Source organism: Aythya ferina (assembly GCF_964211825.1).
Source record: "Aythya ferina genome assembly, chromosome: 1".
Taxonomy (NCBI): Eukaryota; Metazoa; Chordata; class Aves; order Anseriformes; family Anatidae; genus Aythya; species Aythya ferina.
This window is the reverse complement of record NC_140296.1, coordinates 124,215,938-124,321,209: the sequence shown is the minus strand read 5'-3', so window position 1 is coordinate 124,321,209 and position 105,272 is coordinate 124,215,938. Positions and strand designations below refer to the sequence as shown.

The 105,272-nt window shown below is 41.5% G+C and overlaps 3 protein-coding genes and 1 long non-coding RNA gene across 6 annotated transcripts; 2 read left to right on the top strand and 2 right to left on the bottom strand.

Moving 5' to 3' along the window:
• The first annotated feature begins 8,701 nt into the window (after window positions 1–8,701).
• LOC311438355 (uncharacterized protein) lies at window positions 8,702–23,939 on the top strand. Its single transcript, XM_084522657.1, has 8 exons — window positions 8,702–8,873; window positions 9,456–9,557; window positions 11,907–12,039; window positions 15,950–16,069; window positions 19,731–19,952; window positions 21,501–21,634; window positions 22,211–22,312; window positions 23,710–23,939. The coding sequence occupies exons 1-8, from the start codon at window positions 8,808–8,810 to the stop codon at window positions 23,842–23,844; spliced, it is 1,014 nt and encodes a 337-aa protein (XP_084378783.1). The 5' UTR covers window positions 8,702–8,807; the 3' UTR covers window positions 23,845–23,939.
• On the bottom strand, window positions 14,418–29,587 carry LOC311425454 (cystatin-B-like). 3 transcript variants are annotated; one of them, XM_084501321.1, is made up of 5 exons: window positions 29,374–29,587; window positions 29,096–29,170; window positions 28,897–28,990; window positions 27,255–27,389; window positions 14,418–14,477 (listed from the first exon to the last, which is right to left on the bottom strand). In XM_084501321.1, exons 1-4 carry the CDS (start codon window positions 29,437–29,439, stop codon window positions 27,283–27,285), a joined length of 342 nt encoding a protein of 113 aa, XP_084357447.1. In that variant the 5' UTR covers window positions 29,440–29,587; the 3' UTR covers window positions 14,418–14,477; window positions 27,255–27,282. The 3 variants fall into 3 exon arrangements, with proteins under 3 accessions (XP_084357447.1, XP_084357448.1, XP_084357446.1); XM_084501320.1 differs by lacking the exon at window positions 14,418–14,477 and having other exon boundaries at window positions 26,907–27,389; XM_084501322.1 differs by lacking the exons at window positions 14,418–14,477; window positions 27,255–27,389; window positions 28,897–28,990; window positions 29,096–29,170 and adding exons at window positions 25,483–26,186; window positions 26,839–26,940 and having other exon boundaries at window positions 29,374–29,544.
• A 16-nt stretch (window positions 29,588–29,603) lies between these two features.
• Window positions 29,604–32,069, top strand: LOC311425475. Its single transcript, XR_014686343.1, has 3 exons — window positions 29,604–29,666; window positions 29,978–30,182; window positions 31,456–32,069. It is a non-coding gene; the product is annotated as an uncharacterized lncRNA (long non-coding RNA).
• Window positions 31,668–104,680, bottom strand: CASR (calcium sensing receptor). Its single transcript, XM_084501174.1, has 7 exons — window positions 104,630–104,680; window positions 69,203–69,647; window positions 60,261–60,567; window positions 55,941–56,822; window positions 41,390–41,620; window positions 37,320–37,443; window positions 31,668–34,307 (listed from the first exon to the last, which is right to left on the bottom strand). Exons 2-7 carry the CDS (start codon window positions 69,385–69,387, stop codon window positions 32,857–32,859), a joined length of 3,180 nt encoding a protein of 1,059 aa, XP_084357300.1. The 5' UTR covers window positions 69,388–69,647; window positions 104,630–104,680; the 3' UTR covers window positions 31,668–32,856.
• Window positions 104,681–105,272: the final 592 nt, after the last annotated feature.

Genomic DNA, 105,272 nt, shown 5'->3' with positions numbered 1-105,272 from the left:
CCCTGAAGCTCCCCTTAATAGTTAGGAAGCAGATCATGCTCTAAACCATTCTGGTTACATGCTCACACAGCATTCCTGCCACAAGAGGCATAATAATGTGCATGTGTAGTTTCTTCAGTGTGGAAGCAAGAATCTGCCCTGGTGTCATACACAAGTGGGCTGTTTCTTCTCAGTTCAGAATGCAGCACCACCTCTCCCAAAGTAAAATATCAAAATTACAAACACACACACACACACACCTGACCTCCAACCCCCATCCTCCCTCCCCAAAGCCTTTGTTGTTGCCTCACCCAATTAAAACAATGTATTTCTAAGTAAAAGAAATATTAATGTAAACAGAGATGTGGTGCTTAGTGGCACGGTTTAACAATGGAATTGGCAGTGTTAGTTTAAGGGTTGGACTAGATGAACTTAGAGGTCTTTTTCAACTGAAGTGATTCTATGATTTAGTCATCTGGAATGTGAAAAAGGCTCACGGAAAAAAACTGAACAAGATAGTAACTATTATTGAAAAAGTGGCAAAGAAAACATAGACATGTGTACTGGGTCTGGCTGGAATGTTAACTTTCCCGGCAGCAGCCCATTCAGTGCCGTACTCTGTACTTGTAGCTGGAACAGCAGTGTTATCACACCAGTGTTGTGTCTACTGCTGAGCAGCAGTGGCACAGCATTGGGCCTTTCTCTAACCCTCCTAGGGGGTGGGCAAAAAGTGAGGAGAGAAACATCACTAGGGCAGCTGACCTAAACCAATCAAAGGGATATTCCATACCATGTGGTGTCACACTCAGCAATAAAAGGTGGAAACAGGAAGAAGAGGGGAGGGGTGGGCTCTCGTTGAGAAGACGTCGGTCCTCCTCTCGAACACCGGCTGCGTGCGTTGAGGCCTTGCTTCAAGGACGTGGTCAATCATCGCTCATTTGTGGGAAGTAGAGAGTAATTTCTTTCCTCTGCACTTCCATATAGCTTTCATTTATTTTGTTTGTTTGTTTTCCTCCCTTTTTCCCCTTTTCCCTTTTACTTCCCCTTAGTTAAATTGTTTAGTTCATGGTAGTCTTTATTTAATTATTATAATTATTTCCCTTTAATTAAATTATCCTTATCTCAACCCGTGAGTTGTTCTTTGCTTTACTTCTCCCCCTCCTCATCTAAAGGAGGGGGAGTGAGAGAGCGGTTGTGGGGTTTAGCTGCCCAGCACGGTAAAACCACCACAACATGCCAGTGAAATATACCATCTAAATTTGAGAGAAGTACTTACTCTTATTAGTGCAGAAATGCTTGTAAAGTTCAAATTCCTTTCTAGGACTTCTCCTTAGGATCCAGAAAAACATCAAATTAAAAAAAAAAAAAACAACAAACAAACTCATACACCCTCTACTGGACATTATATCCTACTGCTGCAAGAGAAAAAACATGATTACCAAGGGAATGTTTCTTTCCAAAGGCTACAGTGCTCCTCTTTTCCCTTGCTCTCTGAATCTTTCTGTTCAAGTCCACCTTCCGGTATTTGCCAATAAAATACACTTGAATTTAAGTATACCTTAAACCTACAGATGTATTCACCGTTGCAAAACAGTACATAAAAAGATGCATGTTTTTCTCTTGCTGCTTGCTGCAAATCCACACGTGCTAGTGTCTCTCCCCTGCAACTTCCAGACCTGGGAAGTCCACAAACACGCCTCAGGCACAGTATTCTGGTTGAGGTGCACTGTAGCCAGTGCAGGTTCTTGGGTTTGCATTAGGAAAAGATGAAAGGAGAGCTATGTGATTCCTTCAGATACTGTGCAGTAAGAGAATGGCATGAGAGAAAGATTGTTTTTTCCAGATTTGTTAAAAAAAAATAATAAAAAAAAAAGGTATTTTCTTGTTCTTTGATGGAACAGGAATCAACCTGTTGCAGCCTAGGAGGAATTCCACTGCCCTGTGTCCTTTACCTTGATAAAGTAGTTTGTTCCAGCAACCACCTGAACCTTAAACTCCACTGCACTGAAGACATCAAAGGTTTTCCCTTCTTTTTCTTCTAGCTGAGGCTTCACCTTAAGGAAACATCAAGTGATTAAGACTGATGCAATACTCATGTCATTTAGGACTGAAGGCTCACGCTATCAGTGTGCCTGATTACCCTGAAGGTCTTTTTTGTGTGTTGAAGCAAGGCCAGGAGTCTAGAGAGGCAGCACAACCAAGACAGTGATGTGGTTCCATCATCACAGACAGAGACCAAGTCTGGAGACAGCCTCTACCAAAGCACTGTGTTGTTATTCTAGAAGATTTATGTTGATGTTATTTCCACTGTTAACGTCTCAGCTTCCCTTCTGCCCTGTATATTTAACAACAAATGTAAAGTGGTTTACTATGTACATCCACAAGACTTTAGGTCTTTTAAAATAGAAGATTTAAAACATATGTGATCTGTTCGAAAAGAAGAGGGCTGTCTTCAGCGTTAGCTCCCTCTTCAAATCACGTAACAGACAGGCCTCCAAAAAGCAAGCTTGGAAAGCAACACACCTCAGATTGAGGCTTTACAACACTGGCCAGTTCTACCATCATTTAATAACTGCAATATGAAGCGTTTCAAACTGTAAATATTTCCCGCTCACCCAAAAAATAACAAGCATTCGGAGTCATCATTCCCAGTTTCCAGAGTGTAAAACCTGTGCTGAAGAAGTCAGAATAACTCGCCCAGTACCCCTTATATGGACGTGAGCTCTCATGTGTTGCTTGCACCTTTTCTGTCCCACACTTGTCTGCCTAGAATCTCATGGCTATACAGTAAGATTCTTGGGTGGAAAAACAGATTTCAGGGTTTGTTTGCAAGGGCAATATGAAATAGTCATGGAATCCCTGCTGCAAGCTTGGTGCTACCCAGAAGGCCTTCTTCATTGCACTGCATCATTACGAAGCCCTCACTCCACTCCCAGCACAAGAGTAACAGCAGTGAATAGATTTTCTCTTTTCAGTTATATTACACTTCTTCTTTGTACATGAATACATTTGCTATCCTGCCTGCATCCCAACTTGGGGAAAGTGAGCACGACTGCCACCACTCAGGTGCTGCACCAAACTCTGGTGCTTTTCTGTACACAAGAGTGGATTCTGAATGTTAGGAAGCATGGTGGAGGGCAGATGTAAGTATCCCACTGTCCCTATCCTGTCCTGTGCTCCCAAACTAACCCTAGATGCTGTGCAGGTTTGGTTTCACAGGCCTCAAAATTGCCCCAGCTCAGCACATTTTCTATTTCCTCCACAAAGCTCAGCACTAGGCTCGGTTGCTACCAACAGCTCAGAGTCACATGCAGCTGTAGCTTGTTGGGGTATCATGGCAATGACTCACCACGGCATATGACAAATGGACATCCTGACACAGTATGGAGAGCTGAGAGAGAAGTAATCCCTGAAAGACCTGATTTCAACCCACTCTGCTAATTCGTGATTAAGGTCCAGATCTGAGGGTCCCCGTGGGCAGTACACTAAGCATGAACCAGCAGCGTGCCCTGGTAGTAATGACGGCTAACAGCACAGTGGGCTGCATCAGCAGGAGTCGAGGCAGAAGAGAGAGTAAAGTGATTATTGCCCTTTACTTGGCACTCGTCAGAGCACATTGAGAACTCTTTAAGATCTCCCCGGAGCCTTCTCTTCTCCAGGCTGAACAATCCCAATTCCTTCTGTCTGTCTTCATAGGAGAGGTGCTCCAGCCCCTTGATCATCTTTGTGGCCTAGGACATGGTTGGCTTTCTGGGCTGCAGGTGCACACGTGCTGTCTGTGCGGTGGGATGTTTTGTGATGGGATGTAAGTGGCACTGGTGTAGCTGTGGGCCATGCTAAACGAGTGCAGATAAAATGGTCTCTGTGTCTAGTGACCCCTTTCCATTCTGGGATCTTGCTTAGTCTGTGACTGAATGCTCTTTCAACTTTGCCATCAAGGTAGTCACAACATTACTGGGCCTCTTGATGTCACGTGTATCAAATACTGGAGCCAACAAATACCTGGATTTCATCCCTTTTCTGGTTGAAACTTTGTTTCTGCAAGTAAAAGCACTTTAACGAGAAGCTTAGCTGATATCCTTGCTGAGTCTTGATCTCGTGCAGGTAGTCATGTCTTATGACTCACTATGCAACCATCAGACCGACCCACTTCTTTAGATGTCCCAGTCACTTCTAGGGAGATGGTTTCATTTCTTGTTTACAAATTACTCATAAATACCTAATCCTAGGGTTTGGATTCTTTTTTTTTTTTTTATTGTTGTTGTTACTGTACCGGTATTTTTACTGACTATAGTTTCTGTTTACTACTTAAAATTGTTTACATCGGACCAGAGTAGAGACACAGTCAAGGTCGTCAATGTTCTGCAAGAGATTGTGGAGTAATTGCCTAAAGTGACTAGGAAGATTAAACTAATATTCACATTTCAAAGACAATGTCCAGCATTGAAGAAGCTTTCAGGGTGGAGTGTAGCTGCATTACCAAAGTGTTCCTTAGGCCTCTAACCTTAGATGTTGTTGCACTAGGGGAAGCTGGTGTGCTGCCTCTAAGAGGAACTGTATGGAGGGTGGAGTAGAGTGGAGTGGAGACATCGCGGCCAGGCTCCGTGTTAAGATGGGAACTCAAAGGTACAAGGGAACTGATAAGCTGCATATTTGCTACCCTGGGCCAATGGCCTGCCATGTTTTTGACAAAATGCTGTCCTTTTGGTGAACTTTGCTCATTATAATATCATTATAACACCAAGACACACCTCCATCCCCAAAGCTACCCACCTCCAAGGTGCGACCACCCCTCACTGAGCATGTGCTCTGAATTTCTTGGAGCCTATAACTTTAAACAAAAGCGAGAAAATTTAGCACCAATCATAAGAAAGGTGTGTATGACTAGAGTCACTCAATCTCCACCCAGAAGACAGAAAGTAATATAAATTGGATTAAAAGAGAGGGGATGTTAGGGAAGATAGCATCCTGACTTCTGGGACCAGTTGACGGGCTGAGCGTCTCTTCCCCCCTCCCACAATTGGGACACCTTTGGGTGAGATTTGAACACTTGGTTATAGTGGGTGTCTCTGCAGAAACATAGAAATCTCTGTAGGGTCTTTGTACCTTTTTAACGCATGAATTGCCAGGCTGTGTATTTCATGCATGTTAGCTTGCTTTTGCAGACAGTAAATCATCGCTGGCAATCCAAAGAACCTGTGTACCTCTTGCTGTGATAAATTGCACTGAATTGCATTGTTCCTAGCTGTGACAGTTCTCACTGAATGTGACTGTTAAGGATGTGTTACATTGTTGGTGAATCCATGACCGTGATAGTTCAGTACTAAATCTGTGACTGTGATAGTTTGGTACCCTGAATCTGTCCGGGCCCATAATGGGTAATTGTCTACACGTGTTAACGCGACAGAGCTGTAATGAGGATGGCTGTTCTTTTCAAAGCAACGTTCCAAATGCTGTTTAATTCCATCCAGAGCTTAATGGAGAGAGGTTTAGACTGCCTTAGATAGCCCGTTGCCACTGATGAACAAGTCTGTGAGTTGTCAGCATTTCAAAGCGACTTCATGAGCTGTGTGTGCAAGAGAGCACTGCATCCTGGTGTTAGATGTATCACTGCATTTTGAGACAGCCGTTAATACATCTGTTGAAAGACAATGGGCTAATATTCATGTGTAAACTTCAGTGTCAGCTGAACAGTTAAGGTTGGCTTCCCTTCCCATCTGCACAACTCTGCGTTCTGGGGGAAGAAAAAGGTTCTTGTGCTTTGAAGACAAAACCCAACAAACCCAGAAATATGGAGTCCAATGAATGACTTCCACACAATATTAATATCTTTAGTTTCACATCTACAGTCTTCCTGAGATTATAACCTAACTCTTCTGGTCTTTGTACTTAGTGCATTTCTTAGTAATCAGAAGCAAGCGTTCTCCAGAGGGGTTGTGTTGCTTTGGGAACCGAATCAGAATACCTTCCAAGGGCATTAGTGTGATCTGCATCCTGGTGAGTGGAGAAATTTCTAAACTGGCTTGGTTTAGCCCAGGTACTGTGCTGTTATTGGATGTACTCTGTGACTTGTGGCCTCAGCGTGGTGAGCTGGCTCTCCCAGTTAGCTAGCTCATCTGTCTTGCTGTGTGAATGAGACATGTGGTAGGAATGTGGCAGAAGACGATCAGTGCTTGAGTGAATCAGCAATGTCTTGTACAGATGAAAGAGGTTGAACTCATTGGCTTGAATTGTCATTCCCTCCATGAACGGGGCTGTGAGGATCTCCTCATCTGGTGTGGTGAACTGAGAGAAAATGGAAAATTTCCAACACCCGCCACTCCCTTTATTCCCAAGAACTGTGAATGTTTTTCACTTTGTTCAGGAAGTGGTATTAGGACAGCAGTTTTCCTTCATCCGGCTTTCATCCAGTTACATAACACTGCTGCTCAAGCTTGGGGCATTCTGCAACATCCTGGTTTGTAACATGCTCTTATCTTGATCTGTATACCATTGAATTTAGACCCCAGTCAGCTCTAGTTTCTCAATCTCAAGTTCTATGTACCAAGAACAGTCTTGAAGTTAGATATGAAGCACGTTTTCAGTCTGTTGCATCACTCGTTATCTGTGAGGAAGCCAATAAGCAGGAAATTGGCCCTGGAGTTCCAAGAAAAACATAAATGTTCCTGCATATAAAATCTGTCTAGATTGTCTGAGTGCTGGGAAATGCTGAGTGAGGCTTTGCTGCATTTCCTGAATGTATGGACTGGTCACCTGCATGTGGGTGAAGAGGCAAGAGGCTTGTAGTTTGAGCCCTAACCAACTGTCTTAGGGTATGGATGGCTGGAGATGGTCATTTACCTTTCTTGCTGGCATGGAGCCATTATACACATAAGATTTTAAGGTGCTCCTTACATTTTCTATTAATATTACTAGTGCTTTATATGGCTTTTTGCTCCTGTTTTCACCATTTCTCTCCTCATCTCGTTCTGATTCAGATTACACCCCTCTCCTTACAGAGCTTGGAACCAAGATAACCCTAATGCATTTCTTGCTGTTGTTGCTTGTAACTCTACCTTGTTCACTTTGTGCTTTGAATGACTCTTTGTGCATGGATCCCACTGTAAAGAGGGCTTTGTCTTCTGTACGTGATTTACCTGATGACTTCTTTCCTGCTGTAAAAGTATTATTGCAGCAATCAGAAACTGCTCCCGAGCCTTATTGGTCTAATGCAAGTTTGAATGCTCAATGTTATTACAACCACCAACTTTGCAGATTTGATGCAAGATTTTTACCAAACCACCATCCCCTTACAAAAGGCTTCTGCCAGGTCACAGGACTTAGCGCCTGCTAGCACAGACATTGCCCCAGAAGAAGCATTGGCTTGTTAACAGGATTATACAAAATACCTGGGTGCAACTTTAATTCTAACTGGAAAATACCTGTCTTTACAGAAACTAGTATTGCTCAAGAGGCACAACAGGAATTTCCTTTGAGGAACTGGAAATATTTATCCCCAGTTAAATTTGGCCCAAGGGTATTTCCTAATTTCCAGTGCAAGCTGGGGTAAAGGTAAATAAGTATCCAGGTTTTGAAATCTCCCATGAATCCCTTTGTGAACTTGATGTGCGTAAAATGGTTCCAGCTGGGATCTCGTACAAACAGGAGTCAAAGCACCAAGTCTCTTTTTGCGGTACGGCTTACTCGTGGGAGCAGCAAGACCTTGTTTCCAAACAGATCCAAAGAGGACACAGACCACACAAGCCGACGTCAGGTTACCAGGCAAAAGGAGCGGAATCATTAATCAGAAGAACTTGGAACTGTTTAAGGGGGTTAAAACACTGGCTAAAATTGGTTAAAACATGGTATCAAGTTGTCACTGCTAAATGTAACTTCTGTTTTTCTCATCCTTACAATGTAGTTGTGTACAAAGGCACTACAGGACCTGCAGGCTGGCACTCTGTCCTTGTAATAAGATACCAATTCCAAGATTAGCCATGGATGCTACATTCCAAAAGGGGGCCATTTCTTGTATCAGCGGCAGGTGGTGAACACCCCAATTTGGCAAGGAAAGGGCAATTCACAGAATCACAGAATCACAGAATACCCCGAGCTGGATGGGACCCACAAGAATCATTGAGTCCAACTCCTGGCACCACACAGCTCTACCCCAAAATTCAGACCATATGACTAAGAGCACAATCCAAGTGCTTCTTAAACTCTGACTGGCTTGCTGCCATGACTGTGTCCTTGGGGAACTAGTTCCAGTGTGCGACCATCCTGTCCGTGAAGAACCTCTTCCTGATGTCGAGCCTAAACCTCCCCTGGTGCAGCTGGACACCATTCCCTCGGATCCTATTGCTGGTCACTAAAGAGAACAGATCAGCACCTGCCCCTCTGCTCCCCCTCATGAGGAAGCTATAGGCTACGATGAGGTTTCCCCTCATTTGTTAATGGTTAAACTGAACCTTGTGATTCCAGCTTTGTTTGCCATAGACATTTTTCTACTCTGACGTGGCATGTTACAATGTATGCAAAGAGCATTCTTAGGAATGCAAAGATGTACTATGTTCCATCACAATGTAATCCTATTTATTACAGGCTTATTCTCAGGAAACCCCTTGATTAGTCGTCTCTGCACTAAACACTTTTCCTGAAACCTTTAAAGTTGCCAGCCAGGCAATATTCTGATTAAGGTGAGAGTAGTGATTGGTTCTATTTGTTAATAGTCATAGGATTCCATGGTACATAGAGGTATATATATACAAGGTGCCTGGTGACTCTTCTCAGACTACTCTGGACTTCCCTCCTCAGAACCACCCATCGTTTCCGAGACGTTACCTGCCACTATGGTGCTTGGGGGCTTATCTGAAACTAAGCCTGCTACTCCAGAAGTCCAGCATATTGTTGACCAGGTGAGTTGCAACCTATCTAAAGATGAAGTCTGTGTGAAGGGTGAATGTTGTGCGAAGGCTGGGAGACCAGGTGGTGATACTGAGTGTTGAAAGTGAAGAAAATGCCCTTGCCAGGAAGTATTTTTCTCAGCGTTCTGCGTGGGCACTGTGCAAGTAAGACAAACCCAAATCACTTCTGTGTTTCATCCTTGTCCATAGGCAGGCATAGTACTGGCTACCTTCACTTAATCTTTGAATACAATCAAAAGACCAACTCTACTGTTCTTGCACTGTGGTTGCTATATATGAAAGGAGAAGATTGTACCTGATAAGTACCAATATGCAGCTTTTAGGAAAAAAATTATTTATGAAGCCTAATTCTAACGTGATGTTAAAGAATGCTGAAGGCAACACTTGAAATAGGAAAGAATGCTGGAGATGTGGTTGTAAATTGAAATACTTTGATGGTTCTGGGTTTATTTTCTTGCAGGTACGTGTTTAGAAATATGTAAATTGGAGTGGTAGAAGGGAAGGAACAGCCTAAATATGAACCTGCCAACAGTTTTTTTTTTTTTCTTTTTCTTTTTCTTTTTCTTTTTACAGGTGAAGCCAGAGTTTGAAAGAAGGGCAAAGATAACATGCAATATCTTTCAAGCCATAGTATATAGGGATCAGTTGGTTGCTGGAACAAACTACTTCATTAAGGTTTGTATGTGTTATAAGAGGGATTATTTTGTAGTCAAACAGTATAGGTGACTTGCATAGTGGCTTATAGCAAGAAAGGGAAGCAAATGTAGACAAGCTGATGGGACCAACAAGAATCAACACTATCTCTAGCTGCTTATAAAATTCCTCTGTCACTACTCTAGAATAGAAGTATAAAAACGTAAACAACTTTCACTGTGCTTGTTGAGATGTGAATGATAAGTTTTGTAAGATCATCTCACTTGAAGAGAGTGGATAGCCTTCTCAGCTCAAATTATCTAAACTAGCCGGAACTGTGCTCTCCTGTTGCCTTTGAAGGCAAAGCAGCAGATTTCATATTCCCTCTTGTGTCCTCCAGTAGTGTTTATGATGATTACTTTGAAGCCAGCCTGAGCATTTGATGGAGAGTTAGTCCATTTTTTAATTTAATGCGAGCATCCCAGATTCTCCTGATCGGTTTTGTATGCAAGCACGTGTGCTGATCCTTTGGTTCTGTGTCATCTGCTGCAGAGGTACAGCCTGCCTGTTCTTTCTTTAGTTAAAACAAACAAAGAAACAAACCAACCTCTTTGCAGACGAATGTAGTGCAATTCATCGTCTATTGGAAAGCCTTATGCATGGATTCCAGCAGTTTTCTGAGAAGTAACGTATAAGAAATTGCAAGTCATATCTTGCAAGCAGAACTGAAGGCTTGAAAACAATTGCTTAGAGGCAGGCTGGCTTTCTGTACATAGCACAAACCCTACATGTGACTGCTCTAATATAACCTCACGTATGAGTGGATATAAGCCTGGGTAGGATGCGCTCTCTTGACAAGAGTCAGAGTTTGTTTTTTATGGAAGAGAACTGTCAGATAGGGTTTGGGGAACAGTGATTCTACAGAGACGTAAAGAGCATTTGCTCTCAGATGCCCGTATTTAGTTGATCCCAGGAAGGACAGATAGTGCCAAACCTCCTTTCCTGAGCCCTTCCTTAACATAACTGTTACCAGTTATTTCTACATTCTGTGGGTACAAGGGAATAATACTGACAGGCCACCTACTTGTATGGCCAGTTAGAGTCTTACTTAAACAAATGATGTTTATCCTTCCCCTGCTCCTGTGAAATGTGCCTTCATTTTGTGGTCGAGTTGGTGAGCAATGAAGAGTAACGACTCATAGGAAGGCTGCGGTAGAGCCAGAAGTCACGCCCAGTTAGATTTCTTCCCTTAGTGCTTATTGCTGACCTAGGCAACCACATGTGTAAAGTACTTGCGTGCTGTCCATGGTAAGCCTACCAAGTACTGAGTAGCCTACCTAGTACTGAGGAGCCTGACCAAGCTACTCAGAAGTTAAGACTGATATGTAATCAAACTTAAAAAACGCATTTATAGCACTGGTGACTGGTGCTGTCTTGCCCAGTTTTGCAAGTGACCGGAAACACTTCTTCAATTTAGCGTTAACTGGAGTGAGCTCTTTTATACTTGGATATTTTCCACATCACTAATATTTTACCAACAAATTTACAGCTGAGATGTAATGCAGACAACGACAAACATAGTGCAACACTACAGTCACCAGAAGGCATGTAAAGACCTCTTAAGAGCCTAAGGCATTAAACCTTCCTTTTATACCGTAGACCTCACACACTAAGAGTTGAGCGCCTGTTGTATTTGGCTCTGTATGCAGGAAATTCTGTGCAACTGTGTAGGAAATCTTTGTGAGGGCTTTGTGGAGCGGAAGGCAAGTTTATTTTAAAAATTATTTCAGTCGCTCATGCTCATCCGTGCAAGCACAAAGACATGTCATGTTGTCTGTCCAGACAGGAGCCTGTTTGCAGTAAGAAAGACAAGGGATCTTGGCTTTCAAGTTGTCATGGCATCTCTGGGGTTGTTCTTAAGACCATGTGAAGGTTTTGGATAGATCTCTTTGTATCGTCTAGGAGCTGATATGGTGTCTGCATCTTGTCCCTCCTCTGAGCCATTAGGACTTAGGCTTTTGTCTCCTGCTCTAAATGTCCCGAGAAGTTTGAAGCTGATGGACAAGGATCTCAAAAAGCTAAATGGAATGCCATCAAAAACTTTCTCCTTTTGTTTCTTCTGGTGCTTCTACCCCTAAGAAGTCCTGATTTTCCATTAACATCTGTCTGATGTTCTTTATGTGTTTTATTACAATCTGTGATACGTAGAGACAGAGCTCTCCATGTGTTTCCTGTCACCTGTTACCATCCAGAGTTGGGCTAAGAGTCACTGAAGTAGAAGTGAAGATATGCCTAAACTTAAGCTTCTGAGAGAAGATCTTCTTCCAAGTATGTAAGAGCACCTTTTAGTTTCAGACATGATCCTCATTCTCCCACTGTTCTGGTTTCTAGGTCCAGATTTCTGACTCTTATACTGGCTACGCCCACTTAAGGGTGTTCCAAGCCCTTCCTCAAGAGAACCAAGGTCCCAGACTTGAGAGTTATCAAACCGACAAAACCAGAGATGACCCTGTGACCCCCTTCTGAGCGATGGTGGGGAATGTTTCTCGACTTCTGCAAGTTGCACGGGGATTCTGCCTGTGTCAGTAAATGCATGAGAATAAAATAAGTTTTGAAAGCTGTGTTCATCTCCTGCTTGTTGTGTCTGAGTCTGTCGCCTGTCTAAAGCTTGAGAGGGCTCTGAAATACTAGTCAGAGCTGTTTCTGCCACCTAAGATGCTGTAGCTCTAAGACAGAGTACACTCCTTTTATCTCTTCTTTCCTAGTACTGTCAGCGTTCTTAGGTGTAACAGGCTACCTATTTCTTGGGTTTGCTCTTAGTGCATTAAACACAAGGCTGCTCTTCAGAAAGTGTGAGAGAAATTTCTAGGGGAGGAATTGAGGAGCCAAACGGTGTGCCCCTCTGTAAGGGCAGCTTGACTGGTTAGGGTTGGGTGAGGAAAGGCACGACCTGCTCAAAGTAGCAGGAAGAGGGACCTCCTGCTGCAGCAGGAAGAGCTCAGTCCCAGCACCCAGGCCCTGGAGCAAAGCGTGACCATCATGATTACAGAGCATGGTTTACTGGAGATGCATGCAGCTCATTCATTTTTTTGTAGCCTCAGGTACTGGCAATGAGATCAATTTTCAGTTAAGCTCTGAGGGAACAAAGGAAGAAAGCAACCCCAAACCATGACAACCATATTTTTATGTTAGCAGCTTCTTCGGTAGGTGTTCTTGAATTACACCCAGTGCAATCCAAGCCAATGAGTTTGGGCTCAGATGTGAGACATTAAATGTTTCAATGGGTCTCATGCCATGCCTTGCTTGTGTTCATATTTGGTGCTGTACTGAATAGGCATGCATTAAGTCGAGCATTATCAGTGCTAGCTGACCTCTCTCACAATACCATTTGGCAATATGTTTAGCTTTTTTGAACCATATAAAATAATTCAGGATGGAGAGTTTACCAGCAACAAAAAATACCATCTCCAGAAGCACCTTATTTTAGGAAAACAAGCAGTGCATAACAGCCCTGACGTATTCCACCAATGTTCTACATTGGGAGTGTGGGAGGACTCTTTGGGCTGATGTGAGCAAAAGAATAGATGCAAAAAAGTAGTCTGAGCTCCCTGAAGCTCCCCTTAATAGTTAGGAAGCAGATCATGCTCTAAACCATTCTGGTTACATGCTCACAGAGCATTCCTGCCACAAGAGGCATAATAATGTGCATGTGTAGTTTCTTCAGTGTGGAAGCAAGAATCTGCCCTGGTGTCATACACAGGTGGGCTGTTTCTTCTCAGTTCAGGATGCAGCACCACCTTTCCCAAAGTAAAATATCAAAATTTCCAACACACACAGACACACCTGACCTCCAACCCCCATCCTCCCTCCCCAAAGCCTTTGTTGTTGCCTCACCCAATTAAAACAAATTATTTCTAATTAAAACAAATATTAATGTAAACAGAGATGTGGTGCTTAGTGGCACGGTTTAACAATGGAATTGGCAGTGTTAGGTTAAGGGTTGGACTAGATGAACTTAGAGGTCTTTTTCAACTGAAGTGATTCTATGATTTAGTCATCTGGAATGTGAAAAAGGCTCACGGAAAAAAAATGAACAAGATAGTAACTATTATTGAAAAAGTGGCAAAGAAAACATAGACATGCCAGTGAAATATACCATCTAAATTTGAGAGAAGTACTTACTCTTATTAGTGCAGAAATGCTTGTAAAGTTCGAATTCCTTTCTAGGACTTCTCCTTAGGATCCAGAAAAACATCAAATTAAAAAAAACAAACAACAAACAAACTCATACACCCTCTACTGGACATTATATCCTACTGCTGCAAGAGAAAAAACATGATTACCAAGGGAATGTTTCTTTCCAAAGGCTACAGTACTCCTCTTTTCCCTTGCTCTCTGAATCTTTCTGTTCAAGTCCACCTTCCGGTATTTGCCAATAAAATACACTTGAATTTAAGTATACCTTAAATCTACAGATGTATTCACCGTTGCAAAACAGTACATAAAAAGATGCATGTTTTTCTCTTGCTGCTTGCTGCAAATCCACACGTGCTAGTGTCTCTCCCCTGCAACTTCCAGACCTGGGAAGTCCACAAACACGCCTCAGGCACAGTATTCTGGTTGAGGTGCACTGTAGCCAGTGCAGGTTCTTGGGTTTGCATTAGGAAAAGATGAAAGGAGAGCTATGTGATTCCTTCAGATACTGTGCAGTAAGAGAATGGCATGAGAGAACTAGATTGTTTTTTCCAGCTTTGTTAAAAAAAAAAAAAAAAAAAAAAAAAAAAGTATTTTCTTGTTCTTTGATGGAACAGGAATCAACCTTTTGCAGCCTAGGAGGAATTCCACTGCCCTGTGTCCTTTACCTTGATAAAATAGTTTGTTCCAGCAACCACCTGTCTTAAACTCCACTGCAGTGAAGACATCAAAGGTTTTCCCTTCTTTTTCTTCTAGCTGAGGCTTCACCTTAAGGAAACATCAAGTGATTAAGACTGATGCAATACTCATGTATTTAGGACTGAAGGCTCACGCTATCAGTGTGCCTGATTACCCTGAAGGTCTTTTTTGTGTGTTGAAGCAAGGCCAGGAGTCTAGAGAGGCAGCACAACCAAGACAGTGATGTGGTTCCATCATCACAGACAGAGACCAAGTCTGGAGACAGCCTCTACCAAAGCACTGTGTTGTTATTCTAGAAGATTTATGTTGATGTTATTTCCACTGTTAACGTCTCAGCTTCCCTTCTGCCCTGTATATTTAACAACAAATGTAAAGCGGTTTCCTATGTACATCCACAAGACTTTAGGTCTTTTAAAAAGAGAAGATTTAAAACATATGTGATCTGTTCGAAAAGAAGAGGGCTGTCTTCAGCGTTAGCTCCCTCTTCAAATCACGTAACAGACAGGCCTCCAAAAAGCAAGCTTGGAAAGCAACACACCTCAGATTGAGGCTTTACAACACTGGCCAGTTCTACCATCATTTAATAACTGCAATATGAAGCGTTTCAAACTGTAAATTCCCCCCCCCCCCCCACCCCCCGATAAATAAAATAAAATAAAATAAAATAAAATAAAATAAAATAAAATAAAATAAAATAAAATAAAATAAAATAAACAAGTTTTCTGAGTCATCATTCCCAGTTTCTACAGTGTAAAGCCTGTGCTCAGGAAGTCAGAATAACTTGCCCAGTACATCTGATAGGGAATTGAGCTCTCATATGTTGCTTGCACCTTTTCTGTCCCACACTTGTCTGCCGAGAATCTTATGGCTATACAGTAAGATTCTTGGGTAGGAAAGCAGATTATATTCTTTGTTCAAAAGGGCAATATGACATAGTCATGGAATCCCTGCTGCAAGCTTGGTGCTACCCAGAAGGCCTTCTTCATTGCACTGCATCATTACAAAGCCCTCACTCCACTCCTAGCACAACAGTAACAGCAGTGAATAGATTTTCTCTTTTCAGGTATATTACACTTCTTCTTTGTACATGAATACATTTGCTATCCTGCCTGCATCCCAACTTGGGGAAAGTGAGCACGACTGCCACCACTCAGGTGCTGCACCAAACTCTGGTGCTTTTCTGTACACAAGAGTAGATTCCAAATGTTAGGAAGCATGGTGGAGGGCAGATGTAAGTATCCCACTGTCCCTATCCTGTCCTGTGCTCCCTAACTCACCCTAGGTGCTGTGCAGGTTTGGTTTCACAGGCCTCAGAATTGCCCCAGCTCAGCACATTTTCTATTTCCTCCACAAAGCTCAGCACTAGGCTCGGTTGCTACCAACAGCTCAGAGTCACATGCAGCTGTAGCTTGTTGGGGTATCATGGCAATGACTCACCACGGCGTATGACAAATGGACATCCTGACACAGTATGGAGAGCTGAGAGAGAAGTAATCCCTGAAAGACCTGATTTCAACCCACTCTGCTAATTCGTGATTAAGGTCCAGATCTGAGGGTCCCCGTGGGCAGTACACTAAGCATGAACCAGCAGCGTGCCCTGGTAGTAATGACGGCTAACAGCACAGTGGGCTGCATCAGCAGGAGTCGAGGCAGAAGAGAGAGTAAAGTGATTATTGCCCTTTACTTGGCACTTGTCAGAGCACACTGAGAACTCTTTAAGATCTCCCCGGAGCCTTCTCTTCTCCAGGCTGAACAATCCCAATTCCTTCTGTCTGTCTTCATAGGAGAGGTGCTCCAGCCCCTTGATCATCTTTGTGGCCTAGGACATGGTTGGCTTTCTGGGCTGCAGGTGCACACGTGCTGTCTGTGCGGTGGGATGTTTTGTGATGGGATGTAAGTGGCACTGGTGTAGCTGTGGGCCATGCTAAACGAGTGCAGATAAAATGGTCTCTGTGTCTAGTGACCCCTTTCCATTCTGGGATCTTGCTTAGTCTGTGACTGAATGCTCTTTCAACTTTGCCATCAAGGTAGTCACAACATTACTGGGCCTCTTGATGTCACGTGTATCAAATACTGGAGCCAACAAATACCTGGATTTCATCCCTTTTCTGGTTGAAACTTTGTTTCTGCAAGTAAAAGCACTTTAACGAGAAGCTTAGCTGATATCCTTGCTGAGTCTTGATCTCGTGCAGGTAGTCATGTCTTATGACTCACTATGCAACCATCAGACCGACCCACTTCTTTAGATGTCCCAGTCACTTCTAGGGAGATGGTTTCATTTCTTGTTTACAAATTACTCATAAATACCTAATCCTAGGGTTTGCATTCCTTTTTTTTATTGTTGTTGTTACTGTACCGATATTTTTATTGACTACAATTTCTGTTTACTACTTAAAATTGTTTACATCGGACCAGAGTAGAGACACAGTCAAGGTCGTCAATGTTCTGCAAGAGATTGTGGAGTAATTGCCTAAAGTGACTAGGAAGATTAAACTAATATTCACATTTCAAAGACAATGTCCAGCATTGAAGAAGCTTTCAGGGTGGAGTGTAGCTGCATTACCAAAGTGTTCCTTAGGCCTCTAACCTTAGATGTTGTTGCACTAGGGGAAGCTGGTGTGCTGCCTCTAAGAGGAACTGTATGGAGGGTGGAGTAGAGTGGAGTGGAGACATCGCGGCCAGGCTCCGTGTTAAGATGGGAACTCAAAGGTACAAGGGAACTGATAAGCTGCATATTTGCTACCCTGGGCCAATGGCCTGCCATGTTTTTGACAAAATGCTGTCCTTTTGGTGAACTTTGCTCATTATAATATCATTATAACACCAAAACACACCTCCATCCCCAAAGCTACCCACCTCCAAGGTGCGACCACCCCTCACTGAGCATGTGCTCTGAATTTCTCGGAGCCTATAACTTTAAACAAAAGCGAGAAAATTTAGCACCAATCATAAGAAAGGTGTGTATGACTAGAGTCACTCAATCTCCACCTAGAAGACAGAAAGTAATATAAATTGGATGAAGAGAGAGGGGATGTTAGGGAAGATAGCATCCTGACTTCTGGGACCAGTTGACGGGCTGAGCGTCTTTTCCCCCCTCCCACAATTGGGACACCTTTGGGTGAGATTTGAACACTTGGTTATAGTGGGTGTCTCTGCAGAAACATAGAAATCTCTGTAGGGTCTTTGTACCTTTTTAATGCATGAATTGCCAGGCTGTGTATTTCATGCATGTTAGCTTGCTTTTGCAGACAGTAAATCATCGCTGGCAATCCAAAGAACCTGTGTACCTCTTGCTGTGATAAATTGCACTGAATTGCATTGTTCCTAGCTGTGACAGTTCTCACTGAATGTGACTGTTAAGGATGTGTTACATTGTTGGTGAATCCATGACCGTGATAGTTCAGTACTAAATCTGTGACTGTGATAGTTTGGTACCCTGAATCTGTCCGGGCCCATAATGGGTAATTGTCTACACGTGTTAACGCGACAGAGCTGTAATGAGGATGGCTGTTCTTTTCAAAGCAACGTTCCAAATGCTGTTTAATTCCATCCAGGGCTTAATGGAGAGAGGTTTAGACTGCCTTAGATAGCCCGTTGCCACTGATGAACAAGTCTGTGAGTTGTCAGCATTTCAAAGCGACTTCATGAGCTGTGTGTGCAAGAGAGCACTGCATCCTGGTGTTAGATGTATCACTGCATTTTGAGACAGCCGTTAATACATCTGTTGAAAGACAATGGGCTAATATTCATGTGTAAACTTCAGTGTCAGCTGAACAGTTAAGGTTGGCTTCCCTTCCCATCTGCACAACTCTGCGTTCTGGGGGAAGAAAAAGGTTCTTGTGCTTTGAAGACAAAACCCAACAAACCCAGAAATATGGAGTCCAATGAATGACTTCCACACAATATTAATATCTTTAGTTTCACATCTACAGTCTTCCTGAGATTATAACCTAACTCTTCTGGTCTTTGTACTCAGTGCATTTCTTAGTAATCAGAAGCAAGCGTTCTCCAGAGGGGTTGTGTTGCTTTGGGAACCGAATCAGAATACCTTCCAAGGGCATTAGTGTGATCTGCATCCTGGTGAGTGGAGAAATTTCTAAACTGGCTTTGTTTAGCCCAGGTACTGTGCTGTTATTGGATGTACTCTGTGACTTGTGGCCTCAGCGTGGTGAGCTGGCTCTCCCAGTTAGCTAGCTCATCTGTCTTGCTGTGTGAATGAGACATGTGGTAGGAATGTGGCAGAAGATGATCAGTGCTTGAGTGAATCAGCAATGTCTTGTACAGATGAAAGAGGTTGAACTCATTGGCTTGAATTGTCATTCCCTCCATGAACGGGGCTGTGAGGATCTCCTCATCTGGTGTGGTGAACTGAGAGAAAATGGAAAATTTCCAACACCCGCCACTCCCTTTATTCCCAAGAACTGTGAATGCTTTTCACTTTGTTCAGGAAGTGGTATTAGGACAGCAGTTTTCCTTCATCCGGCTTTCATCCAGTTACATAACACTGCTGCTCAAGCTTGGGGCATTCTGCAACATCCTGGTTTGTAACATGCTCTTATCTTGATCTGTATACCATTGAATTTAGACCCCAGTCAGCTCTAGTTCTTCAATCTCAAGTTCTATGTACCAAGAACAGTCTTGAAGTTAGATATGAAGCACGTTTTCAGTCTGTTGCATCACTCGTTATCTGTGAGGAAGTCAATAAGCAGGAAATTGACCCTGGAGTTTCAAGAAAAACATAAATGTTCCTGCATATAAAATCTGTCTAGATTGTCTGAGTGCTTGGAAATGCTGAGTGAGGCTTTGCTGCATTTCCTGAATGTATGGACTGGTCACCTGCATGTGGGTGAAGAGGCAAGAGGCTTGTAGTTTGAGCCCTAACCAACTGTCTTAGGGTATGGATGGCTGGAGACTGTCATTTATCTTTCTTGCTTTCATGGAACCATTATACACATAAGATTTTAAGGTGCTCCTTACATTTTCTATTAATATTATTAGTGCTTTATATGGCTTTTTGCTCCTGTTTTCACCATTTCTCTCCTCATCTCGTTCTGATTAAGATTACACCCCTCTTCTTACAGAGCTTGGAACCAAGGTAACCCTAATGCATTTCTTGCTGATGTTGCTTGTAACTCTACCTTGTTCGCTTTGTGCTTTCAATGACTCTTTGTGCATGGATCCCACTGTAAAGAGGGCTTTGTCTTCTGTATGTGATTTACCTGATGACTTCTTTCCTGCTGTAAAAGTATTACTGCAGCAATCAAAAACTGTTCTCGAGCCTTATTGGTCTAATGCAAGTTTGAATGCTCAATGTTATTACAGCCACCAACTTTGTAGATTTCATCCAAGATTTTTACCAAACCACCATCCCCTTACAAAAGGCTTCTGCGAGGTCACAGGACTTAGCGCCTGCTAGCAAAGACATTGCCCCAGAAGAAGCATTGGTTTCTAAGGAAGAAGCTGAAGATTTGGAATTAGATGAAGTTTTTGAAGAACCAGTTTTAAAGATACAAAAAATGGAATCTAGGTTATTCTGTTCCTGTGGTAGTTCATTTGACAGTGTATAGTGAAATTCAAATGACATCACTTGGTAGAGGAAAACGATTATTGTGGTGGAATATTAATCGTCTCACCTGGGGAGAGTCTTCTACTGCGGAATATATTGCCAGGCTTCAGACTTGTCTGTCTAACCCTGGAAAATGTAGGTGAAAAGATGCCCCAACCATTGAAGCAAGCACTAGAGCAATTGGAGCATCACCGCAGTGCTCAGGGGCATCTGGAGCAGCTAGAGGCCTTTTTTGATCTAGGTGACAGTGCTTGGCCCCTAGACAACAAAAGGTCAAAACCACGGCTGAATATGGAAGGCCCTGGTCCAAATCATGACACAGACAGAGTTCACATGTGGGATCCCCGGGCCTGCATTCTGAACCATCTAGCTGACGATGCCCCCAGCTGGAAGACAATACTGACGGGATTCATCAACTCGGCTTGATAACAGGATTATACAAAATACCTGGGTGCAACTTTAATTCTAACTGGAAAATACCTGTCTTTACAGAAACTAGTATTTCTCCGGAGGCACAGCAGGAATTCCCTTTGAGAAACTGGAAATATTTATCCCCAGTTTAATTTTGGCCCAAGGGTATTTCCTATTTTCCAGTGCAAGCTGGGGTTAAAGGTAAAAAAGAATCCAGGTTTTGAAATCTGCCATGAATCCCTGTGTGAACTTGTTCACTGTAAAATGGTTCAGGCTGGGATCTTGTACAAACAGGAGTCAAAGCACCAAGTCTCTTTTTGCGGTACGGCTTACTCGTGGGAGCAGCAAGACCTTGTTTCCAAACAGATCCAAAGAGGACACGGACCACACAAGCCCACGTCAGGGTACCAGGCAAAAGGAGCGGAATCATTAATCAGAAGAACTTGGAACTGTTTAAGGGGGTTAAAACACTGGCTAAAATTGGTTAAAACATGGTATCAAGTTGTCACTGCTAAATGTAACTTTTCTTTTTCTCATCCTTACAAAGTAGCTGTTTATAAAGATACTACAGAGACCTGCAGGCTGGCACTCTGTCCTTGTAATAAGATACCAATTCCAAGATTAGCCATGGATGCTACATCCCAAAAGGGGGCCATTTCCTGTATCAGCGGTGGGTGCTCAACATCCCAATTTAGCAAGGAAAGGGCAATTCATAGAATTCACCTGCCCCTCTGCTCCCCCTCATGAGGAAGCTATAGGCTGCGATGAGGTTTCCCCTCATTTATTAATGGTTAAACTGAACCTTGTGATTTCAGCTTTGTTTGCCATAGACATTTTTCTACTCTGACGTGGCATGTTACAATGTATGCAAAGAGCATTCTTAGGAATGCAAAGATGTACTATGTTCCATCACAATGTAATCCTATTTATTACAGGCTTATTCTCAGGAAACCCCTTGATTAGTCGTCTCTGCACTAAACACTTCTCCTGAAACCTTTAAAGTTGCCAGACAGGCAATATTCTGATTAAGATTAGGGTAGTGATTGGTTCTATTTGTTAATAGTCATAGGATTCCATGGTACATAGAGGTATATATATACAAGGTGCCTGGTGACTCTTCTCAGACTACTCTGGACTTCCCTCCTCAGAACCACCCATCATTTCCGAGACGTTACCTGCCACTATGGCGCCTGGGGGCTTATCTGAAACGAAGCCTGCTACTTCAGAAATCCAGCATATTGTTGACCAGGTGAGTTGCAACCTATCTAAAGATGAAGTCTGTGTGAAGGGTGAATGTTGTGCGAAGGCTGGGAGACCAGGTGGTGATACTGAGTGTTGAAAGTGAAGAAAATGCCCTTGCCAGGAAGTATTTTTCTCAGCGTTCTGCGTGGGCACTGTGCAAGTAAGACAAACCCAAATCACTTCTGTGTTTCATCCTTGTCCATAGGCAGGCATAGTACTGGCTACCTTCACTTAATCTTTGAATACAATCAAAAGACCAACTCTACTGTTCTTGCACTGTGGTTGCTATATATGAAAGGAGAAGATTGTACCTGATAAGTACCAATATGCAGCTTTTAGGAAAAAAATTATTTAGGAAGCCTAACTCTAACGTGATGTTAAAGAATGCTGGAGGCAACACTTGAAATAGGAAAGAATGCTGGAGATGTGGTTGTAAATTGAAATACTTTGATGGTTCTGGGTTTATTTTCTTACAGGTACGTGTTTAGAAATATGCAAATTGGAGTGGTAGAAGGGAAGGAACAGCCTAAATATGAACCTGCCAACAGTTTGTTTTTTTTTTTTTTTCTTTTTCTTTTTCCAGGTGAAGGCAGAATTTGAAAGAAGGGCAAAGATAACATGCGATATCTTTCAAGCCATAGTATATAGGGATCAGGTGGTTGCTGGAACAAACTATTTCATTAAGGTTTGTATGTTTTATAAGAGGGATTACTTTGTAGTCAAACTATATAGGTGAATTGCATAGTGGTTTATAGCAAGAAAGGGAAGCAAATGTAGACAACCTGATGGGACCAACAAGAATCAACACTATCTCTAGCTGCTTATAAAATACCTCTGTCACTACTCTAGAATAGAAGTATAAAAACTTAAACAACTTTCACTGTGCTTGTTGAGATGTGAATGATAAGTTTTGTAAGATCATCTCACTTGAAGAGAGTGGATAGCCTTCTCAGCTCAAATTATCTAAACTAGCCGGAACTCTCCTCTCTGTTGCCTTTCAAGGCAAAGCAGCAGATTTCATATTCCCTCTTGTGTCCTCCAGTAGAGTTTAGTATAATTAATTTGATTTATTTTAACAAATTCAATCTTAATAAATGCATTTATAGTACTGGTGACTGATGATGTCTTTCCCAATTTTGCAAGTGATAGGAAACAGTTCTTCAATTTTGCGTTAACTGGAATGAGCTGTTTTATACTTGGATATTTTCCACATCACTAATATTTTACCAACAAATTTACAGCTGAGATGTAATGCAGACAATGATGAACATAGTGCAACACTGCAGTCACCAGAAGACATGTAAAGACCTATCAAGAGCATAAGGCATTAAATCTTCCTTTAATACCATAGACCTCACACACTAAGAGTTGAGCACCTGTTGTATTTGGCTCTGTATGCAGGAAATTCTGTGCAACTGTGTAGGAAATCTTTGTGAGAGCTTTGTGGAGGGGAAGGCAAGTTTATTTTAAAAATTATTTCAGTCGCTCATGCACATCCCTGCAAGCACAAAGACATGTCATGTTGTCTGTCCAGACAGGAGCCTGTTTGCAGTAAGAAAGACAAGGGATCTTGGCTTTCAAGTTGTCATGGCATCTCTGGGGTTGTTCTTAAGACCATGTGAAGGTTTTGGATAGATCTCTTTGTATCGTCTAGGAGCTGATATGGTGTCTGCATCTTGTCCCTCCTCTGAGCCATTAGGACTTAGGCTTTTGTCTCCTGCTCTAAATGTCCCGAGAAGTTTGAAGCTGATGGACAAGGATCTCAAAAAGCTAAATGGAATGCCATCAAAAACTTTCTCCTTTTGTTTCTTCTGGTGCTTTTACCCCCAAGAAGTCCTGATTTTCCATTAACATCTGTCTGATGTTCTTTATGTGTTTTATTACAATCTGTGATACGTAGAGACTGAGTTCTCCATGTAGCTCCTGCCACGTGTTACCATCCAGACTTCGGTAAGAGTCACTGCAGTAGAAGTGAAGATATGCCTAAACTTAAGCTTCTGAGAGAAGATATCCCTCCAAGTATGTAAGAGCACCTTTTAGTTTCAGACACGATCCTCATTCTCCTACTGTTCTGGTTTCTAGGTCCAAATTTCTGACTCTTATACTGGCTACGCCCACTTAATGGTGTTCCAAGCCCTTCCCGATGAGAAAAAAGGTCCCATCCTTATCAGATATGAGATTCCCAAAACCAGAGATGACCCTGTGACCCCCTTCTGAGCGATGGTGGGGAATGTTTCTCGACTTCTGCAAGTTGCACGGGGATTCTGCCTGTGTCAGTAAATGCATGAGAATAAAATAAGTTTTGAAAGCTGTGTTCATCTCCTGCTTGTTGTGTCTGAGTCTGTCGCCTGTCTAAAGCTTGAGAGGGCTCTGAAATACTAGTCAGAGCTGTTTCTGCCACCTAAGATGCTGTAGCTCTAAGACGGAGTACACTTCTTTTATCTCTTCTTTCCTAGTACTGTCAGTGTTCTTAGGTGTAACAGGCTACCTATTTCTTGGGTTTGTTCTTAGTGCATTAAATACAAGCTACTGGCTGCTCTTCAGAAAGTGTGAGAGAAATTTCTAGGGGAGGAATTGAGGAGCCAAACGGTGTGCCCCTCTGTAAGGGCAGCTTGACTGGTTAGGGTTGGGTGAGGAAAGGCACGACCTGCTCAAAGTAGCAGGAAGAGGGACCTCCTGCTGCAGCAGGAAGAGCTCAGTCCCAGCACCCAGGCTCTGGAGCAAAGCGTGACCATCATGATTACAGAGCATGGTTTACTGGAGATGCATGCAGCTCATTCGTTTTTTGTAGCATCAGGAACTGGCAATGAGATCAATTTTCAGTTAAGCTCTGAGGGAACAAAGGAAGAAAGCAACCCCAAACCATGACAACCATATTTTTGTGTTAGCAGCTTCTTCGGTAGGTGTTCTTGAATTACACCCAGTGCTATCCAAGACAATGAGTTTGGGCTCAAATATGAGACATTAAATGTTTCAATGGGTCTCATGCCATGCCTTGCTTGTGTTCATATTTGGTGCTGTACTGAATAGGCATGCATTAAGTCGAGCATTATCCATGCTAGCTGACCTCTCTCACAATACCATTTGGCAATATTGCTTAGCTTTTTTGAACCATATAAAATAATTTAGGATGGAGAGTTTACCAGCAACAAAAAATACTATCTCCAGAAGCACCTTATTTTAGCAAAACAAGCAGTGCATAACAGCCCTGATGTATTCCACCAATGTTCTACGTTGGGAGTGTGGGAGGACTCTTTGGGCTGATGTGAGCAAAAGAATAGATGCAAAAAAGTAGTCTGAGCTCCCTGAAGCTCCCCTTAATAGTTAGGAAGCAGATCATGCTCTAAACCGTGCTAGTTACATGCTCACACAGCATTCCTGCCACAAGAGGCATAATAATGTGCATGTGTAGTTTCTTCAGTGTGGAAGCAAGAATCTGCCCTGGTGTCATACACAGGTGGGCTGTTTCTTCTCAGTTCAGGATGCAGCACCACCTTTCCCAAAGTAAAATATCAAAATTTTCAACACACACACACACATAGACCTGACCTCCAACCCCTATCCTTCTTCCCCAAAGCCTTTCTTGTTGCCTCACCCAATTAAAACAAATTATTTCTAATTAAAACAAATATTCATGTAAACACAGATGTGGTACTTAGTGGCACGGTTTAACAATGGAATTGGCAGTGTTAGGTTAAGGGTTGGTCCAGATGATCTTAGAGGTCTTTTTCAACTGAAGTGATTCTATGATTCAGTCATTTGGAATGTGAAAAAGGCTCACGGAAAAAAAAATGAAAAAGATAGCAACTATTATTGAAAAAGCAGTAAAGAAGACAGAGAAATTCCAGTGAAATATACAGTCTAAATTTGAGAGAAGTATTTATTGTTGTCAGTGCAGAAATGCTTGTACAGTTTGAATTCCTAGCTACGACTTCTCCTTAGGACTCAGAAAATAAGCAAGTTTTTTAAAAATCTCATACACCCTCTACTGGATATTACATCCTAGTGCTGCAAGAGAAAAAATTAAGGGAACGTTCTGAAGACTACAGCACTCCTGTTCCTCTTGCTTTCAAAGTCTTTTCTGTTCAAGTCTACCTTCCATGAGTGTTACTGTCACTCCCCTGCAACTTCCAGACTAGGGAAGTCCACAAACATGACTCAGGCACAGTATTCTGGTTGGGGTGCACTGTAGCCAGTGCATCTCCTCGGGTTTGCATTAACAAAAGGTGAAAGGAGAGCTATGTGATTCATTTAGATATTGCACAGTAAGAAAACGGCAAAAAGAGAAATGGATTTTCTTTCCAGCTTTGTTAAAAAAAAAAAAAAAAAGATATTGTCTTGTTCTTTGTTGGAACAGGAATCAACATTTTGCAGCCTATAGAAAATATACATATGAAATCATTAGGAAGTCACACAGTCACATAAGTTTGCTAGAAATAAGTCAGTTCATCATGCTTCAACTTGCTGCTCTGGTATCCGTGGAGACTCAGTGGCTTATTCTCATGAGGAAGGCTTTTGAACACCCGCAGGTGCACGAACTCATCATTTCCAACATGGACCTGAAAGGCACAGAAACAAGTGAATGCTATGGAGTAACAGTCACCTTCATCAGGAGGGATGATTTAGGTTGCTGTGTTTGAGGTTGGGGAAGCAGAGACACAGTAAGGGAAAACATCACCTCAGAAGGTGTGGCCTTGCTTGAGGCAGACTGGGAGATGTGACTTTGTGGAAACACCACCTGATCTTTCTGTCTGTTAATCCTCCCTTTGCCTGAGACAGGGAATGTGTCTCAGAGTTGCTGAGAAGTGATTAAATACATGAAAAATACTCTAATCTTATCCGGAAGAACAAAGACTGAAATGCTTTGATCACAGTTGCTTATTTTTTTTTGTGTGACATCACTATACGCAGAGTCAAAGCAGGTTTGATGCTTAACTGTATCCTTCCACATTTGGACTTCACTTAATACAATATCAGTGCTCAGCGTCATGGATGTGTAATTTTTAAAAAACAAGTTTCACTAAGTAAGACAGGCTGGGAGGCGGGGGTGATTTTTTTTTTTTTTTTTTAATTTAAATGCACAGATATATGCTTATTAATGCCAAATCACAAGTGTTCCTGTGTAGGTAAAGTAAAGGAAAAACGTGTTTTATAAAATACAAAAAAGGACAAAAAAAAGGGGGGGGGATTCCACTGCTCCATGTCCTTTACCTTGATAAAGTAGTTTGTTCCAGCAACCACCTGAGTCTTAAACTCCACTGCAGTGAAGACATCAAAGGTTTTTCCTTCTTTTTCTTCTAGCTGAGGCTTCACCTTAAGGAAACATCAAGTTATTAAGACTGATGCAATACTCAAGTATTTAGGACTGAAGGCTCACGCTATCAGTGTGCCTGATTACCCTGAAGGTCTTTTTTGTGTGTTAAAGCAAGGCCAGGAGTCTAGAGAGGCAGCACAACCAAGACAGTGATGTGGTTCATCACCACAGACAGAAACCAAGGCTGGAGACAGCCTCTACCAAAGCACCGTGTTGTGATTCTAGAAGATTTATGTTGATGTTATTTCCACTGTTAACATCTCAGCTTCCCTTTCTGCCCTGTATATTTAACAACAAATATAAAGTGGCTTACCATGTGCATGCACAAGACTTTAGGTCTTTTAAAATAGAATATTTAAAACATACAATTTGTACAAAAAGAAGAAGGCTGTCTTCAGCGTTAGCTCCCTCTTCAAATCACGTAATGGACAGGCCTCCAAAAAGCAAGCTTGGAAAGAAACACACGTCGGATTGAGGCTTTACAACACTTGACAGTTTTTCCAGCATTTAATATCTGCAATTATTAAGTGTTTCAAACTGTAAATATTTCCCTCCCCAAAATAACAAGCATTCTCAGTCATTGTTTCCAGTTTCCAGAGTGTAAAACCTGTGCTGAAGAAGTCAGAATAACTTGCCCAGTACCCCTGATAGGGACATGAGCTCTCATGAGTTGCATGCACCTTTTCTGTCCCACACTTGTCTGCCGAGAACATCATGGCTTCTTGGGTAGGAAAGCAGATTCTAGGCTTTGTTTACAAGAGCAATATAAATTAGTCTTAAAATCCCTGCTGCAAGCTTGGTGGTACCCAGAAGGCCTTCCCCAGCTGCAGTGCATCATTACGTAACCCTACTCCATTCTCAGCGCAAGAGTAACAGCAGCTAATAGATTTTCTCTTTTCAGTTATATTACACTTCTTCTTTGTAAATTAATACATTTGCTGTCCTGCCTGCATCCCAACTTGGGGGAAAATGAGTGCCATTGCCACCACTCAGGTGCTGGACCAAACTCTGGTGCTTTTCTGTATACAACAGTGGATCGGTAGCCACCCCGTCCCTTGGAGCTGTGACCATACTCTACATCTTCCCTCTGAGGTCACAGCTCTATACTTCCTCCAGGCTATAAGCAGTACATCAAAAGTAAGATAATGATGTTTGGATGGTTGTGTACACATGCTTTTTGGCATATAGAAATCAAAGTGCACCCAATAATTTTGCATTTGCAAATGCATGGAGGGGTGAGTCCCAGAAAGCACAGTAATTCAGTCCTCCCTGCTTCTTCCCACTGAGTCAGAGGATGGAGCAAGTGGTTTCCTTTCTCATTCCTAGTAGAGCTACTGTTCCAAATTTTAGGAAGCACAGGGGAGGGCAGATGTAAGTGTACCACTGCCTCTATCCTGTCCTGTGCTCCCTAACTAAGCCTAGGTGCTGTGCAAGTTTGGTTTCACAGGTCTCAGAATTGCCCCAGATCAGCACATTTTTTATTTCCTCCACAAAGCTTGGCACTAGTCTTGGTGGCTACAAACAGCTCAGAGTCACATGCAGCTGTAGCTTGTTGGGGTATCATGGCAATGACTCACCATGGCATATGACAAATGGACGTCCTGACACAGTATGGAGTAATGATGGCTAACAGCACACTGGGCTGCATCAGCACTCGTCAAAGCACATTTAGGATACTCTGTCCAGTTTTTGGCCCCCAAAACAAGAAAGAGAGATGTCAATAAACACAGTGAGCTCAGTGAAGGGCCACCATGAGCTAAGATGGCTGCAACACTTGCCCTTTGAGGAGAGAAAGATTTTTTTTTTTGTATGAGGACAGTCCAACAGCACAACGGGTTACCTACAGAAGCTGTGCAGTTTCCATCATAGAGTTTTTCAGGACCTGAGTGAACAAAGCCCCAAGCAGCCTGTGACTGCTGACCCTTCACTGAGCAGGAGGTGTAGCCCCTTCCCACCTGAACATCTGCAATTCAGTGACAGGGCTGAAATTATCACATCCTGGCAGCTCTTGGATGATCTGCACAGCCTGTTTGCGTACTCCCCAAACAGCTACGAGAAAGACGAAGGTTCAAAATCACCCTGACTAATCCTTGGCACAGCTTCCAGCGAGAAGCCAAAGACTGAGCAAACCCGGGAGGGAATCCTTGCTCTTACGAAATAACGCCGCGGAGCCGAGAGCTGGAAAAGCAGGAACAGGAAACGCACCCGCGTTAAGCACACCGGCAGGCTCTAGTACAAAGATTCAAGCAAAGAAGATCATTTGAGAAGCCTATCCTGATTTCACAGAGCATGTTTTTCTCGATATCTATCCCTGCAGGCAGCGACCCCAGCACCGTGGGGGCGCAGGGCAGCCCCCAGCAAGCCCACGCCGGGCTCAGGCCCTGCGGGAGCCGCCCGGGCCCGCGGGGTCTCGCCGTGCCCGTCCCCCTCACCTCGTCGGCGATCTTCTGGGTCTCGCTGGTGGCAGGCTTGGTCGCCGAGGCGCCCCCACACAACATGACGGCGGCCTCCCCTCTTTCCCTCTCCTTTCCCGGCCTTTCCCTCTCCTCTCTCCGCCGAGCAGCAGCCTCCACGCTGGGGCCCGCCCCGGGGCCGGGCCTGCCGCCGGGGCGGGCCCAGGGCGCTGGGTTTGTGTTTATTTCTGGCTGCTCTGAGCAGGTTCCATAGAAAAACAACAGCAAACCCGCCTCCCCCTGCGCATCCCCAAGGCCCCTTTGTAAATTTGGTAAATATATCCCTGAATTTACCAGCGGTGGGTGTTGCATCCTGCAGGGATTTCCTGTGTGGGTAAGGGAGGACACACGTGAAACAGAATGGGGAAGGAGAAATTCTGTCCCCTTGCATCGTCCCTTTTCTGATGGTCCAGCAGATACCAACCAAGGGCACACACTTTGATGTAGATTTTTGAGCCGTGGGTGGTGGGAAGGGGCAGCCATTCACACGAGTGACTTCTGCTGGGGCATGCCAGTGGCAGTTCATGGGCTTGAGCTTTCCACAGAAGCACGTAACCTTCATCAGTATTGTCTCGTGTTAGAGGCAGCTGAGCAACCTTCTCCTGGATGCAGCAGGACGAGAAGATACACCCTCCATGAATGGAAAAAAAAGAGTTTGGTTGCAAATCACCTTCATGAAGAGGTTCCTTCTTTACCTATTTCCCTAGCCTCTAGTGCGTGCGTCACTCAAATAAGGCTGCAGCAGAAGTACGCACATAGCCTGTGTGGCTTGAGGCTTTCAGCGCAGGGTAAGTGTGCAGTGAAGGTGGATGGGGCTTCCCCAGGAAACTGAGCATTCAAATTTGTCACAAGGAAATTATGGCAGGCCATTGGAGCCTCATTGTGTGCCACGGTAGAACTTCCTTTTAAGTAGATGTAATGAATTAAGAACACCCAAGAAGCTTAGCAAACAATATCAACATTATCTACTGTGAGTGTAGCCAGTGAATATTGTCCTCCAAACAAAGCAGGCAGTGGTGACTTCATGTCTCACATTACATGTGTTTGTGCACAGTTTATATCTTGTGTTGTCCTCATTTGGTTAATTGAGAACTTCTATACTTTCAAGGCTGTCAGCTTCAGGGGCTACTTACTGGGTCTGGCCTGTAGGAGTGGTTCACTAGTCCTAAAGTTATTTGGCTACTGAACTTTTACTGAGAGTGAACTGTAATTAAAGTATTTTTTTTTTAGCCCTTTTGCCATCTAATAGCTATCTGCATTCACATGTTTGCTTAGACCCAGGAATCCATGGGTTTCAATTAGCACCTTTAAATTAAGCCTGGGGGCTGCAGTCAGCAGCAGCCTGGGAAAGGGACCTGTGTTTTTTTCAGAAACAATGAGCAACTCCCACTTGGTCTAGTGTTTTCTGAAAGTGTGGCTGCAGTGACTTGTGTTTTCAAACTCTTTTTCTTTCCTTTAACCCGCAGTACCATAGCTTTAATCATATATTCTTATTTGCAGGCCAAACAGTTAAAGTTGGATTGGTTCTTACATTGTGCAATTAAAATTTGAGCCCACTCCAAGCAGAATATAGCAGAGCAACAGAAGGGTTAAAATAACTTGTCTCAATAGCACTCTTCATTGGGTTCTGGATTTCCACTGTGCCCCCGTAAAGCAAAACTCCTCAGCAGCCAGTGGAGGTTGCAAAACAAAGTTTTTATGCAGTAATGTCACCTGCAAGTTTTATTTTCCTGCCCTGGCGAAAGAACAAACAAGCAAAAACAGTAACAAGAGAATTGTATTTTCCCCAACACATTCACACAGTCCTTTCATCTCTGCTCACGCTAAGCTGCAGGCCCGTATGCCTTTCCACAGGGGTCTAGACTACCTTCATGTTTGATGAGTGAAGGTACTGACATCTTCACAGCAGATGCCTGTTCTTGTATATGGGATCTGTAAATAGGGAATTAAATTCTGCAACATAGCCTCACCCTTCCTGCTGGGCTGCCTAGAGGCACTCTTACTTTCATCAGGCTGCAACAAAATTTTCTTCTAACAACTCTCTTACTTCAACCTTTCCAGCATGGATGGAGAGGAACCAGGCATACCCTGCACAACCAGGAGCACTTACGTCTGCTTTTGGGGGTGTAGAACAAGAGTCAAGAGTAATGAAGGTCAACTGTGCTGTCTTCTGAAGTCCTTACTCTTCTCCTCTAGGTACAGTGCACCCTTCCTCTTCTAAGTACCCTCTCTTCAAGATGGGCCAGGAGGGACATAACCAAGTAGAAGGCATATAGGAACCAAAACATACAAAATTTACTCATTTGTCTGTTGGAATATTTCAGAGCCCAGGTCTGTACATTTTCTTCACCCCATCATCTACCAGCATGCACACTTGCAATATTCATCTGAAATATTACCAAATTTGGGGGCTATTTCTCCATCCCTAACTCCTCCATTTCACCTTGTTTTACTGGGTTTGTATCAGGCCCACGAGTACTGTCATGACTAGCGCAATGCTATCTGTAGGTGTGAGGCAGATTAATATGGCAAAGCACAACACTGACTATGGTGTGAAAGGGTTAGCCATGTATGCCATGTGGAATATTACAGCAGCAACACTTTGTTAAGCATACAACTACTAGCAACATAATCAATCATGAATACATGTCATTGTGCTCTCGCAACGTTCTCCAGGGGCATTTACAAGCTGTTCTCCCCCTCCACCGAAGCAGGCAGGTTGGAGGTTAAGCCACCTCAGCCGGAAGAAAACAGTAGGAAGCTAGTAGCTTGGTCTAGTGCAATGGAGTCTAGGAAGGGTATAGTCCAGTATTTCTTGCTGGGCGGAAAGGAGAAATTGGGACATTACTAAATATAAATAGCAAGGCGCTCTGTCACATTAAATACTTTACATGTTCACACCCTTGGCTGTACACAGCATGCAGGACGTTGGGGGCTTTTTTATTTTCCCCCTGACTGTGCTTTCCCCAAGTGAAACTGTCTATCTTGCTTTTGAAGAGCTGAGAGTCCTGATGCACATGGTTACAGATCACATATACTGGGTAAAGAGGGAATATTATACATAGTGGGGAAGAGGAATATTATACATAAATGTAAAAGCAGAGTATAGTGGAATTGCCCAGTGCCTCCCGTAGTCAGCTGAGTTGCAGTCTGGCAGGAAAAGCTTACAGAGGCAAGGCAGCATGCAAAGTTCTGCTTAAGCCCCACCAGAGGCAATCTTCACTTGTCCTTCCAAGATGTCCTGATTTCAATAAAGCAAATGCAAATTCAGTTCAAGGCTCCCCAGACACAGGCTTCTGACAGTCCTTCCTCTGGAGGCATGTGTGTTACCCTGCCGGCACTAACAATAACGTGTGGTGGGGCTGTGTCACAGATGTGTATCTTTGTTGTCTTTCCCATTCAGAAGCAAGAGGTGAGCAAGTTCCTCTTGGGGACTGGTGCGCTTTTCATGATCTTCTTTTGTTAGGAATGTACCGTGTTCTCTGTGACAGAGCCACCTCCAGTGCCTATAAAATTTCGAGAATTAGCTGATGGCAGGGAAGGCTCTGCCTCAGGGCTTGGTACCTCTTCTTTGGTGTCTCCCACCACTGATTCCTGCGAGCTGGACTCTGGGCTGGAAGCTGCCTGGAAGCCAGGCTCAGCACCGAGGGACTCACTGTTCTGCAGGGGAAGCAGGGCCCGGTGCCGCATCAGGCTGTCGTCACTGTTCTGGGCCTCCAGGGAGTTCCTGCGCTTGGTGTTCCTGTTGGCCATGGCGTTCTTCTGCGGTTCCTCGAAGCTCAGGGACAGGGTAACCGTGCCGCTCCCGAAGCTGACCTTTTGCTTGCACCCACGCTGCTGCTGGCGCTGCCGCTCAGCCGAGGCTGGTAGAGGAAAAGGGTCTTCATGGTTGCTTTTGCTGCTGATGGAGGAAGAAGGGGTGGATCCGGTGGAGCCCCCGAGGCTGTTGGAGCGCTTGCGTGACACGTTGCTCCGTCTCAACGTGGCCCTGGCAGCCACCTTGAAAGCATGGGCGGCTGTGCTGCAGCGCACTTCCTCGATTGTGTTGCGGGATGGCTTGAAGAGAATAATGTAGACTTTGTTGAAGAAGATGCAGGCCAGGAGCCCAAAGCTGGCAGCCAGTATCGCAATCACCTCCACAGCAGAGACAAACTTGCCATATGTGCTGGCATAAGCAGGGATGAAGGAGATCCAGACAATGAAAAAGATCAGCATGCTGAAGGTGATGAACTTGGCCTCGTTGAAGTTCTCAGGGAGTTTTCGAGACTTGAAGGCGAAGAAGAAGCAAATGGCTGCCAGAAGGCAGGTGTAGCCAATGAGGAAGCCAAGGGCCATCAGGGAGCCCTCATGGCAAGTGATGAAAATAATCTCGTCCTCCAGTTCATGGTTTCGATAACTGGATGGTGGGGCTGTGTAGAGCCAAATCACGCAGATGACAATCTGTACAAATGTGCACAAGAAGACCAGGAGAAACTGGAGGTTGAGGCCCCACCACTTTCGGTGGAGGCTTGTGGGGATCTTTGCCTCAAAGACAAGCAGGACGCGGTTGGTTTTCACCAGGATGCAGGAGATGCAGAGCACGAAGCTGATGCCAAAAGCTGGCTGCCGCAGACGACAAGTCCAGTTCTGGGGCTCACCAATGAAGAACAGTGAGCTGGAGAAGCAGCAGAGCAAGGAGAAGAGGAGGAGGTAGGACAGCTCCCGATTTGTGGCCTTGACAATGGGAGTGTTGCGAAATTTTGTGAAGACTCCCAGGACAAAAGAAGTCAGGAAAATTCCCAGCACAGCAAAGAGAGTCAGGGCAATCCCAAAGGGCTCTGTCCAGGACAGAAACTCTATTTGCTTGGGGATGCAGGATGTGTGGTTCTCATTGGACCAGTAATCCTCTGGGCATTTGTCACAAGCGCTTGCGTCTGAAAAAGAAGTGACGGGGAGAGGGAAGGTTTGTCAGAATAAGAGACTGAAATGGGAGACAAAGTGCATGGCAGCTACACCCTGTTCTTCACCTTAAATACAGGGAGTGTTCCCTTCAGATGCCTGCAGGTTCACAATATCATTTATTACTGTCTCAGAGTGTTCTACAGTGAAACAAGAAGCCTGCCAACTTAAAACAAAACAAAACAAAACAAACAAACAAAAAATGAAAACAAAACAAAAAACAACAACACAATAACAACAAAAAAAATCATGCCCATGCACTCTGTTTTTTGGATCCATTTCTTGGTAAAACTTTGCAGAGCTTGTTTGATTACTTTTAGCTGTTACACAAGCTGTGTCCCCCTCTGTTTCTTCGTTTTTATCATCTGCTTCTCTCTGTCTTCATGCCTCTCGCACTCTTATCATCATGTGAAACATCCTGCCTGTCTCTACTAGAGAGAAAATGAAAAACGTGCTTGCCTCCTTAAGTGCTTGAGAGCTTATTTCTTATTCCGTGGAAGTGAGTCTTAGAACTGTTTAAATTGCTCATCTCTGAAGGCAGGAAATGCCCTTGACTCCCAGCACACTCTCATTTCATGCTGGAACATCATGGGAAGATGTGTCCTAAGGATACCACTCAGACAAGCGTCCCACTGATAGTTGCAGAGGGAGAATTCATGCCTCTGTCTCCTTCCTCTGCATAAAAATAATTAGAACCTATTGGGATGGCAACATCTGTCTCCAATGGCTGCCATAATCAAAAGGGAAGAGCCTGCTGCTCCTGCTTTTCAACCCAGACAGGTCTTGTGCTCCATTGGTGAGGGTCATGACTCCTTTGATAGCAGTGGAAAGGGGTTGAGAGCAACGAGTTAGAGGTTACATCCTGCCTCTTCCTTTGGGATCCCATCAGGATAGCAGTGGGCTGCAGTGAGTGCTGGGAACAAACACTCAAAAAACCCCTTTCAAAGGGGAACCCCTTTCTAAGCTCCCCTTGAGCTTTGCACCTGTGTGTGGACAGAAGCCCTGAGAATAACTCCCTGAGAAGCTCCTTGGTGCTAATGAAGAAGTTGGGAATGCAGAGCTAATGAGTGCAAAGTATTTCAAGCTCTCTCTTCTGGAGGGGTGACTGTGGGGAGCATCCACTGCTTGATATGATTCTGCTCTCCTAATGACTGCTTGTCTCTCTCACCTAAGTTGTTCACCTGAAAAACTTGCACTGGATGTAAAAGCACACTCAGAAGCTCCCATCACCATGTCATTTCATTTACTTTTGTTCAGCCAATCTTTTTTTTTTTTTTTTTGTGTGTCTTTTACCCGGAAGCCTATTGCAAACTGCATGCATGGCAAAGCTAACTTCACATGCCAGGGAATTCAGCCACCTCCACCTGATACAGAGGCAACTATTTATCACTGCATCCTAAAGAAGTGCTTTCACTTTTGTCTTGAGCTGACCTAGAGACTACACTGCCACATAAGGGAGCAAAACAGATCTCCCTCCTCCCCCAGGGCTGCTCATTCCTTCCCCTCTTTGTGTTAGCACGAGAATTCATGCAGCTTCTTGTTCCAGTTGGAAATGCAATCTGCCAAAAAATGAGATTGTTTTCAGGAAGACCACAGACCTAATCCAATTTGCTCTGTGGTTGCACAAGTACTAGACAATGGATGAAAGCAAACAGCTTGGGGAGGAGACGAGAGATTGTCTCTTTCAGTAGTATCACTATGTCAGTTTGATGAGACTGGTTGTGAAACTGTTCTCTGTGCCTATAAAACTGGTAAGTACAGGAAGTAAAGAGCATTGCTGTCAGCTGAAATTGCAGCAGAAAACTGAGGAGTCAGAAAGCAGTCATTCCCTCAGCCTCACAAATTTCACAAATGTACCAGGGCCAGCTCCCAAAATCTTGTGAAAAACACCAAATGACACCTATTAAAAATGACCAGGATTGCTTCTATTTAATTAAAATATGTTACATGTAAGCAACTTGTAATATATGTTTATGTACCTATAGTGCTTTAAAGTGCTATGTGTTTACTATGTGTTCTTGTAAAAGTATTACAATTCCTGTCTGATAGGATGCAGATTAGATTCTCTCCCAAAGGAGAATACTTCTTAAGTTTTGCATGCAGCCTACTGGTTTTCATCTCAAGTAAGGTCTGCAGTATGCACTGGGGCTGGTGCTGCTGGAGAGGGTCCTGAGTACTCTGCAGTATGTGGGGGACTGCTGCTTGGAAAGGATTTACTTGCCTTCGTTAGCCTGGGCATGTTCAACACCGAGGAAGTTGTTGGTGTTGGAAGTTGGTGAAGGAAGAAGATGGTGTTGGATGTTCAGAAAATTTCAAGCAACTCTAAAACTGGAGTTAACTTTTCCCTTCACTGCAGAACCTGTGTGGCTTGATCCAAGCTCCCACCTCAACCAACAAAAAGAATGCTGTGGCTGTGGGTGTTTGATAGGACCCAAGAGATTCTGCTGTCTTGCAGCACCAATGTTAAGAAGCTGTGGTTGGTGACCCCATAAAGGGAAATGTTCCTCTTTGCTTTTGAAGTCGGGAATGGAATGGTCTTTATTTCTCTGTAAAGCATGAAATAAGAAGCTGATAGCAAGAGGAAAGATGGAGGCAGACAGATAATTACAGTACTTAGGACTAGGGTAGAGAGTGTCTCTTTCCTCCAGGTTTTTGGAGAAGCAAAAGCTATTGCTACAATGCAGTGGAGTTTGCCTGTGGCCTGAGAGGCTTCCTATGTGCAAGTCCTTTTCAATTTCTCTGCCTTAATTTTCCTAATTCAGAGCAGGAGTGACAAGCAGCTTAGCAGAACACAAGACCTGAGGACCACAGGACTCAATTCCCATAAGCTTCTCAGGAGAATGTCCTTCCAGGCTTTCTGTGAAAGCCCCTGGCAAAGCAGCCTCCAGCTCAGCACTGCAGGTAAGTGACTTTAACAGAACTGTAGGTGATGCACAGAAGGCTCATATGGTCCACTGCAAACCCCAGAGCAACCCTGTGGGTATTACCTGTTTCATCACTGTACTCCCCGTCGGGGCAGTCCACACACTCGAAGCAGCAGGTGGGCTCTCCCTCAATAATACCTTTTCTGGTGCCTGGGAGGCAGTCCCTGCTGCAGTTAGAGAAAGGTACCTGTAAGAAAAGAGACCAAAGAAGGTTAATGGTAATAGTGCCCTATGTACAGACTTCCCACAGCAGGACCTTGGGATTACTCCAAGGGTGTTGCTGCTTGGTTAAATGTTGGAGAGCCTCAGACAGTCCCCTCTTCTTTCCACAGAAGAGACACATCTTGCATAATAGTCTTCCCTTAAGCCTCTGCAGTGATACCTGTTTGAAGGATTGCATCAAGGAATGGTGGGGAAGATCAGCAAGAGCTCTGTAATCTCTACTGTGTTGTGTGCACTGTGAACTGGTTTGTGACCCATGAGACATATGCTAAAAAACAGTCAGTAGGTGATTAAAAGAAAAGACAATCCATGTCTACTGGCAGGAATTTGAGTCAGCGTTGGAGATGATGACCTCTGACTACTGATCCCCAATCCCATAGACTGTGTATCGACTACTAAAGATTTATGGGACTTAAAACGGTTCCCTGAAACCCACTTTCTCCCAATGTCCTGAAGACCCTCTCTGGCCTAGAAACAAAAAGTAACATAACTATGCAAGAGGAGCCTTCATATTAAAGAGAGAAAGGCCCCATTTTAACAACACTGAGCATCTACAGATGCAGATCAGCAGCTATATGGCAGATACAGAAAAGGGGATGTCCACAAGAAGTACACCTTAAGTTTTCCATGTTTAAGTCCATAGAGGAGACTTGTAAACCCCCCATCTCACTTTCATCAGAACTTTCAGCAGAAAGGTTACTTGGGTTTCCAGGCTTTTGCTGCTGCAAATGACCAGAAGTGTCACCTTCTGACTGCACATTTATCCTATGCATGAACCCACCAGGGCATGGTCATATCCTGTCAGTAAATGGTCAGATGAGCATGCATGGGCATGTAAAAATGTTAGTTAAACCCACATTTTCCACTGCCAGCAGAGTGCCCTGACCTGTATGTAGCTAAGGGCTGCTCTGGTTGAAAGCCTCCACTCATGTTTTTTTGCAGGTTTTCTGCTATGTGGAAAGGAATGAGCCTACCTCCCCTTCTCCATTCCTTAACGTAGGATCTAAAACCTACCTGAATCCTTTAACTTCCTCGCTTTTCCTATTGCCTGGCCCAAGTGCTGCTAACCTTCTCATCTCCAGAAAGCTCCTCTGTGGATATGCTTAGGCAGCGACCCTGGGTTTTAGTCTAGAAATTGCCTGTGTGCAGGCATAAACCTCAGCCACAGGGTAAGCAAGTCATGGGTAGTGGCAACTCCTTTGTGGAGATGCCCACCTTTTGGCTCAGGTATTCACATGCAGCTGAGAGTGGTTGCTGCTGCCTGTTGCTCTGAAAAACAGTTGCAGCACAGTTTGGGAATCCTGGTTCTAAGCTGTTAATCAGGATTGCAAAATCAACTGGTCAGTTGCATATCCAGGGCAAATTCCAGCAGCTCCCCACCTGAAGCACTCTTTGCAGTGAATTGTTAATACCTATTCCCTGGGTCAGTTTTTCTGCACACTGTGCATCCACCAAGAGGATTTGATCACTCTAAACTGTCCTTCCCTAGGCTGCCAGTGATGAGCTTGAACAGGGCTGAATCAAAACCCCAACTGAAGTTGTGTGCTGCTTCTCCATTATCTACTAAGCCGATTGTGCTGCCAAAGAGGAAAATTAAATACGTTTGACATGATTTCATCTTGACAAATCCAGGTTGCCTTTTTCTTATCAGTTTACTATCCTCTAAGTGTTTATAAATTGTTTAATATATTTTTTATCAAGTTTTTGGGGTTACTGAAGCTCAGCTCAATTGTGTGTAATTCCCTTGGCTCTCCAATATCTGCTTTTAGAAGCAGGTATTATGATTACCCTCCCCTAATCCTTTGAGACATCACTCGTCCTCCACATTTCTCAATGACAAATTTCTAGTACTTTTGAGATTGCTTTGGCTGTCTTCTTCAGTATTCTGTGGGAAATTTCATCAAGTTCTGCCAGAATGAATCTATCTTACCTACTCTTTAACTTGTTCTTTTGCAAATCTGGCCAATACTGCTGTTCCCATGTTAAAATTAATTATGTTTAATCTTTTTTTTTTTTTTTTTTGAGGAAGATTGAAGGCCAGAAGTCTTCAATGAGTAGTGTACTGGATAGTCTTTTGAGCAGAGCCTTTTATCTTGAAGAAATTCAAATTTTATAAACTGAAAAAAAATACCTACAGTAGACCTAAAGATCATGATCCCTTCCTGGTGGCACACAATTTACCTGTCCTGTCATGAAAGTCATCAATATCCAGCTGCATAGGACAGTGAATAGAGATAAATGTTACACTGTTGGAGGAATGCAGACCAAAAAAAAACATAATTACTCAGTTTAAGTGGAAAAAAGGAAAGGAAAGGAAAGGAAAGGAAAGGAAAGGAAAGGAAAGGAAAGGAAAGGAAAGGAAAGGAAAGGAAAGGAAAGGAAAGGAAAGGAAAGGAAAGGAAAGGAAAGGAAAGGAAAGGAAAGGAAAGGAAAGGAAAGGAAAGGAAAGGAAAGAAGAGAAGAGAAGAGAAGAGAAGAGAAGAGAAGAGAAGAGAAGAGAAGAGAAGAGAAGAGAAGAGAAGAGAAGAGAAGAGAAGAGAAGAAAAGAAAAGAAAAGAAAAGAAAAGAAAAGAAAAGAAAAGAAAAGAAAAGAAAAGAAAAGAAAAGAAAAGAAAAGAAAAGAAAAGAAAAGGAGTGTCCTGAGTGTTGGAAAAGGTGCCAGTGACATTTGTAACAATCAGAAGAAGGGATCAGAGTATCGGGGTTTTTAACTCCACTTGCAGTTTAGGCTCAGTCTCTAGCTGCACTTAGAAAAGCCAGGGCTTGGTATTTCTGCAGTGGTGAGCTCTGCCTGATTAGCAGATCCTGATTAGGCAGAGAGCACTTAATTTAATCCGTAAGTGAAACTGGTGTAGCTGGAGTAAAGGTAATGCTTAACTGATGATGTAAAGGTGTAAGGCAAATATAGTTGTTCAGACAGAGTTACTCAGTCTGCCAGCCAAAGCGAATAATCACCTGGAAGCGAATTGCCTTATTCATTCATCAGGTGCCAATTTAACACATCTAAATGTTGCAGCAGTGCCCGATGGCAACATTTTTAAACTAACACACCCTGTGTCACCTCCCAGGCCACAAGCTCAGTAGCTGCTCCAGGAGCCAAGCTGTCTGTTCTGTCCAGTCTGTACACTTAGCTCTTGTCTGGAGATCTCTGCACTATCATGTTCCCATCATGTGAGGAGAGAGCCCTGGAGGCTAGAGAAATACAATCATGATAAAAAGGTCTTACACCTACAACTAAGCAGAAAAGGACCTAGGCCTAATGAAAGTCAGTGGTTACATCAAGTACTTTTGAGACATATACCTATACATACACCTTCTGGTAAATTAAAGAAAGGTATCAGGTGCTGGTGTGTTCCACCATTTGAGAACCAAGTCCAAGTTAACCTAGGACAACAAACAGGAGTTGTGCTGTTTGTTTTGCAAGGCAAAGACATGAGGAAGGCTCTGGGACATGGAGGGTAAAGACAGCAGAAACAGCTTAACTTGGAACAGGAAGAGACAATTCTTGTTTCAGAGATACTGGGAGCAGAAGAGATGTCTGTTTTCAGTGATGAAACTACTGTGCTCAAGAAACCTTGACCTAGTCAACAGCCAGGCTTGGGCAATGAATTTCTAATCTTTGTAGAAACAGCATTACGAAAACCTAAGCTAACTATTTGGGCCAGAGAAAAGGCATTATTTAAAGCATTCGTACATAGGCTTATCAAATGTATAGGAAGGGAGAAGCAGCTCATTATTTCCAGAAGTGTGTACTGAGGGCGTGAAGGACTGGGGAAGAGAATATGTATACAATAAGATGAATGGGTGTTTTAATGAGGCATGGAGCAATAATACGAGGAGTATGCAAGGTTGGTTCAAATTACATCTTGAAGCAACTTGTTAAATACTGCTGTGAGGATTTAAGCACTTACCTCCTTTGAGAATCCACTCCACAGGATTTTGTTTTCGTTGATAAAGAGCCTCTCCCCTTTCTTGGCGTAGACATTGTAGTGCCCAACCTCCTCAAAGACGACTGAGCCATCCTCCGGAGAGAGATGCCAATTTATTATTGAGTAATTCCCTACTAGGTCTCCAAACTCATCAAAGTCCACTTGCTCCCCCATATTATTGGTGAAATTTAAGTGGCGTAGGTGCTTCAGAACCTGGAGAGAGATATAGAGACACTGTGAACACCTGTGTCACAACCCTAACACAGGACATGTCTGCTATTGGGACAAAACTGGAAATAATCACTTTACTACAGTGTTTAATCTCTTAAAAATCACTACATTACAGCAGTAGCTGACTTTTTTCATGAACATCACATGGAAACAGAAACTCTGTACAAACCTTGTAGACATTGCAAAGTATTGTGGCCCATTGGATGGATGGCAGCCATCCGCAACTTTGCTTACTAGTTGCTGCCCCTCTCAGCTTTTTGTTACCCCTCTTCAGTCCCTTCCCACAACCTCTCCAACAGCTCTTCTTTAGGGGCAGAAAAGTGACAGCAGCCACTGAAGTGTTTTGGTCACCCAGGCATCCCACTCACCCTGCTCTTGCAAAATTTATGCTCTACATAAAAGCAATCTTAGAATCATAGAATATCCCAAGTTGGATGAGACCCACAAGCATCACCTAGTTCAACTCCTAGATTCCCAAAAGACCACACAAAAAATTAGACCATGTGTCTCAGAGCACTATCCAAATGCTTCTTGAACTCTGGCAGGCTCAGTGCTGTGACTGCTTCCCTAGGGAACCTGTTCCAGTGCCTGACCACCTTCTCGGTGAAGAATCTTTTCCTGATATCCAGCCTGAACTACCCTTGTCGCAGCTTCAAGCCACTTCCTCAGGTCCAGTTGGCATCATTCATCTCTGAATGATTAATCACTCAGAAACATAAATGCTTGCGAAGCAATTCAAATTTGTCCTTTGATTTAAAAACTCCAAGTCCAATGTACTTGAGTAAAATCCAGCAAATCAGACTTGTTCACCACATGGCAGGCCTGGGCAGTTCACAGCACTTTTTTGGACTCCTGTCTCCTCGTCACATGGTTTCAGGTAATCACATTCTGCCTATCCCCACGTGTTGACTCCTGTAATTTTCATGCCTTAAGCTGTCACATGCTGTGAACAAGAGCAGTTTAAACCAGGAACAGCTGCAGTTGCAAAATTCATGATCCTGATAGCTGGACAAATAGAGAAAAGGAGCAGCAGCATAGAAGAAAACCTGTACAAATGACTGTGAGACAATTCTTTTACATAGTAGGTACTTTTCTAATCTTCAAGAATAAATTGCTGTCTTACGCATTTATCATTTTTTTTTTTTTCTAATTTAAATTGAGATTCTTGTAGAAGTCATGTATGGATTCCAGCTGTTGTGACTCTAACGGCAGCTGGATGTCAGCTGTCCCTAGACCACTGCTGCTCTGGTTCTAGCACCTACAACAGCTTGAGGCCAGTTCTCCCTCTTTTATCTATGGTTGCCCAACCATACAATCCTGGATGGCAAAATGTAAAACAAAATGAACAAGCAAACAAAAACCCAAACTAAATCAGTCTGTGGGCAGGCAGAGACCTCCTCACCCCATAGACATAGAACAGATAAAAATGTTTCACTGAAGCCTTTTCACTTGGAAACATAGGGACAGAGGAGCAGAATCACTTCATTAATTCCTGTCAGTTTTGCTAAATTGTCTCATTTTTCTCTGTTTCCCCTTAGGATCCTTCTATCACAAAATAAAATCCCAAGAGCTCCAGAGATACCCTTGTCTCTTCTCACACTTATATTAATGCCAACCTGAGAGAGTCTGGAACAATCAGAGTAGTACTACACAGGACATGACTGGCTATACTATACTACTTAATCTTTGTGTAATGTTGATGGAAGTACATTGAAATATTAACACACTATTTAGTCTTTGAATGTTGAGTTAGATGGTGGAGGGAAGAGTTTTTTCTGTCTTTCTCATCCCCACTGTCCCTCTTCTGGAGGGACTCCTCCATACTGCATTATCTCACTTTGGCCTTTTTTTCTTTTTACAGTAGGGCTGCAATCCTGGATGTGTTAGCAGGAACCTTGCCCATAAGGAGCCCAAGCACCTGATGATGCAGGAAACCTGCATTCCTCTTCAAGTTCTAGCACCTACCCCAGGGTAACACCTCCAGTATTGACATCCAGACCAGAGTTCAGTCATGATGAGCTGCGTTTCATCCTTCTCCTCACTCCAACAAAATCATAGAATCAAATGTTACACTCTCATGCAGTACTGCAGCACTGCTGAACTACACTAGCCCTGAGTGGGTATCACTGCTGGGTTGAACTTTATCTGTATAGGCAGGAGGTGCAGAACACACATTTCTTTTGATTAAAGTTACTACACACATTAAGGGACAATCTTGCAAGAGCTGTATTTAAGATGCTTCAGTTTAAGTCCTGCCTCTCCTGCTCAGCTGCAGAGGCAGGAGGCTGGCTGTTCTTACTGTCAGTGAGACAAATGATAGAGAAACTTCTGGATCCCCTGGATATTTTTTTAAAATCTATCTTCATAGCATTCATCTCAGTCACTCTGTTCCTTAAAATTCACAGCGGAGGTGCATCAGGACAACGGGAGTAACAAAATAGGTTTCCCCTCTCAGCAAATACCAAAGTTTGCTTTCAAGTGTGAATTTATGAGGGGCACCTTGTGAACCAGTAACTGAGTGACTGCTAGGACATGTTCTTGTTTTAGATGGTAATAAAATCCAAGGATGTCACCTGTATATCACACAACCAGTTTTAATGTCTATGGGATGAAAATACAGTTTAAACAGCCAAGAAATATATAAGCACTAAACTTCAGAAGAGGAAGTTGTAGACTCTACGCTTGCCTAGAATTACTGCTGCACTCTTATAGGCAGCAGTCTGTTAATGATTAGCTAAAGGCTTTACAGTTAAAAACATGTCACTATATTTTGTAACTAAACATAGAAACATAAATACCCAGGACTCAATTCATGAAGACTTAAAAGACCCTGCTTCAGTGAGGGCAACGGCATGTGTCACGGGTGTATGTATAGCATTCTGGAACCAAGAGTTTACAGAAAAAAGTGTTGACCTCATAGCTTGAGTACACCTTCAGCAGCTGGTGGAAGCCTGTGGGGAGCCTGTTCCACAAGCTGCTGACTTCAGATGTTTCTTTCTGTAATTTCTCCCCCTTTTCTTCTGTCTGAATTACAATGCCTTTTAATTAAAACACCTGTTATCAGAAAGAACTTGTAAGGTGCCTTCTAGTCCACCTTCCTAGGCCACTCCTAGCCAGGTAAGGCCATTCCCATGGTAAAGCCATTCCCAGCCATGTTGCCTCCCATGCTTTATCCAGACTGGATATTCTGAGTAATGTTATTTCCACTGCAAGGAGCATAAAAACATAACAGTTGTAGTAGGTCAGACTAGCAGCCCATCTCCCCAGGACCTGTTTCTGACAGTAGCCAAACAGCAAATGCCTAGGCAAGAGTCAAAGGGGACATGATACTTCCCCAGAATACTCACACATTTTGCAGCTCAGTGATTTCCTGGGCCCAAGCTATTTGTACTTTATAACCCATAGTGGATTATTTTTCCATGATGCATATCTGTGTTCTGCACCTGTGCAAGCTTTTCACATCCACAACTTCCTAGCAAAGAGATCTACATTTTATGACAAAAACTACTTGTTGGAACAGAGCAGATGCTAATCTCTTTTGATACACTTTGTGTTTATGTTGGAAGAGACAAAGAATCATGATTTGCAAATCACCTTTTCCATACATCTCAGGATTTTACAAGCCTTTGTCAGATCTCTCTTCAGCTATTTTGTTCCAAGGCTGATGAGTCCTATCTGACTTTGCTGCTTCTTATACAGAAGCTGCTCCATTGACTCTTCTCCAAATTTTCCCAGTCTACCTCATCCATTCAGAGACCTGCATATTTTTGAAGTGAGATGCACCAAGGCTTAATAAGATGGCTCCAGCACAGTTTTCCTCTCCGCCCCCTTTCCAGTAGGACCATTCTTAACACTCCATTTGCTTCTTTGATTATTGCTCAGCCAGAACTGAGCAGTCCACCTGAGGACCTGTTCAGTCTTGAAGATATCATTTGTGATTAGTCAGAACCAACCATTTATTTTTTTCCTTTGCTCATTGTCTTTCAAACAACAGTTTATCCATGAAAGGAATGAATTTGGTGGCAAACGTACGAAGCCACCTAGAAGCCTGAGCTGTCACTACAAACAGGATCTCCCTTATCCACATGCAGCCTGATGCCTTCAAACAACTTCAGGAGGTTTGTAAAATAGGACTTCTTTTCACAAAAGTCATGCTAACTCCTCAGTATATTCTGTTTTGCCTCCATGCTTTATTATTATTATCATTATTATTGTTGTTGTTATTATTATTATTATTATTAAAGTACTATTTCTAATAATGGGCTCAGTCAGTCTTTGCTAGTTGCTTGGATCTCCTCCAGAGCTTTTAAAAAATGATTTTCACACCTGCTATCTTTGTAGGCCTCGGGGCCCAACACAGTTTTAAACAAGAGTTTGGGCACCATAGCCAGGACTTCATCTACTTCATCTATGAGTTCTGGCAGAGCTCTTGGGATAATGTTATTCACTTGCACGTAGTTATTAAGTTTTGAATGCTCCTGTGTCCCCTAGCTTCTTCTACATGCACTGCAATATCAGACAGATCCTCTAGAAGTCCCCTATAAATGAACAAACTCAAGAACCTTCTCAAGTTCTCTCAAGTTCTTCCATAGTGAACACACATTTTTTTTTTCTCTTTCCTGCTATGGCCTTACCTTTTCTTTTGCAGTGATTATCTATGGTCAGATTATCTATGATTATCTGCAGTCACTCCTACTCTTGAAGTGTTTAAAGAAAGATTTCATAGAATCATAGAAAGGTTTGGTTGGAAGGGAGCTTAAAGGTCATCTAGTTCCAACCCCCCTGCCATGGGCAGGAACACCTTCCTCTAGACCAGGTTGCCCAAATCCCCATCCAACCTGGCCTTAAACACTTCCAGGGATGGGGCATCCACAGCCTCTCTGAAAAACCTGTTCCAGTGCCTTCAGAATAAAGAATTTTCTCCTTATATCTAATATAGACCAGGATATGGCTGGCTTTCTGGGCTATAAGACTATTGTATTAGCCCAGTGGTCGTGGCATACAGCATTTGATTTCCAATTGGCAAGTACCAGGAAGAAATATGTGCATGGCACTTCTGAAAGAACAACTCATAAAATGCCATAAAGGCAATGTTCCCTGCAGCAATAGGGTTTTTTATTTCCTCCATTCCTTCCCTTCTATGTATCTATCTTTATCCTCATGCTAGCAAAGCTCTAATTTTTATTGTGTATCCCAATGTATAACTCCTGCTGCTTTCTCTATTTTGGACCATCTTGTTCTTGCTGGTTTTTATGCAGGACCAATTGGTCATTCTGTTGGAAAAGATCCTGGGATGTCTTTCTGTAACGCATTTTCAGCCCCATGCACAAGGTCTGTAGGTGGGTTACTGGGCACCTCATGCTAGAATAATGAAGACTGGTCATTGCCTACTGTACAAGGACTAGGCTATGCTTCAGGATGGAAAGTGTCAGGTTGCCAGCACTGCAGATTAACAAAAGGAGTTTATCTCTGGGCAAAAGGCTGGTGCCAGAGTAGAAGGGAGGGAATACTGATAGTCAGAGACTCACTGACAATACTGCAAAGCAATTCAGGCAAGCTAGGGTGGACATCCCAGCTCTGGTAAAATGCTAAATCTACCAGAGGCTCAAAAAAACATGAAAGAAAGCATTCAGTTCAAGATTCAGGACTAGCTGTACAAAGGCTGAGAATAACTCAAAATCATTCAAGGTTGTTATGCTTCGATAAGAGCTGAATGACATCCTCATAAAGCTAGGTAGGTCAGCAGACAATGTGACTGAATACTAAATGTATATGAAAAATGCAATGTGCCATATATTAAAGTAAGAATTTAAGCTATTCGTGATCCTTACTGGAAGCTAAATTAATTGTAACCACTTAAGACAAAGACCCATTTGTTACTGTAGGCAGCACAGTAAAAAGCTTTGTCTTATGTAGTTGAAAAAGCAAACAAAATATTAGAATAGACTGAGAAAGAATAATGCTGAGAATATGGTGTCAATATGTACCTCAATAATACAGTTTTCCCTGGAAAATGTGTTTAGTTCTAGTTGCTTGATCAGAAAAAAAGAATAAAATTAAAAGAAGATTAGAGCAGTCCAGAGGTGGTGATGATAACTCTTAGACAGCCAGTTTGACTTCCATTTGATGAGAAATTAAAAAGTGCAGAATTATTTTACTCGAGGGAGGAGGCAGAGGAAGTTTATGACACATGTAGTGATTTGTAGGAAAGAGGTGATTTACATTCATACAGAAGCAGAGACTGCTGCAAAGCCAGCTGACTTTATTCAGGGATTTAGACAAGTGTAGGACATCAGACTGTTGTGAAATTGGAAGATAGAGCAGCTTAGATGGAATGCATTGGAAACACCTCACTTACTGCTCAGTGGAAGGTTCTTGGTGTTCTCTGTATCTTGTGCTATGCTTTGAGCGCTCAGTCTGCTTGGAAACTGAGGAAGCCTAGAGTTTCTTACAACAAGGACTGTTTGTAAGTCTGTTTGACTGTAACTGGGCTTGATGGGTTAGTTTATGTGTTTTTGTAGCTAACAATCAAAGGACGCTGCTTTGCTGATTCAAAGCTGTAGCAGCTTTGATGGTTTATTGATAGTGAGAGGGGACAGAAGTAACAGCAGTGGAACAGGTCACTTAGACCAAACATGTTAAAGACATATGTTTCAAAATGAGAAATGATATAAAATAGGGCCAATCTGATTTAGGGTCAAATTTACTAAGGTACTATGTTTACAAGGATGACCAGAAAAAAACTCAAAAGCAGAAGCCTAAAAGGGGTTGGAAGTGAATGGTCTTTAAGGTCCCTTCCAACCCAAACCATTCTATGACTGTGATTCTATGCTTCAGAAAGAACTATCTGCCCAGTCATAGAAGTTCCCAAAGGAATCAAGAAATGATCATACAGTATGATCTTACAGCCACTGTGTGGCTGTTTTTTCAGATAATATAACTATCAGTTAGGAGGGCACAGGACATAGTAAACATGGGACCAAGATATTTTGTTTCCTGAAGGTCCTCAAAAATTAATGCTGGCCATGTGCAGAACAGCTGTAAAGTACATTGTGTTTGAGCATTTGTGAAATTGTTTTTTCCATTCTATGAGCACTTGTCCATAGAATGCTGGTACTGAAATAATGCAAAGCTGGTAGTGAATAACACATCATTTAAGGATGCTATGATAAAGGATGATGATTTTGCTCAAAAAAGTGTAGCAGGAAAATTTTCATTTGCTTAGCTTTGATTGAATGTATGTAATACAAGAGCAAATAAACAGAGTGGCAACATCCTCTGCATTACATCTCAACCACGGAGTTTTCAAAGATTTATGTAGGAAAACAGCATGTGAAATCCAGTCAATTGAAATTCAGTGCAATGTATTTTTTAAAGTCAGACTTAAAGATGTGACCTTCAAATCACAGTTCTATTTTTAATTGTAATTACTTTTTAATGGGAAAAAGACTCACTTCATTTTGAGTCTTTCAAAATGTTTATTTGGATAATGTTGTTGCAACTAACTTGGATTTAACTGAAGCTAGTGAATTTGATTAACTCTAGGGGAGAATGGAGGTGACAATAGCAATAAGTTTTAACACTATTTCAGAATAATCTTAGGTTAATTCTAAGGTAAGAGTTTTAACTCTGACGTTTTTCCCTCTTTCTGATTTAAATGAAAATCCAGCTGTATGATGGTAACTCAAGATATTTGTATAGCCCACAGCATGAAATTGTATGATTAGTTCTGTATAGTCCAAAAGAGTCCTTCCTCCGAGTAACTTCAGCAGCAAAGGCATCTGAGGTAGCCTTGGTCCCAGTTCAGTGCCATCCCAAGAAGACTTCATCTGATCCACCAATGAAGAGGAGTGCCTGTAGGATTTAAATATGCATCTGGAAGTCTGTGATCCTATACTTCTGGAGAAAAATGCCTGTAATGACAGCATCTTTCCCCTCCTTACAAATACAGTGGGAATTAATGTAGTTGCTATTACTTAGGACAAAAATCATGTCAGCAAAAGGAAGAAATCATGTCTATGGGGAATCCCTAGGCCTGGAATATAAGGATACAAAAAATCAAACAGTTTTCTGACTAGTCACCTGACTCAGTAATGTACAAGTGTAGGCCAGTCATAATGGAGGTCTCTGTATCCAACAGAACAGAGAAAATCCACTGAAAATCTAGAGGAAATGATGGAACAACTGTGCCTGATCTGCATACATGATAAACCCAGTATCAGTTCAGAGGTTTTGTCTGTGTTCATTAAAACAAAAGCTCATTAATTAGGTGGTAATGATATGTCACTGACTTCATCATACAAATAAATCTCAAAGAGCACTGGTTATTGTGGTGTGCTCTGAGTGTTGCTTCAACAGAGATCATTCAAACAAGACTCTGAAACACAAGTATTATACTAATGGAAAGTAGAACACATATACAAACTCCTGGAGAACAAATAGGAAAAAATCATTCGGTGTATTAAGAAACGTCTTGAATGTATTAAAATGAAGAGGGTGTCACGTATGCCAGACCCTCATGACGTAAGATTGAAAGAGACAGATAAAGAGGATGGTGAAGGAGCAGGAAAGCAGAATGAGTGATGTGTTATTGCACTCACTATCAGAAAGAAAAACACACAGGATGTTCTTATCCCAAGGGCACTTGCTTTGAAGCCATAATATGACATTAATGGAAGTGGAAGGTCCTTAAAAAGAGATTAGAGAACAGTCTGAGCAATTTAAATTGGATCTAAAAGACTGACAGAAGCAGACAGTTCTTCACAGCATTCTACTAGCAATAAGAAGAGTGCTAATACAGCTGGATTACAATATACACATAAAAATGCCACTGGCCTTGAATGACAAAGTCAGTATGCTACCTAATATTATTCCACAGCAATCAAAACCCACATTTCTAGTATACATTCAAGTGTAATGCATAGCCAGGAGCATGTCTGAAGTTTTCCTCTGTATCAGCCCATGTAGGACATGCATCACTGCTCAAAGGGACACTCTAGAGTCAGCCTCTGATGGGCTTGCAACAGGGGCCAAAGGAAGACAATAAAAGGCAGAGGTATGTCCTCTGTAATCAGACTGGTTAACCTGACCTCAATCCCAAGAAAAACAATGGGAAAACAAGAGTTAGGGGTTGAGGATGAATTAATACAAAATTACAGGACAGACACATAATTGCTACCAGTCAGTAAGGCTTTGAGAAATAAGGGTCTTGTTAATACAAGTTTGGTTGTCAAACACAACCCTTTGGAATTGAAATACCAAGGCTTTACATTTAATGTAAAGCATCCTCCTAAAGGTTTACCAGCAGATTTCTAAAAGCAAACCATCCATTCACAGAGAATTCCTCAAGGCTCAGTAAACAACTCAGCTATCCAATATGTCCTTCAGTACTCTGGCAGCAAACACAGAAGTGCTGCTGGGAGAACTTGCAGAAAACAAATGGATTAATGTAAGGGTAAATAACAACAAAGACAAATCATTCCCCCTAGGTTGCTCTCTCACATCTGGGTTTAATGTGGTAAAATTCAGACTTACGTGTTAAGGCATAAGAAATTCCTGCCACAGGCACAGAAAGGGTATCACATCCTGTAAAGCATTACAGGCAATTCACTGCAGCCTTTCCACCATGGTAAGGAAGGCTAATGTGACTTGTTCATGTATAAATGAAGAAGTAATAAGTATATGTAAATGTGGGACTTTTTTTCCACTGTCTGGTTGAGGCTGAAAATGTGTCAAAAAGGATGAGTAACTGGACAAGATACAGAAATAAACCAGATAAAGTATCTTAGGAACTAAATTTACTCTGTTTAAATTACCAAGATAAGACTGAGGAATAATTTATCAATGTGCATAAACACCTCACTGAGAGATATGATGGACTTTAAAATCTAATAGAACAAGGCCAAATAGAGACCAGTGGAACTAAAGGCTAGTTAAAAATTCAAACTAGAAATAAGAGACGATCTGTGACAGGAGCTGTGACCTGCCATAGACTGTACTAATAAAGAAAAAGCTCTGCTAGGTAGCACATCTGCTGGGGATAATAAATCTTGTTCAACTCAAGTATGCTGGCAAGCACAGCCCTTCAGAAGTGAAATACCCAGGCTTTACATCTAATGTAAAGCATGCCTTAGATGAATCAAGATTACTCTCCTGAATGTGATATACATTTACATGGTTTATTATACAAAGGATTGTAAACTGCACAATCATTTAGCAAGTGGCTCTATTTTAACATTTTTGAGGTTCATATTAAGGTTTTGTCTCTATACAGACAAAAGCAGCAGCACATGTACAGGGAGAGCTCATTGTCAGTGCTATTGGATGGTGCTCTCTAGTGTACTCTATATGCTTCTATCTGTAGCTGGAGCCACCATATGAAAGGACCAGTGTGGACACCTAGTCTATACCCAATGCCATAGTTGCTTTGTTTTCCACTTTTAACAAACACAATATGAACTAATCCATTGCACACATGGGCCCAGGGAACTGTGTTTACTAATGGTGAAGAATCTATCGTCAGAAATCCTGACTGAGTAAACGATGCTTTAATACTCTTGGGATGTCAACATACCACACAATAACTGTTATGGCAAAATATCTAAGAGCCTAAAATAGGGTTCTTTTTATTAATTTAAGTCTAAATTTAGTTCTAAGTGGTATATTGTGAATTGTCCAATTATTAAAGCTATTAGTAGAGCCAGTAGCTATCCTACAAGCTCAGTGTTTTTAGGCACCATAATCCACATCTGATTGAAATGTCTCTTCTGGGAGGTGTTTAATGCCATCTTTGCCCATCTGTGCAGAGATCTAATCAATATATGAGGCTCTCTGCACCAATTTGCTGTCACTTTCCAGTAACAACTCTTTATAGTCAGTCTATTCAAAGTCCCAACAGGATCTGAAACTGCCTTCAGCAATTCTTCCTGAACGACTAAGTTTCATACCAGCCTAAGTTAATACCTGTTTTGAAATTATCTTGCTCTCTATTTCACAACGCAGTTGTTTTCAGTACACCATTTTAATTGTCCAACCGGCCTATATAGTTCAACAGACACAAAATTGATTAGATAAGCGCTTAGGTTTAAAAGTCTGGAGAGATGTATGTCATCTAAGGAAACACTCCCTTCTTTAAGGCCTCACAGAATCCAATAAGTTGAAGCCAATTCATATTTGATTTTTTCTAATTATTTAATTATTTTCTTAAATTTTGGTTGAACAGCATAAGGCAGTTTTTCACAAAGTCTGAGGTCAATCAGATTTCTAGGCATTCTTTACAAGGCATAATTTACTTGAGTGTGTCCTTTATCTGCTAACCATTTGGACAGAACATTTTTCAGCATGTACATCTTTGCCTCAGTGACTAGAAGAGCTATCTCATTTTTTACTCATGAGCCTGCCAAAGTTTACAGCTTCCAGTATAATCACAACTTGAAAATAGTCCATCTAAGGATGCTCTGCTCCATGACCCTGTGACTGCACACTTTTGCCTTCGCAAGAGCCTTCTCAAAACCCTACTGAATCACAACAATTTTATTCTGAGACAGAAAGAGAAGCCCATCAGCTGTTTGTTCAAAAATGTGGATTTGTTCTATCAAAGAAGATGTTAAGAAAAGAGGGGCTGTAACAGCAGACTATTGGAGCTGTTACTGATAAACTGGACAAAGAGGTAGGGAAGAAGCTTCAGTGCAGGAGGCCTGAGCTCATGCTGTACCCTTGCCATACTGTTCTATAGCTTATGGGAGAGCCTGTGTCTGGGGAAAGCAAGTCCATGAACCAGCGAAACAAACAGAATTAGCTTTACTCAATACACGCTTCTAAAAAAATCACAGTCCACCAGTGAATGAGAATGCGTATCTAGCTGGCTCACGGTTCTGTGCCAGGCCTCATGCTATCCAGTTCAGATGAAATGATCACTGAGATAAAAATGTTATTTCTATACAGAAATCCACACAAACACCCTGAACAAAATATATATAACAGTTCCTCTAAAAGGTTTGTATTCTAAGTACATAATATACTAGCAGACAATAAAAAAAAAATAACTCTTATGAGTTAGTGGGATAATATCACTGAAAAGAAACAAATTCAAACTATATGAAATTATAAAGCAGAACACACTATCCTCACCAGCCACTGACCCTGCTGGCAAAGACAACCATGGAAAGGAATTCAGGATAATGGAGCCACAAGTTCACAGGGATTGCATTGTCTGTCACACACACCACCTGGTCAGTGATTTCAGACACTTAGTGGCTGCTGCCTCCAGTGTCTGGCAGGGAGGCTTCCTAACACCTTTCTCACTCCTGCTGATTGCTTTCTACTAAGAAACCATTGAAGTGATTGTATGAAAAGTGAGCAGCCACAGAACTGCTGTGTTCCAGGAAGTTAATTTCTGCAGTAAGGTTTTCTTCAGTCTTAGATTCTGGTTGTTCAGAAAAGTGTTCTCTGGAGATGCTGGAGGATGGAGGTTTGTGAGGTAAACTCATTACTCCTGTGGCTAAGGAAAGCTTCCTGAATGTAATGAGCTACAAGGGGCTACAATGAGCTACAATGTGAAGTAGGTGTGCTCACAGATTTGGCATTTACCTGCTATTCATAAGTTTGATGTTGAAATGAAGTGAAAAAATGCACAAATATCAAATATGCTTGACAGCCAACACCACATAATGGTGGTCATATCAGATATGCACTGCTCCCTTGTAGCACCTGCTATTCCTATCCAGTCCTGTTCTTCCCCCCAACTCTTTCTTGGTGCTATAAGCCAGGAAGCCTGGATCAGTGTGCTTTACATTTTGATATAGCTATCCTTCAGTACCAGACAAGAAAATAAAATAAAAAAAAAAGACATTCTTCCCTATTTTGGAATCCTCAACAAACACATTACTGCAATATATTGTGAATATCCCATTCTTTTTTCTTTCCAAGGTGACAAAGCATGAGGGAATAAATTTAAAAATATATTTATTCTGAAACACTTTTAGCAATACAAATTAAAGCTAAATCTGTCTATGACTTGCCCAATTCTGCCAGTATACTCCTGAAAAGCAAAATAGCATTGAAAGACAGAAACCTCAGAGCCAGCAATTGCAGAATTCCTCTACACTAGGGTCGACACCTGCACTCAATAACTCCAAGTAAAATGTCTTTGGCAGACCCAAATTAGGTACCTAGAGCTAAAGAGTGCAGTTTTCAAAACTGCCAAGAAGAATCTTTTACTTTGTTTTGACTGATGTTTATGCATTTACCGAGAACAGACAGAAACCAAACTGCAGTTCACACATGTGAATGCTGACCCAATATCTGCAAAGTCTGTGTCATGGGCAGCCTCTAGTTTGGTTAGTCTATCCCAGACAGAGGGAATTACACAAACAAACATGCTTGTGATCCTCTTTTCATTCATTAGTGTTCTTCTGATTTCAGAATCTTTCAGATTTCAGTTTGGGATCCAAGTTTTATGTCATGACCAGAAATGGGCAACTAATTTGCTGCATATTTGGCATATTTTCATTTGTTAACCTTAAATCTAATCCTTCTATTTGAGAATGTACTGGATAGTCTAAACACACAATGAATAGTGCATTAGATAGCACAGTCAAATGCACGACAGGATATAGAGTATTAATAAAGGATCAGAAGACCAGAATGCCAGAATATTATCCATAAACCAGTGAGCAGAATTTATCAACTGAATTAGTGAATGTGTTGTTAGTATCATTTTATCAGTTCACAAATACCATTGCCATCTATTATTTATCTATTATTTGCCCAACGGCCACACATTATTTTTCTTCATTATTCAATCTGCTTTAGTTTGATCCTATATAAGCTGAAAACTGTGGAAAAAAAATATGGCCTGTATGGAAAATTGCTGTGGGATTGCAAAACCTGTAGAGCTTGCCAAAGACAATGAACTCTAAAAACTGTTTTCCTTGTTTATGTGTTCTCTCCAGACCCTCTTGTTTATGTAAGGGCTTAATATATGATCAAATTACCTTGCGTCAGCCAAGCTGTGGTAATTGTGTGTGTGTGCACTTTTGGCCTGTAGCGAATACAAGAAAATTTAACTTAGTTTAAACCCCTTCCACTGCAGGCAAACCTTACACAAATTACTTTCACTGCAAGGTGGACCTAAATTGCCTGCAGTGATATGCTAAATCCTAGGAGCCTGACTGTTTGTCCAAGACCCAGGATTGTGAAAGGCACCCCTCCCCAGGCAGCCTGGAGGCGCTCCAGGACAGCTTTTCTTTTTTTTCTATGAGTATCTTGCACAGGTATGCCTTAACAGCAACAAAGAACTTACCTGCCATGCCTCAACCTTCTTAATGTCTGCACAGGATCCGTTAGTGAAGAGCCCTTTCCCAGGGGTACAGGTATATATATCCTGCAAAGCGTGGGCAATAGAATATACTGCCAAATACACGTTATAGGATATCCGCAAGTGTGTGTAGTCCATGTATGGTGTCTCCACACTGGTGATGTTCTCATCCCCTGTGCATGGAGGTCGAAAGGCAGTTGTACTGTTTCCAATGCCCAAGCCCTCTTCATGGGCCTTGTGGAAGGAAGCTGAAGCTGGAGAATTTTTGGACCCATCGGGGAGATAGCAGTTAAATGTCTCCTCCCAAAATTCCTTGGCAAAGCCATTGTTGGTGGATTTCTTGGGATGCACCTTTTGCAGGAACTCACGAAAGCCTGGGATCTGTCCTGCCTTCAGTGCAAACCCAATGGTGCTGCCAATGACACGGAAGAACTCTGGCATGGCTATCAGGGAAGAGCTGGCCCAGGCCTCACTTGCCAGCCAGATCTTGCCAGTGATGTTTCGCCTGACGATCTCTTTGATGAGTGGTTCCAGGTCCGGGCCACTGGAGAAAACAACAATCACTCTTGCTGTGGAGTTCTGGATGACCTCCACCACCTGCTGGATCTCTTCTTCGTCCGAATACTGGGAGATGAGCTCACTAAAATCGATGCAGATGTCTCTCTCCTCCGCCTCCTCCCGAAACTTTTCAATCCCTGGCCGTCCATAGTCATCATCAGCTGCAATTGTCCCCACCCAGTTCCAGCGGAAGTACTCGATGATGTCTGCCATCGCGGTGGCCTGATGCTCGTCGTTGGGGATTGTGCGGAGGAAGGACTTAAACTGGTTCTTATTGCTCAAAAGACGACTGGATGAGGCATAGCTGACCTGCAAGAGCACAGCAGACAAGTAAACGAGACCATGAAGTGAACTGCCTGGGAATAAAATGCCAACATTTGCGTAGATTAACTGTCAACCTGTACAGCCTCAGATGGGATGAACGGAAGACTGGCACCACATGGTCAGCCATGTTCTCTTGGCCTGTGGTTGCACACGATCTAAGAGACTATGTACTTGTACCTCTGGATGTCCTACAGAGACACACAGGGAGAAGCAGCTGCTCAGACCTCAGTGGATGGAGCAAGTGTGTGCCCTCCTGTAAGGCCAAGGGTCAGAGGGAGCATGACTCTGACACCATCCTGGGAGAATGATGAGGAGGTGAGCCATGGGTGGCACTGATTCTCCTGTCACCTCTGTCCCCATCCTTAAACAGGCTCCATCAGGAACCATAGGAATATTTACATAGGCCATATTTACAACCCCTGCCAGCTGAAGTAAGGATGTGATATGCATCAGTGGCCTTGACCCTGAGGAGTGTTGAGGTAATGCTAGTCATTACCTTAGCATGATTTCCCGATTGCCGGACATAATCAGCAAAGAAGCCAGTAGACATTCCTCACTCTATGAGCCACCATGTTTTGCCATCAAAATGGGATTTTATTTCCTTTACTAAAACTATCAAGAAATGTTTTCTTTTTTGTATGCAGAACAAGTGCCATATGCTTTTAAGATATAATTTGGATGTTCTGTAAGTAGGGAAACAATAAAACCCAAAACAGAATAGTTTAAAGATATGAAGAAGTTTTAAGTCTCACTTATCTTTGCATTTTGAGATTGGTATCTGAACTCTTTAGGACTGCCTCTCACTTTGAAAAGTCTTCTATAAACAGTTCATTTTGTACAAAGTGGAAATTTACATAAAACCTTATCTCTTCCTTAAAATCTGGCATTTAGTGCTTCTGCAAGAAGAAAGAAAAGAAGGAGGTTTCCTAGTGCAGTTTCAAGGGCCACAGGAACATATTGTCCTTTCACAGAGCTGTGCTCTCCCCTGGACAGGCTCCTACCCAGAACTACCCTTATCTCCTGCAACCTCATGCCAGAAGGTACAAGCAAAGTACCCCAATCCCGCAGGTGCTGTAAGAGGTGAATTTCCTCTCCAGGGTTATTTGTGTTCCAGAGCAAGGCCTGGATTCTCCAAGGGAGGTGACCTTAGACGAAGTCACAGTGGCTTCCCTGTTTAGACCTTAGCAGTGCCCATTGGTTTGGGAACTTCAGCAAATGTCCTGGCATCTCTTTTAAATGTGAAAAAGTCTATCTTTAATGAGTCCCCTTATTCTTGACCACTAGCAATTTAATAGGGTACACTGAAGTAAGATACTAAGAAATAGGACAGAAGCTGTAACATTTTCGGTTTCTATGTCAACAGGATGAGTAATGAGCCTTAGATTAACTGTAAAATATACTTCCATCTTATACTGAAATGTAGGGTTTATTAAACATGGATTTGCTAATGGCTTGCAGTAAATGGCAGTGATAATGCATATTCTAATGCTCCCCAACAACTCCCAGTTTAAAAGCCTGCTTTCTGTTGTCAGACTCCAGCCACCTGTCTGAAATTTCATTCCACATTGCGAACTGAACCTACTGACCTCTACCCATTTCTGTAACCACTAGATAAAGGCTACTTCCTTATAGCATAAACATCATTCCCTGTTCAAAGAAAAACTCCGAGAACTGCAAACATCTATTAGGTATAGTCAAACCCACCGACCCTTCTCAGTAGCCCTCGTTAACCTGGTAACATGTTCTGTAAATTAACAGTATGACTTAAAATGCCACCACAGTGTTTATTACACGCCACCTTCCAATGCTGCTCTGGGCAATATCTAGATGTTGGTTGTAGCTTAAACCATTCTTTCCTGCTCAGACACCCAATGTCCATTTCTTCAGATTCCTGCAAGGGAATCAGGCTAATAAGAACACTAAGTAGACAAGATATATTACAGTGCACCAGGCAGGCAAAAATTCTTCCTTCTTCATTTGTGGTATAGATGGGAATTAGAACCCTGGCTGAAATAATGATATATCCTTTCAGGGCAGAGTAAGAGAACAGTGTGATGCAATCTTGTCACAAGGCCTTCTGTAAGCTCTGGCACCAACACTCATTTTAGAATGGGAACAAGAAACGTTAGGCTATGCAAGGCAACACCTAAATGCATAAAGCCAAGCACTTTTCAGAAGTTGTCTTCAGTGTGGAAACCTAAAATCAACAACAGCAACATTAGGCTATAATATGCCAGCCTCTAATTTTGCTTAGGGTCTTGGCAGAGCAACAGCTTTGTCAAACAAAAGTGTGGGACTGTGGTTACTGTCCCTGGTCCCAACAGAGTCAGCAAACTGCATGAAGGATGCTATGGCACAGCAGCTGGCACAACTACACTGCCACGCAGATGACCCAGGAACAAGTTGGGACATACGCACATACTCTCACAAACCATGTTTTGGAGTCCCTAGGTCAAAGAAAGGCAGGCCAGCCCAGAACAACCCTTCACAGCACCTGATCAGCAGAAACAACAACTTTACAGATCACCTACTTGAATAATCAGAGATACTGACAGAGGTAAGTGTGTCTGGCAATGAATGAGGTCTGCCTTACCAAGCTCCATGCAAGGTGGGCATAACTAGAAAGTGACCACAGTGAAACAACATCACAACTAAGCTGTCATAGTTGGCACCTGACAATGACTTGTCTAAATTACCAGTGGTCACAGGCTAAACTGCTCATCCTCTACCCTTCTAAACCTCTACTTTCCTCCTAGGCTACAATATTGCTGTTGGCTGGATGTCATTACTGGCTGCCTGGCAATCTTTTTTTGGGGGGAATTACAAATTTCTAGCAAGAAATAGTTCTCCCATAAGAAAACAATCACATATTTTGTATTGACCTTCTCCTTGAGGGTCTATGTGAAGTGGCAAAAATCTAACTAGCCATGGAGGTTGAACTTTGCTTGAGCCCTTCTGGTGGGTGGCAGAGAGTGGAACGGAGGACCTGGCACAGCCTCTGAATATGCTTGTACTGGTCCAAATATGTATCTGACACATCTGAGACCAAAGGCTCGTATCTGTTACTAATAAAAGTATTCATTTTGATGTGACACAGTACATTTGGAGGTAAATAAGGCTGTTTTCTGTTATATAAACCATTGTCCCACTCTGAAAGACAGTGCTTCCCATCATTGCCTTGCCCCTTAACCCTCCTAGGATGTATTCAGTTACTGTATACAGTTAGGGCCTCTCCATTTCCAAACCTTCTTATGTTTGAAACAGAGACAGAGCACATAAGCAGCAGTGTGGTTCTCCATCCTTGTTCTGTAATGTACCCCTCTCCAAACAGCAATATCCCCAGCTGCGCCATACACCTGGCAGCACTGCAGAGCAGAGAGGCAGGCCACACCTGTAATCTAAGCAAGACAAGTGAAAGCATACCTGAGGTATGTAAAAGAGTCCCAGCAGATTGGCCACGGCGGTGGAGACCCCAGAGCCGGTTGCCCCCACGACTGCAATGGTGGAAGGGATATGTTCTGAGCAGTTGCAGAATTCATCCAGGTTCAAGGAGTCTATCTTGTTCTGAGCCACAAAACTCAGAGTGGCCTCAAGGGCTTTAGAGACTGTATTGCAAGTGTCAAATATCCTGTATCCCAAGGTCATGTTGGGAAGGAGATTTGGGCTACTGTTTATTTCTTCTATGGCAAAGATCATAGCCTGGAGCCAGCGGAAGCCTCGGAAATTATACCTGGGAGAGTGAAACAAAAATAACACAGAGTGAGAAGGAGGGAAACAGAGGAGATGAGACCAGGGCTGAGACAAGGGGAAAATGAAAGATTCTCGACACAGAAGGCAAAAGCAGCTTACACTATTCATCTCAGTCTCGCATCCGGCTGAATTCAGAAACTTTTGCTTTTGTCTGTTCAGTGGTTATAAGAAAGGTTTGCATATGCGAAAAGATTTTGTTCTGCTTTTCAACACATCATTTTGGGAGCTCAGTTAAGAGGTCGTGAGGATAAGATGACCTTTTCTAAGTTCCTTAAATTCTGGGAAAGTCAAAAGAGAACATGCCTGGAGGGTTGGTTCTCCTGAGGACACTGGGCCTGGATCTCATGATTCTTCAGAAAATGCTCTAACACAGAGCTTCTCCTGCCAGATTTCCTTCCAGCCTGCCTCCTCTGACACATTTCTGAATGCAGATGGCAGTGTCTGCTAAGCCTGACCACGATGCTGTCAGGAACTTGGGCTCAGGGATACCTAATGTGCCAGTGCCTGGTGGCTTTAGGCAGGCAATGTGAGATAAGCCACAGCACTGGCATGCTGCTGGATGCTCTGCTCAGGAAAATTTAGTCATCTGTAACACTGGGCCTCATATCACCACTTCACACTGTGAGAGAGGGCACAGCCAACCTGTTTATATCAGCAAACAGAGATATGTTATAAGCATAAATCCTAGTGTAACTTGTTAACTTGCTAATTAGGTACTTCATTGTTCTCATTGAAACAATAATATTCTCTTTATTATGGTGTTTTCATACATCTGCTTTAGACACAAGCTCAGAAGTTGCCACCAGAGCTGGCCTGTAAAACTGAAACGCTGTTTTTTGAAGCTTTCTCTGTTCTCTGAAGTGGAGAAGCTGTGTTTTCTGACATGGAATAGGAGCTGATGTTGGGTGAGTGACTAACCCAAAACAGAGAGAGGCTTCTTCATGGAAAGCAGCAGGAAGAAAGTAACTTTGTCATGTGCTATTCTCTTACAGTAAAAGCTGTAAAACTCTGAAAGCAACCAGTAGTGTGTCTATTAAGCTGCTACATTTTAGGATAACTCAGCTGGAATGGCTAACTCATCTATGAATTGACACTTGCCTTTCCTTGTAATGCACTATAGATCAGGTTAGCAGCTGGCTTACAGTTTAGTGTTGAGTTGCAGTTGGAAACAGGAAGGTTTCAAAGCTGTTATGCTTGAGATTAATTGGAAAAATTGATGGGATCCAGAACAGGATGAGCCTGGGGAAATGGTTGACCCTAGAATAGATTCTATATAAAAAGGTAGATTTTGGGTTTCAAGTAAGTGCTATTTTGAAATGCTTTTCCATACCAAGGTGAAGGTTTCTAAAAACGAGGTTCATAAAATCATGGCCTTTCAATTTCTGAGATATATGACATTTTTTAATTACTGGATTAAATGAATTGCTTCCAAAATTTATGTTTCCCATGACTGATTTCTTCCAAGCTGAATGAACATACCAAAATTACTGCTTTTCTAAGAGTTTTATCTGACTTATCTGGACTCAGAAATTCTCAAGATATCACATCTAAGGTTCATCTTTAGGTCCTAAAAAACTTAATTTATCCAACTTCATTTCACCAGAAATCTTTGGATAATTTCCAAAAGATGTTCTGCTCTGACGCTGTACTTCAAACAACAGACAGCATGGTTTCAGCACAAATCTCTTGAGCAACTTCAGGTCAGAAAGGTTGAGGCCAATAAAAATCCTTAGTTATAATGTATGACCAAAGGGACAGCTAGCTTTACTAAGATCACCCTTTAGAAAATGGACACCATTTAGAGCATGGGAATGTGGGTTACATTTAGAAGTTGGTCATTTAGATTTTTTTGTTCTCTAGTTCCAAACCATTAAGGAGTGAAAGGCAATGGGAGAGCTCTGAAATAAAAGGGCAAGTCTCAGAGTGAATGAGGCAGTCAAAGTACAAAAACCAAATGTGCTGGGCATACCAAGCTGCCTCACACTGTCTCTAATGAACTCTGGGAATCATAATGGCAGCAAGAAGGGGTTTTATGGTACTTCTTTTTAAAAATCTAAATCTGTGCACAGATATTTTTAACTAAAATGAAAATAGGATTTGAAACAAGGAACAATATTCAGGCTTCTGGTGTAAAACAGAAAAAAATAAAACATTTTTATATATTTAAAGGGAAAACTGTCGAGAAGTTGGGAAGTACAACTGTAAGGATTTTCACACACTCTAGTATGTGTAAACATAAGTATAAGCGAGTTCACATTAAATTATAGAAGTGGATAAAAAAAGTTAGATTGAGTTTTCTGTCCCTTTGACAGCAATTCATTTTAAATGATTAAAATGCTGCAATATTTCAGGTGGTATTGTCAAAAGCAGTAAGAATTGAACTGTCTTCTTCTTGATTTCAAAGAATGCTTGTTATTCCATATGGCATGTGTATCACTCAGATGCAGAGTGACTAGATTTTAGATTTCAAACGAGTGCCATTTTAAAATACTTTAAGATATGTTTCCATTACCAAGGTGAAGATTTCTAAAGATAAGCTTCATGAGATTGTGAACTTTCAATCTCTGAGTTACGTGACTGAGATATAACAGACCCATGATACACAACTGCTTTTCTTTTCCTTTCTGACATACGTGTATGTTCCTGATGAATATTTATTTATAGCATTAGGCCTGCACTTCATTTGCTTGAGATTGGGTTGGCTTTCTTTTGGAGGGGAAAGGAAGGGAAGGAAGCCTTGTCTAGGAGCTAGATTCCAAATGTGTTTGAAATACTTTTGATAATTTAGCTCATACTAACATGGACAGCAGGCATGCAGTTCTTTCCAGTTGCACCTCTAGTAATAGCAGCATCGGCAGATTAGCAGAAGAGGATCAGATGGGATGGAGACAAACACATCTCACTCCATCTTTTCTAATACCTCTTAGATCTTCAGACAAGGTCTCATTTGTTAACTGAGAGTATTCTATCAGTACTATAGAGATAACACTGATAAAGTCAGATGAACGCAGTGACACTAAACTTGTTTTACTGAAGCAAGATTTCAGGATTCCTTCAATCTCCATGAATGGAAATTGTGTGGATAAATACTTTTCCATTGTACTGTAAGAATCCAACAAAAGGTTGCAAATAGGTTACTTCTGGCTTGGCGTGTATGTGAATTATGGGTAAAAATGGCCTTTGAACTTGGCAGCAGGTTACACAGATCCAGCTGACCTCTTGTTGACCTGCTGTGACTAATATTACTAGTCACTGTTATATTCTTTCAACCATGCAGAAATTTGACTGGTAATTTCCACAAAGAAAATACAACATGCAAAGCATTTACTAATAGAAGCAGACCTTTCATTAGACTTCTAGAATCTTTAAATAGATACTGGTATTGTTTTAGTGGGAAATAAGCAGACTCCAAAACTTATTTTCTGACATGTTATTTTTACAGGAGCATTGACTTAGTCTTGTACTTTAGCATTTCTGAGATGTGCAGCTATGAAAAATGGGCATCAAGCTCTAAATGGAAGTTTACTGTAAATAATTCAGTGCCCAAAGGTATAGAATTGAATTTTTATGTACACTCAGTTCTTTAAATGCTTCCGCTATCATGACCATTCTCCCACCTTTCCCTCAGACCCAGAGCAATCCACTGTTCTTTCAGTTCCCAGGCAGGAACACAAAAAAGGAAAAAGATATCAGGAAAAAAATCTTCCACAAATCTTAATCTTAATCTTCACATCCCCAGAGGAAAGATTATTTTTGCAGCAGTCCATGTTGCTAGACAAGATTGCAAACAAGATTTTTTGCTAGACTAGATTGCTAGATGATATTGCAAACAACATCTTACTAATTCCCATAGGTTTCTTTCTAGTTGGTATAAATGTGTCTGTCCAGGGATGCTCAGGATGCACATGCTCCTCCTGTCATGGGTTTATGATGGGACGCTGCTCAAGCTGTTCTCTAAGTTTCTCCATCTGTAAGATGAAGCCAAAGCTAATAAATGCACAGGGGAATGTCAGAAAGGATGAAGGATTGCAGAGCCTAATGACTGCAAGAAACCCTGAAGAGAAACCTGAAATAGTGATTGTTTGTCTGGTTCTTGATAGAACAGCTCACATTATCTGGATCCAGCAGGAAAAGGGAGATGTGCTAGTTTCCATGAAGGAAAGACAGCTTCATGTGAATTCATGACCTTCATTTATCAAAACCTGCAAGGCATGTAACTGAGACCTATACAATATGAAGGAAAAGGAGAAAGCAATGTGAAACATTGCTAAACAGCTAAAAACTTCCACTTACTCTCCCATATCTGACATAGTTTTTGTTCAAGAATGGTGGCAAAGGCTGCATATGCCTCTTCACTCATACCAGTACTCCTCTTGCTGTAGTGGTTGTACACACATACTAATTTCTCTGTCCTCTCTAGATTTCCAGTACATTAATTACATGTTATTGCTGCTACTACCACTGCTATTACTAAGATATGCAAAGGGGAGACCTTCAGTCATTTGTCAGATTCCTGCAGTCAGGAGGTATAACGAGTTGCTTACCACCCTTAAAAGTTAGAACTTTGGTGAAGGGAATTAATTGTGCAAGCCAAAGCTCAGGAGGCTGAGAAGGAGGATAGAAGAGAAAGAAGAAAAGGAAGTAACTTGCTATTGGAGGGGAAAGAGAAGATCTAAATAGCATAGTAAGCATACAGTTCTGCATTTGGATTATCAAACACATCCACAAGAGAGAGTGCATCGGGGTAGCATTAAAACTCTGTTCTCTCAGACATGCTGACCCAGTGAGCTCAAGTGTCCTGGAGACCTGCAGTATGAAGCCATACACTATGACACCAGGACGATGTCTCACCATGCAGTGTTTCACAGCTCAAAGGCTGTCACAGTGTGGGACCTTGTCTAGATCTCTGATCAGAATAAAGGAAATATTCACAAAAAATCACAACCTTGTTACACCATATTGGCTATGCTGTATCTCAAAACAGTGAAGGTATGTGCACATTGCAAACAGTCCATTACAGTGAGAAAAATCCATGGGTATGACCAATCTGTGCCCAATGTATGACCAATATATAAAATATATTGTTATACTATCAATAACATTGCTAACAATAACACTAACAACACTACCACCACTAAAACTGCTGATCTACCTGGCATCAAGAAAGGACAGAGAAATCAGGTTATGAACAGGCCTCTGTTGGTGCTGATAGGGAACAGGGGTCAGGGATCGCTTGTGCTGCAATCAGGCTCTGTCTCCAACCGTACACATCAGATATGCATCAGCAAATGTTATAAGGAAAGTTGCTGTGACAGCACCTGAGGTACACAAAGACAGAAGGTGTATTTATATCAAATGCGGGACACTTGATTGTTTAAACAATAAACCCTGTAACTAATTCTGAAGCACAGGAAACACATTGCTCTCACTCCTCTATGACATTTGGTGTGGAAAAATCATGAGAAAGTTTACAGTTTGGATTCTATAACCCCTTGCTCAAAATGCAAAGATGCATTTTCAGTATCAGCATGAATCAGCATGAAAGGAACTATGAACAGGTCATTACTGTTCCCTTTTCCTTTCACTGCTGGGTTATGGGAACAGTTTTTCAAATAGTCATGTGCAAGGTACGCACAGTAGGTTTGTATGCTGAGATGGGGATATAAGCACAGTACTGCAACAGTATGAAGATTGTGAAAATCGAAAGAGTGGAGGGAAAACTGTCCTACCCATTTTGAGAGGCCCTGTTCAGGAGTATAGGTATGGCACTGAACAGAGTTACATGCGTGGAAAAAAGTCCAAACAGCACAGATCAGGTTAAATGGTTCTCAGATGAAAGGAAAGCCACATTTTCATAAATCATTTGATACTGAACTCCAGAAGACACAGAGGACAAACCACCTGTAGAGTTTCAGTGGGACCCTTATTTTTTTTCCTGAACTTGAGGCAAGGAGCCTGTCATGGTCTGATGACTTGTTGCTGTTATTGCCTAATGGTGGAGAGAATTATGAAAGAGAGAGGAGAGAGGATGCCCACAGACTACTGACCTGGGTCTAATTTTCCTAATGGATATGTGACATATTTTCCTATTCAATAAAGAGATTAAAGGCCATCTAAAAAAGGGATGGATATAAAATGAATTAGACTCAGCTTTGAAAAGATACAGTACCACTGAAGAAAGCTCAGGGAAGTGTGAAAAGGGCAGCCAAAGTATCAAACAGATTCTGCACTGTTGGTTTTACCAGATGTTGCCATGCTTATGCTACTTTAGTGGATTTGCCATCCTACAAAAGTCTCTACAAGACTGGGGAGATTTGACTTTGGGAAGAAACTGAAGCCTATAATTTTATTGTCCAGAAAGTATGAGTTTCATTTTTCTGGACTAACCAACTGCCCAGAACTGAGGAAACTGAATTGTGATATGAAAGACTCTAGCTCATGACTTGGAGAATGTATTGAGTCTGCACGCACAACCCTGCCCCAGGTTACTACCTAATAATAGGGCCCAAAACCAAAAAGGACCACCTTTTGGTTGTGGTCCTGTCTTGTGAGATCTCTGTGCAATTCCAGACAGAGGAATCTTCTGCTTGAGATAGCAAATCATTTCAGGAAAAATATCTGCTTTCAATTTAATATGCACTAATAACAAAAACCTCACCACAGCACACAAACTGTCTCATGGATTAAATATCTTCATTAAAATCTGATGACCAGTCTCAAAAGGTCTGCCCAACCTAACCATTTTTGAATTAAACCTTTCCTGGAAATAGGCATTTATTGGTGAAGATGTACAATGAAAGAGCTTTGAGCTACCTCTAGACAAATTGCTCCTGTTGTAGTTGCTACTACCTCTTCAGCTAGATTTTTGTCTTCCATTAAGTATTCTTTTGCATTATGCTACCAACTCATAACTTGTCCAATTCCTTGAAGAAATATGGAAAATGGCATAAGTGCCTCTTCAGTCAACTCCTTCATTTTGTGCCTGCAGCTTCTTGGTGCAGAGGTAAGAGGAACATAGATTTTACCCATGGAAATTTCATGTGGAGTATGCCTCTTGGCAGATCAAATGCCACCTATAAGGAGCTCACATTGTGTCCGTAAAACAGCTGGTCTACTTTTTCAGGATATGCTTGTTGTTGGCAGTGCTGCCTAGTTAACAAATCTTTTGGAAACCCACATTTGCAGTACTTCTGAGGGAACATTCTCCTGTGATGCATTCTAATAATATGTCCTTGTCAAGACTGTCACTGAGGCTGACCCAATGCTAGCAGAAATGAATGCTATATTCAGTTTGCAAATACTGGCATGTGCTGCCTGTCACATGGAGCAGGTAAAGAAGACAATGAGTTGAAATATTCCATCACTTCTCAGCATTCCAGTTTTAAATTGCTGCATCCAGGAAAGAAAGAATACTAATACAAGCTACATCTTGCTCCATGAAGTAGACATTCTACACATATTTAGTTTTTGATTTTTGTGTACACGGACTTAAGAAGGCAAAAGAACCCCTATTTAATTACTCTCCTTTCTGTGTGCTCCCTATGAGAACATCTGGGTATGCTCTCATAACCTGGATGGATACATTCTGCTGAATATTTCAGTAGGAGACTGCACCTGGAATCTGTGAGCATCGCAGGAATGTTGTCAGTTATTCTTCATTACCATTGCAACAGAACTGAACTAGGATGAGAAGTCCAAATAATTCTAGATATATAATTTATTACATATGATTCCAAAAGAGGTCCTATGACACTGAAGTGCTTTCCCATGCAAGGTCATGACAAAATTCCCTATCAACTGTTTTTTTCGCTGTATGTATGTATTTCAATTGCAATCAGTTTCTGTCAGTTCCCAATTGTTATGTGTATTATGTGCAGAGCTGTAAAGTGTCTCGTGTTTCATCATAAAAATGCCTACACTTCAATAAGAGAAGCTGTTTTTATGTGCATTTCTCCCTCCAGGGTTAACTGACAAAGATTTAGACAAAATCTATATGTACTGTTTACACAGAAGAAGAAGACTGAGTGAGGAAAAGCTGAGTAAAGAGTTCAAGTCTGGGCTTTGTAAATGTCCTAAGGGGACAGCTATGTGTTCAGTGGGATTTTTTCAAAAGCAGTGACCTATGCCGCTCTCACCTATTCACTTGTTTAGGAAACCAAACAGTTTGTAAAGATGAGAGGCAGACTGTAAATGAAACTCCAAATCTGATATCTGAGCTATTTTATCATGTATGACTGTAATCAAATGAACTTAAAGGTACTACATGTGATTTTCTGTCTGTCTGCTAGGAAAACTAGTTTTTGGATACTATTCAAACATCCACTGTGAATGGCCAGATAGATCAGTATATTCCTGGTTTGGCAATGTTGAGTAATGCAGGGATTGCCCTCTTTTACTATCCAAATATTACTTGTGATACTCTTTTAAAATACACACTTCAGTCTTCACATTTTTTTTTCCTATTATTTACACCATATCTTTCCATTACCTTGTACAGCAGGTCTCTACAAGCACTGGATTACAGACTATATGTATACAGTTTATAGCATATCACTTGCAGTTAGCTGTAGTACTCCCCCACCAAAACTTTTTTGTTTTCTCTTTTTGTGGCTTACCTTATACACTCTACTGATTCAGGTCTTGACTTTAGATCCTGGTCTTTAGCAGCCACTCCAAAATGGATGGGGAACAATCCACCAAGAATAATGTCTCCCTTCTTCTGTGCCCGTTGGTTTGGCCCATAGGCAGCAGTGTTCCACATAAATAGCAAAAGAATCAAACAGCAGCTATATAAAGTCATTGTTCCTATTTTCACCAGGGGTTATAGGATGTGAAATTGGAAAATATGACGTACAAAAGCAGATGTTGCAACGTCCAAGCTTTTCTTTTCCTTAATACAGCACAAGGAGGATTTGGGACACATGACTGCAGGGAAGTAAGCAACAAGGTGGAAGCCACAATGCTGGTATTTCTCCTTCTCTCTTCTCCATTGCAAAACAGCAATTCAGCAGTCCTTGTTTCTTCATGGCCAAAGCATTACAGAGGGCCCATCTCTGAGAACTGCAAAAGAAAGAAATGAGAAGTGATCCCAGCTACACACCAGGGCCCTGTGATTCCAGGGTGGTTCTACTTTGACAAAGAAACCTCTCAGTATGCCACCCTCCAAGGCTGTCCCCACTCAGCAACCTGCCCAGGACACATACCAACTTTGAAAGAGGTTCAGGCACCACAGGGATCCCAGCCATGTCTCCTCAAACAAGTGTCAGGGATTCTCTCAGATGCCCTAACTCTCTATCACACCTGTGAAGTGTATTACTAAACCTACCCACGATTCTACATGACTATGGCCACAGAAGACCCTGCAGAACTTGCAATCAGACCTCAATGTACAGAGCACATTGTAGGAGATGCTTGGATGGGAAAGCTGGAAATATGGAAAAACCAAATGTGTATTAGGAACCAAAACCTTCTCTTAAGCAAATAACTAGGATAAAGTTTTGGTGTATTTCCATCCTATCCTTTCCATTGATCACTCTTTACTTTCTGTTTTGAACTTATTCTTGCTAAAAATGAAACAAGGTCAGAAGAAAGACATCTAAAGCAAGAATAACTTCCAGGGAAGCATCTGAAGTCAAGATACTTCTCCATAATTAATTGGGAAGGCTTGAAAAGTTCAGTCAGCATGTCACTCCAGGTTTACCTGAAGTGGTTTGAAGCTTGTGCCCTACTAGGACAAGAAATACCGCAGCTTCTCTGTGCTCAATACATTTTCCCTTCAGCACATCTACAGGCCTGCCAAAAGAAGAGCTAACTTAATTATGGCATACAAAAATGGCAGTGGCTCTAAGGGAGGAGGGGACAAGAAAATTCATCATAAATGGCTCTTCTGCCTATTGGGTACAGGTGCAAAAACTAGCAGTAAAACTCTGAAGTTGGCCAGTTTTCAGTCTACCCTGCTAATCCTGAAGATGATTTAAATTTCTGAAGCAAATCATCAAGACTTTTCAAGTGCTGAGAATATTTTTATAAGGATGGTTTATAATGCAGTAGATATACCTAGAGGATTTGACCTCTACCCAGGTCAAAAGAGGAGCTATTGCAGGGAAACACTATTATCACAGGGGTTCTTCTACTACTCAGCCCTAATGATTGTGCATGCTTTATAACCACCAAGCACATGCAAATATTTCACACATTTTGGTTAAAATGAAGGTCCAGAAACAGCAGTCAACAAAAGAAGAGAGACAAAGCTCACATCATTCTCATGCCTCTGCAGTCAGCACACTTGGAGGGCTGGGTATATGCTGCTCTTATCTGTTCTAAACTATGCTTTGGTCCTGGCTTAAACAAACACATTTTTATTGGCAAGGAGAATCAAACCTTTGTCTAGAGATCAAAATACAGCTAGGCAAAAGATTTTCTACCAGGAAATGTGGAGTCACATTGAAACATCTTGTAGGAACATACTGGGTTTTGTATGAAAAAAGACATATTTCATGTTCACAGAATCAAAGGGACTCAGTCCAGAGTCTGAAACTCCCATTTTTGGCAAACCTGACAGCTAGATCTCTATTGCTGAGTGGGCATTTCATCTCCATCCCCCAAATCTGAAACATGTGCATGAAATGTCCAGCTGCTGCTGACACTGTCAGCTAGAAAACACTTTGGGACATTATTCTGGCAAGCAACTGGAGTTATGTCACACTGCTCTATTCAGGGTGCAATATATCTTCCCACCTGGCTGAGGCTAAGTCTGCCAGCTCCTATGGGACATGTTACTGAAAGGCAAGCAATCACTGCAGTCAGCTGCAGACTCGTTTCATTCTGCTCTGGTTCACAAAGGCCTCCTGCTGTCTGATGCCCCATGGAAGTATTTACAATCATCTACAGAATGGATATCTGGTCTCATGGCAGGAGAAAAGGTATTTTGTCTGCCTGCTACAGAACAGAGCTATATGCAATGACCTTGGCACATTGCCAGCCTTCCTGTGCATACAGTCAAGCACCTAACAAATGTTCAGCAAGCTCTGTGCTTAAGGAGCACATCAAATACACTGCAGATGGGGAGGGATGTCAGGTATACTATGCACACTCTCTACTGCCCATCGCCACTCCCTGCCCAATTGAAAGAACCGCTTAGGAAAGTTCACACCTGCATGGAGAACTGTGGCCAGAACATCCTTATCACTACTCCGTTTGTCCTTTTTCCCAAGCACCCCTCAGATCAGGCAGCAGGGAGGCACCAATTCAAATGAACTGGAAAACTGGGACCTCTTCTGAACACTTCAGTAAGAAATTCTGTAATTCTGTTCCAAAAGAAACAGCAGCCAAAAGGTATGCAAAATGGTCTTCTGGGGAGCACAGCAAGATTTAAAATTGAGAAGTAACATAACAGTATTATTGAAGTCAACTTAAATATGCTTGCAGATAGTGTTGATTCAGATACACATGTCACAATGTAGAATATAGAATATATAAGAGCAGCCCCCCCCAAAAAAAAACACAGTGAAAAAGTTGTGTGTCCAGGAGAGATTTCATGGTTAGAAAATCTGGTACTGTTTAAATTAAAAAAGGACATGAAGGAAAGAGGAGAACAGAAAAGATGTGAAATTACAGGCAGTATATGGAACCTAAGTTAATAATCAAGAACTCCTGACATTTGTGGACATAGGAAAGAGGGGCAAGCTGGAGCTTTGGCAAGAGGCTACTTTCTGTAGGGAGCATTCTGCCAGCATCTCTTAGAGAGCACGGACTAGAGGAGCCAGCATCACTGGCACAGCAGTCATGCTATTGTTGAACACTCTTGCTTAAATACCACCAGTTTTGAGGTGGAACAGAACATCACTCATCACCTCCAGTATGGACAAAACATGCTGTACCCAGACTAAGGGTAGGCTGCGGAATCACTCCTGTGCTGAGGGAGATGAGGAGTTACTCCAGCCAGCAAGGCAGCTTCACAGGAGAACAGGGAGGAGTCCTCAGAAACGGAAGCAGGAGGAAGAGTTATCTGAATTTCTATTTCTTTTATACTTAAAAAAAAGGAAAAAAGCTGATACAGCATACTGAGGAGAGGTTCAGCACCAGCAAGGCTGAATTTAGAGTACAGTACTTAAAAATGAGGTGTCTGAAGTAGGGAGCAATAATTTCTTCAGGTGGTTGCAAAGAGATGGGATGGTCTTACTATTTAGCCAAGGGCATCCTTCTCTCTTTACTCCCTTCCGACTGGCAGAGAGCTGGAGGTATGCATGCTTCTTCAGGGGGCACTGTGTGTGGGTCTCAGCCAAGGTGGGAAGGGATCAATGACTTCCACATCTTCTGTGGGAAGAGGGTGAGCTTAAGACCACATCTTTCTGATTTAATAATCTGCTTTTCCCAGTTTTCTGTTTTCTCTTTAATACGGCTTTCTTTTACCTTTAGGGTTCTTTGCTTATGAAAGAGGAAAGAGTTTTCATCATGAACAGACAGACAATGTAATTTAGTTCGCTGGGATGCTGTGAAGGGGTTTGAGCTGATGCTACTAAATATTTAGGAACCTCTTTTTGTCACCCAACTGTACATGCCTGAAGTATTAAATGCAGGAAAAGTGAATTCACATTCTTTATCTTTCCGTGCAGCAGACAAAGTTGAAAGGTAACAGATTTGGACTGATAAAAAAAGGTTAATTTTAAAACAGTATTTACAGAACTCAGTACTCCAAGATGTCATTCAAGAGCATAACAAGGCATTAGACAATGAGAACAAAGTTACTCATTCATGGTATAAGGTGATAATTAGCATCTCACTGAATAATTTGGAACTATCTATTCACAGGATTGGGACTCAGAACTGAAATAATATCACAGGTCCTCTCTGTAATAGGCTGTGGATGTATAAGTCACATCCCTGTGGCAGCAAACTGAGGCACAGATGTACAAAGATGTACTGACAAAAAAGATGCAGATGTCCTGTAAGACATCCAGAAAACAAACAAACAAACAAACAAACAAAAAACAAAACAAACAGACAAACAACAAAACAAAACAAAACAAAACAACAACAACAAAAAACAACAGACAAAAACTAAGTGTATGTCCAGCTCCTTGTAAATCTCAGTCGATGGCTGTCTGTAAATAAATACCTCCTACAGCTCGGACATTAGGTATCTTCAACTCATTTAATATGACAAAAGTCTCCCAGCTGCTTTCAAGTGCTGTCTGTGCCTGAGGTTGAAAAAAAATTAAGATACTGATTTTGTGATGAGCAGCTATTTGCTCAGTGCCAGTAACAAGAGCTAATATCCTCTAGCATCATCTTTCATTGCAGCAAATTTTCCTTCAGGTCTCTTTTCTATAATTGTATTAAGATTATGGGCCTCTTCCTTATTAAAGGAGAGTGTTATGCAGCCAAATATTGAATTACCTGCTAATGCATGCCTGAAGACATAAGAATTTAGCAAAATACAGGTGGAAATTGTACCACTAATAGAACAAATTACTGTGCTCCTGCAGTTTTCTGCTAACAAATTAAAAAGATTAAATTAACAAACAACTAAATTTAGAAAGAAGCTTTGTTACTATTTTCTTTTCTTTGCAAATAGTTTTACATTTAAAACATTTAGTATTAGCATGTAAACATTGATTATATGCTCTCCAGTGCAGAAGACTTTAAAATATTTTTTAACTCCTTTTTTTCTTCTGTTTTGTCAGACCTTTTGATTTTAAACTCTTTTGGAAGTGGAAGTAAAATAGCAGCTATCTCACTTAAACTTCAGTTGAGGAACTTGAAGGGGCTCCAGGCACAGGAGGAGACAATGGGACACTACTGTCATGGCAGAAACACTACCTGAGGGAGAAGAGGAGGTATCCTTGGGCAGGCACATGTATTTGAGAGATTTGCAGCAGTTGGCACTGTTTTGCTAGTTGAATCTGGCTGTCAGGAATCATGCAGAAAATTCAGAAATGTTCAGTTTGTTCTTTGTGTGAAAAGAATATGAATGGCACTTTCATAGTACGTATTACTTCTTAGTCGGACAGGAATGAACCACAACTTTAAATAGCAGCTTCTCAAAAATAACAGAGTAGGAAAGGATCTCAAGGGGTTATGTAGCCTGTCCCTTAGCCAAGGATGGGCACAGCAATGTTTGTACTAGTCCCAGCATATGTTGTCTAAAGCCTTACAAGGAAGGAGATGTGTCGGACTGCCAGAGCAACCTATTCCAATGCTTCCTCTACATCTAACTTGAATGTTTTTTGTTGCAGCTTAAGCCTATCTTCTTTTGCTATTATATATTAGCACTTTCTTCGTTATAATCACCTATTTGAAATTGAATTCCCTTCCTCTTATTATATCCCCTTATTTTAGACCAAACAAACTATATCATTTGTTTTTTTCCTTTTTCAAAAACAATATTTTCCTGAACTCAGATTATTCTTGTTTCGTTCCTCTGAACTCTCTCTGGTGTGTCTCCATTAGTGTAGACTAGTGCCCAGAAATGAACATAGTGTTCTTGCTGGGCCCTTACCAGAGCTGAGCAGAGTGGTAGGATTACTTGCAGGCTACAGCCCTATAATGTTTATACATCTCAGCATGGCACTTGTCTTTTTTGGAACAGCATGACGTTGTTAACTTACGGTAGATCATCAGCTGAACACAAATCAAAGTTGAGCCTGTTTATATCCACAATGCCTTGAAATTTCAGAAGAAATTCTCATCTTTCAGAAGGTTTTATCTCCCATTCAGAATAAAGGTAGAACTTGCTGAACTGCATGTGGTCAGCCTGGGTGCTGCAAGGTTGCCAACATGCTCAAGCTCCGCTGTCTCCTGGGCTTGCAAGACCTTTTTACAGCAGGGAGCTGGGGAAGACTCCTGGTCCTGGCTGTGTACCATGGCAATAAGCCTGTCCTCATCCACAGACCCCAAAAGACCTTGGACTGCCACATAGTCTTGCTTAGCCAGTCTGCCCTGCCTTTGTGAGGCCTGGATGCCCCACAGTAAGCAGGGCCTGTAGGTGAGATTGTCCCAGAGCTGTGGTGTTGGTTGGTTTGGAGGAGCTGAGCTCATCACTTACCCACTAGAGTCCTGTTGAGCAACATGCCTGCCCTCAATGGACGTGGAAGAGATTCAGGTAGAACAGAGATTAGAGGATAAATGTGGTCGAGTTTGTGTCCAATCTCATTGCTCAAGACAGCTGAAGAAGGGCATTCCATAGAGAAATAGATGATGGACACAGAACACAAAACTTCATAGTTCTGAGACCAGACAAGACTTCTAGCTCTGAGGTACCATGATACTATGAGAAGTAAATTGTTCATATATGTCATCATGGCAGGCACTAGCACAGCATTTTTTCACCTGTTTGGTCAAAATGAACACATCAAAGATATAACCAAATCCAGACTGCTACTATGGTCTAACAGAAGATCTGTATTTGAAATCACTTGGTGGAATTAAACTGTTCTGTCTTTAAAGTAGAAAAATGTTAGGTGAAAATAAAACATTTTTTGCCAATGTCAAAAGCAACAATTATTACCTTCACTTATAGTAGAGAGATTTTTGTCTGGTAAAGTGACATGATTCAGAATGGGATCTCAACCTCAGAAAAGTATGGAGAGTTCAGAGACATGTGGTGTGGACAGCAAAATTCAGATCTAGAATAATGATTTCATTTAAAAACTACTACACACACATTTGGTTTCAAATTAAAAAACAAACAAACAAACAAAAAAAAAAAAACAAAAAAAAACCAAAAAAACAAAACAAAAAAGCACAAAAAAAACCCCACAAAACAAAACACAAGTGCTACAAGTTTTACTAAGAATGAGACTATGAAATCATCAAGACTATCAGCACAGGATCTCCAAGACAGTGTTTCTGTGCCCTGTTATTAGCTTAAGGGGGTGATATCTGGTATAAATGGAACTCTGTTGGCAGGAATCAGGATGCAAATATCCTATTATATTACTGAAAAAATGTGTTAAAAAAGATATATCAGAATCACATTTGGCATTAGAGAAGCTAAAGCAAGGCCAAAAATATTTCATACAAATCTGCCATGATACTGAAGAAGCTGCTGAAGCTCGTAAATAACAAAAGCTGGCCAGGTCAAATTAAAAAAGAAAAAACAACACATATTCTTAGCACAGAGAGGAATAGCCTGCAGAAAGAAAGTGGGCCTTAGAATATGTTTAAGTTGGTGAAGAAAACCTAAGAATTTGTCCTAGATTAATGTTCTTAATTCTCCAGGATAAACTAAATATAAAAATGTATATAGTAAACCAGGCAATTGTATCACATTTAATTCTGCTGCATCAGATATGCCCTTCAGTGTGAAGTTTGTCAGGGGGTTACCATCTGCTAGGTGTTTAGAATAGTTTTCATATCTGTAGCATTATTTTCATGTAGCAGTCATATCACTAGTTTTCCTTTACCACTAAACTCATGTACTGGCGTCCAAGTAATAAAGAATAATAAAAAATCACACTCTGATCTGTGTTCAGGACTTCTAAATTGCAGGGGGGGAGAAAAGTGCCTAGGGTATCACTATTGATAATCTGCACAACAGAGCAATTTGAGAACAAGGAATCCTAAACTGTTAGAGATTGATGCCTAAGCCTCAGCCAGGTCTAACCAGAGCACTGTTTCAATGAGTCTCAAACAAATTTGGTGGTAGCAAATGGCAGTTTGCAAGGGCAGTTAAAAGAGCATCAGCTCCTGGCTTTTGCACAACCAGGTAAAAACCCACACCTTCTCAGCTCATCAGGCAGCATTTACCATGTGTGGATTTAGTAGAGAGACTATGAGACTTTACTGTCTCATAAAGAGAGTATGATTCCAGGCCAAGCAATACAGGTGGGACCATGTGACTTCATAGCAACCTCCATAGCATCAGGACTACACCTGATTTAGGGATTCACATAACACTTTTGAAATAACTTGCAAACCAGAAGTAGCATGTTCAAAATCCTTGATCAGTGTGATTTAGGTCCTGGGAACTGATATCTGTTTGTAGAAATAACCCTGTGTTTGCTGATGGTGGGAAGCAAAAAAAAAAAAAAAAAAAGCGAAAACAGAAGTGGAAGTAGAAAAAATCTCAGAGACATATTTTGGCTTTTAACATTGAATGGTCTCAGCTAACTCCATTAGATGTTAACAGACATGGGTCTGTAAGTGATTTTTGGACAGAAAGAGCCTAGTGGATATCTATGTGGTGGGTGGCATTGGTTTTTGGAGCCACTTCTACACAGGCAAGGCTTCAGGCTAGCTTGCAAAGCAGCTCTGAGGACCTCATGGGCATCTCTTTATTCCTCTGAAGTGTGAGAATTTTCAATAAGAAGAGCTAAACACCATTTCTGAAAGACATACCACAAATCTCTGAAGCAAACTCCAGGAGGGAATAAGACAATCCTGCAAATTTTCATCTTTCCACTCCTGTTCCTGTTTCAGTACAATCATAGCAAAAGTGTGTGCGTATGCGTATCAGAAAACATTGAAATGAGTGAGGATATCAAAGCATCCTACCAAGCAAAACATTCTGCTGTGCCCCTAGTGCTTATTGGGAAATGACTAGACAAGAAGCAACGTGATAAAGTCATCAAACTGTTTAATGAATAGCTAAAAAATCCTTCAGAGCTAAGCACCCACCATCACCACCCACTAGCCATGGCAGAACTGCAGGGCTTCAAGTGATTTCCAGGCTTTAGGGAGTTCTAAGAGCTCAACAGCCTGTCTCTAGCCTTTTGGAAAGCTGTCATGAACCAACCAGTTACTGGTTACCCTAATTTATGCTGGAAAATGCATTGGGCCCTCAAGCAATCTCAGATTTAAAGATTTTAGGTGCCAAAGAATTCATGTGGTCTGCATCTGCTGTGTTTTTCCTCTCTATGTTTGAAATTCTTGCCTTATCATGGATAACTTACTTGGCTGTTTCCTTCCCATCCTGTTAAAAACCTACCATCCTGTAAGTTGTTTAAAGTGGGTGAAAATATGACTTAGATATAACAACAGTCTGAGGATCACAGGTAATTTGGGCTGTGGATGTGGTCTACGTACATTTCAGTAAGGCTTTTGACACCATTTCCCACAGCATTCTCCTGAAGAAGCTGACTGCTCATGGATGTATGCCTCACTGACTTAAAAAGTATCTGGGTGTCTGGGCCCAAAGACTCGTGGTGAATGAAGATAAATACATCTGGAGGCTGGTCACTAGTGGTGACCTCAGGGCTCAGTACTGGGGCCAGTTCTCCTCAATATCTTTATCAGTGATCTGGACAAGGGGATTGAGTGCACCCTCAGTAAATTTGCAGATGATTATAAGTTAGGCATGAGCGTTGATCTGCACGAGGGCAGGAAGGCTCTATAGAGGAATCTGGATAGGCTGGACCCATGGGCTGAGGCCAATGGGATGAGGTTCAACAAGGCCAAGTGCTGGGTCCTGCACTTGGGGCACAACAACCCCATGCAATGCTACAGGCTGGGGAGAGAGTGTCTGGAAAGCTGACTGGAGGAAAGAGACCTGGGGGTATTGGTCAATAGCTGGCTGAACATGACGCAGCAGTGTGTTCAGGTGGCCAAGAAGGCCAATCGCATCCTGGCTTATATCAGAAATAGTGTAGTCAGCAGGACTAGGGAAGTGACTGTCCCTCTGTAGTCAGCTCTGGTGAGGCTACACCTCGAGTACTGTGTTCAGTTTTGGGCCCCTCACTACAAGAAGGACATTGAGGTGCTGGAGTGTGTCTGAAGAAGGGCAACAAAGCTGGTGAAGGGTCTAGAGAACAAGTCCTGTGAGGAGTGGCTGAGGGAGCTGAGTTTGATGTGGAGAAAAGTAGGCTCAAGGGGGACCTTACTGTACTTTACAATTACTTTAAAGGAGGTTGTCGCAAGATGTGTATCAGGCTCTTCTTCCAAGCACCAACTGATGAGGCAAAATGGCCTCAAGTTGCTCCATGGAAGGTCCAGGTCAGTTGTTAGGAGAAATTTCTTTGTTGAAAGGGTTGTGCAGCATTGCAATAGGCTGCCCAGGGAAGTGGTTGAGTAACCATCCCTGGTGGCCTTCAAGAGACTTGTAGATGTAGAACTTTGTAGCATGGTTTAGTGGTGGACTTGTCAGTACTAGGCTAAGTGTTGGCTCAGACGATCTGAGAGATCTTTTCCAACTGGAATGATTCTATGATTTTTGTCTTCATTTAGAGGGGAGATTGGGACCCTTAAAAGCTACCATAAAATGAGAGGTAAAGTACTTTACTAAGATTTTTTTTTTTTAATGATCTTAGTCTTTCTAATTTTTCTTTTCCCTTTTTTTTTTTTTTTTTTTTTTTTTTTTTCTAAAGATAGTCCCATCAACCATGCTGAAGTGTGTAAGCATGTGCAATCCAGTGACAACTCTGTTACCCCACTCCATGTTTTTGGGAGGTTACTAGACAATCCTGGAGAGATGGAAAAAGCAAGCTTGAGGGGTGCTCTGCAGAATGAGGACATTACAACTTTGTGGGATGGCACTAGATATTCTTTGCAAAGTTTCATTAGTTCACACTTCTGCCTGCAGGTGAAATGGTCAGGCATTCAATCTGTGTGCTTTTCAGGATTTCTTACATTCCCGCATATTATATATACATCCCTGCATCTCAAGCAAGCCTTTTCTTCTGCATCTAAGCTTTGCAAGCAAGTATCACCCAACTGAATTTCTCTTAATTCCTAATTTTCAGTGTTAATAGCTTTTCTGAGGTTGTCCTTAGAAGATACAGAAGTGTAAATGGGCATTATGTTCACAGCTCACAGAAGAAAATCCAACACTGCCCTACAGAACAACACTATGTAGGTAACTGGAAGTTTCTCCATCTTTCTCAGTTCTTAGTCAATCTTCTTTCTTTCCTAACAGAAGCATGTCTGGGGTTGAGAAGAGGGCTCAATCCCTCTAGCACAATCTTTCTTCCTTTCTAGGCATGCCCATAAAAAATACAATCGTATTATACACTTTGCATCAGGGCATTTCTTAAGATGTTCTTCTCTACAAGCAAATGAAAAGAAGCTTCAGATCAGTTCTTGTATATGAACAAATGCCAATCCATGAACATAATTTCTGAAACTGTGCTTCTTTAATCTGTTTTAGAATAAGAAGTAAATATCCTTGTTATCAAGTTTTGGATGCTTTGTACCCTACATCCATTTTTTTTTTTTTTTGTCTTCCAACTGCTTAGAAAATAACTGTTTAGAAGGACTGGTCAAAAGGATTAGACATTTTTAAATGGTTTCCTCTCTATGCTATGTCATGAAGCAGGAAAGAATTGGAGAGTGATGTAGGAGATGCCAAAGTAGTCAGTGGTCTGTAAGTAGTTAAAATTACATGATGTAGTGCTGTGCCATTCAAAAGAGATCTCACACTTTCTGACTGGCCAGTGTAAGATATTCTGGTTAGCAAGATGAAATGTCAGAGAACATGAAATTATAGAATAAGAACACTAGAATAAAGAAAAACATAAGTATCTTCCTGTATTTTTCAGAGTTAATAAACTACCTTTTGATCATTCCTTTAAAAATAGCAGGAGCAAAATAAGCTTGGATTATCTAAATAAATATGAGAAGAATCTGGGTTGTATCAGCAAAATTCTTTCCAAAACTTTCTATGATGCATTGAGGTTCATTGCAAGCTACTAGAAATGTCAATCTGTCTGTAAAGTATAACTTTAAAAATAAGTAGGATAACAGATTTCTGATAACAATGTGGTATGGCTTTGTCAAAAATGATGTTTTCCTGGAGGTGGCATGGGCAAGGGTCCTTGACATGATACCTGCTTCTTTCTCCTGACTAGGTAACCTTACTCCAATCGCTTTCCTTGTCTGGGACTTGTCTTCCTGACTTGTAAGAGTAGCTAGAAATTATTTCAGAAATTTCTTGCAACTATGCTTCCTCAATGTGAAACTGACAAATATCAAACTGAATATCAGCTGAATTAAGGTTGATTCAGACTTTCCTCTAGGAAAAAAAATATAAATCAGATTTGAGAACTGAACATTTTTCCCAATTCAACTTTGTGAAATTGCTTGCAAGGGAGAAACATATTTTGCCTAGTAATTTCCTTTAATTTTATTTGATTAAAAAAAAAAATCTCAGTCTGAAGCAAAACACATTTTTGATCCCATTTTTTCCCCTGCAGAATCCTCAGTGAACCAAATAATAAGGACAACTGTAATTCTGAGCCAATTTCAACATAAATCCAATTCAGAAAAAACACTTAAGTATGTGCTCAACTTTAGTGAGATTGACTGTAATGAAATTTAGTAGATTCTAAAAGCTTACCATGTACTTTAGTGGTTTGCTGAATCAGAAGCCAAAGTAGCCCCTGGCTGGCTGCTCCATTCTCATTTATACTCTTATTAAAAACAAACACTTTATTTTTGTTGGATGGTTTAATTTATCATTGTCCAGTGTGATTTATTAATAAATTCTTTTAGATTTTTTTTCCCTACACTTTCTTTCCTTTACACTTCTAGTTCTCTACTGTCCCAGGATGTCTTCCCCTCCCCTCCCCCATTTTTCTATTGCCTATTTTCTATTTGTTATGATTTTTAAACCAAATAATTATTCCTTCTCCAGCTTTCTTCTCTCTCCTTTCATTCTAATAGCAAAAATCTCTCCCATTTTTGTATTTCTTTTGCCTGTATACTATGTGTAACCTCTTCCCATTAAAGAAGGCAAGGGTGAATAAGGACCTAAAAGGTCCCCAGGAAAGGAAAGTATGATTAATATACAGAGAGTCTTGATAAGTTCATGGGAAATACTGGACTCTTAACAAGGACAGAAGTTCTGCTGAACCCATGAAATTCACTAAACATAGATCAGTGGAAGGCAAAGAAGAAAATCAACAATAGAAATGTAGGCATGAGGAGAGGTGAGTGACTGACACAGACAGGCATATGTCCTGCCCTAGTCCTACAGGGAGAGAACAGCAGGTTTTGCTGACTCAACCCTGCAGAGCTGGCTTGTGCTAGCATGTCTCATGGCAGCAGTAGCACAGGGTGGAATACAATACCATACACTATATGCTGATACCTGAATAGGACCAATAACCCTTATTTTCATGTGCAATGCACTGGAAGATCAAAGTGATATGCAAGGACTTGTTTATCTTCTATGGCTTTATTATTCATCTAAGAAATGCTGGCTGGGTCTGTGGAGCTCCACTTCCCTGCTAAAGATGTCAATGAGATAACAAAGACCCATGACATGCAGCCAGTACTGGCAGTACCAAATCCAAAGCAGCAATGTGCAAGCACCCAGCATAGCTGTCCCCTATTGCTCCACCTGCCCTTTTCAGGGATGTACTATATTTTTTACAAGTTTGTACAAAACTTTCCATGATTAATTGTAGAAGATGAGGAGGACTAATTCAAATATTTTTTCAATATTCTGTTAAAGATTATTTACAGAATGAATTTTGAACCCTACAGATGCATAGTTTCTGCTCTGTAATGTATGAGAGTTATAGAAATTGCCATCTTTATTCAAAGCAGCATCTCATTTGGTCTGAGACCTCATATCTCATTTGGTGTGAGATCCTGCAGTACCCAGTGATATATGCTTCAACAATACTGTGCTAGACTATTATAACATTAGTGTCTCAAGAAATATTTCTAGCTCCACTAGTTAACAGTTGGTTAACATCCTAAGCAGTTTTGTGAATATCAACCCTATAAGTCAGTTCTAGAATAAAGTAATCTACATCTTGCTCAGTGTGAGTGAAGGAAGCAGAACTGAGGTGAAGTTGTGGACAAGGGAAAATATTCAAATTCTAAAATAATCTGCATTTTGAGCTAAGGACTTCATCCAACCTTCACTGTACAAAAAAGGAATGCATAAAAGTGCAAGTATTATTTTTCAGCACACAAAAACTTATGTGCTTAAAACAGCATAGGACAGAAAATCATCATCCTTTCTGTCAGAGTTCCTCTCTGAAATAAAGCAGGGTATCCCAAGCTTGTCTTTGGTGAGTCTAATTTATAGAGTTTGCATTCCTTATTTTTCCAATGGAGCCCTTTTCCCCCTTTCATTAGACACATAAGTTTTTCCAATTTGTTACTGAAGAAAGATTGGCAAGGATTATCAATGCATCATTGCAGGACAGATGACCCTTTCCTCTGCTTCCTTTCAATACCTAGCACAAAAAATTCCCATAGAAAGATAAAAGCAAATCTATTCTTTCGTGTCATGGAAAGTGCTGAAGAATGCTCTGCTTTACTGCACAAGCTGGCACAGTACAAATGACCCAAACACTGTCAGATGGAGCCTGGCTGCTGTACTAATCATCCCCCCCATGCAGTGGGATTGCCCAGGAGCACTACAGGCCTATGGACAGGCTCTGGTAGGGATGGGGCTCTTGACCAGTGAGGAGAAAAATGATGTCAGAAACCCAGGAAGATATATTATGGCTTTCACAGTCTTTGCTTTCACATTCTTCACATTCACAGCCCTTTTTATTTCCCATGTCGTTCAGAAATCAGAAGAGACCGTGGATAGGAACTGTGAGCTGGCACTCCTGCCAATTAGCCACTGGGCCTTGAGTACCATGTCCCAAAGAATCTACATAGGCCTGAGGTAAGCAGGATCATCTATGCATCCCTAACAAACACAACCACATCATTTGACCACAACATTGCAACCTCTAGTGAGCATGGTGCTCTTTTAAAGTAATATTTTAATTTGACTTCTCCCCTCCCCACCTCGTTCTGAAGGTGATCTTTCTGGAACACAAAAACAGTCAGGGTCACACTCTAGTGAGCCCCAGCCACCTCACCTGCCTGCCAACTCTGCAGCTATATGTGCTTCATCTCCGGGACGACGGTGTGACTTTTGGAGGCTCCATGCCTCATTTAGCCGTGGTAATGGCCTAATTGGGTTGGAAAAATGCAGGAGCAGGAGCGTGATAAAAAAAAAAAAAACAAAAAACACAACAGCTCTCCGGTGCTTATTTAAGCAAGTGGAAAAAGAAAGAAAATAAAAGAATAGAATAGAAATGTAAAAATAAAAAATAAACACATTTCCTACCTTGACTAGATATTTATGCATATATCTTTGTTTATAACAAGGAATTAGGCTGACTGGTGGTGCTGCTGTCAGGGTTAACGTAGCAAATGAAGGCATGCCAGGACAGGGCCAGACTTAGGTGTGCATTTCACTTCCAGTGATGGTTTCCATGGGCACAAATTCACCCCAACCCCTGCCCCCATCCACGGCGTTTCACTCTATCACTGAACGGTTCTCAGCATTGGTAGAGTCAATGGGTGCTTTCAGCAACTACTTGGGAGGGGAAACAACACAATTCTGGTGACAGGAGTGACTCCTCTGCAAGTTCAAGTCATAAAACAAATCGTAGAATCATAGACAATCTGAGTTGGAAGGAACCCACAAGGATCAATGTGTGTTCACCATTTCTTGGCCATACTTTCCCCTCACCTAGGAGTTTTTTTTTTTTTTTTTTTTTTTTTTTCTCCTTACAAAAGGAGAACCATCCAGCTTAGTCTTGAGTCGCTCCTATAATTATTCATGGCAGTCTATAAATCTCCCAAAGAAGGATTCTCCTCAAGAAACTGGCTGCCCTAGGCTTGGACTGGCGCACACTTCGTTGGGTTAGAAACTGGCTGGATAGGCGGGCCCGAAGAGTCGTGGTGAATGGAGCCAAGTCCAGTTGGAGGCCAGTCACTAGTGGCGTCCCCCAGGGCTCGGTGCTGGGGCCGGTCCTCTTTAATATCTTCATCGATGATCTGGACAAGGGCATTGAGTGCACCCTCAGTAAGTTTGCAGATGACACCAAGCTATGTGCATGTGTCGATCTGCTTGAGGGTAGGAAAGCTCTGCAGGAGGATCTGGATAGGCTGCACCGATGGGCTGAGGTCAACTGCATGAAGTTTAACAAGGCCAAGTGCCGGGTCCTGCACCTGGGGCGCAATAACCCCAAGCAGAGCTATAGGCTGGGAGAGGAATGGTTGGAGAGCTGCCAGGCAGAGAAGGACCTGGGAGTGATGGTTGATAGTCGGCTGAATATGAGCCAGCAGTGTGCTCAGGTGGCCAAGAAGGCCAACGGCATCCTGGCTTGTATCAGGAACAGTGTGACCAGAAGGGCTAGGGAGGTGATCGTCCCCCTGTACTCAGCTCTGGTGAGGCCGCACCTCGAGTACTGTGTTCAGTTTTGGGCCCCTCACTACAAGAAGGACATCAAGGTGCTTGAGCAGGTCCAGAGAAGGGCGATGAAGCTGGTGAGGGGCCTGGAGAACAAGTCCTACGAGGAGCGGCTGAAGGAGCTGGGCTTCTTCAGCCTGGAGAAGAGGAGGCTCAAGGGCGACCTTATTGCACTCTACAGATACCTTAAAGGAGGCTGTAGCGAGGTGGGGGTTGGTCTGTTCTCCCATGTGCCTGGTGACAGGACGAGGGGGAATGGGCTTAAGTTGAGCCAGGGGAGTTTTAGGTTAGATGTTAGGAAGAACTTCTTTACTGAAAGGGTTGTGAGGCATTGGAACAGGCTGCCCAGGGAAGTGGTGGAGTCACCATCCCTGGAAGTCTTCAAAAGACGTTTAGATGTAGAGCTTAGGGATATGGTTTAGTGGGGACTGCTAGCGTTAGGTCAGAGGTTGGACTCGATGATCTTGAGGTCTCTTCCAACCTAGAAATTCTGTGATTCTGTAAGGAAATTCGTAAATTTTATCTCTGTCCTCTGGAAATGTCAGGAAAAGAACTGGAGGGAGGCAAGAGACAGACCATTATTAAGCTTCAAAAGGTGCCTCACCCCTTCATTTAGGGATCTGTTCTCCAGCAACGATACAAGTGCAAGACTGGGGAATGACCCATGCTCTCCTCCACGCAAAGATAAACCTGAAGATCAGAATGTATCTTCATTGATGATGTTTTAGAAATGCTGTGATCCAACAACAAACAGCACAGAATAAGAATGCAGCTGGTAGGACCAAAAAAAAAATAATAAAATAAAAAGTTTTTAGGCAACCATTTGCCTCCTTTTGGAATCTTGCTGGAATCATTCCTAATGACTTTTTACTCATCTCCTCAGTGAAAGCTTTCTTCTTATTATCATTTAGTTCTTATTACAATTTCCTTGCTAACTTGAAATAAACTGTGTCATCAGGGTTGTACTCTTGCTAAAAAGTATGTACTGTATCTTTCAAGTGTACAATAACAAAATGACTGTTAAGATTACCAGGGCTCCTGTGGTAATGCAGACACTTCCCTGTCAAAGCTAAAATAGATCAGCCACAAATGTGTTTCTGGTGGAGTAGATGGTGTAACTGCTTGCCTTGAACTGGCAGTTGCCTAGGTAGTGGTGATAGTCACCATGTGCAAGCAGAATGTGTCATCAATCATAATAGAGGATCGGTTCCAAAATATAGACTTGGAACTTTAAACAGGAAAAAATTCCAAAGTTTAGGATGATTGTTAGCCCAATTGACTGGTAGTGTAAAATCAAATGGGAAATGTAAAATAAAGTGCTAAGCATATCCAATCACAAGCCAAAAATGCACTTCTAAGCACAAAAATATTTATACTAAACCAGAAGCTGTCTGGGCTAGATGATGGCAATAAAACAGTAAAACTCACTTATCTGCAGCATGAAAGAAAAGGAAGAGTAAATGTTAATAACAATTTATAAGATAAAATATGCAGGAAACTTATGAGGGAACTTAATAAAATCAAGGAAATACTAATAGTTAATAGAGTTTTATGAGAGAAAAAAGATATTTTTATAAATATTAGAAAAAGTTTTGGACTGGCCATGAGCCCATTGCTAGGTGTGGATGATAAAACTATAAATGGCAATCCAGAAAAGGCGGCAATACCCAATAAACATTTTGTCCTTTGCACAAGGACAAAATTGTCCTTGGAATGAAGCTGGAGAATGTATCATCCCATATTACGTCAGCCCAACAAAATTCACTGTAGGTAATAAAAAGAGATGTGAGATGAGATCTGCTAAAATTAAATGTTTTCAAATCAACAGGCCTGGAGTCTTACATAAACTGTATGAGGAGTTCTTCGAACCACTGATGTTGATACTGACCATCTCATGGAAAACGGGGAAAATTCCAAAGGGCCAGAGAACTGCAAATGTATCTAGGTGTTAAATAATTACTAAAGAAGGAATGCCCAGGAAATTTTAGGCATTGTACCCCAATATCAATGTGGGTACAACAATGAAATCAATTAAATTATAATTATTTCTAAAAAATCAGAAAGGATAAAGTGAAATTAACACGAATTGTCTTGTGTCCCCCACCTCCCCCTATTTTATTCTGAGAAGCTGCTTGATAAATGTGACTGTGTAGAGTACCAAATGGACTTCTCCAAGGTATATGGGCAAATGCATTTGAAAATTGCAATTAAAGGAGAGATTCAAAACTAATTTATGGAGAAATCTCAAAGGATTTTTAAAGGCATTATATCAACGAGTGGGGGCATTTCTATAGAGATCAGTTGGAGATCAGTCTCGTTTTGAGTTTCTTTATTTATTATTTATTAACTAGTCATCTAGATAGCAAAATAAAACTGGTTTTGTTAAAAACTGAGAAGAACAGAAAAGCTAGCATTGAAGAGAATAATTTTCATGTTTAAATGATCACTAATGTTGGAATATATAAACTACAACTCTCCCATGGTGACTAGTGGCTTTCTGAATTGTGCTCCATAAACTCATCTTTCTGGTAACTCTGCATTGAGATGTAACTACAACCAACTCTCATGTTTCAAGGTCTCTGTTGACGGCCTGAAGGAGGTAGAGAACGGCTCTTTTTTCTGATGCCCAATTTACCCACACACTCTAGGATGTTTGACGGAAGACAAAGCTTCATTGATCGGCAGCAGCCAGACTAGGACCTTGGAAAAGTTGCACCAGTGTCCTGTTAGGACACAAAGAATCTTTCTTTTCTGAAGTGTGTGTGTTGGTCTATCTTGCTCACATGCTGAGGGTCAAATTTAAAGTCAGATATGGAATTAGGAAGGAATTTTCCATCTCACAAAGACTGGCGAGAATCCCAAGTGCAGCTAAGTCACTGTTTTCTCTTCTTATCTCCCTAGACTTCCACAGGGAGATGCAAACAACAAACTTAAACCTAGAGATTTGATAGATTTACAAGATCTTCAAATATTCAAACACATTTTTTTCAGGGGATGCAATCACAGCCTTGTTTATTGTGATTATATGTGCAGCAAAGGACATGCATAGCATTTGGGTAAAGGAAGGGTACATATCCATGACAGTTTTGCTGCAAGCTCCTCAGAGCATAACATTCTTAAAAGCCAACATGTATATAGAGTATGTGTGCCATACTTATCACTGTCATGAAATGAGAACAATGTGATAGTGGATTATGCTGCAGATTGTCTATACTTTGGCTGTTGAGGAATTAACTCAGTGGAGCTTTCACATTTCAGCTGTTTAGGCAACTGTTTTTGAGTATCTAAAAAAGTTAACAGAAACTGAAAAAAGTTGCCACTGGTTTTAAGTGTTGTAACTAGTGGTGTTGACATATCAATTTACTGACAAGGGAAGTGTTTCCTATAGTGTCAGCATTGTAAAAGTTGAAGTCTAGGTCACGTGTATACTTGTCTTGAACATAAACAAAAAGCCCTGATAAATTCCAGATCCAGAGTGCTTGTGCTGTGGGTGCTACTGTAGTGAAGCAGAACAAGCCCAGCTTGATTTTCAGATAGTAGGCTAAACCTGCAGTGTTAGCAATGGTGTTTTATTTTGTTTTGACTTAGAAACTGAATAGAACAAAGACAAAGCCTCAGAAGAAGAATAAATATAGATTAGCAAGAGGTCATTTCATTGATAGTTCACTTTCAAGAGAGCTAACTACATTTACAATGGGAAGCACAAATGCAGCACCTGAAAACACATTCTCTAACCCTCCTGAGGCTTCTCAATAAAGTAATGTACAATTTTCTTTGCTTTTTAACTCCACAGATTCAATATTCAAAATGTGCCTTTGCTAAGCCCAAGTCTACCAGATCTGTAGTTTGCTAAAAAAAGCTAATGTGATACAAAGCAAAGGGAAATAATCTTAAAACCAACTTGTCAATGGAAAAATGGTCATATAATTCCCCTTCCCGCTATTAAAAAGAGAGACCTAAGATGTACCACAGAAATTCACTTGAGCAAATCTGCATTTCTGCAATCTGGAAAACTCTATGAAAATACCAGCTAGGCAGTGAAAAAGTACCATCACAAAAGTATCATCACAAACATTCAGAAAGTGACTTGGAGCAGCTAATTTTAATCAAATTTTTACCCTCTGCCATTTATTTATTTTTTAATTATGTCTGAAAACACTGCTAAAGAGCCTTGCAAAAGACCTAGCACAACCATCATTTAATTATTAAATGTCAAGGCTACTCCTAAATCTTAAGAGGACAGGAAGCTCATTTCTCTTGATATTTGCAAAGCTGAAGGAAACAACTTCAAACAAAGCAAAACACCCCCGTATTGGTCCTTCTGCAAGGAATCAAGGAGAACACAAATCTAACATTAACATTTATAACCTCTTTCTGAGCTTAACTTATTAACAACAAAAGCATGGCTATGAAAACAGTAGTAGGAGGTACACTGTATCAGTAAGATTTCCAGTGTTCACTGTATATGCCATGTTTCTTGACAGCTTGATTTCTTGCTTGGCCATTTACTCCTTGTATATTGGATGCAGCAAAAGAAACCTCTTCTTACCAAGACAGTAAATAGAGAGATAGCAATTAGCTTTGACCTTTTCAGTGGAGGATGGATTATACTGAAAATGAGTCATTGTTTCTCAGTAGAATAAAGGAAGAGGATATTATTATACATACCTTATAATGATAATAATACTGCATACACCTCTCATACTTTCTCTCCAAGGATCCACGACTTCCTAATGAACATTAAATGAAGTCTTGCCTCACCTCCACACTCTTGGAAGACAAATAGTTCTTCCCCACAATGTGCAAGTGGGAGGATATAATGAACAGCTAATTCTTATGCACCTAATTAAAATAAATGTTTTCATGATTTTATTTGTAAATGTTTATTTAATTTATGTAAAGTGAAATCAGGAAAAGTATACCATTCCATGCCAGACTCTCTCCATCCTTTCAGCTCTTTGAAGCCTTTGAGCAAAGAGCCTGTAAATTCAATTTCTGTGTCTGGAGGCTCAGCACTAATAACTCTGTCTGGAACATCAGTATCAAGGGACACTAAGTGTTTTCAGAGTTTATAGGAAGCCACAAAGGGTTTTCTGAAGAGATAGAAAAGTTTCCTGTTATCTTAGGAATATTATCTTAGAGATAGATTAATAAGAGGGGAATATTATAAAAATATATTATTTTGATTATCAGACTCCCAGTAAGAACACCAAGATTTATATACAGATACAGAGAAAAATAGATCCACACCTCTATATGACTTGCCTAGACCCTTTCTTCAGCATAAATTATTGCTGGTTATTTCAGAACTATATACACTGAGCTGCAATAATTAACCTTTCACCTTAAGTGTCATCTTCATCTTCTACAGTTTTAAGTTGTTGAAGCACTGATGCAAAAGGACTTCATATTTCTACCAGTAAGTTTCATCATTAACAAAGAATATTTTTATTGCTCTTATTATTTGTCATTACTTAAAAAAAAAAAAAAAAAAAAAAAAAAAAAAAAAAAAGATAAATCACTTTTGTAAGCCTGTTATATTCCTGGGTTGAAAAAAAAAATTATCTTGTGCTTTAGTTTTCCACTAGTTGACACCAGTCACACAGTATCCATTCTGTACTGCTTTTTTCTGTCTATATTGGCTGAAGGATGGAGATGGGAAAGTGCTCACAAACATATTGTTATGTACATGGTAAGACCATCACGAAGAGACCATGCTGAAACTGTACTTAGGGGACAAAAAATAAGGAAGACTCTGTTGAAATCCAGAAATGCAAGTTCAGCTGTTCTTTTTCTTATTTCAAAGGTAAGCCATTTTTGACTCAGTTGTCTTTACTATATTTGCTTGTTACTGTATCTTCTGTCAAGAACTATCAATTAGACACCATCACAATTCTTATTCATGTACCTGTATGATTATTTCTGAATTTATGGTTTATAAATGGATATTTATACTCAAAAGTTTCATTAATACATTTATGTATTTAAAATCATGTAAACTCAGCAGTGAAGCACCGTGTCTTTGTCTGCCTGTCAATCTGCTGTTCCTGGGTTTGGTCTCACTACTAAGACTATTACCTATTCTGTGTCTTCTGGAATCTAGCCATGTTGGATAAAATTAGCATCATATAAGCCCTGAAAAAACATGCAAATTGAGCTTTACCTGCAGCTTTAAAACAATACAGTTTTTAGGGTAAATTCTGATGTCTCATTTGCAAGAATACAGGTGCCAAACACATATAGTTACACAGTTCCATCACCTTCAGAAGTTCTGGTCTTGAGAGAGGTGCCTGTTTAAACACTTTTAATACATTTGACACACATTGAAATGGACCAATCATTGCAGGTAGTACAACTTTTCCTAAGCCAGAACATCTTCTGTAAAATATAGACCTATACCTGAAACAACCACTCTCCCCTTCACCCCCCATAAAAAAGTTGCTGAATGAACAGTTACAATGTTTGGTAACAATAGGGCATTGAAATAACAAATGAAACTAAGAACTGGAGATTTAGTGAGAGAAAACACATTGGACTACAGTTTGATCAAATAAATGCTAATTGTTTATGTCACAACACCACAAACACTTGCCGTTTCAATAGACACTATAGATGAGGGTCCTCAGACCTGGGAACTGAAGTCAGAAAGAGCTGGATAATTAGGTATGTTTGAAAAGCCCAGTAACTTCCTAGTCAAATGTTTAGGTATTAATTGAGTATAAAAATCTCACCCTTGAGAATCTAAGTCTTGCTGAAAAGCAGCAGGAGCTTGGCTTACACCTGTCCAAGATGTATTTATTTACCATGTAGGTGTCATTCAGTTTCAAAACCACTAGACAGCCACCCCTATAACAAAGCTATGTCATAAATAAATAAATAATCCCTATGTAGTGAATGCTGGCAGAACTTAAGATATTTTTCCATTCAGCGTCAGAAGAATTACAAAACCTTTCCCAGTTTTAAGCCAGAAATGTCAGAAACATTGCTCAGGAACAAACATGGACATTGGAGAGGTGGACACTTGTCTATAACACAGTTTCTGGAGATCTGCCATCTCTGCTTGGTGTTGACTTGGCTGAAAGACTTGAACCAACCAAACTTCAGATTATTGTAATTCAATTGTGAAGTGGGTCTTTGTTTTTTGACCCCAAACTATACTGTGTTTTTGCAAAAACAAAACAAAACAAACAACAACAACTACAACAACAAACACCACCTTTCTGATACAACTTCCATGTTTCCATAATTTGATTTAAATAATTTAATTTTCTGTTAAATCCTGCCCTCATTCATCTTTCATATGAGTATCACTGAAAAGACCTCCAATCTCCCTTATCCTTGTTCACACATGACTATAGTAATCTACCATTTTGCTCAAGAACACACCCAGACAAGCTGGTGAACTGCTCAGACCCCCAGATGAAGTGTCCGAAGCTAGGCTTTTAAAGTAGACCGAAGAAATGTGGTCTGCCACTGGTCAAACCACACAGCAAGAAGTCTGAACCAAATTTACCAATACTGAAAAGGTTTGACAATAGGAAATTCAGGATCCTAGTGAGAAAAATGCACAGTACCAGAAGCCAGAAGGTAGATAAAAAGAGTACACAGCTGGAATCTCATCACAGAGGAGGAGCATCCCAGTCTCTTTACTTGCCATCTTATTCCATGGCAATTTATGTAGCTCCCAACTTAATTGCTACCTTCAAATCTTTCAACAGGTCATTCATGTGTTGTGTAGGAAATCTGTAATTCAGGATAAAAAAACTGATGAGTGGTTAACCAGACAAAACTAAGTGTTGACTTGCTCACCAGAGAGCATCAATTCTCTGACTTGAAAAGCCTGACCTGGAGTCAGTTTTGAAAAGAGAGTTCAGTCTCTGTCACTCAGGTCTTGCAGTGCCAGTTGGCATAATCTTTAAACTATTTTTCAAAGCATGTTCAATGTAATGCATTCATATGATTATTAGAAGTACATATATTTTATTTCTTTCTTTATTATTATTTTAATACCATTTTTTTTTTTTTTTTTAATAACATAGGTTACCAGAAATGCTCAAAATACAGGTAAAGACAAAGTTGAAGTAGCATGTCTGGTTCAAGCTCTATTCTATTCTGTCAATACAAAACTGTTGTTCAGACAGATAACATATAAGAAGGTTTCTTTCTCTTGGTATCATTTAACCTTGAAAGGATCCATTAGCTGCATACATATTTTCTAACTTCTAAACTAATAATATTTTAAGACTATGGAATAGTGAATAATACATGAAGAACAGCAAAGGAAATTTACTACTGATAAAAATTTCTAAATAAGTATTAAATCTGTGTAAAGTTGATTAAAATTTCAAAATCTGCTATCAATTTTACTTATATTCTATTAGTAATAATCTGATTACTTATGTGTGATTAAATGATCCTGGAATCAGGATGCAAGAGCAGGAGCTTTTCTTCAAATCCGAGCTGAACCTGACTGATTATTTTTCCTTTTTGTTTAAATGAGATGAAACAACTTCTGTCATGGCAACACCTGAACTAGAACTGAACTAAAAAATTAGCTAGCTCAACCCCACAGCATGAGCTAAAGTCTGTACAGATCTGTTTGTCCATTGTTTCATTTTTCAACTAGATGAGATTTGCATTATCATGTAATCTTTATTTATACATTCATACAGTATTCCTAGAAAAATATCATATCAAGCAGCTGTTATTATCATTTTGTACATATCACTGTAACATCTTGGAGCATGTAGAATTTTTTGGAAGAAATGGTTGTAGGATAGTTCATTTAACAATCTGCAGAAGAACCACAAGATCTTTCTGTTTCTTCAGTCATAGGAAAAATGCAGGTATATTGAATCAGAGTTAGGATAAGACCATTTGATATAGTTACAAATTTTGTTCAGAGTGAGGAAATCTATATATTTTTTTTTTTCATAAAATGGTTATTGTAAACCTTTTAAGTTGCACTGCAAATATGCACCAGGATAAACAGATATCAGGACTCCAGCAAACTATCAGGACTTGCAAACTAAGTAAGCAGTGGAAGACAGATTTATTTTTTACCTTCTTAAGATCTACACAATCCATGTATAAAAGTATTTTATTATTTTATTAATGAAAAAATAAACATAGTGGAAAGCAATGCATCTCAGCATCTGTTACAACCCATAGGTTAAACATTTAACCGAGGAGGAACTATGAGCTGCAACAATTACACATAAGTAAATGCTGCTGTACAAGTCATGCCCAGATTCTCCAAGCTGTTCTTGGCATAAGGCCAGATGGGACAGGGTGAAACAGAAATAACTTTATGACATCTTTGCATTTCCCCAAATCCAGTAACAAACAGGGAGGCCAGCTTCAGCCCTGCATGTTGCTGTATAACTACAGGACCACTCTGCATCACTCAGTTGCCCATGATTCTGACAAGGTTTTTAACAACTGAGTACCACTGGGGGAAGGTTATCTTTAACTCCCATGGGTATTTTCTCTAATTACAGAAAAAGTTAAGGAAGTTAGCAGGTTCTCAGGAGATTGGTCTCTAAATTTTAGAAACAACTTAAAACTGTAATCCACAAACTTTTTGGAAGAAAGTGCCAAAATATTAACATGAGAGCACTTAAATTTAATGTGGACAAAGTACATAGGAAAAGCAGAGAGATCCCTTAGGGTCACTGTTCATCTTTGACTTCTATCAGTCCACAGTATCAAAAGAAAAAGATTAGAGCATGAGTTATCTAACCCTACTGTCAGCTCTATTAGTGAAACCGTGTTCCTTTAATTAAGAGATATGTGTCTCATAATCCCCTTCTCCAACAGGATGTGAATTCTTTCTCACCTAAAATACTTAACGTAGGAGGAAATGTGCATTGCTGGGTACACATCGGCACTGTTATGTTAGATGCTTAACCAAGAATTATGTCCTTTTTCCTTCCTTGTTATTGTTGCTGTAATGTTGCCTGAATAACTTTAGTAGTTGCTTTGCTTCTGAAGAAGATGCTACATTATTAGCTTAAGCATCATAGAGCTTTGTTAGCTGGCGACTACAAACTGAAGCAAAGACAAATTATTTAAAGCAAAAAAGAAATTTAAGAGCACAGATCCCAGTGGGCAAAAATAAATAAAATAGGCATTTAAATGTTTTATATGCTCACGGAAAATTCTCCCTGTCATCTTTGGGTCTGGAAATCATGTTACTTTCAAACTCGAATGCAAACTGCCATCTAAACCCATATTTAGACCAATAACATGAATCATAAAATGAACATGAGTACCCAGCAATAGAGATCTGAAAATTATTGTTGTATATTTTTTATATTTTGATAATCCTTGATATAAAATGGAAACCCATTATGCTGTAATTATACATTTTTAAAAGCTCTTTCAGATCTTTTGATGAAAGACAGTATTTGGAGGCCAAACCATTGTCAACAGTTATTACTGTCTAGAATTTTATGTTCAAATCCTGGATCAATTCAGCCATACTTTCTTGTTTCTGAGGCAGCTATTTAAATATGCTGTGATTTACTACAAGGAGAGCTTTCAGTCAAGGCCACATAACGTAGAGCTGTTTTAAAAAGCTATGATAAAAACAAAATCTTAATATTCCATGAGTTGTGTGCAAGTGCATTCACTTCATAATTTGTAATATATTATTATTTTTAATGGCCATTGCTCCAAGATTACCTTCCAGTCTGCAAATTGTTAACAACAACAACAAGTTGTTACAACGAATTGTGCCCTCTGTGTCACTTAGGTGCTTCCATATTTTCCTGTCTGGTGTTACAGCTGTCACTTAAAAGTCAGTAATTTTCTAGGCAATACTAATGAAGAGAGAGGGTACAAATAGTTGTGTCAGCTCTGCTAGTTTTGCAATGTTAATAGAAACCACAGTGCTCAAGATTTGTTTTTGTCTTTTGTAAGTGCAGCTCTCACCTTGATAAATATGGCAACAGATGTATTGAATAGGAAAATAGGACTATTAGAAATCACATCCCAGAATAAAATTTCACTCTAAAAATTGAAAATGGTAAAGATATCACAGTATTACTTACACGAGAGATAATTTGGCAAAACCATAAAACTTTCAGGAAGAAGACATTTCAGAATAAAATCTTTAAACTACTTTGATATAGTGGCATCACACTACTCTACCCAGCTACCTTGTTCAGCACTGTAGACATAATGTCAGACATCTGAATTCAACCAGAGCAGTTCCAGTTTGACAAGTACTGAAATCCGGCTAGATCCAGGCCCTACCTAAGTTCTTTCAGCTCTATCATTGCATGGGAGGTGTCCAACAACATGAAGAACCACTGTATCTCTTCTCCCCATATAGTTCATCCATGACACTCACCACACTCATCACATGAACATATCAGCATTTCTAGTCGTATTAAACTCCTCTCCATTCAGAGTGCCTTGTGCCCAATATTTGTTGGTCTTCCATCATAAAATACTTCCTTGCCCGAAATGAAAACTTAAATAAACTTTGTGAAAACAACAACAATAACTACAGCAAAACAACCCCATGGACTTACTCTGCTTCATTCTGGCTCTTTCCAATAAAAGTTGATAGGCTCTGCCTGTATGAGATTCCAGACATAGAGCTACAGATACATCTATGGTCAGAGCATGAACTCAGCAAGAATGTACCTATGACTTTGTTGATTGGCAATCAGGTGTTTTAATTTGAATCACAATTTCCAGCTAAATTAAACACTTCTGGCTCTCATGGTTGTGGACCAAAATGTCAACACACAAGTACAGAGAAACAAATACAGTAAATGTGGCAGACAATCCAGAAGAGGAAGCAATTGCAGTTCTTAATACCAAGGAACTGAAGTTCAAATGCTCAAATGTTCCTGAGATACTCATTACCCACTTCAGGCACAGAATTTTTTCCACCCTCAAAGTATCATTCAGATGCTGCCTAGCCTTGGATGGTCAAGATATCTTCTCTGCATGCTAACACATTGACGCTATGCCTCCTGCATCATTTCATAGGGAGACTCTGCTCAAAGTTCTCAAATTGAAAGCTCCAAGACATCATATTTGAAGTACATGCTCTGATCTAACTGTGGAGAGAGGAGGAAAAAGGCTTTTCCTTAAGATTAAGCAGAGATTTCTGTTTGATAGCTTTTCAGAGGTGTAGGTATGCAAATGCCCATGAAAATGGACAAGATACATCAGATATATGATACATGATACATGATACCATTAAATGTGCAAACAAGCCTTCCAAGATATGGAAGCAGCAGTTTACCTTTGCTAGCTGGTACAATTACTCAACCTAACACTGTCCTGGGAAGTAAAAGAAACAGAATCTCTTATTGATGTATTTATTGAAGACATAAGTCTAAATCATACCAAAAAATCATGCCTTTGCGTTCACCTATAGATTCACACACCACTGTTGCTATTAATGTTTGTGTCTTTATTACAATGTTTTAGACAAGGGTAACATATAGGATGATGTATTTAAGGATGTTGTGGTGCAATGGGTGGAAACTATTTCTGCTGTTTAGAAACCAATTTTATATCCAGTACGTCATTTGTTAACTGGATCCAGCCCCTTCAATCTCTAATTCATAAAACAGAAGAATTACAGTTGTCTTCCTATGGTAAGATAAGGACTGTAGGCAGGTTGCCTGGAATCATGACAAAAGCAGCGTAAGACTTAGGATTACATTTTGGTTTATAAATCTGTGCTTTTTCCCTAGACTGAAGGCTACTAAATGGAGAAAACTCATCAGCAGCATTTGCTGTTTTATCATTTATGCAAGAATATGACAGTCTTGCAAAGTATATGACTATGAAGAAAGACTCATGGTATTTGTGGGACTTAAAAGTGATGTAGATTAGTTGTCCTTAATTGTCCTTTGAGAACTGCTGCCTTTCTAATATGAAGTCTCCTGGAAGGAACTACTTCCATTATTAAAAATACTTTCAAAACCCTTGTGTAGAGAGAACAACATCTTAGCAAGATGCCCCAGTGCATGGCATAGAGTGAGTGTACTGTTTGGTGTAGACAGGGTACAGTTTAGTTAAATTCCTCCTCAAAGGCTAAATGTAGAATGTGTTATAAAATTTAAACAAAGAAAGATAGATCTGAAAACTGGTTTAGTATTGCAGGGCTTGGATGGCTGGCTCACTCAATGTTAGTCAGAAGTTCCTTACAAATACCAATTATGATACGTTCAAAATATTTAAGAATGCATGCAGCTAAGTAGTTCACCTTGAAAACAGCTACCATAGTGGACTGGATGTGGCACATGTAGACCCACAGAGCTTCCCACAACTCTCAAGTGAGGCCAAAGAACAGAGCAGAAATGTGCATTGTGTGTGACAGCAATGAGGTGAGAGGTGAAAAATGATGGGAGTAAGAAGGCAACCCCTGCCAAAAGCACCAACAACCTAGACACTGTTTTGGATATTTAAACCTGCCTACACACTGTTCTGAGAGAACTGCACCAGGCTGGCAGACATAACACCAAACCTACAGGTCCTTACCCTTCCAGGACACAGCAGCTGTGGGCTAGGCAGCGTACTGTTTTGCATCGAAAATGACAGTCACTATGTATTTTAAAGGATCCTGAACATTTTTGGGAAGAGGGAGGGGGCTTGATGAAATTGTCTGCAAGCTCTACATCATCTCAGGCTTCTCAAAGATGAATTTAAGTAATGCTGGATGAACATGAAATCTGTTACCTCTATCCCCAATCTGTAATTTCACTGGTGAATCCCATCATCACCAAAGCCCATGCTCTCTTTCTGCCTTGCCTCTGTGGAGATCTGTGTGCAATGGACCATGCAAATGCAGCCGTGAGTGGATACTTCTGAAGACCTTCTAAATTTGCTGAACACTTTGACACTAAAAGCTGGTGTAAGAGGCACAGATCTGCTGCACACTCACTGAGACAGTTGCTCCCATCTCCATCACCTGCTCATGCTTCCAGTTGGTGCTAGAGGAGCTAGGAGTAATGGGGCTGGAGGAAATCTCCCCATAATACTACATGTCTCCAACAGCTTGTCTTCAGTGGTGCTCCTTTTGCACAGGCAGTTTCTCAAACAAAGCAATTTCTCAAACAAATGTTTAATTATTGGTGTCATGCCACTAGTAAGACAAAGGATGGAAAAACAGAAATGGGGAATGAATGTCACCATTTCAAGCAATGTTGCAAAATGAAAACAAAGCACAGAGAACAGAAAGCAGAAAATACAGGTTATTTGGTACTTCTTGGAGAAAAGGGCTACATCTGTTAAACTCTGTCTTGAGGACATGATGACAGGAGATGAAAAGATGAAATGTCTTTCATCTCCTTAACCTAATCTGCCTGGGACAATCTCACCACTTTATAGCAAGGACCAGCTCTTTTTCTGTTTGCAGAGCACATTATAGATGAGTATTCTGGTTTCTGACATGCCCTCCTAAGAGAAGTAATGGTAACAGCAATATGTCAGCAGCCCTGCTGCTTGCAAAACCCAGCACACTGATCTGAGCAGCATCACAGTGCTAGAAAGACTTGCAGACTGAAAGCAGAAAGTGGGGAGGGCTTTTTACAGCAGAGGTGATTTACACTGACAATTTAATGTTAGACTTTGCTTTGGGTTGCTCCTAAATGTTCTGTTTCTCATAAGAGGTATGTAAAGGATCCTAAAGAACCTAGTTTCCCAATATTTTAACTCACAATATCAAGTGTTCAAGCATATTAGTGGCACAATAAAGAAACAGATGCATCAGGTATCAAACTCTCAAGTTACAGCAAACTTTCTGTAGATACGTAGAAATGCTCTTTGATTATTCATGATTAACATCTGAAGTCAACTGACTAAAGTTACATGAATTCTTGCATATTTGGTTTGCTCAGAGTAGTTGGTGCATCTGTTAATATCTCTTAATACTCATATATTGCTAATTGCAAGTTTAAAGTGCAACTATTAAAATTTACTAACAATTTAAACTAAGAATAAACTAAAATTTGCAGATCCTGTAATTTAAGGAAGTGTAGAGAATTTCTTGTTATTCATTATGGGACATTTAATGCATTCCTACCTTATTAAGCTGAAGTAACTGTGTCTCTAGACGCTGACTACGAGTAAAAATCTCAAAAATAGTCTATTTGTGTACACTATTACACAAATCAAGCATACAAACGAATTCCTGCAGGCAGTAGCAGAGATAGTGAGCTAGTTTCAACAGATGCCAACATTTTAGTTGCAATGAGCAGTGTATTCAGATGGCTTATCTATTATTTTGGTGGTGAGATGTCTCTGAACAGACTGAGTTTTTATTTTATTTTATTTTATTTTATTTTATTTTATTTTATTTTATTTTATTTTATTTTATTTTATTTATTTCAGGACCATCAGTGTACCTTCCTAGCTGACTCACAGCTATGTATTCATTTTTGGAGAGGACTGAATTATGTTTCATGACTGTTCATGGGCTGCATCATAAATTCAAGACTACACACTCCCCTCTTTCCACTGATCTCCCACAGATGCCAAAAGGAAGCTTGCACAGAGATCAAAGGAAGAATCTGGGCTCTGTGTAGTAAAATAAAACTTTCAGTTGTTATTTTTTACATCACATTCAGAATTGCTCACTGGAAAATGTTCCCTTTGCTAGAATTACTGCTACCCTTGCTCCTGTCTCTTTTCCATTCCTTTGTTCTTTCTTTTCTCTGGCTTCTTTTCCTTCTTCTCTTTTTATCTGCCACCACAAGTTCCCATTCCCAATGCAATGCAGTGAAATGGTGGGTGTTGGAATGGACACAGCATGTGAAGTGCCACCATAGCCATGAGTACTTACACTTTGAGAAATCCTGGGGAGCAATGGTTCAAATCTACCTCCAGACTTAGGACACAGCACAATGGCCCTTACTATCTGCGTAAGACAATGCTGCAGGACTGTAGCTACAGTATCACAGTTGTGTTAAAAACAAAACAAAACAACAGCAACAAACCCAAAGCCTCCTCCCACCCCAGCCATGTTTGCCACATGAAAAACAAACAAACAACAAAAAAAATCCACCCAGGCACTTACTAACTGCCATCCCCATATCATACACTCACCCAGGTGTTCAGCGTCTTGTCCACCAAAGTACTCAATATCAGTGCAATGAATCGTATGCGTATGTTATTAAGTCAATGCCAAGTGCCCCAAGCTAATGATTAGAAAGTGTCAAGTTAAGTATCATGAAATTTTCCCTAGGACTGAAAACTTCATTTTGATCACTAAAGCTAGTTTCAGATACAGGGGATCCAGTTGTAAGATCCACTTGAAGAATGCAAAACAGAAGCAGTCACATGATCCTATGCACCACAGCAGTCGATTGAAACCTCCTGAACATGGTGGGAAAAAGGACCAGAAAATTCTGAAACTTCCCTTTGCTTTCATGTTCCCATATGGTAATTAGGCTTTGAAACAATACAGAGTTTTTGGCATGGAAATTCCAGTGTGCTTTAAAAAACCCACCTATTTCTAAATGAGACATTTCCAACAAGACCACATAAAATGCTGTCCTTAACCCCACTTTTGAAACAGGAAAACTGAAAGGAAATAGTTTTTTCAAGGTCGGTGTCCAAACCCAGAACAAGTTCTGGAATCGTCTTTAGAATTAAGTCACTAGATCATATTGCACTCACTTGCGTTTCACATACACATGAAAAGATTACAATCTCTCATATTTTGTGAGCTGAGCAGTTCAGTTATCCTAACTTTCTCAACTGAATAAAATGTGTTCATATGGAATAGCCCTGATACATTAGAAGAGAAGATTTTGATACTAGAGCTACCAATGCCCTCCTCAGTCTACTTTGAGTATCAATAACGTTCTTGCAATCCTTGGCACAAATTAGCACAGGTAAAGCATTCCTCACTCTTGCAGTTAATAAGTGACCGAGAAAGTCCATCAACTTATGCAGAAGAGGTTGTTTGCAGCCACCAGTACACATGCAGATGGAATGGGAGCTTACTGAAAAGCTCTTACTGTCTCATTTGACATTTTTGCTTATATTTCAGAAGATAATTCTAACGAGGTAATCTAATATCAAGAAAGCATTGCTCTTTGAGAGTGGTGCAAAGCATGTCAGACTGACGAACCTGGAATCTTCCACTGAGCCTTAAATTTAGTGTGGAAAGTAACTGTACAATCTTCTCCTTCAACATCACTCTACTGCTGCTTTGAGAACAATGCCAAAATGTTGCCTGGATGTCACCCATTCCACCACTAACCTTAGAAAAAATTATAGGTTGGACAGTTTGGTGTCAAATACTGTGAAACACACTCTGCACAAAGTCGGGATCACCCTAGGAAATATGTAGGTGACTTCAAATGCTTCCTCTGAACAGCCATCAGCTCCCTTCACTGCCACTCAGTACACCTTGGCAAAAATATATTTAATAATCATCCTAACCATATTTTTTCCCCTCTCACAACTAGAAAGGATGTATGGATACAGAAACCATGACACTGAGATCAATGACCACATCCCAGAGAATTCACTGGGAGCAGGACTGGATCCTGTTCCCTGGGCTGGAAGTTGCATTTCTCATTGAAAGGAGAGCTTAGTAATGGAGCTTGGTGAGGCTGCAGAAAGGCAGTACAGAGAGGAAAGAGTCCACAGCTGCCCAGCCCCAGCCTAAATCAGGAACGGGAGTTAAGGGCTCTAATTCCCACTACTAGCATAAACACTTTCAGGGACACTACACTGTCTGGAAATTAGCCTTAGCAATGCCTCACTAATATTCCCCTGACCTCGCCCCTCCCAGCACATCCTCTTTACATTTACACCAGTTAGTGAAACTCGAGTAGCTCGCAAGAAAGTCCTGACTGTGATAGAAACACTACCCAAATGGGGAAATCAGGGAAGGATGCAGATGCAAAGCCACTCTCCTCCACACACCATGACAGAACAGGAGCATCACACTGGTGCTGCTGGGATATGTAGGGTGACTGGCTTGTCCGTTATGTCCCCTGCTCCTCTAAGTGCAGCCTGGGTTGTCCAGCATGGTTAATTCTAGTTTGTGCAGCAAGCACACAGAGGCAGGTTTGGGGGGCAAAACCTGACAGAAAACAGGAGGTCTGCATATATTGGGCTGTCTGTTTCAGGTTGGAAAAACATCATCAAAAACGGAAACACTTCAAATGATTAAATGTATCAAAGGAATTCTAAAGGTTGTATCCCCAGAAGTAAAAATGAAGGTTTTAAGAAAAGACTCTAGTTTTTTTTGAAATCCCTTCAGACATATGGTAACATTTTGAGTAGTGTTTGGAGTTCCCCAAGCAATAATTATGATTCAGTATACGTGATATCGCTGTTAGTTGCTTTCCATCGGGACAACTTGAGGCGATTTTTTTCCCCACCATGTGTGATTTCAGTGAAACGACCTGTTGCTCTTCAAAGTTTTGTTATGAATTACGGTTCTTCGCCTCAATATTATTTCTAGATAACTTCAGCCAGAGAAAACACCTCTGAGCTGTCCGGCGATCTCTCCTTTTGCCGGATGGTAGCTGTACCACAAGCCATCCTGCCCCAGATTTGTGGAGGGGAGGCGGAGGGGGTCCCTCCGACGAGTTACGTCTGCATCCGGCATTGCCGGCCGGGCTCAGTCAGCCGGGGATGCCCCTCGCTCCCCGTCGCCCCCGACTCGCGCCCCCACCCCGCTGCTCCTCCGCTCTCCCGCACCCGCAAAGCCCAAACCCGGCGCTGCGCTGCCCTGCGGGCTCCCCCCTCCCGGGCACGGAGCAGACCCCGCGGGCTGCGCCCCGTCCCTTCCCCGTGCGCCCCCAGCCCCCAGCAAGGGCGGGCTGCTCCCGACGGCAGCGCTGCCCACCCCGGCCCCGCTGCCGGGCGCCCACCCGCCCCCTTGCCCCCGCTCCCCGCTCACCTCGTCCCTCCGCCGGGGCTGCTCCTGCTGCCACCAGCGCCTGCCCTTACTCCGGCGCTGGGTAGGGCGGCGGCAGCATCCCCCGCCGGCCCCCCAGCTGCCGCGGCGGCACTTGCAGCCTCACGGGAACCGGCGGCGAGGGGAGGAGGGGGGTGGGGGAGAGAGAAACCCCTGGCCAGGGCCCCGTCCCAGCCCTCCCCGCCGCCTCCGGCACCCGGACCCGCTCCCACGGGCCACGCAGGCGGGGCGGGCGGCGGAGACCGCGGGGACCCGCCCGGGCGCGCCCCGCTCCCAGGCTCGGCAAAGCCCGGCCGGGGCACCGGGTGTGGGGTGGTGGGCGAAGCCGATACCTCTGCGAGGCTTCACCAAGGTTTTTTGCAGCGGGGCTGCCCCCACGGGCAAGTTCCCACGCGGGGCAGCGATGCGCCGGGATGCTCCGTGTGCCGCTCCCCTCCGTGTGCCGGCACTGGCCGGGCTGACACCCGAGCCCGGAGCCCTGTGGTGGGGCATTGCCGCGGGGAAGGAAAGCATCCCTTGCTTCGTTTTCCAAAGGGTAGAAACGGGGTCGGACTCCAGTTCACGCTGGGAAATCTCCAGCCTTCTTCTCTCTGTTTTTCCCCTGTGGCTTGAACCTGATGCGGTG

What these genes read in the sequence shown, in the direction of transcription:
- LOC311438355 (XM_084522657.1), top strand. Translation starts at nt 8,808, where the DNA reads ATGGTGCTTGGGGGCTTATCTGAAACTAAGCCTGCTACTCCAGAAGTC. An exon ending in TCCAGCATATTGTTGACCAG is followed by an intron (nt 21,635 to 22,210) that starts GTGAGTTGCAAC and finishes TTCTTTTTCCAG; the next exon opens with GTGAAGGCAGAATTTGAAAG. An exon ending in GAACAAACTATTTCATTAAG is followed by an intron (nt 22,313 to 23,709) that starts GTTTGTATGTTT and finishes TCTGGTTTCTAG; the next exon opens with GTCCAAATTTCTGACTCTTA.
- LOC311425454 (XM_084501321.1), bottom strand. Translation starts at nt 29,439, where the DNA reads ATGTTGTGTGGGGGCGCCTCGGCGACCAAGCCTGCCACCAGCGAGACC. An exon ending in CGGCTCCGCGGCGTTATTTC is followed by an intron (nt 28,991 to 29,095) that starts GTAAGAGCAAGG and finishes TCTTTCTCGTAG; the next exon opens with CTGTTTGGGGAGTACGCAAA. An exon ending in ACTGAATTGCAGATGTTCAG is followed by an intron (nt 27,390 to 28,896) that starts GTGGGAAGGGGC and finishes TTTCTTTCCAAG; the next exon opens with CTTGCTTTTTGGAGGCCTGT.
- CASR (XM_084501174.1), bottom strand. Translation starts at nt 69,387, where the DNA reads ATGACTTTATATAGCTGCTGTTTGATTCTTTTGCTATTTATGTGGAAC. An exon ending in GACTCTTTTACATACCTCAG is followed by an intron (nt 56,823 to 60,260) that starts GTATGCTTTCAC and finishes GTGCTCTTGCAG; the next exon opens with GTCAGCTATGCCTCATCCAG. An exon ending in GGAGTGGATTCTCAAAGGAG is followed by an intron (nt 37,444 to 41,389) that starts GTAAGTGCTTAA and finishes CTTTTCTTACAG; the next exon opens with GTACCTTTCTCTAACTGCAG.